The sequence below is a fragment of the Lolium perenne genome, chromosome 7 (assembly GCF_019359855.2).
Source record: "Lolium perenne isolate Kyuss_39 chromosome 7, Kyuss_2.0, whole genome shotgun sequence".
In the NCBI taxonomy this organism is placed as follows: domain Eukaryota; kingdom Viridiplantae; phylum Streptophyta; class Magnoliopsida; order Poales; family Poaceae; genus Lolium; species Lolium perenne.
The window spans coordinates 178461-320488 of NC_067250.2; the positions used below are offsets into that span (position 1 = coordinate 178461).

The 142028-nt window shown below is 44.9% G+C and overlaps 12 protein-coding genes and 1 long non-coding RNA gene across 14 annotated transcripts; 8 read left to right on the plus strand and 5 right to left on the minus strand.

Annotated features, from left to right (window-relative positions):
* Positions 1–25700: 25700 nt before the first annotated feature.
* Positions 25701–27715, minus strand: LOC139833099 (protein MEI2-like 2). The gene is made up of 5 exons (XM_071823257.1): positions 27563–27715; positions 27308–27459; positions 26830–26924; positions 25826–26732; positions 25701–25740 (listed from the first exon to the last, which is right to left on the minus strand). The coding sequence occupies exons 1-5, from the start codon at positions 27701–27703 to the stop codon at positions 25701–25703; spliced, it is 1335 nt and encodes a 444-aa protein (XP_071679358.1). The 5' UTR covers positions 27704–27715.
* A 67-nt stretch (positions 27716–27782) lies between these two features.
* On the plus strand, positions 27783–34146 carry LOC127311722 (signal peptide peptidase-like 2). The gene is made up of 14 exons (XM_051342188.2): positions 27783–28076; positions 29349–29507; positions 29596–29707; positions 29809–29928; positions 30194–30351; positions 30820–30996; positions 31162–31196; positions 31279–31435; positions 32231–32284; positions 32375–32467; positions 32872–33011; positions 33483–33553; positions 33722–33805; positions 33889–34146. Exons 1-14 carry the CDS (start codon positions 27933–27935, stop codon positions 33978–33980), a joined length of 1596 nt encoding a protein of 531 aa, XP_051198148.1. The 5' UTR covers positions 27783–27932; the 3' UTR covers positions 33981–34146.
* A 425-nt stretch (positions 34147–34571) lies between these two features.
* Positions 34572–39780, minus strand: LOC127311720 (protein MEI2-like 2). Its single transcript, XM_051342186.1, has 13 exons — positions 39649–39780; positions 39006–39074; positions 38732–38908; positions 38147–38649; positions 37738–37896; positions 37538–37654; positions 37283–37434; positions 36799–36893; positions 35795–36701; positions 35625–35709; positions 35461–35529; positions 35189–35368; positions 34572–35099 (listed from the first exon to the last, which is right to left on the minus strand). Exons 2-13 carry the CDS (start codon positions 39040–39042, stop codon positions 34959–34961), a joined length of 2622 nt encoding a protein of 873 aa, XP_051198146.1. The 5' UTR covers positions 39043–39074; positions 39649–39780; the 3' UTR covers positions 34572–34958.
* A 2876-nt stretch (positions 39781–42656) lies between these two features.
* LOC127311719 (homogentisate 1,2-dioxygenase) lies at positions 42657–45665 on the minus strand. Its single transcript, XM_051342185.2, has 8 exons — positions 45321–45665; positions 44996–45235; positions 44779–44858; positions 44139–44306; positions 43865–44040; positions 43638–43707; positions 43391–43545; positions 42657–43278 (listed from the first exon to the last, which is right to left on the minus strand). The coding sequence occupies exons 1-8, from the start codon at positions 45548–45550 to the stop codon at positions 42955–42957; spliced, it is 1443 nt and encodes a 480-aa protein (XP_051198145.1). The 5' UTR covers positions 45551–45665; the 3' UTR covers positions 42657–42954.
* Positions 45666–47290: 1625 nt separating this feature from the next.
* On the plus strand, positions 47291–50348 carry LOC127313908 (GDSL esterase/lipase At5g45950). The gene is made up of 5 exons (XM_051344390.2): positions 47291–48370; positions 48459–48589; positions 49308–49541; positions 49628–49880; positions 49986–50348. The coding sequence occupies exons 1-5, from the start codon at positions 47803–47805 to the stop codon at positions 50171–50173; spliced, it is 1374 nt and encodes a 457-aa protein (XP_051200350.1). The 5' UTR covers positions 47291–47802; the 3' UTR covers positions 50174–50348.
* Positions 50349–51019: 671 nt separating this feature from the next.
* On the minus strand, positions 51020–53444 carry LOC127311718 (uncharacterized protein At4g28440). The gene is made up of 2 exons (XM_051342184.1): positions 53046–53444; positions 51020–51576 (listed from the first exon to the last, which is right to left on the minus strand). The coding sequence occupies exons 1-2, from the start codon at positions 53371–53373 to the stop codon at positions 51293–51295; spliced, it is 612 nt and encodes a 203-aa protein (XP_051198144.1). The 5' UTR covers positions 53374–53444; the 3' UTR covers positions 51020–51292.
* A 6796-nt stretch (positions 53445–60240) lies between these two features.
* Positions 60241–65711, plus strand: LOC127311716 (peroxisomal acyl-coenzyme A oxidase 1). The gene is made up of 14 exons (XM_051342183.2): positions 60241–60484; positions 61478–61586; positions 61697–61758; positions 62038–62247; positions 62493–62580; positions 62662–62824; positions 62921–63119; positions 63334–63531; positions 64130–64261; positions 64341–64461; positions 64603–64713; positions 64799–64868; positions 64982–65165; positions 65264–65711. The coding sequence occupies exons 1-14, from the start codon at positions 60332–60334 to the stop codon at positions 65471–65473; spliced, it is 2010 nt and encodes a 669-aa protein (XP_051198143.1). The 5' UTR covers positions 60241–60331; the 3' UTR covers positions 65474–65711.
* Positions 65712–65862: 151 nt separating this feature from the next.
* On the plus strand, positions 65863–68425 carry LOC127311717 (uncharacterized). Its single transcript, XR_007857813.1, has 3 exons — positions 65863–66082; positions 67526–67587; positions 67724–68425. It is a non-coding gene; the product is annotated as an uncharacterized lncRNA (long non-coding RNA).
* A 1786-nt stretch (positions 68426–70211) lies between these two features.
* On the plus strand, positions 70212–71393 carry LOC127316323 (uncharacterized). Its single transcript, XM_051346718.2, has 2 exons — positions 70212–70758; positions 70915–71393. Exons 1-2 carry the CDS (start codon positions 70212–70214, stop codon positions 71391–71393), a joined length of 1026 nt encoding a protein of 341 aa, XP_051202678.2.
* A 2203-nt stretch (positions 71394–73596) lies between these two features.
* On the plus strand, positions 73597–84178 carry LOC127311714 (glycine--tRNA ligase, chloroplastic/mitochondrial 2). Its single transcript, XM_051342182.2, has 35 exons — positions 73597–74044; positions 74126–74193; positions 74316–74397; positions 74514–74577; positions 74675–74730; positions 74913–74990; positions 75110–75184; positions 75437–75507; positions 75733–75849; positions 75943–76044; positions 76568–76688; positions 76812–76910; positions 77020–77106; positions 77474–77575; positions 77774–77837; positions 78374–78429; positions 79010–79081; positions 79535–79617; positions 79767–79815; positions 80531–80593; positions 80854–80943; positions 81035–81121; positions 81257–81331; positions 81414–81472; positions 81679–81772; positions 81846–82064; positions 82165–82259; positions 82373–82463; positions 82528–82632; positions 82715–82753; positions 82903–82992; positions 83170–83271; positions 83418–83499; positions 83600–83685; positions 83784–84178. Exons 1-35 carry the CDS (start codon positions 73655–73657, stop codon positions 83880–83882), a joined length of 3312 nt encoding a protein of 1103 aa, XP_051198142.1. The 5' UTR covers positions 73597–73654; the 3' UTR covers positions 83883–84178.
* A 31477-nt stretch (positions 84179–115655) lies between these two features.
* Positions 115656–116039, plus strand: LOC139833100 (uncharacterized). Its single transcript, XM_071823262.1, has one exon. The coding sequence runs from the start codon at positions 115656–115658 to the stop codon at positions 116037–116039; it is 384 nt and encodes a 127-aa protein (XP_071679363.1).
* A 2184-nt stretch (positions 116040–118223) lies between these two features.
* Positions 118224–118715, plus strand: LOC139833102 (uncharacterized). Its single transcript, XM_071823263.1, has one exon. The coding sequence runs from the start codon at positions 118224–118226 to the stop codon at positions 118713–118715; it is 492 nt and encodes a 163-aa protein (XP_071679364.1).
* A 283-nt stretch (positions 118716–118998) lies between these two features.
* Positions 118999–122563, minus strand: LOC127311713 (glutaminyl-peptide cyclotransferase). Of its 2 annotated transcripts, XM_051342180.2 has the most exons (11): positions 122175–122562; positions 122031–122087; positions 121599–121634; positions 121432–121496; positions 121252–121315; positions 120623–120740; positions 120444–120541; positions 119828–119898; positions 119651–119678; positions 119488–119542; positions 118999–119381 (listed from the first exon to the last, which is right to left on the minus strand). In XM_051342180.2, the coding sequence occupies exons 1-11, from the start codon at positions 122490–122492 to the stop codon at positions 119272–119274; spliced, it is 1020 nt and encodes a 339-aa protein (XP_051198140.1). In that variant the 5' UTR covers positions 122493–122562; the 3' UTR covers positions 118999–119271. The 2 variants fall into 2 exon arrangements, with proteins under 2 accessions (XP_051198140.1, XP_051198141.1); XM_051342181.2 differs by lacking the exon at positions 121599–121634 and having other exon boundaries at positions 122175–122563.
* Between the last annotated feature and the right edge of the window lie 19465 nt (positions 122564–142028).

The following is a 142028-nucleotide window of genomic DNA, read 5'->3' on the forward strand; positions in this document are numbered from 1 at the left end:
CAGAGTGATGTGTGAGTAGTCTACCCCTGGACTATGGGTCCATAGCAGTAGCTAGATGGTTGTCTTCTCCCCATTGTGCTTAATTGTCGGATCTTGTGAGCTGCCTAACATGATCAAGATCATCTATCTGTAATTCTATATGTTGCGTTTGTTGGGATCCGATGAATAGAGAATACTTGTTATGTTGATTATCAAAGTTATGTCTATGTGTTGTTTATGATCTTGCATGCTCTCCGTTATTAGTAGATGCTCTGGCCAAGTTGATGCTAGTAACTCCAAGAGGGAGTATTTATGCTCGATAGTGGGTTCATGTCTCCGTGAACTGAGGGGTGACAAGAACCTCTAAGGTTATGGATGTCTTTGTTGCCACTAGGGATAAAACATTGGTGCTATGTTCAAGGATGTAGTCACTGATTACATTACGCGCAATACTTAATGCAATTGTCTGTTGTTAGCAACTTAATACTGGAGGGGGTTCGGATGATAACCTGAAGGTGGACTTTTTAGGCATAGATGCATGCTGGATAGCGGTCTATGTACTTTGTCGTAATGCCCAATTAAATCTCACTATACTCATCATAATATGTATGTGCATGGTCATGCCCTCTTTATTTGTCAATTGCCCAACTGTAATTTGTTCACCCAACATGCTGTTTATCTTATGGGAGAGACACCTCTAGTGAACTGTGGACCCCGGTCCAATTCTCTATACCTTGAAATACAATCTCTGCACATCTTGTTCTCTTGTTTTCTGCAAACAATCATCATCCACACTATACATCTAATCCTTTGTTACAGCAAGCCGGTGAGATTGACAACCTCATTTGTTTCGTTGGGGCAAAGTACTTTGGTTGTGTTGTGCAGGTTCCACGTTGGCGCCGGAATCCCTGGTGTTGCGCCGCACTACATCCCGCCGCCATCAACCTTCAACGTGCTTCTTGGCTCCTACTGGTTCGATAAACCTTGGTTTCATACTGAGGGAAAACTTGCCGCTGTACGCATCACACCTTCCTCTTGGGGTTCCCAACGGACGCGTGTTGTACGCGTATCAGTCCTCAAGAGCAAATTAAGCACGGCATCCATTTCTGTCAGCCTCTTTTCATAAGCCAGAGTCTTTTCTTCTTGGGCTTTCTTCACAGCTTCAAGTTCTTCCTCCTGCTTCTTCCTGATCTCTTCAAATTTTTCATCTTGTTCTTGCAGTCTTGCCTGCATCTCACTGTGGTACGTTTCAGCTGCCTGTATGGAGTTCTGCTCTTGATCTGCCAGTCTTTGTTGTAGCTCTCGGATGTGTGTAGCTGAGACAGAAGACTTCCTGGAACTTGTTGCGACGCCCAATCTTGGTAGGAATGTGCTATTGCAGGTGGTGGATGGGCTTTTCTCGCTCAGAACTAGCTGAACAATTTGCAAATCAGTCAAATCAGGTTCATCTTCATTGCGTGGCGCCGCTTTTTTTGCCACCATTTGATCCTGCATAAAGATTACAATCATTGCATGGACAACATACAAAACTGGATTATATTATATTGTGCTAATAAGAAATATTTCTTAGATATGCACTTTTTGCTTTAGCACTCATAATGTTATCCTTGTTAGTGTGTGTGATTCTAAAAAATTCAATTGGAGAGGTTTCTTCTTCCTGCTGCTTAGCCTTCTGCTTGAAAAAATGTAGAATGCACATTACCAGTGAGCAACATAGCTTCGAGATCCAGTGGTATGGAACTATTTCACAGCTTCTCTGTTCTTTCCATTTATTACACACAGTCCCTATGTTCAGTACATGCATTTTATTTATCCAGATCAGAGAAATGTAAGAATTCAGTAGCTGTTATTGAAAGGAATAACGTTTATGTACCTGGTACTTCTAATCAAACCATCTTTTCACCAGTTCTTTCCAGCTTTTCTCTTCTACATGATCTGGCTTCTTGAGATATGCTTGCTCCAAAGGTGAGATTTTTAATTTTCGGCCAATACTCCTTTTTAAGCCTATATCGGAACTGCCGAATACTAACTTGCAGCATATCAGTGCACACATCTTGAGCCACCTCATCATTTTTGTCCATATTAAACTTTCCCTTCAAAATAGTGATGCATTAATCAGTAGATTCTTAGATAGTTGATCATGTAGCATACTAATTAGGTTAAACCAAGATTGTACAGGACTCACCGCTACTGTACTTATAGCATGAGGAATGACATGTTTGAGAGTTTCATCTTTCTTGTACTGTGTCCAGTGTGTTGCAAGCGGCATTTTTTCACAGATGTGAATACCAACCTCATTGCTCAGCTTTGCTGACTGGACATAATCCTTGGGTCTCCCGACACCAAAGAGTGAATTCAATTGGCATCTTATTGCCACCATGTCTTCTTGTGTACTCATGTAGTCCATGGCCCATGGTACGTCTGCGTCCACCTCTCTTTCTCTTACTACCGCCAGATGTTGTCAATGTCTCTGAAATAAGAGATATGAAATGATTCTCTTTTATATGAAAATATGCGGTACAGTGTTTAGTTTTTACAAATTTTCATACCTTGCCGCTCAAAGTTTACAATTTGATTGTCCTCAGGAGATGAGGTGCTGCCTCCATGTCATGATCTGGTTAGGTGAGGGTGCTCCTTCGTTGTTCGGACCAGCGGTGGCCGTCGGCTCATCGATGACCCACTTCAGGTTCGGTTGTTGCCATTGATCTTGTTGCAATGTTGGATGGTGCAACTTCGTGTATGGATCGCTTCTTACGTGCAACTATTGCGAAGAAGCAACTATCTACAAGCAAAGTAGAGGCTCCATTCGTAGGAAACAGTTAGCCTGTACGTATTTCCTATCATAGTTCGGACATAGTTCCACGGACACGAGCTGAAGTTTTGCCGACAACAGCGCCGATCCTCATCTGAATGAAGATCATCATCGGTAGTAGCTATCTCTTCCGGATTCGGTTCATACGAAGGGTCCTCTTCGACCTCCATCTCTTCGCACCGTGTCCTTTAGATTGTTACTAGTTCCTATTTGTACCCCACCATACACTAATGTACGTGCAAAACCAGAGAAATCTTTCTGAAATTTGTGGCCAGGTCCATATCTTTCAAATAAATTTTTTCCATGCGTACTACATTTTCTTGCATTTGTTTCTCCTTGGCAAGCTCATATGCCGGCTTGACGGGGTTTTGTGTCTCCGCTGAAATAATCGGAAGAGCGGAGCGTGAACAAAACATAAGAGGGGGCCAATTCCATAGAAAATAGCAAATAATTGTCTTTGCAAAATATTGTACAGCAGCAAATGATTGAAAACATAAGAGTCTACGTATGATGTCGGCGAACAAAACATAAGAGGGGGCATATGCCAGGCTAAGGGACATCATGTGCTTTTAGATATCTACTCGTAACAAATAATTGACACATGAGACTCCCCTCGCACACTGAATTATGCATGTCTGTTGATAGCTGGTTTCAGTCTGTTATTGGACAACTACCACCTCACATGGTGGATACTACCCTTCTGGTTGCTTGGCGGGCTTGGTATGCACGTAATGAGGTATCGGTAGTTCAGTCCTATACCGATAGAAGTTCAGATATGTGCTGATAGAAGTTCAGATATGTGCTGATAGAAGTTCAGATTTGTGCTGATAGAAGTTCAGATATGTGCTGAAATTTGATTTTTGACTTTTGAAAGACATAGATAAACAAAAATTGTGGAAATAAATAGACTGATGAAACAAAGTACATGATTAAAAAAACTTCATTACATTGTTAAGACGTGCATTGCACGTGCAAACTAACTAGTTCCATAGAAAACAGCAAACAATTGTTCTAGATCAAACTCGCTTCCCTCTCAAACTGAGGAATAAAAGTCTGAAGCAATGTCGTTGTTCACTGTAGCTCGTCAGGCTGTTTTCGGCAACGGCTGGAATTAGTTCAGTTAAGTGTTTCGGCAAACAATTGTCTATGCAAAAGATTGCACAGCAGCGGGATGGCAAAGATTGTATAGCACGGCATGATTGTCTCTGGAATAAAAACGATAAACCCTATACGTATGATGTCGGGATTGGATCTATCAAATATGCAAGATCTAGATATAGGTCAAACGGGCGTGGTAGACATGTAAAATCGATCTCTCGATCTAACCATCCGAAAAACACAACAACAAGCCGATCACCGACAGATTTACCTTGGCGTTTCTTCGAGCTGGGCGCCTTCTTCGGCGTGTGTGCACGATTTTCCTTCCCCCCGACGTTTCGACGACTGCCGGCCATGGCGACCACCGGCCGGGGAGATAGATGCGAGATGGAAGAACGTCCGGCGAAGACACCGGATCGGGGTGAGCACGAGAGGATGAGGTCGGGGGGGTGGTAGACATAATCCTTGGGTCTCCTGACACCAGCAGTGAATTCAATTGGCATCTTATTGCCACCATGTCTTCTTGTGTACTCATGTAGTCCATGGCCCATGGTACGTCTGCGTCCACCTCTCTTTCTCTTACTACCGCCAGATGTTGTCAATGTCTCTGAAATAAGAGATATGAAATGATTCTCTTTTATATGAAAATATGCGGTACAGTGTTTAGTTTTTACAAATTTTCATACCTTGCCGCTCAAAGTTTACAATTTGATTGTCCTCAGGAGATGAGGTGCTGCCTCCAGATGTCATGATCTGGTTAGGTGAGGGTGCTCCTTCAGTGTTCAGACCAGCAGTGGCCGTCGGCTCATCAGATGACCCACCTTCGAGGTTCGAGCTTGTTGCCATTGATCTTGTTGCAATGTTGGATGGTGCAACTTCAGGTATGGATCGCTTCTTCTCGTGCAACTATTGCGTAAGAAGCAACTATCTACAAGCAAAGTAGAGGCTACATTAGTAGGAAACATTTAGCATGTACGTATTTCCTATCATAGTTCGGACATAGTTCCACACACTGAGCTGAAGTTTTGCCGACAGGCGCTGATCCTCATCTGAATGAAGATCATCATCAGTAGTAGCTATCTCTTCTGGATTCGGTTCATACGAAGGGTCCTCTTCGACCTCCATCTCTTCGCAGTCTGTGTCCTTTAGATTGTTACTAGTTCCTATTTGTACCCCACCATACACTAATGTACGTGCAAAACCAGAGAAATCTTTCTGAAATTTGTGGCCAGGTCCATATCTTTCAGCGAAATTTTTTCCATGCGTACTACATTTTCTTGCATTTGTTTCTCCTTGGCAAGCTCATATGCTTCGCTTGACGGGGTTTTGTGTCTCCGCTGAAATAATCGGAAGAGCGGAGCGTGAACAAAACATAAGAGGGGGCCAATTCCATAGAAAATAGCAAATAATTGTCTTTGCAAAATATTGTACAAAGAAACAAATGATTGAAAACATAAGAGTCTACGTATGATGTCGGCGAACAAAACATAAGAGGAGGCATATGCCAGGCTAAGGGACATCATGTGCTTTTAGATATCTACTCGTAACAAATAATTGACACATGAGACTCCCCTCGCACACTGAATTATGCATGTCTGTTGATAGCTGGTTTCAGTCTGTTATTGGACAACTACCACCTCACATGGTGGATACTACCCTTCTGGTTGCTTGGCGGGCTTGGTATGCACGTAATGAGGTATCGGTAGTTCAGTCCTATACCGATAGAAGTTCAGATATGTGCTGATAGAAGTTCAGATATGTGCTGATAGAAGTTCAGATTTGTGCTGATAGAAGTTCAGATATGTGCTGAAATTTGATTTTTGACTTTTGAAAGACATAGATAAACAAAAATTGTGGAAATAAATAGACTGATGAAACAAAGTACATGATTAAAAAAACTTCATTACATTGTTAAGACGTGCATTGCACGTGCAAACTAACTAGTTCCATAGAAAACAGCAAACAATTGTTCTAGATCAAACTCTGCTTCCCTCGAACCGAGGAATAAAAGTCCGAAGCAATGTCGTTGTTCACTGTAGCTCGTCAGCTGTTTTCGGCAACGGCTGGAATTAGTTCAGTTAAGTGTTTCGGCAAACAATTGTCTATGCAAAAGATTGCACAAAGAATGGGATGGCAAAGATTGTATAGCACGGCATGATTGTCTCTGGAATAAAAACGATAAACCCTATACGTATGATGTCGGGATTGGATCTATCAAATATGCAAGATCTAGATATAGGTCAAACGGGCGTGGTAGACATGTAAAATCGATCTCTCGATCTAACCATCCGAAAAACACAACAACAAGCCGATCACCGACAGATTTACCTTGGCGTTTCTTCGAGCTGGGCGCCTTCTTCGGCGTGTGTGCACGATTTTCCTTCCCCCCGACGTTTCGACGACTGCCGGCCATGGCGACCACCGGCCGGGGAGATAGATGCGAGATGGAAGAACGTCCGGCGAAGACACCGGATCGGGGTGAGCACGAGAGGATGAGGTCGGGGGGGTGGGGAGTTAAGATGCTCGTAAATCATGGGGGAGAGGCACGAAGTATATAAGGGAGGGCGAAATATTTGATAGGTGGGGTGCGCGGGAGGAGTGGAGGGAACGAAAAATTTGTGTGTTTTGGCAAATTGCCGTACTAAAATTTGGAGGGAACAAGGTTTTGCCGTGGAAGAAAAAATATTACTCTGAAAATGGAACTGTACATGTATATTTTAATTAAAAAATACCAGAACATGAATGGGATGCATGAAAAAAATCTAAATTTGGCACCCTCCTTTCGTTCGAAAACCCCTCTTTCGACACATGAATGGAACATGAATGGGCCATTCCCCCCTCTTTTCGTCCGAAAACCCCTTTTTCGACACATCTCCACCATGGGGACACCATGCCACCAACTCCAAAAAATCAAAACCCATAGCAACCAAGGTGTCATATCACAATGTGCACAAGGGTGCCAAATCTTGCCCCAATCCATGGTGGTTTGGTCAGTTTTTGGCCATTCCCCCCTCTTTTCATCCGAAAACCCCTTTTTTGACACATCTCCACCATGGGGACACCATGCCACCAACTCCAAAAAATCAAAACCCATAGCAACCAAGGTGTCATATCACAATGTGCACAAGGGTGCCAAATCTTGCCCCAATCCATGGTGGTTTGGTCACTTTTTGGCCATTCCCCCCTCTTTTCGTCCGGAAACCCCTTTTTCGACACATCTACACCATGGGGACACCATGCCACCAACTCCAAAAAATCAAAACCCATAGCAACCAAGATTTCATATCACAATGTGCACAAGGGTTCCAAATCTTGCCCCAATCCATGGTGGTTTGGTCAGTTTTTGGCCATTCCCCCCTCTTTTCGTCCGAAAACCCCTTTTTCGACACATCTCCACCATGGGGACACCATGCCACCAACTCCAAAAAATCAAAACCCATAGCAACCAAGGTGTCATATCACAATGTGCACAAGGGTGCCAAATCTTGCCCCAATCCATGGTGGTTTGGTCAGTTTTTGGCCATTCCCCCCTCTTTTCGTCCGGAAACCCCTTTTTCGACACATCTACACCATGGGGACACCATGCCACCAACTCCAAAAAATCAAAACCCATAGCAACCAAGGTGTCATATCACAATGTGCACAAGGGTGCCAAATCTTGCCCCAATCCATGGTGGTTTGGTCAGTTTTTGGCCATTCCCCCCTCTTTTCGTCCGAAAACCCCTCTTTCGACACATCTCTCCACCATGGGGACACCATGCCACCAACTCCAAAAAATCAAAACCCATAGCAACCAAGGTTTTATATCACAATGTGCACAAGGGTGCCAAATATTGCCCCAATCCATGGTGGTTTGGTCAGTTTTTGGCCATTCCCCCCTCTTTTCGTCCGAAAACCCCTCTTTCGACACATCTACACCATGGGGACACCATGCCACCAACTCCAAAAAATCAAAACCCATAGCAACCAAGGTTTCATATCACAATGTGCACAAGGGTGCCAAATCTTGCCCCAATCCATGGTGGTTTGGTCAGTTTTTGGCCATTCCCCCCTCTTTTCGTCCGAAAACCCCTCTTTCGACACATCTCCACCATGGGGACACCATGCCACCAACTCCAAAAAATCAAAACCCATAGCAACCAAGGTGTCATATCACAATGTGCACAAGGGTGCCAAATCTTGCCCCAATCCATGGTGGTTTGGTCAGTTTTTGGCCATTCCCCCCTCTTTTCGTTCGAAAACCCCTCTTTCGACACATCTACACCATGGGGACACCATGCCACCAACTCCAAAAAATCAAAACCCATAGCAACCAAGGTTTCATATCACAATGTGCACAAGGGTGCCAAATCTTGCCCCAATCCATGGTGGTTTGGTCAGTTTTTGGCCATTCCCCCCTCTTTTCGTCCGAAAACCCCTCTTTCGACACATCTCCACCATGGGGACACCATGCCACCAACTCCAAAAAATCAAAACCCATAGCAACCAAGGTTTCATATCACAATGTGCACAAGGGTGCCAAATCTTTCCCCAATCCATGGTGGTTTGGTCAGTTTTTGGCCATTCCCCCCTCTTTTCGTCCGAAAACCCCTTTTTCGACACATCTCCACCATGGGGACACCATGGCACCAACTCCAAAAAATCAAAACCCATAGCAACCAAGGTTTCATATCACAATGTGCACAAGGGTGCCAAATCATGCCCCAATCCATGGTGGTTTGGTCAGTTTTTGGCCATTCCCCCCCTCTTTTCGTCCGAAAACCCCTCTTTCGACACATCTCCACCATGGGGACACCATGCCACCAACTCCAAAAAATCAAAACCCATAGCAACCAAGGTGTCATATCACAATGTGCACAAGGGTGCCAAATCTTGCCCCAATCCATGGTGGTTTGGTCAGTTTTTGGCCATTCCCCCCTCTTTTCGTCCGAGAAAACCCCTCTTTCGACACATCTACACCATGGGGACACCATTTTTTGAGGTACCTAACTTGAAATGGACTGAAATTTGGCACAAGGGTGCATCAACATGTGGGTAATGATGCTAGCATGCTATCTTGGCAGTTTGGTTTGAAAATTTTCAAAAATTCATCCCCTAAACTCAAGAAGAGGCATCACTTGTCAAGCATGTACATCTTAGGGTATTGGGAAAATTGGGAACACGTGTTGGTCTGATTTGGCATCACCACATTACCCTAGAACAGAAGTTTCACTTTGAAAAGGTTTGACAACCTCTTAGTACAATGGGGTCAACCTAGGTTTGACCAAACACTCAAAATTCCAGCCCTAATCATGGTATGAAATTCTTAGAAATTTGAAAGAATTTACATACTCGATTCATTTTTTATTTATTTCTTTCTATGTGTGATCACTAATTCGTATTTAAAATATTTTATAGTTTTTAATACCCATCTTGAAAATTCTGTGCCTACCCATCCGTCATGCGTGGGACCCATGTCAAAGTAATGGGAAAGTGGACTACATGCAGGAATCCACGTTTTCACACGCACGCGTCACACAGAGGAACCCAAACGGCAGCATCTACTGTATATCCATCGGCCCCATCGTCTCTCCCACCCGCAACTTCTATTCCCCAATCTGGCAAAAAACCCTGCTTGCACCTCCACCAGCGCACCACCGACCTCCCCTTCCACCAAAGATCCCGAAGATGAAGCGTGTTCGCGGAGACGAGCCGGAGGCGAGTGCGGTCGTCAACGTCGACAGAAGCGACGGCAATGCTCCGGTAGTCGTCGACGCCGCGGAGGCGGGATCTTCTTCCGGAACTAGCAGAGCCGCTCTTCGCCGCGCCGTGACCGTGGAGGGCTCCGCCCAACCGGCCGTGGTCGCCGTCGCTGATGAGGCCAACGGAGACGTCCTCGCTCCCGCGGCACAAGCAGATGACCAGGGCTTTGATCCGAATGACCCGTTCTACCGCGACTCCAGGCAGTACCGCGAGCTATATGGCCCCAGAGAGTGCGACGAGTTCGAAGAGGAGGCCTCGGACAACTGCAGCGAGGTACTCTACTATTCCGATCGATCCCCTGTTTTTCTTGATCTTACTGTTCACCTTAGGGTTTGCTCGTACGGTAGATTGATTTGCCCTGTCTGCAACTTGTTGTACAAATTGATGATTCTAGGGTTCTTACTCATCCGATTTATGGTTTGTAGTTACTAGATTTGTAATATTTGATGCACATCTTGATTCAACTGTACCAAAGTATCAACCAAATGATTTATGGTACCATGAATATTCATGCATGTTTCAAATTAGTAGAGGACAGTTATCTTAATTAGGTCATGATTCCTTGTGTGTGATGAATCATACATGCTTAGTGTAATGCTCACTGCATTTCAAACTTAAATTCATCCGAATATGAATCATGCCAGAGTGATTATGATTACAAGAATTATATTATAGGTACTATTAATTGATCTGATCCATGGATTTTATAATCACCATTTGTCTTAGACTGGTGCTTATTTATACGATGAAACCATAGTGTGTACATCATTGGACTACCCATGAACAATTTGTGACAACAGTTTAAATTGGTGCATATTTATATTAGTGAACTAATTATCTATGGTTGGATCTGGATCATAAATGTTGATTCTACATGATGATTACTTCTTAGTAATGTTCATAAAAAAATATTTAATGCTTGAATTGTATTTCAGTTAATTTCCTTCTCTCACTTCTTCTTTACTTTCAAATTCGCAGGAAGACTCTGAGGACATTGGCAGCGACAAGGAGGACCGGGACCGGAAGAGCCGCTTCGTTCTGAAGAAGCTGAAGACTGGCCAGATCCCTTTCCGCCGGGACGGTAAGCCTAATTGCCCATTCTGCGGCAGGGTTTTCCCGAAGGATATTGAGAGTCTGATCCAGCACGCGACGGGAGTTGGAAAAGGTAGCGCGCACAAGCACAAGGCTGCTAACAAGGCGAAGCACGCTGCCTTTGGCAAGTTCCTCAGGGACTACGTCAAGACTGGCCTCATCCCGCTCGTCGGTCCAGCTGTTGGCCCTCATGTTGTCCACTAAATTTAGTTTCTGTTTAGTTGTTCCCCTGGAGGTTCATGGTTAAACTATGTCATGTTTCAAAGACTATGTTCTACTTTTGTTATTTGGAACCTGGGCAATCATACCAGATTGTTTAAGACTATGTCATGTTTATATGTTCTTTCTTTGTTGCAGAAGCATTACTGCTGCACATCTTATCTCTTTTTTCATGTTGATGCACGCTGCATTTGTGTAGATGTTTGGCTACAGCAGAGTTGTGTAGATTACATATCCCTTTGTCCCACAAGTTTACTACTTTTATGTCTCCTTTTTTCGACTTGTAGTTGCTGTTGTTAGTTTCAAGTTTTGTTTTCATAAATACAATCTGTGTTGGTAATCAGCAAAATTGAAACCTCACAGGACAATTTGGAGGATGTGGTGCTCGAATAATAGTGGAAATGTGATATTATTTTTTACATGCATAATATATAGAAAATAGCTAGATCTCTAAATCGATGCATATGAAGCTACATATATATTCTTGGTCATAATCCCCTTATCTAAAGGGGATGGATGCATGGCTTCACGTCGTCATCGCTTTCATCGTCAGTATCTTCGTCGTCTGAGTAGTAGTACCTCCTGCACATTGTTCCGTCGAACACCTTCACTGTGAGCACATCATCGCCGTCATATTTGAAGTGTACGAACCAGCCGAAATCCACACCGTGCGCGATGGCGAATTTCTCCCAGCCCTTGTCGAGGTACATTCGGCCTTGTCCGTCAAATAGGACCTCCACGGTCCAGAGACGAGGACCGCAGTCAGCTGCTCGCAGATACACCTTAGCTGGCTCCTGGCCGTCAAGATAGTCCGCAAATTTTTTTGGTAGTTCCTGCAAAGAGATCGAGCGCCGATCGTTTGAAATTAAAGGTTTTTTAGAACATGCCCATAATTAATCACATGCATCATATATGTGGGAACGCGTACATACCTTCTTGACCAAAGGGTCTTCATAGACGACGATGAAGAACTCCTCTATGATCAATGGCAGTGTTGACGGTGGTGGTGGCAATGATGATGATCCACTTCCCCTTCCCCTTCCCCTTCCCCTTCCCCTTCCCCTTCCGGTCCACGTCCGAGACGTGGAAGCCATGGCAATGGATCAAGTGTATGTGAACAAAGAAGAGAGAGTCAGAACCTATTGACAGAAGGGATGGCCGTGTGGGTGTTTATAAGGGAGAGATGACCGTTGTAGGTGTTTACACAATAAAATAAGGAGGAGGTGAACGTTGCTGGGGGTTTACACAATAAATTGAAGAGGAGATGACCGTTGTGGGGGTTTACACAATAAATTAAGGAGGGTATATATCTCAACAAAAAAGTAATCCGGACTATCTTGACGGAAATGGAACAAATGGGTACAACAAATCGTTGATGGTTTATCTTTTTTGCGTGAAGAGTTGTGTAGATTACATATCCCTTTGTCCCACAAGTTTACTACTTTTATGTCTCCTTTTTTCGACTTGTAGTTGCTGTTGTTAGTTTCAAGTTTTGTTTTCATAAATACAATCTGTGTTGGTAATCAGCAAAATTGAAACCTCACAGGACAATTGTTGACATATCATGGCAAAATATTTACTTCTATATAATACAAACCGGTCTTTGGGTTGCGAGACCATGCATCTACAGTTTCAAAAGAACTGACTACTAGCCAAAAGCACCTCACGCAGGAGGGAGACCAAACCAAAAGATCAGGGGGTCATGCAGCATCAAGGACTCTGTCGACCACGATCTTGCGGTAGAGCTCGTAAGAGACCCAAGCATCAATGGCTGCATAGTCGATGTTCATCTTTGGAAGTGGGAAGTCCCCCCACAGTCTGTGCCGATGGTGGTGGAACTTCTTCTTCATATCACCGTACGATGAATCAATGAGTCTGGCTGCCATGGTAGCCATGCCAGCCCTCTGATGACCAGTGTACTTGAAGTACTCGTCCTGGAGATCGACGTAGTACTCACGAGGAATCTCCATGTGCCATGACCTCCACAGAACTCTCGTGTCACCACGGATGTCAACACTCGCAAACGTGATTCCTTCTCCAAAGAAATCGCAGATAGCCGGAGCGTCCCACGGGGCAGCACTGCAGTAAACAAAGTAATGTACTAGTCACAGATCGAGCATATGAACTAGGAAACAAATTAGGGATGAAGTAAAGTAAAAAAGGAAGTCACAGATCGAGCATATGAACTACTCAATCAAATGAGGAATCAAGTAAAGTAAAAAGGAGTCACAGATCGAGCATATGAACTAGTCAATCGTATAACGAATCAAGTAAACTAAGTAGCAAATATGCAAAGAACCTACAGAGGAGACGAAGATGAAACAAATTAATAAATCGGGAACAATGTCTAGCAGATTTAGATCGGGAATGTACTGATATTCGGGAACAATGTCTAGCAGATTTAGATCGGGAATGTACTGATTTTCGGGAACAATGTCTAACGAGAGTCGAAGAGAGAGACAACGGCGGAAACTAAAAAACCCCAATCGAAAGATTCAAAAAGGGGACTTACGCTGCGTAGTGGAACACCAGCACATGTCGACGCATGCAGAGTTGAACCACGGCGATCTTCTTCTCGTCCTCGGCTCGATGGTTGGTGTACTCGAAGTCGAGGCCCACGAACTTGTGCTCGTCCTCCTTGAGCCACTCCGTGTACATGTCGAGGACGCGGCACACTTTGCAGGGGTCGTTGGTGTAGACAACCTCCAGTTCCCCGCCGTCGTGGATGTGGACTGCGCGCGTGCTGCACCAGTAGTGCAGTTCCTGCTCATCCATGTCCATGGCGACGCGGCGGCAGGAGACGAATAGACTGAGGGAGCGGAGACGACGAGAAGTGGGGCAACCAGGAAGCGGTGCGAATATTGAGACGGTAGGGGAGGGGGAAGGGGATAAAAATCATCCCCATTAATTACTCCGTGCGAATATTGAGACGCGTAGACGACGAGAATATTGACGCGGGTCGTGACTTCTGACGTGCAGTCCAACTGACCAGTGGGGCCTGCGCATTCGATCGTGTTATCACGTCAAAACCCAGCACCGCCCATTTGCCCTCCTCTTGACCTACCGAAATTTACTCCACGATATAACTGGCCATCATATCACGACCTCCTTCATCCGGCGCGAGATGTAGCCTCGTCTCTCGCCGCCACAGCTCGCCACGTCTCTCGCCGGCGAGACTTGTAAGACTCTCGCTCCGCGTCGAGACCAAGGATGGCGCCTACTAGTGGAGTAAGTAAATAAAATGTACGTCTCGCGATCGATCGTTGTTTCCGATTTGTAATCTTTCTTCATATTTTTTGCAGTGTCCAGTTTGCTTTGACAAGAAGGGGATGTGCGGCGGAGGGGGAGTCACGTTAGGTTTTTTCGTGCAAACACTACAAGAGGGTTTTGAGGAGAAGACGGTACATGCACTTATAAGTTTAAAATTCATTCAGATGTTTTATTAATTCACCGCCACATCAAAGTTTAACACGTGATCCTATTAGTTATTGCTAGTTTAGTACGATTATTCAGATGTGTGTAATAATTGTTGTTCACCATATGTATTAACCGCTTATTTATGGTTGAGTTTTAGGATAGTTGTGATAACTTTTACGTTCATATGAGTTTTACGATAGTTGTAGCTGTTAGAGATAGAGGTATCGGTAGTTCAGTCCTATACCGATAGAAGTTCAGATATGTGCTGATAGAAGTTCAGATATGTGCTGATAGAAGTTCAGATATGTGCTGATAGAAGTCCTAGATACATACGATGTATTACTTGCGCAACAATGTACCTCCCCTATATATTAATGAGATCTGAGAATAGTTAACTTACTTTTGTATTAACTCTACTGAATTTAGGTCATCCCTTGCTACTATAGACCGTATTTCCTTCAGAAGTATGGTGTCCGCATCTCCGACAGGACAACTTTTGAAGCTGCACTTAGAACCAAAGATGGCCATGCATTTGTTGTTAATGTTACCAACAGAGCTGGCAGAACCTATATCAACGAAAGATTTTGGAACGAATTTGTTAGAGTGTACAATTTTAAGGTTGGCATGGAGTTAATTTTCAGAATTAAGTCATCTGGTCAGGATACTCTTGTAATAATCGGAATCGAACCACTAATCCATCCAGGTAATTATCCACCTTTGGACAGAATGATTGATCATATTAATTATTCCATCTTATGTCAGTTATTTTAATTATGCAGCTTACTACCAGTTGTCCCGTACGAAGCGTGACATTGTTGACTCGCTCAGTAGTACTGATGGAACAATGATAAATTGGAGGATGATGCATACCGTCATTCTTCAGGTGGACAACTTGGACTACCTTGTTGAGTACCACAATGCTGGAGATTATGATCAAGGAGCACTAGTTGTCCCAATGCTGCATACTCTGAATTGGACAAACAGCGAAAATTACAACAAACACGTGGTAAGCAGTAGATCATATCATTTCATTAAGTTTGCGACCTACATTACGTACAAGTGTTAACTAAACTATGTCCCTACTGTTGGAACAGAAAATCCCTAGCCGTTTGGTTCCTCTAGATATGGATCAATCTGGTGCAATCGATATTGTGTGCCATCCCAGATACTTTGGTGCGTGCGTCCTACGCAATTTCTTCAGACGATGGTCGTCTCTGCGTCAGTGGGTGGAAGGAGTTCATGGACAAGGAAAAGCACCTTCAGATGGGTGACAAGATGTTGTTCTTGCTTTACCTGGGAAATGCAGGGGTTTACTTGTTTGCTACCCATGTGCCTGAAATCGATCTGGAGTAGCTAGTCCGTGATTCATGGTGCCCGTGTGTCCAACTATGCAGCCCCTTTAGGTTTTAATTAAGTTGTAAGACTCTTTATGCGATTGTCGATTTTGCTTGTGTTAAAACAATAGTTAGTCATATCGTGCTGCTGGTTGTAATCGTGTCAAGTGTCGATTAATTAAAACCATTGTCAAAGTTATGTTACCGACATGTTGGCTTTCTTATATTTGTCCATATTTTTGCTTATATTAATTTGCTCTTAAACCCTTCTGGATAATTCAATGACAAGTTCGAGATCGTAAACATCTAAATAAGAACATTTCAAATGTTTGGAACAAAACATATAGTTGTATGCATTACATGTTTCTATCAATCTAAATCACTATCTTCTTCTGAATTTTTTCCCTCGTCATCATGTATGTTCTCTTCCAATATGAGACTATCTTCCTGATTCTCTAGTTCATCTTCGCTCATATCCATGTCAACATTGGGACTATCTTCCCCATTCTCTAGTTCACGAATTGTATGAGCATCATGAATACGTACAACTTCAAGAGACGATGATCATCCTCCTCTGCTTCCACCTCTGCTTCCTCGTCTAGGTCGACAACATCATGAAATGTATGGTCGATCGAACCTTCATCCTCCTCTGGTATGCGTCTTCATTTCGTACAAATGCATCATCGTTACCATCTTCTAATTCTGAACGTCGTACACATGTCTATGGCTGAACTTCGCACCACTTTCCACGGATCACCAAACTTTGTATCCTCCAAATAGAAGCATGTTTCAGCTTGACTGGCCAATATGAATGGTGAATTCTTGAACCATAGGATAGAAGTGTTAACGCTTTTAAAATAACCATCATCTTTTATCTTGGAACCCTTGCCCGCAAGGTCGAACCAGTCGCAACGAAACAAGTACACGGACCTGTCACCGTGTTTGTTAGTCCCGTGCTTGCAGCTTCAAGAACTTCTTGCAGAACACCATAGTAGTCGGTCTCATCTCGCATCACCAAAAGATCCCTTAGTCGCTACGCCCGAATTTTGAGTCTTCGTGTCTTTATCCCGAGTAAGCGTGCGAAACCTCGCACCCTTTACGTTGCAACCAGCGTATACTACTACACGCCGGTGCGGGCCAGCAGCCGGAGACTTCAAATCTTCGATGCATTGTCCAACTGTCTCACATGGTTTGCAAACCAACCTGCAAACTCTCTGAACCGTCTCCTCGATGTCACGCACACCCCTACCTCCCAATTCTTGTCGGAATTCACTGAAACATAGAAAAAACACATATGAAATACAGGACAATTATGTCTGCAACATTGAGAAGTAGTTATTAAAGTGAAGCTAACTACTTACTTGATATAACGTTCTACATCGTCACAGTTGTTCAGCACATACCAAACCATTTTGTCAAATTCCTTGTCAAAATGTTTCAAAATGGATTTCCCAAGACCTTTAGCTCCAACTGAAAATACTTCCATCTCGTCAGATCAGGTTTTCTCCGTATGTCTTGGTTCCTATCATCTTTGTTAAATCTTGTTTCGTGCCATCCTTGAAAAATCTAGAGCAAAAAATCAAACACTCATCAACAATGTAGCTCTCTGCGATAGAACCTTCTCGCCTTGCTTTGTTACGGACCGTAGACTTTAGATAACCTAATCTTCTCTCAATGGATACATCCAACCATAATGAACAGACCCCTCAAAAGAGCCTCGTCAGGAAGATGAATAGCTAAGTGCACCATTACATCAAAAAAAGCTGGGGGGAAGAGCTTCTCAAGTTTGCATAGGATCACAACAATTTCAACCTTCAATCGATTCAGCACATCAACTTTCAGGGTTTTGGCACACAGCTCCCTAAAAAATCTTCCTAGCTCTGCAATAGCCACATACATTTCCTTAGATGCAATTCCCTTGAGCCCAGCTGGCAACACTCGCTGCAAGTATGTGGCAATCATGCGTCTTCATACCGGTAACCTTACAACCATCAATATTCACACATCTTCCCCGGTTTGCGCAATAACCATCTCTGGGAACCTAGTGTTTGCCAAATACCTACACAAATGTCTCTTCTGTTCCTTCGAAAGCGTCCACGGTGCAGGTGGCTTCGCATAAGTTACTGCTGCATCATCATCATCCTTCACAATTTTCTTCAACCAATACTTCTTCCACATTTTGAATTTCTTCAAATCAATTCTAGCACTAACAGTGTCCTTATTCCTGCCCTCAAGTTCAAGTAGTGTACCAACAATATTGTCACATATGTTCTTCTCAATATGCATCACATCTAAGTTGTGAGCTATCTTAAGTTACGCCGCACGGTAGATGATGTAAGCTGACTTTCGGGTGCCATGTTGGTTCACCGGAGTACAGTTGCACGCTTCCGCTTTCTACTTATTGGATTTTTCCCATGTTCAAAATCCTTAACCCTTTCTACCTTCCCAGCTACCTCTTTGGGTGTGTACTTCCTTGGTGGATCTCTAGTCTCAGTTTTACCATTGAAAAGTCTGCTTTTCCTGTATGGGTGATTTTTATCAAGAAATCGCCGATGCCCAATATATCCAATTTTGTTTTTCAAAGATTCAGCGCAAGGATTCTCATCGCAATGCACACACGCATGAAATCCTCTTGTGCTTCGGCTCGACATAGTGGCATATCCGGGATAATCATGAATAGACCAAAGAAACGCAGCATGCAATGGGAAATATTCCTCTGTGCATGCATCAAATGTCTCCACACCACTCCATAGCTGCATCATATCTTCTATCGGTGGCTGCATAAATACATGAAAATCTTTCCCGGGGAATACTTTCCGGGATTAGCAATGCCATCATGTAATTCGATTGATCCATGCACATCCATGGTGGGAAGTTGTAAGGAATCACAAAAACAGGCCACATCTTTGTAAGGATTACTCATACTTCCAAAGGGACTGAAGCCGTCTGTGGCAAAACCTAGTCTTATGTTACGAGGATCTTTAGCAAACCAATCAAACTTGCCATCAAAGTGCTTCCATGCCTCACCATCAGCAGGGTGCCTCAGTACATTGGGCTCAACAGCCCTCTTCTCTTTGTGCCATCTAGTATGTGTCGACATTTCCTTTTTAACAAATAGTCTCTGCAACCTTTTAATTATAGGAAAGTACCTTAACACCTTGTGAGGGATTTTCTTTTTTCCAAAGAGGGTCTCTATATCTTGATAATCCACAAACATGGCAGTTCGTATCGTCCTTGTGATCTCCCCAAAATAAAGAACAATCAAACTTGCATGCATGAATTGTCTCATAACCAAGCCCAACATCAGAAAGAACACTCTTAGCATCAGCATATGATTTGGGAAAGTCCACATCTGGCAAAGCTGTACGTAAAAGCTGAAGTAAGAGATCAAATCCTCTGTTTGTTATCCGGCTGTATGATTTGACATGAAGGAGCTTAATAATGAACGACAACCTAGTGAAAGAGGTGCATCCCTCATAAAGTTCTTTTTTCGCTGACTCAATTAGATTAGCATACAGATTTGGCAGGTCAGGACCTTTATTTCCAGACTTCTGCAGTTCATCGATCATACTAGACGAATCATCAACATAACAATCACCATTGTCTTCCTCTTCATCGTTGTCACTATCATACGCACCATCATCGTTTCTATCCCGCCCTTCGTCATCACTAAAACCTTCCCCATGTCTAGTCCATCTTGTATACGTCATAGACATACCTGAACAATTGCAGTGATCCTCGACTGTTTTTATATCCTGACGTATCAGATTTAGGCAGTCCTTGCAAGGGCGCAAGATTGGTTCATCTGTATTGTCCAAGTGTTCTCGCGCAAACTTGATGAAATCCCTAACACCTGCCATGTACTTTGTTGTGAACTTCTTGGTGCCATCAGTTATCCAACTTCGATCCATTGCCTACAATTCAGTTAAGAACATGCCAACGTTCTTCAGAACAGATCTTGACAACTGATTAAAAAATCTAGACCTAACGAACAATCAGGAGAACTCACCGATGATGCGTCTCGCCGCCACCACAATGGAGCCTTCACGGAATTCTTCTCACCTCGACGAGAACCCTAGTCGATTCGACTGTTAGCAAGAGCACCTATATAGGCCGTGTCTGCTAGCGGCGCGACTTAAACGAGGCACCCACGGCCGACATAAATATTAATAAGGGAATTATTATGTCGTAACATCTAGATCACACCATTGAAATAAATATGTAGAATAGACTAGTTACGAATCCAGATCAAAATTCCATATCTACCTTAGCGGTAAGACTCCGCGTCGGTCACGCCAAAGCCCTTGTTCGATTCTTCCAAACCACAATTTTTACTTAATTAAATATGTTCCTGACAAGTGGGTCACGCATGATATATAAAACTAATAACATTTAATAAAGTAACTTAGTATTATTTCGTCACCACGATCTTTGATTTCGTCACCTATTAACAGACACGATGGAAGCCCTTCCCGCTTGGGTAATGGGTGACGATTTTTTGTTGACGAAAAATCATACCGTCAAGCATTACCTTAAATTCTTGACGAAAGATGAATTCGTCACCTATAAGGACACATCCATGACGGTATGCATTTTTGTCACCAGGGTTTTCGTCAACAAATCCCCCATCTCTTGTAGTGAACGTATCTATAATTTCTGATGTTCCATGCTTGTTTTATGACAATACCTACATGTTTTGTTCACACTTTATGATGTTTTTATGCATTTTCCGGAACTAACCTATTGACGAGATGCCGAAGTGCCAGTTCCTGTTTTCTGCTGTTTTTGGTTTCAGAAATCCTAGTAAAGAAATATTCTCGGAATTGGACGAAATCAACGCCCAGAATCTTAAAATTCCACGAAGCTTCCAGAACACCCGAGAGGCACCAGAGGGGAGCCCTGTGGGCCCCACACATGTGGCCGGCGCGGCCCAGGGGGGGCGCCCCCCTATTGTGTGGCGCCCCCGCCAGCCTTCCGACTCCGCCTCTTCGCCTATAAGAAGCCCCCTGACCTAAATCTTCGATACGAAAAAGCCACGGTACGAGAAACCTTCCAGAGCCGCCGCCATCGCGAAGCCAAGATCTGGGGGACAGGAGTCTCTGTTCCGGCACGCCGCCGGGACGGGGAAGTGCTCCCGGAAGGCATCTCCATCGACACCACCGCCATCTTCATCACCGCTGCTGTCTCCCATGAGGAGGGAGTAGTTCTCCATCGAGGCTAAGGGGCTGTACCGGTAGCTATGTGGTTAATCTCTCTCTCCATGTACTTCAATACAATGATCTCATGAGCTGCTTTACATGATTGAGATCCATATGATGAGCTTTGTAATCTAGATGTCGTTATGCTATTCAAGTGGATTTTACTTATGTGATCTCCGGAGACTCCTTGTCCCACGTGTGTAAAGGTGACAGTGTGTGCACCGTGTGGGTCTCTTAGGCTATATTTCACAGAATACTTATTCACTGAGTTATGATTTGAGTTGGATGTTATCTTGCCAGAGAGTAATTCAGAATAAGCATAGTGAAGTCCTTATTTATATTCCTTTATGATTGCAATGAGCTTTGTATCACTATTAATCTATGTGCTACTCTAGTGATGTTATTGAAGTACTCTATTCCTCCTTCATGATGTAATTGTGACAGTGTGTGCATCATGTAGTACTTGGCGTAGTTTATGATTGTGATCTCTTGTAGATTATGAAGTTAACTATTACTATGATGGTATTGATGTGATCTATTCCTCCTTTCATAGTGTGATGGTGACAGTGTGCATGCTATGTTAGTACTTGGTATAGTTGTGTTGATCTATCATGTACTCTAAGGTTATTTAAACATGAATATCGAATGTTGTGGAGCTTGTTAACTCCGGCATTGAGGTGCTCTTGTAGCCCTACACAATTAATGGTGTTCATCATCCAACAATAGAGTGTAGAGTGGTTTTATTATGTGATCAATGTTGAGAGTGTCCACTAGTGAAAGTATGATCCCTAGGCCTTGTTTCCAAATACTGCAATCACCGCTTGTTTACTGTTTTACTGCATCTCTACTTCCTGCAATATTACTACTGCATGCCAGCAAGCTATTTTCTGTCGCCGTAGACAGTCAAGTATTTTCTGGTGCCGTTACTACTGCTCATATACATTCATACCACTTGTATTTCACTATCTCTTCGCCGAACTAGTGCACATATACATCTGACAAGTGTATTAGGTGTGTTGGGGACACAAGAGACTTCTTGCATTGTGATCGCAGGGTTGCTTGAGAGGGATATATTTGTCCTCTTCCTCCCTGAGTTCGATAAACCTTGGGTGATCCACTTAAGGGAAAACTTGCTGTTGTTCTACAAACCTCTGCTCTTGGAGGCCCAACACTGTCTACAGGAAAAGGAGTGTGTGTAGACATCAGGGCGCCTTTGCCAAGGCCTCTACCGTTTGGAGCATCCTGGAGTCTCTCGGGTTTTTACTGGAGTTCGCGTCTCGCCGTCACAGTGGCATGCTCGCCTTGGGCATCCAGCCACACCTATTGTTCGCCATGTTTTGCGTCGTCATGAGCTTCCTAACATTCCTAGCAATAAAGATGTAGCAGTGTGTGATGCTTGTCAGCAGGGGAAGAGTCATCAACTTCCTTTTTCGAAGTCTATTCGTGAGGTGAAACATCCTCTAGAGCTTGTTTTTTTCCGATGTATGGGGTCCTGCCCAAACCTCCATTAGTGATCATAATTATTATGTCAGTTTCGTTGATGCTTACAGTCGTTTCACTTGGCTTTATCTCATTAAGCGTAAATCTGATGTGTTCGATATTTTTGTTCAGTTTCAAAAGCATGTTGAGCACCTTCTCAAGCATAAGATTGTTCATGTTCAGTCGGATTGGGGGGGGGGCGAATATCGCAACCTCAACTCTTTTTTCCAGTCGCTTGGGATTGCACATCGCTTAGCATGTCCACATACACATCAGCAGAATGGTTCAGTAGAACGTAAGCATCGTCATATTGTTGAAACTGGTCTCACTCTTTTGGCTCATGCATCGGTTCCTTTTCGGTTTTGGAGTGATGCTTTCACCACTGCATGTTTTCTCATCAACCGTATACCCACACGTGTTCTTAATATGAAGACCCCTGTTGAGCTCTTGCTTCATGAACAGCCGGACTATACCTTTTTTAAGGTGTTTGGCTGTGCTTGCTAGCCTCATCTTCGCCCATACAATAAACGCAAGCTTGAGTTCCGATCCAAAAAGTGTGTCTTTCTTGGCTATAGTTCCTTGCATAAAGGTTACAAATGCCTCCATGTTCCCACTAATCGTGTGTATATATCTCGGGATGCCGTGTTTGATGAGCACGTGTTTCCTTTTGCTCAACTCCCTGTGTCTCCCACCGCACCTCCACCTATGCATTCATCCTCTATTGCCTCTGACCAATTTGATGATGTTGCATACTCTCCTGTATTATTGCCTAACCATGGTGCAGGCACTGGACGTGGGGCTCGGTTGGAACTTTTGGAAGATACATTGGAAACTTCCTCGCCTGTGCACGCTGATGCGCATGATGATCGCGCTGTGCCTGATGTGCACGTCGATCGCGCCGTGCCCTTGCATGGCCTTGGTTCCCGTGCCCATGCAGGGCTGGCCGAACCACCCTCGACGCCTGGTGCGTCTTCGCCTTCCACGGCTGGGCCGTCTGGCTCTCGCCCAGGGTCGCCCGCCACGCCATCGTCGCCTGTCTCCCCTGGGCTGTCTCTCTGGCCGAGCAGCCTAGGCATTGAGACGTCGCCATCGTCGCCTAGTGCGTCGCCTCGCAGCGCGTCGCCCAGCCCCTCGCCGGCTGGGTCGTTGCTGTCTCCTTCGCCCAGTCCCTCTCCGACTGGGCCTTCGATGGCTGCTCCATCGACCTCGACAGCTCCTGATTTGCGCCCGCATACGCGCAGTCGTAGTGGCATTTTTTGTACCAAGGAGCGCACTGATGGGACCGTCGCCTGGCATGCAGCATGTATGGCTGCTGCCATCATGGATCCTACCTCTGAGCCTCGCAACTACCAGGCTGCTATGAGTATTCCTCACTGGCGAGAGGCCATGGAACAGGAGTATCATGCTCTTCTTCGTAATGAGACATGGACTCTTGTTCCCTCACCACCGAAGGTCAATATTATTGATTCCAAGTGGGTTTTTAAGGTGAAGAAGCATGCTGATGGCTCTATTGAGCGCTATAAAGCGCGTCTTGTTGCTAGAGGATTTCGGCAGCGCTATGGTCTTGATTATGAGGATACTTGTAGTCCAGTGGTCAAGCCTACTACTATCCGGCTTCTTCTCTCTATTGCAGTCACTCGAGGTTGGTCTCTCCGTCAGCTTGATGTGCAGAATGCTTTCCTTCATGGAGTATTGGAGGAGGAGGTCTATATGCGGCAGCCGCCTAGCTTTGCAGATCCTAACCGCCCTGATTATATCTGCCGTCTCACCAAAGCACTCTATGGCTTGAAGCAAGCTCCTCGTGCCTGGCATGCCCGTCTTGCGACTGCTCTTCGTGCTCATGGTTTTTCGCCCTCCACAGCTGACTCATCCTTATTTCTTCTGCACAAGCCCACAGTCACTATGTACTTGCTGGTCTGTGTAGATGATATTATTTTAGTCAGCTCGTCTCAGGTTGCTGCAGATGCTCTTGTTCGCTCTCTTGGTGCTGATTTTGCTGTCAAAGATCTTGGGAGGCTTCATTACTTTCTTGGTGTGGAGGTTTCCCCTCGTGCTGCCGGGTTGACTATGACGCAAAAGAAATACTCATTGGAGCTCTTACAGCGAGCCGGGATGCTGAAGTGTAAGCCGATTGCCATGCCCATGTCTTCCACTGACAAGCTCACTGCTGTTGATGGTATGCTTCTGTCTCCTGCGGATGCGACAGAATACAGAAGCATTGTTGGTGGTCTTCAGTACTTGACGATTACGAGACCCGATATCTCTTTTGCTGTCAACAGAGTTTGTCAGTATTTACAGGCACCACGTGACACTCATTGGTCTGCTGTTAAGCGCATTTTGCGCTATGTTCGACTCACAGTGTCTCATGGCCTTCATATCCGGCCGCATCCCTCAGGGGTTCTTTCGGCGTTCTCTGATGCGGACTGGGCTGGCAGTCCGGATGACAGGCGATCCACGAGGGGCTATGCTGTGTTCTATGGCTCTAGTTTGATCGCCTGGAGTGCTCGCAAACAGGCGACTGTTTCTCGCAGCAGTACTGAAGCTGAGTATAAGGCTGTTGGTGATGCTACTGCAGAGATTATTTGGGTACAGTCCTTGCTTCGGGAATTGGGTATGTCCCAAGCGCAGCCTCCTATTCTTTGGTGTGATAACATTGGTGCTACATACCTCTCGGCTAATCCGGTATTCCATGCCCGAATGAAACACATCGAAGTTGACTTTCACTTTGTACGGGAACGTGTGTCACAGAAGCAACTCCAGATCAAGTTCATCTCTTCTAAGGATCAACTTGCAGACATCTTCACTAAGCCTTTGCCTTTACCACAGTTTGAGGCTTGTAGGCGCAATCTTACCCTTCTAGATTCTTTGAGAAGTGGCTAAGATTTAGGGAGGGTGTTAGACTGTGTATGACTTCTGTGTATGTGTACGTGTATTGTACCTATTGTAACACACCCATATATATATGTGATAGGCCACCCAGTTTAGGGTTGAGCCGGTTCCCCCAAATCATTGTCTTACACATGAAACACATTGAGGTAGACTTTCACTTTGTGCGTGAACGAGTTGCAGCAGGCCTATTGGATGTCAGGTTTATTTCCACTAATGATCAGCTGGCCGATGTGTTTACTAAACCGGCCACAAGACAGATGCTAGACAGATTTAAGAACAATCTCAACCTAGTTAGCAGAGGTTTAGATTGAGGGGGGGTGTTAAGTAGTCTAGCCTATTGTACAATTGTATGTATACATGTATTGTACATGTACTGATCCTTATATATAGTGGAAAGACGTGAGGGCTGTTTACCCCACGCAAAACCCTAAACCACTTCTTTTATCTATTGATTGCAGCTAAAAGCATTTTAGATGTGTACCTATCAAATTCAGGAAAAACCAAATGAGGACAACTAACAAGCAAATAAAGATCACACAACGAAACACAACATGGAAACTGCATACTTGTTTGGAATGTTTTTAATCATCAATGTTGTCCGAGTATCCTCCCCTTTACGGATCTTCTCCAAATCAAGCTGATACTGCTTTTTGCTATCTGCTTGGAACACGCTGCTGTCAACCCGGCGGTTACGGCCACGGTCCATTGAGCTGTCAAGTCCGAAATAACCAGGCCCTTGATATGTAGGATTCCCAAAGAAAGGTTGGCTCAACCTTGGTGATGACAGTATTGGCCTGAAGTTAGCTGAGTTATTATCTGACAGGCTTCCACTTAGAGAAGAAACAGGATTTAGAGAAGCACGAGAAGCCATGTTCATCATGAGGCCTCCCCCATTTCGGTTAGTACCAATGTTCCCAATATTCCCAAACCTAACTTGATTCATAAAAGACGTCTCGGGCGATTCAGGTAAAAATCCAAAGTGACTCTCGAATGGAGCATCTGAAGGGGCAGACCCAACATGATGACGGTTTTGATCTGAAGATCCAAACAATGAAGTCTGGTGACTACCATACAAGAAGCCTTGACCCTGAGGGCGGCTACTAGATGACATTGCATGACCAATTGATGGTGGACGCCACATTGAGGATTGAGAATGTTCCGGATAAGGCTTTGGGCTACCCCACAGAAACTCAGGCCCTGTTAAAGTCCCAGGACTTGAGCTCATATGTTCACTTTTGTGATCTTGATATGACTGTGAATGCTGAAATGCAGCACCAAGGGAGTGGTTGCTGTTTGAGAATACTTGATCATATTTAGACCAGTTGCTATCCTTCCCGATGGGTGCAATCTTCATAGCATTTGACATCATTGAAGGGGAGATTCCAATAGGGCTCATTCCATTTCCAGTAGGTGAATTGTTAAATGGTTGCAACAAATTGCTATCGGTTGGACTACCATATTGAGCCCATACGCCTGTCAAGAGATCATGAGTTTTAGTTCTAAGCAGGTGTTTGGAAGAATAATGATGAAGTGAGGATAACAAGACTTGGAACTAATCCAGCAAATGTACCAGGAGGAGAATTAGCCATAGGCGATCCAACATGAGGATTCCTATATCCTCTGGGTTCATCTTGTTCAAGTTCATGACCAAGCTGTTGCACCAAGCTAAATCAAAAGGAGACAATAAAAAAGAATCACATCAGATTGGTACATGTCGAATACAAATAACTGCAAAATTGTGATGTCTGAAACTCAAGGAACATCTCTAGAGGAGCAAACAGGCATATCTGCAGCTTAAACAATATACAGTTAAATAACTACGGGAGTATGAAGGGTTTCACTGATATAGCAATAACCAATAACTACTACGGGAAAACCTCAAAATGGAAAATTGACATATCCATGGTCATGCCAAATGATGAAAACTTGATACACGTTAGTACTAGTTGTATAGCAGATAAATAAAATGTAGGTGCAGCACACACAACTTATCCAGGAAGATTGAAAGAAACTGGGCACAGGAACAACAAATTTAGGTGCAAGCATACCTTCTGCGTGTTCCACCAGGGCGACTTGGCTCCAATTTGATGCGTTTTCCCGCAATCTCGCTCTTATTCAGTGACCGAAGAGCAGCTTCTGCTGCCCTCACATCATAGAACTCAATAAACTTATGGTGTTTTTTGTTAGGCGTCTCTCTTATCTGCAAACAGAAATCAAACATCATCAGCTTGAATACCGAAAGGAAGACCTGTTTTTTCATGAAAGAACTTCATTCAGGGGAAACTTGGGAGTAGCATCCTGACCTCCTTTACTTCCCCATATGCTCCGAAAATTTGGCGAACTTCTTCATTAGAAACAGATGGATCTAAGTTGAAAATAACAAGAGTTCCCTGGTTTAAATCTTTGTCGGATGGATTCTCCTGCAAAATCAACAAGGTGGTCATTTTCAAGGAGTGCTTTTGTGAGCAAAGGCCTAAGGGTGTAAAAGAGAAACATAGCAAACCTTTGGGACATGAAAGCGTCATTTTAACAGGATCGTTCCAGCTCCTTTGCCTTGGTTGGATCCCATCTCCGGTCCAAATCGAAAGAAACGAATTTCCTCCTCCTTCCGAACTGATCAAAGTGGTGGTGAGGTCTCTGAGACTCGCACGACCAGGGCTCCGGCCGACGGCCATGACGGTCCGCCGCGGATTCTTCCTGCCCGTACTCCTCGCCCTCCTGCTCCTCGCCGGACCCGGACGCGCGGCGGCCGACGACGCCTCCAGGAGCTTCCGTGGCAACGCCGCCTCCCCCGGCTGCTCCAACAAGTTCCAGCTGGTAACTCGTTACTAGCACCCAATCCCCATCCATTCTCTTCTCCACAAGATCTCTCTGACGCACCGCTAGCGATTCGAGAATTTAGTCCTACGCGATTTTCCGATGAACAATGTGGGATTTCTCGACATAGATAGCCAACTCTATTTGATGCCAAATCTGTACCCACCATTCCATGCTATTAGGCAATAATAAGCAATATCTCTTCCAGTTCAGAACAGCACAAATATGCTCAGGGCTGGGCTAATAGATGGGAGCCTTGTTGTGACGTTGGCAGAATCGTACTTGCTTTCTAATGGCCAGCACAAAACAACTTGTATGTAGGAACCAGATATCCTGAGTATAATAATCTTCTGCAACAGCAACCAGTAAATCAACTCGCGATCCTATCTGGGCACACAAATTAACCCACTCTGGCCAGTAGCAACCCAAAAGATTTCTCCTGTTACACTTCAGAGTGTATGCAAACAGGATCACCCTCCCCAATTCATTGACAAAAAGGACCATCTGTGAGTAGAATTGATAAAAAGGATCATCTCTTGTGTGGCGGCACAGCCCCCCAAGCGACACGTGTCGCCTGCCGCCACAGCCGGAGGCGATCTTGATCTATGAATAGTAGCCCGTTTTGAATTTTTTTAAAACATCTCAAAAAATTCGAAAAAAATACCTACATGTAGCTAACTCTATGCACTACAATCGTGCAAAAATTCACTGTAAAATACGTTGTATTTTAGGCTCAGCAAAAAAGACAAATTCAACAAATTTTGTAGCTAACGTGCACTGTTCATCGATCAGGACAATATTCATTGATTACGGTGGACATGTCGCCACCGGCAACGGCGGCAGGCGACACGTGTCGCCTGGGGGCTCTGCCGCCACACATGAGGTGGTACTTTTTGTCAATTCTACTCACATGTTGTCCTTTTTGTCAATGAATTGGGGAGGGTGATCCTTTTTGACAAAAAATCTGCAAACACAAGAAAGTGCGCCTAGTCGACAGTCCACCTCAGTTGAACTAATGAAGTAGCACCCCTGTCTGTCTGTCTTGCCAGTTCTGCAAAAAAATGATGTACAAGTTCCTAATACAAGGGCAGCTACCCCTTTTCTATTGTCCACCCTGATTGATATATTTGGCACTATAACCAACAAGTTCCGCAACAAAAGCAGAGATAACACCAAGACTTAGGCCCTGTATTCGTTCACCCACATTTTAAACGGAAGCAATACTACTGTGCCTAGTCCCCCATTCTTTCTCATGCTCCAAATTATCTCCAGGTCAAGGTGAAGAATTGGGTGAACGGAAGTGAAGGCACCACTCTTGTTGGACTAAGCGCAGCATTTGGAGCATCCTTGCCCGCAACTGTCAATGAAGCTCGAAAGGAGTTCTCTGTCCTCACGGATCCTCTTGACTGCTGCTCTAATGTGACTACTAAGGTTCAATTTCGACTCCAATGTAACTTGGCAATCTAGTTGTTTTCACTAGCATATATATTCTAATCAAATATAATCATTACTGCTGCAGTTAACAAATTCTATTGCTATTGCAACACACGGAGGATGTCCTTTCACTTCCAAAGCAGAAAATGCACAGGCAGCTGGTGCAGCTGGTTTACTGGTTATAAATGACAGTGAAGGTATTATTTAAATGGACGGCCTGGAATATTGTAATCTCTGTCATGCTCAGGTAGGCATGCCTGATTCTTATTAATCCATTTGGTTAACTTCGTGTTCTCAGAGCTTTATGCGATGGTTTGCAATGAGAATGACACTTCGATTAATGTGACGATCCCTGTCCTAATGATACCACAGTCAGCAGGGAAGAATCTGAAGGATTTGTTGGATCAGGGAGCAAGGGGTAAGTACCTACTCATAATTCTCCATACTAGTGTTGACTTCGTAATATTCTTAATTACTTATACTTTGCTCCAGTGGTAGAGTTTCTTTACTTAGCTTCTGTTTTTTTATAAAATGGCTAATTACTTAACAATCACTTATGTACTCACTGTGCCCTACATAATAAATGTTCTCTTGAATGACTAATATAAGTCACAAATTCTGGTGAATTTATTTATGATATACTAGACTATGCATGCTAATAAGAGAATGCTCTTTTACTGCAGTTGAGCTTCAGTTGTATTCGCCAATTCGACCAGTTGTGGAACTTTCAGCAGGCTTCTTATTGATAATGGCTGTAGGAACAATAGTCTGCTCCTCACTTTGGAGTGAATTCGTTGCATGTGAGCAGGTTGATGAGCATTGCAATCAGCTCACACGGCAGGTTTTGACTTTTGTGCCAATCCAAACTATATGACATATCACATATTGTTGCTATTTATTCTCTCATGCCATACAAGAATGTATTCAACATTTCTATGGCTACAATCAGTGACAAAATTGTAGTAAATGTGGTAAATATGCTGAAACTCAGAACAATGCTTTACCACTAATCAGTAAATCATGTACGAAAGATGGATGATTGATGGGTCATTAATAAGACTGTAATATAGAATATAATGTTGCCGTTTGATTCTGTGCTATTCTACAGACGTTTTTGCCCTGACTTTACAGCATTTCTGCATTTGCTAAAAAAAACTATCTTGTTTTGGGGCAAGCTTGCTACATACAAATAATTCTAAAAAAAATCTGTTTTATTGATTTTGTTTCTAGCTAACGAGTAGTAATTTTTGAGTTTTAATCACTTCCTTAAGTTGTTCACATATAAATTTTGTCATTTCAAACTAAGCAGGAAGGACCTAATTCTGGAACAAACCACAGACAAGAAAAGGAAATATTTGAAATCAGCGCCAAGCGAGCTGCTGTTTTTATTGTAGTAGCTTCGGTTTTCCTTCTCCTCCTGTTCTACTTAATGTCGTCTTGGGTCACCTGGGTGCTGATCGTGTTCTTCTGCATTGGTGGTATTGAGGTATTTTCTTGTATATTCTATAGCTTACACTTTTTCGATCATATGGCCTGTTTATTTGTACAGATGCTTCTACCGGTGCTTGGTTATTGAAACGTTTATTTGGTTTCTTATATTTCTTTTGAGAGATATAAAGTTATGAGTTTGCTTGTGGTTTGTGTCTTGCAGGGTATGCATAGTTGCTTGGTGACAATATTCTCTAGGTAACACCTGAATAGTTTGAAATTAACAAGTTGGTCAATACTCTTTATCTATTTATCTCCTCATTGATTGCCTCTTTTACAGGATTTTCAAGGAGTGGGGACAAAAAACTGTAGAAGTCCCCTTTCTTGGGGAAGTCTTGACCTTGTCTGTTGGAATACTACCGTTTTGTACGGTCTTTGCCATTCTATGGGTCGTTTATCGGCGTTCTTCATTTGCTTGGATAGGCCAAGACATCCTTGTAAGATGAATCGATGATCATTCTTGTGTTCTCTTGCTATGTTTATCTTTATTGGGTGTTCGGATGAGAGTTATTTTTTGATGACCACTCCCTTAGTTGTATACACTCCACATTTTGATTCAGAAGAAAGTGAAAGGCAGTAGGTTAATCTCTTTAAAAGAGTTAGATATTGGATTTTTTTCTTCCTTTTTTCGAAATGCGTTGTGTAATTGGTTGCGCACTTAATGATATCTACTTAATTTTGCATTTAAATTAGTTGCACACTTAACCTGTTAGTACGTTGGCACTAGGATGCTTAGGTTCACATGTTAGTTCCACTGTGGACTAGAGATGGAGATCAGAAGTAAAAAAGTGTTGACCAGATATCTTCAGTTTACACCTATGATTCGCTGGATTTAGGATGAGATCACATATTCTGTTTCTAAGCTTGATACTATATGAAAAGAGATGCATGTCATTCGAGAGCTAATGATAACAGTGTATTTGGAAATGCACTGTTTCTAAGCTTGATACTATATGAAAAGAGCTATCAGTTTTCCGACCTTTTTTAATATCTTGATACTAGGATGTGTGGTTAATTCCCTGAATAAGTGAACTTCATCTGCTTGCTGACCTTTTTTAATATTTTGATACTTGGGTTGTTAAATTTCTTGGCATGTAATGTTCTAAAAGCTTGCACGTGGCCTTTGCAAAATTAAGTACATATAAATAACCACACATTCTGTGTATTTGTCCCAGGGTATTTGCAAAATTAAGTACATATCATTAACCATGCATTCTGTGTATTTGTCGCAGGGTATCTGCTTGATGATAAGAGTGCTTCAGATGGCGCGCTTACCTAATATCAGGGTATTGGCATGTCTTTTTCCAGTAATTGTCGTCAAGTAACAGCTTTATGGATTCTACATGTATCAGAAGTATCTAAGACTATCTTTGCAGGTTGCATCAGCTCTTCTTAGTGCTGCATTTGTGTATGACATCTTCTGGGTCTTCATTTCTCCTCTTATATTCCATGAGAGTGTCATGATTGCAGTAAGTACATCGTTGACCTTTACGTTTACACTAAGACTTGCTATCAGTTACGCATTAATTGTACAATTTGTACAGTAGATTTTCCAGTAAAGTCAATCAAATAATCTTGCAACTATGTGATGAAGCCATTTTCAATATAAGTTATATTTAGTGTGAACTGTTATGATCTAATTTGGTGCTCTTATGACCCATATAAAATTGGTATATTGTTGAGGCAAATGTGCACAGTTGAAACTGTAGTGAAATGCTCAGAACATATGCTTCTTCTGGGATATATAGTTCGATGTTATATAGATTATTATCCACCAAGTGCTCGTGTTTAGTAACCTAGCGCTCTGTCATTCTTTTTGGGCTTTGACTTGTGATTGAGTTAAAGTTACTCACCATTTTATGAAAACTCCCAGGTTGCTACTGGTGACAGCTCAGGGGAAGCAATTCCAATGCTCCTAAGGATACCTCGTTTCTTTGATCCATGGGGTGGCTATGACATGATTGGCTTTGGTGACATAATTTTACCTGGATTGCTTGTTGCATTCAGCTACAGGTACTCTATGTGTTGGATTCTGCATACTCTAAAATATAGAGAACCTTGGTCCGACTGGTAGACCCATCGGTTGAACCACTGAACAGGCTGTTGCTGGTTCAGTGACCGGTCCAGTTTTGAAACCTCCTGTTTGGAGCATGGTATCGGTATGGTTAGTGAGGTGTAGCTGCTGGGATAGGTGGGCATTTGGTAACAAGTCAGTCCAAAACCGAAGTTGTTTTTTTTTGTGGAATGATCAGACACAAAGCTTGTCCAAGGTGTGTCCAAGATGGACATTTAACAAACAGAGCTTTACTGGTGTGACACTAAACCACTGCAACTAGTGATGGCCTGGGGAACATTGCGGACATTTAACAACCAGAGCTTTACTCTGTTTTGATTACCTGATGTGTAATCTTTATTTTGTCAAATTTCATTTTGGTTTTACACTCATTTCCAAATGATACACCATCACTTCCGTGTGCGATGCAGATTTGACAGGGCAGGCAAAAAGGGTATCTTAAATGGATATTTCCTGTGGTTGACGGTGGGATATGCGGTTGGTAAGTGCTTGATTCATACTGTTCTCCATTATATTTCTGTCGAACGGTTAGATGCTAGCGCTATATGGTGTGTCTCTTGTGGTATTGCTTATGCTCATATACTCCCAATAGTTGTGTGGATTGTGTGTAAGACTGCAGAGCTCAGATTTTGTTCACACCCTGATGCAGGCCTTTTCCTTACCTATCTTGCGCTCTTCCTAATGGACGGGCACGGTCAACCAGCGTTGCTATACCTAGTTCCATGTACATTAGGTAATTTCATATATACATCCATCTTAACTTACTCCCTTTGCTGTATGCGCGATTGATGAGTATATCATTTGTTTTCGTACCAGGGCTTATTGTTGTGCTTGGTTGGATAAGAGGTGAACTGCCTGACTTGTGGAACTACGGGAGAAGATCGGAGAATTTAGTCGAACAAGTTTGAAATAGTATTAGTAATGTGACACAGTTTGTACTCAAAAGTTATGCTGAGAGACATCCTTTTGATATAATTAATGGATGGGATATGAACATGAAATACTCTATACTGTGTCTTCATGAGAAGTGTATGATTTTTCTGTTTTAGAGAATGCATCCAAATTTTTGTGCAACTGAAGTGCCAAAAATACTCAAGAAATCTGATGAAAATACTACATATATGCCTACCAGGTTACAAAATTCCGATTTCCGTGTCACGAATTTCCAGTTCCAAATTCCATAATATACATGGTCAATGCTGTTGGCTTGGAATGACAAGAACAAATGTGTTGTATTTACTACAACAAAAGAACCCAGAAGGTAAATGGCATGTTGGGCATCTGCGTTGCATGTAAATTATTGGGTCAAGATGAACAAACACAACCATCATACTAGAACAATTCAAAATGCACAACAGGGAACAACCCATCATACTAGAACAATTCAAAATGCACAACAGGGAACAACGCATACAATATTGTGCATGCTTATGTTGTCACGCATTTGCAACTGCATGAAAATGAACCATCATACTAGAACAAAGTTCTCCAGAATAAAATGACAGAAGAAGCACTCACAATGTGGAAATTTTATATTACCACACTGTCATCAGGTCTGTCTTAGAACTTTCAACCATACAGAAATTGAACATGAACATGAAATCCAGGAACTTTCAAACTGTACAATTTTTGTTCTTTACAGAAACCAAACCAAAAGCATCATCATCCAGTCATCATCATCATCAACTCCCCACACATCTATCTGTACAGAGGGGGGTCAAAAGGCGACATCTGTTGCGACAAAAACCAGTAGATGCGCCACGCCAGGAATCCTTCCTGCACTAAACCAATCATCTTCCTCAGTTTTTATACAATTTGGGATGGATACCGTCCTTGTCATCGACAGTTAGACATTATGGCAACTCCGGGCCTGCTGGTTGGTTACTCTACAAACTTCCCATCATGGAACTCTCTCCGGCCATCTTGTCATTGGGATTATCATCCTCTTCGTAGCCGAGGGGCTCCCTGCTGGCAACTGCCCCACCATCCAGAGGCATGTGGATGCAGATCCCGTTGGGAAATGGTTCCTGGATTTCATTTGTGGTATTAGAGCACTTTGCACCAACAGGCGATATCGCATAAATAAAAACACTGGTATTGAAATGTAAATTATTACCTGGTTTCCAGTCTCTGGCCCATTGGAATGGAAAAGAATGGGGCGGCATCTCTTGTCCTCGTTCATCAAACTTGAATTCTGAAAATGTGAGATAAGTGCGTTCCTTCCCTGTATCCTACCATAAGCCAATGAGGCTACTTTTTCGCTGTTAAACTTCTCCCATTTCTTCCCATTGAATGCCTGCAAATTGAAGACATGCATAAAAGTGACCTTTCAAGCTACACAGATAATTTAACCAGCAAACTTAGGCTGCACTGCGAATAAAAACCCACCTGGTAGAAAGATATAATGTGCACAGGGGATATCATGTTAATGAACGCATAGCCGACATTGCATTTGTTCTGCAGGGAGAAGTGGAAAAATAATTATTACATTGCCAGGGTATCCAAATAATAAGTCCTTGAAAACAACAGTGGTTATATGTAAAATATACTACCTTGAAATCAATTGGCAGGTAGAAGAAGTCATATGTTCCTTTGTGGAGCTCATCGATTGCAGCTAAAAGCATTTTAGATGTGTACCTATCAAATTCAGGAAAAACCAAATGAGGACAACTAACAAGCAAATAAAGATCACACAACGAAACACAACATGGAAACTGCATACTTGTTTGGAATGTTTTTAATCATCAATGTTGTCCGAGTATCCTCCCCTTTACGGATCTTCTCCAAATCAAGCTGATACTGCTTTTTGCTATCTGCTTGGAACACGCTGCTGTCAACCCGGCGGTTACGGCCACGGTCCATTGAGCTGTCAAGTCCGAAATAACCAGGCCCTTGATATGTAGGATTCCCAAAGAAAGGTTGGCTCAACCTTGGTGATGACAGTATTGGCCTGAAGTTAGCTGAGTTATTATCTGACAGGCTTCCACTTAGAGAAGAAACAGGATTTAGAGAAGCACGAGAAGCCATGTTCATCATGAGGCCTCCCCCATTTCTGTTAGTACCAATATTCCCAATATTCCCAAACCTAACTTGATTCATAAAAGACGTCTCGGGCGATTCAGGTAAAAATCCAAAGTGACTCTCGAATGGAGCACCTGAAGGGGCAGACCCAACATGATGACGGTTTTGATCTGAAGATCCAAACAATGAAGTCTGGCGACTACCATACAAGAAGCCTTGACCCTGAGGGCGGCTACTAGATGACATTGCATGACCAATTGTTGGTGGACGCCACATTGAGGATTGAGAATGTTCCGGATAAGGCTTTGGGCTACCCCACAGAAACTCAGGCCCTGTTAAAGTCCCAGGACTTGAGCTCATATGCTCACTTTTGTGATCTTGATATGACTGGGAATGCTGAAATGCAGCACCAAGGGAGTGGTTGCTGTTTGAGAATACTTGATCATATTTAGACCAGTTGCTATCCTTCCCGATGGGTGCAATCTTCATAGCATTTGACATCATTGAAGGGGAGATTCCAATAGGGCTCATTCCATTTCCAGTAGGTGAATTGTTAAATGGTTGCAACAAATTGCTATCGGTTGGACTACCATATTGAGCCCATACGCCTGTCAAGAGATCATGAGTTTTAGTTCTAAGCAGGTGTTTGGAAGAATAATGATGAAGTGAGGATAACAAGACTTGGAACTAATCCAGTAAATGTACCAGGAGGAGAATTAGCCATAGGCGATCCAACATGAGGATTCCTATATCCTCTGGGTTCATCTTGTTCAAGTTCATGACCAAGCTGTTGCACCAAGCTAAATCAAAAGAAAACAATAAAAAAGAATCACATCAGATTGGTACATGTCAAATACAAATAACTGCAAAATTGTGATGTCTGAAACTCAAGGAACATCTCTAGAGGAGCAAACAGGCATATCTACAGCTTAAACAATATACAGTTAAATAACTACGGGAGTATGAAGGGTTTCACTAACATAGCAATAACCAATAACTACTAAGGGAAAACCTCAAAATGGAAAATTGACATTGCCATGGTCATGGTCATGCCAAATGATGAAAACTTGATACACGTTAGTACTAGTTGTATAGCAGATAAATAAAATGTAGCTGCAGTACACACAACTTATCCAGGAAGATTGAAAGAAACTGGGCACAGGAACAACAAATTTAGGTGCAAGCATACCTTCTGCGTGTTCCACCAGGGCGGCTTGGCTCCAATTTGATGCGTTTTCCCGCAATCTCGCTCTTATTCAGTGACCGAAGAGCAGCTTCTGCTGCCCTCACATCATAGAACTCAATAAACTTATGGTGTTTTTTGTTAGGCGTCTCTCTTATCTGCAAACAGAAATCAAACATCATCAGCTTGAATACCGAAAGGAAGACCTGTTTTTTCATGAAAGAACTTCATTCAGGGGAAACTTGGGAGTAGCATCCTGACCTCCTTTACTTCCCCATATGCTCCGAAAATTTGGCGAACTTCTTCATTAGAAACAGATGGATCTAAGTTGAAAATAACAAGAGTTCCCTGGTTTAAATCTTTGTCGGATGGATTCTCCTGCAAAATCAACAAGGTGGTCATTTTCAAGGAGTGCTTTTGTGAGCAAAGGTCTAAGGGTGTAAAAGAGAAACATAGCAAACCTTTGGGATAGAAAAATGTATGTCCAGCTTTCTCCTCCTCAGAGGCTTATTCTGCAATGAACGCATTGCACCACGAGCAGCTCGGATATCGAAATAAGATATCATCACAAAGCCCCTATGCTTTGTTGCAGTGTAAAGGGTTCGAATATCCCCAAATTGCTGAAAGAAATGACAATAAATGAGCACTGTGATGAAGACCAATTCAGGTTCATCAAGTGAAGATGAGAATAATGAACACTGTTAAAGCCTAACAGCATACTAGCAGATGAGAAGGTGTCAAGATCATCAATGCCCTACGCATAGTTGTTCAGTTACATGATAGACATACTGCTTAGTAGAACAAACAAATCGAACAGGCAATGCGATTAAAAGTAGTAAAAAAATATCTAATTTGCAGTGGGGTTAATACCTCAAACAGAGAGCGCAGCTCGGAGTCCTCAACATTGCTATTAATGTTCCTGACAAACAATGTCCTTGAAGGGTGCTCCCCAAAGGGATGCTCCCCAGCCACAGCCCCAGCCCCAGCCCCAGGACTGTTTGACAGGCCGAAATTGTTGTTGACCCCATTGCTGGCTCTGAGCCCATCCCCGATGCTTGTGTTCCCCAGACCAGACGTGATGCCCTCCAGAGGGTCCGAGTCAAGCTCCATGCCCCCTCCGCTGCCAAACACATCAAACTCCTCCAGCTCCTCCGCGGGGTTGTTTGGCTGCGCAGCCGACGGGTCGATCTCGTTTGTGATCCCCGCGAAAAGGTCGTCTTCATCAGGCAGCAAGTCGTCGATTTGGCGGAGATCAAAGTCGAACTTGTAGTCATCACTCCCCAGGCCTAGAGGATCACGGTCGAAGTCCTTGAGCTTTGCAGAGGCGTCGTCCATCAGCAGAGGTGTGGCATGCGCAGAATCAGGAGAGATTACTGAAAGGAAACACAGAACAGACGCGCGGTCAGGAGGTAGCAAGAGAAACACGTTGCGCAAGGTGGGCGCGAGCGTACGCACATTTCTCGTGCGGAAGAACGGGCAGCGAGGTGGAGAAGATGCTCGTGTCGCCGCTGAGGCCATTGCGCGCGCTTGAGTGCGGCGCCGGAGGGACTCCCCACGGGTTGCTGCTGCTGCCGCTGCCGTAGGCCGCCGCCGCCGTCTGCCGCTTCTTGACCGCGAGCGGCACCGCAAAACCTAATAAGTAGCACAGAGTCAGAAGGCAGAGATTGAGATACAGGATGAGCATGTAGCTGCAAAGCAGTGTATGCGGGGGGATTGATAGGTAGGGTACCTGGTGGACTGAAGGGGGCGGGCGACCGAGGGTCCATCACCGCATTCGTCGCCGAGGAGGGGCGGGTACCTACAAGAGCAAGCAGAGAGACGGAGCTGATTTTAGCATTCGAATTCGAGTCCCCTTAGATGTAAACAGGTAATACTCCCGTCCCCGGATGAATGACGAGTTGGGCGGCGCGAGTGATTGGACGGTAGGGCGGGCGGGGAAAGGCTCAGTGGGAATCAACAACAACTACCAACTACTAGTACTAGGCAATCTCTCTCTCATCAGAGCTTGGTTGGAGCGGCGGAGGGTGATTTGGTGGAAAACGGCAGGCGGGCGGGCGGGCGAGGGAGGGGGAAGACGCAACGCAAACGCAAGCGAGGACACCGGGTCAACCAGGGGATGAGTGTATTCCGGAAGCGGATAAGCACGAAGCAACGGAAGTTTGACTTGGCGAGAAGAGCGGCGGCGCCAAGGAAACCCGGCCTTGGCACGATCATGAATCTACAGCAGCTCGGATTCATGGAGGCAACCGCGGATTAAGCCCTAGGCAGATAGTAGTAGTAGTAGTAACTGAAGGATCACGGCCGCGCTAAACCCAGGAAGAACCGGCGGCGGCGCGGACGAGGAGGAGGAGGAGGGAGGAGGAGCAACTGACCTCGCGCGCGCGCGGCTCCGTCGGGGGTGGGGGGAAACCCTAACCGCCCGGAGAAATCTCCGTCGATGCTTGGTTGGTTCGCGATGTCTGGGAAGAAGAGAAGAGAAGAGGAGAAGAAGAAGAAGAAGAAGAAGAAGAAGAGGGGAAAGGAAAGAGAAAGAGAAAGCCCAAATCTTGCGCTCTCTTCTCTCCTATCTCTTTCCTTTTTTTATGTATGGGAAATAATACTGGAGTATAATTATTATATCGAGCTTAATTTTAGTAGTCGAAGCAATTGGTAGTGGACGCCAGGAAAATTATCTATCTATCCATCCACTCGGGAAACAAAAATAATAATCTATCTAGGGAAGGAAGGAGTAGTGGGATGGATAGGGACAGGGACAGCTATGATGATTGAGGCCAGTCCTTTCGTACCGTCCTCTCCTGCTCACTGTTCCATGACTGGTGGGGCCGAGTACGACTGGCGGCCCACCTGTAGTGTCGGTTAGCGCGCCCGCTAGTGGCCAGCGGCCTCACGGGAGGCCCACAGAGCTCCGAGTGGTGGGGCCACGATCCCGATTCTGGCGCCTGGGCCCGCCTCGTCAGCGAGGAGACCGGCCTGGACGCGCTCGTGGCCGTGCGTGAGCATAGGCTGCATTGGATGGAATATGCCGCCTCGCGTCCGCTTTACCATCACCGCTACTACTTCTCCCAATGAAAAGAGAAAAAACCACACACACCGGAAAATGCATTTCGGCTTATTAGTTCTCCTCCAAAGCTTGTGCGAGAACATAGAATGTTCATATGCACACGTTAAATTTTTTTTTTAAATATTTTTGAGATGTAATATTTATGCATTTTCAATAATTGGTTCAGATGCACCTGCGAGCCAAACCACCACCTCCCACACAGACCCCTCTTTTCTCCCCCTTCTAATAAGGTTTTTTTTAATTCAAAGAATTTTCGAAAGGAATTAATAAACGATTCCAATCCATTCGAATTTCTCAGAATGAAACTGTAAATATGAATTGCTTTTCTGCACTTTAATAATCCTATATAAGAGTTCTTCTAGCAAGACGTTTGACCAAACCTCTTAAAAAAAATTCTTACATGTCCATGCCAACTATAACATGCACTCCGTTTATAAAGTATTCCTGCCTTTTTTCCACCAGCACAATCTAACGCATTCGTCTTGAGTTCTCATCAATTCCAGTAAAATCTCACTTGCCACAATAGCTACTGTGTTTTTTTTCATATTACTATGTTTTCCAATTCCGCAAACCAAAGAGAACTTAAAGCTCTAGTGCATTTTCTCCCTGATATTGTATTAATAACCATCAACGGTGTTACAAAGAGCTCTAAAAGTCATAAATAGATCCTTATTCATCGGTCCTGGCCTATCCCTAACAAGAGACGGACAAAACTTGTCGTGTTAGAGTTTGATGTACTAGGCAGATGTGAAACCGTCTTGCTAAAGCCCCTAAAAACCAGCGAACCAGAGCAGCAAATATCACAAAAAGATGATAACCGTAAATCAAAAAGGCTATAACTTACAACCGCACCGACTGTCCTAAGCGATCCTGGATCTTACTCTAATCTCAGGATATAATCGCCGGCCTCAACATCCTAATAAAAACATTACTACAGACAGCTACTCCCTCTCTCATAGTTTATTAGGCATGCGCGTACCTCTAGATCGTAAATTTGTCAAGCTAGTATTAGTTATATGTTATAAAAATTATATCATTAAAAAATAAACATCTAAATTTTCTAATGATATAATTTTTACATTATATAATTTAAATTATATAGGTTAAATTGGCGATCTAGGGATACGAGGGAGACTAGTAAACTGAGACGGAGGAAATAAAAAAAAAATAGCCAACAAAAGACCGTACTCAGTCTTGGCCGATTCCAGATTCCAATAAATACCAGAATCCGTCATAAAAGGAAAATAGAGAAAAAAAGAGTGATAGAGCTAGCTACAATCCAATCCATGGATGATGGATGGGATGCAAAAAAAGTCTTGGATGTGACTTGCAGGCAATTAAAAAGATGATTACTTTGGCTGCTTGACTAGATGACCACTTTTATATTTTGTCCTACAGGATATTCCAGCACTGGCTATTAGTACAGTAGCTAAGCACTTCCTCCCGTGTTGATTTTGATGACGCTCTTTGCAGCTCCGGATAAGTATCACTTAATTGGCGGTGGTTGCTAATGCCGTGTGAACTCTCATCACCTTTCCTCGCAAGTTACCGATACGTACGCGTGTTGAATACCAAGCTCGATCCAGTCAGCAGTCGACATGGCTAACCTAGCTTCTTCTCTTTTTTTTTGAGAGAGAGAAGGCTGACCTAGCTGATCCTACTACTTCGTTGAAATTGGTACTGTTTTTAGACAGTTAACCTTTGATGAGCTCAACACAGGCAAATGAGCAATTGGCTGATTGACTGATTGATTAGTCTGCAACAACAACTCTGGTATACCTAGTCTAACAGTACTAGCTAAATTTGTAGAGCAACAAATAAGAGAGATTCCGTGGGCACGATTTCTCTCCATCCGTGTTGCATACGCGTGATGATAAAAGTAAAATTAAAGTCAAGGAACGAGACAAATGGCATCCAGCACCAATCACATAATCTAATCACCATATAGTACTAGTACTATCTCCAATCAGCAATCAGCAGATAATCCCCCAACAACCAACACATGGATGGGCCACTCCCACAAGAAAACAATATAACATGTTGTTTGTTCCAACTTCCGCATCCATCCATTCCACCAGATACAGAGCACGCAAAGACTCTGAATCTGAACCATGCATTCCCCTGCCCAGGACAGTCCCTACCCGAGAAAGCTTCAGAAACAGACACCGGCAGCTCTTGCCTTGCTCAAGGCTGCTTGCTGCTATCCTGATCCTGATGCAGTTGCATGTCACACCACCACACCTCCTTTTCTCCTTCCTTTTTTGTTGAAAAGCTCACACATCCACATCATGGCCAATGCCATTGCATCACCAACAAGTTACAAGTATATGCTTTTTTATTTCTTCCTCTTGTCGTACAAACAATCTTCATCATGTTCTCCTTGCTTATGTTACACACACCAGTCTAGTCTAGTTGACATGCTTCTTTGCTTATGATATACACATACACGATCGGATAAGAATATGGGATTGGATTGGGTTGGCTAGGAGGATAGATTTGTACATGCTGCAGCTGCTTATTCCTACTGGATTATTGTCCTTTACACAGGTAGCTAGTATACATGGCCTGGGAATTTATTCCTACCTGAGGAACCAGAGCTATTGATTCTGGGGAGCTATTAGTTCTTGTCATCCTTGTTGCCACCGGTTGCCGCAGGTCTATCGTCTCCATGAAGGTCCTCGTGTGAGAAGTGGGACTTGAGCCCAATCCAGCACTGGTAGTAGTCCAGATCCCGTGACGGCGACTCGAGAGCCCAACGGCACACACGGGGGATCAGTGCCGACTCGAACATGAAGGCCAGAGTGCCGCGCAGCCTCGACGGCTCGTTTGCGTCGCCACCGAGCCTGCTGATTGTTGCCTCGTACGTCTTGGTGTCCGGTCCGTGCGGTGTCATGCAGTTGTGGAGGCTGGCGCCTCCGGGGAGAAAACCATCGGCTTTAGCCTGCACCACAAGTTCAGTTCAGTTCAGGGAACAACCACCATCCAACACAACTAGAACTAGTTTGATTAATAATTCACCACAGAGAATTTATGATAAGGAGGCTAGAGATTACCTCATATATCCCATAGATCAAACCCATGAACTCGCTCATGCAGTTGCGATGATAGTACGGAGGACGGAACGTGTTCTCGGCGACAAGCCATCGTGGAGGGAATATCACAAAATCAAGTAGTGCGACGCCAGGCTTATCAGTTGGAGCAGTCAGCACTGAAAATTGAGAAAACGTTACTCACACAACACAATCCAAGAAGCAGCTCAAATGCCCCCCAAACGGAATTATCTCAGTGCGAAGCAATCACCTGTGTTTACTGATGGGTCGGCGTGATCAAACAAGACGGTATTAAATGGACAGAACTTACTCAGATCGTACTGAAAGGAAATAAGATCAAGTTAGGCAAATATGGCATGTGTTGGACACGAAGCAACCAGACAGCTATTCCTGATCAGTTATGCAGAAAAGAGAAGATAATGTTTAACAGTTAAAAGTGAATCAACCAGGCACTGGCATACTGAAATGGCTGGTTACCTTGTACGGGACATAATTTCCATGCCACGCTACCACATTAAACGGCGAAAAGTCCTGTGTGGCGGTGAATAGCTCACCACCATACTTCTGCACTATTACATATCCAGGGCGGTGGGCTTGCTCAAACCATGCTGTGGGAGAAAGGAAATCCCTTGCCGAAGCCAAACCATTAGCACCTGCAACCAAGTTAATTTTTAAGCATCTCACAACAGCATGACCTGTCAATTCCAAACAGTAACAGATAAACTAAAAAGCGAAGGCACATGAGTATTACCAATTGGGCCAAGATCAGGGAGCTGGAAGTGGGCACCAAAAATCTCGGAAACATAGCCACGCGAAGGGCCGTCAGGCAAGTCGACAGCGAATCGGAAACCTTGAGGAATGACCACAATTTCACCGGGCGGCACAAGCATCTTTCCGCATTCAGTTGTGATCAATAACTCTGGGCTTGACACCAAAACCATGGAAGATAATGAGGATAGACATTCCCATCAAAGGTAAGCATGGCTGGACAGGAGTTGCATTAAGTAAATGTTTCTATTTCTTTTAGAAATATAAAAGTAAATGTCAGCAATCGCACATAACGACATAAAACGGCACAGGTGGAGCACTGAAAAGGATGCCAGAGCACAAAATTTTGGGGAACAACAGAAAGATGTGATTGTAACTGTAGTGGTAGTGGGGTCTGGTGTTACTAAAATAAAAAAAATAAAAAAATAAAATGGTGCTTTGTGTGGCTGAATGTTGAGACAATTCCACTAAAATGGCTGCCAAGCGATAGGACAGCAGAGACAAGGTAGAATACCGCCTAGTTTGCTACGCATAAGCCATGAACATGTTTGTCGACAGGTAAGTAACAGTGAGAGTCTAAGAGATGTGTGTAAATTGCATGGGGTGAAGCAAGAAAAACTTACTTCCTTGCTGAGGCACAATGAGGAAATCACCGTCGGCGTTGCAGAAGGCGCATCCATCCATAGACTTGTTTGCAGCATACCTACAACATGAGTGAGAAGTTAATGAGTCGTTCCATTTGGTCTGAACCTGGAACATGATGCCACCAGCATGAACTAAACACTGAAGCGTAAAGCCTAGTAAGCTACAAGCACAGAGAGGTAGATTGAGCAGTAGTACATGTGGATTGCGAATCCGTGTCGGAGGAAGGAGCTGCCGGCGCCGCAGATGGTATAGAGGCCGTCGACGAAGTCGACATGGGGCGGGGCGCGCGGCACCTCTTGCGGCCTCCACCGGAGCTGGGTGGGGGTGGCGACGGTGGTGGTGCGGTCGTCGAAGTCCCCGACGAGGCGGCGGTTGGGCGGGTCCCGCGGGTGGAAGGGCTCGTGGGTCACCGACGGCTTGATCCGGTACAGCCACCTGCAGTTGGTGGTGAGTAAGAATTCATGGATCTTGGAGGAGCAGGTCGGGGAGGAAGAAGGTAGGTGGGTGGGTGGGTGGGTACGTGCGGAGGTTGCGGTGGCGCGGGGTGGTGAAGGAGGTGCCGGAGAGCTGCTCGGCGTAGAGGCCGAGCGGGCAGAGCAGCGGGCTGTTCTGGCCGACTGGGAGGGAGCCCGGCACCGCCTCCGACGAGAAGCTGTTGCCCAGCCCCGACAGGTACCTGTAGGTGTCGTCCCCCTCGAGCTGCGGCGGCGGCGGCGGTGGGTCGTTGGGGTTGGAGTTGGAGCTGGACATGGCGGCTGGCTGGCGAATGCGTGTAGCTCCGGGAGGCCGGCGATGAGCGAGTGGCAAGTAAGCAAGCCGTGAGTGACTCTCTCTCTCTCTCTCTGCTCGCCTCGCCGTCGTCGTCGGCTAGCGTGTTGGAAGTGTCCGTCAGAGTTGATCTCAAACTCTCTACGCTCCCGCTGGTGCTGATGACTCAGCGCCCTCGTCATCTACTAGTCTTCGAATCGCAGCCGTCCAAAATATTCAGCCAGCCGACCAGGTTGATTAGCAGCAGATTAACAACAACCCATTAATTTGATGCTTCACATCTCAAACATAACCACGTAAGCAATACAGTACATATGGGTGTGTTTGGTAGCCCGGGCCAATGGAGAATAGCTATCTGCCTTCATACAAGCTGTCTCTAACTAGGCTAAGCTCAGATTTTTTCACGTGTTTGGTAGCTCGTGTGGGTTGAGATATTCTGAGTGCATCTGTTGTTTGGTGGGTTGTATATGGTGAGAGATGCTGAGGAGGTCTAAGATTTGCAATCGGGTCCCTGTACAAAACGCAATCGGGTCCCTGCGAGTAAACTCCGGCGAGGAAGCTCCGGCGAGCAAGCTTCGGTGGCGGCGCGAGGCTGTGGCTGGCCGTCGCGGCGCTGGCTGTGGCTGGCCGTCGCGGCGCTGGCCGTGTGGTCGACCATAGCGGCGCCGGCCGTCGCGGTTATGGCCGTGGTGGCCGTCGCGGTGTTAGCCGTGGCGAGGAGCTCCGGTGGTGGTCGGGGTGAGGAAGCTCACGGTGGCCATCCGCATATGCTCGTGGCGAGGAAACTCCGGCAAGTCGGCTCCGTGGCGAGGAGCTCCGATGGCGGCCGAGGAGAGGGATCTCCGCCGACCATGGATGTCCCGGTAGAAGGAGCTCGGCGTGAAGGTGCGGGGTGCGGGCGGCCACCGGCGTCGAGGCGGCGGCGTCCGGCGTCCGGCGTCGACGAGGCGTCGTAGAGGCCGGCGTGAAGAGCGGGGGGCGGCGCGCGGAGGACGTCGTGAAGGTGCGGGGCGCGCGTCCGAGAGCGAGTTGGGGGAAAATGAGGTCGGGGCGTCCTGACCCCTGTTGGATTTCCGCCCAGGCGCGGGTGCGTGGGATTTTTTTCGGGCGAGGTCAGCCCTGCCCAGATGCGAAGCTCGATTTCAGCTTCTCTACCGGGCAGGGCTGAGAGGCCTTTTCCGGGTCAGTTGGGCAGTGCCCACATGGGAGAGCCGGTCTACCAAACAGCCAAAATCTTAGAAATCTCTGCTGAGATGAGAATTGTTGGGTTGGGCCGACCTACCAAACACACCCTAGAGAGTCAGACTATTCACGATACCATACTAGTGCTAAACACTTGTACTAACTTAGATATGTAAATACCTCTGTCATGCCTGTACTGTATATAATACAACAAACTGGAGCATAGTAGCATGGATTAATGCCTGAATTTCAACACCCTTGACTGCTGGAAATGCAGTTACAGTCAGTGACTTACTGCTGAAACACGCTGCCTATCTTTCCTGCTGAATATATATGCCTGAAACACGGTTACCTCATGAGACCTCTGTAAACAAACTGAAAATCACCAAACCTCCTAAGTTGCCAACTTGGCATCATCAAAGCTCACAGCCAAACACACCTATACATATATATATACCCCTAGGATGCAAAACACTACCTCTCTTCAAGATCAGCACCCAAATACTTCCCTGACTATTCAAATCATGAACAATACAAATAGACACTAAAATGTAATCATAACAAAAGCTGTAAATTGAAACAAAAACAAAAAAAAATGCATGAGGTTGTATATAGATCAGCGCTCTAATAAATAGATCTCTTTTAAGTTCATCAAGGAATATCCTCTTCGCCGCATGGATGTGGTTTCAGACATAGTGGATTAAACCTGTCTGGAAGCAACAGGTAACACAAGAAGATGAGAAACCAGTGAAGCAAATTATCTACCCCCACTCCTATTTTTCCACCTAGAACTACTTACTAGCAAGGGACTGCAAACACCTAGAAATCCTGTGCAGAGCTCTACCCAGCTGCTGCTCACACAAAGTGACCCAAAGTAACAAGCGCTCACCTAACGGGCACCAAGCCACCTTGCATTGCAACCTTGTGGCTGCAGCCCGCATTCTTCTCACCAGGCCTGCCCTCTCTTCATCCACATATACTAGGCATGATTTTTTGCATCCTCCATATATAGATGAAAACTAGCTGACGTTCTGGTGTTGTCTACGAGAGCCATGAGGGGTTTTGCGATTGTTGTAGCAGCAGCGCTGCTGCTTGCCGGAGAGCTGCATTGCGCAAGAACAGCACCCTCACCAGCAGAGGCGTCGGCAACACCATCTCCACCGCTGCCAACAGAGGCTCCGCAGCCAGAAGCACCACTGCAGGCTCCTCAACCACCGCGGCGCGCAACAGCACCACCGCAGCCACGGCGACGGCCACACGGACCGCCGCACGGACGAGCCCCGCCGCCAGCGGTTCCTCGGGGGCAGGATCCACCGCTGCCACCACCACGGCCAGTGGCTCCTCCGAGGCCCGACCCTCCGTCGCCGCCACGGCAGGTTGTGCCACCACAGGAACCCGTGTTGGCGGCGCCACCGCCACCACCACCCAGAGCGAGGGCCAACAACTACACTGTCGGCTGCACTACACTCCTCATATTTGGGGACTCGACAGTGGATCCTGGAAACAACAACCGTCTGAGGACGACCGCCAAGGCGAACTTCCTGCCCTACGGCATCCACTTCTATGGCCGGAGGCCGACTGGACGCTTCTCGAATGGCAGGCTAGCCACCGATATGCTGGGTAACGGAACAAACTTCTCCCTCTCCTTTCACACATTTATCTGTCTACTGTTTAGGATACCTGGCTGACAGATTTGCCTGTTGTGCAGCGGATAAGCTTGGCATACAGGGGACTATTCCAGGCTTTCTTGACCCGACGTTGAAGCTGGGCCAACTCAGGAAGGGTGTGAGCTTTGCATCAGCAGGCTCTGGATACGACGATATCACTGCCAGCACATTAGTATGTCATTGACAACAATTGTTAATATTTTCTGTTAGATCACTGCATGAAAGTCATCTATTTGATAGTGATATTAGTGAATTCATGTCTTATTATTCACATGGAAAGAATCTACCATGTAGTAGAGTTTTTTTTTCCATCAAGTAGGAAGGGGAAAACCCCTACCTAAAATTTATTAAGGGAGCTAAGGCAGCTCAAGGTTTTACACCAACCCTAGAACACAAGGGGGGAGTACAGAGAAAGAAAGGAAAACCATGTAGTAGAGTGAACTTATACATATATAGTAGGCCATAAAGTCATGACTGATCATGCATCAAGGTTTATCTAAACAGCACCAAAAAGTTCAGTACTCTCTCCGGTTCATATTGATGGACTCTACTTTGTATAGATTCGTATGAATCTAGTTAAGTTTTTGGACTAGATGCATGCCTATCTAGACAAAGTTGAGTCATTTAATATGAACTGGAGGGAGTACTTGTTCCATTCACTTCATTCGTAAGGCTTACTTGGAGGGTAAATATAAAAGGTAATGTTATTGAAGAAATCAAAACAAAATTGAGCTAGTCATTTGCAATTGCACATCAAAATGGTAACATGAGTTAAGCAGAGAAACTTCTTAGATGGTAAGCTTATGGCAAGCAACCTGTGCAAGCTTAATTGGAGGGTACTCCACAATTAGTACTGTAGTAGCATAGCTAGCTAAGCTTCTTACTTACAGAGCGCGTTGCCATTTCGGAGACAATTATGGCACTTCTGGCGCTACAAGCTACTGATCCGAGCATTGCACGGACCAAGAAGAGCGGAGAGGCTTGTTAACAGGGCTACCTTCGTCATAAGCGCTGGCACAAATGACATGCTTCTAAACTACATCGCATCAAACCGGTCAGCTGGTCCTATTGGCATGCTGCGTTATGAGAACAACCTGATATCACGCCTCGGCAACTATACCCAGGTACACATGAGTTTGGGACCAAACTAGCTAGCATCCGGCATATATAACTTGGATGTTCTGTAATCAATGTTGGATGTCACATGCAGGTGATGAGAATGCTTGGAGGGAGAAGATTCTTATTTGTCGGGCTACCACCGATCGGATGTTTACCGATAGCGAGAACATTGCTTGGAAGGGGTCCAGATGGATGCGACAGCAACTTAAACCAGCTAGCGGCTTCCTTCAACTCGAGGCTGATTCAGCTATCGAATTTCATCAACTACCAACCCCGGTTAAAAAGTGCCTACATAGACACCTACACAATCATACGGGAGGCAACAGATAACCCTCAGAGTTATGGTATGCATTTCACATTTCTTTTGGACATTGGCATGATGCAGCATTTCTTAAGCGTGATTAATCGATCTTTTATTTTTATGTAATGTCTGGATGAATGAACGGTAGGGTTGTCGGAGGTATCAAGAGGGTGCTGCGGATCAGGGATGATCGAAGTTGGTCAGACATGCAGAGGGCGAAGGACATGCCCAGATCCTAGCAAGTATCTCTACTGGGATGCCGTCCATCCAACAGAGACAACAAACCAACTTATCACAAGTCTGATGCTGGACTCCATTGCTGGACTCTACAGCTAGGTGCTAAAGCTCAAAAGGATCCTCATCCTTATGTGGATCGAGCCTGTCTGTTAAGGTTGCACTGGCAGTGGGATCGTTTCTCCTTCCTTTTTTTTAACATCAGTGACTTGTGCTATATTCAAGTGTTCTGCAATATACTTGAGTTGTAAGACTAAAGTGATTTGCAGTTATCATCCTTGCTCTTGTCATCTTTGTTTTTATCTTTATCCTTATCTTTGCTGTTATCACTAGGAGCAGGATCACCAGGAGAGATGCCTCTGAAAGTGGCTTCAATCGTACTTATCCTAACCTACATCGTCTTTCCAATAGATGATAGATTATCTAATTTATTGCTCGGGGTAGCAGATTGGTTGTCTATGTGTTTCATGGCATCAGGACATGTTTTCTTGATGATCTTAATAAGCTTGTAGGGGGGTATATATGAAACAAGTGTTAAATTGTGCAATTGTAAGAAACAGACAAAGATTTAATTGGGTGGATCAGCATGAAGAAATTGATTCGAAAAAGGCAGGTCAATTCCTTACAGTGGTTCTTGCCGATGTTACATCGATGAAGGGGTAAGAGAGGTAGCTACACTATAATCCTGCTATGAAACCACAAATCTTAATCAGGAAAATGTTCTGGATTTTCCCTAAATCAGATCACAGATATGTAGGGAAATGACAACACGAAAACATTAACCACATAAAAGGATATGAAATGGCAGCAGGCAACAAGTATCAGGATTCATGATTGACAATCTTCTGCTACCTCGAATCAGGAGATTAAACAACCTGCAGAGCCCATATATGGATATATAGAAATAATTGTCAACACTAGTAATCAGAAATCAGAAGAGCACATCACTTGATAATCCCAGAACATTGCCATCATAACATTCGAAACTGCAACATCTTAAACAAGTTCTAGTAGGATGGCCAATTACACGCCGCCACCAACACAAAACACACTCCATCCATAAACCCGAACAGAGATCAGACCTTCTGTTTTCTCAACAGACAAAGCCACTTGCTTAAGAGCCTTACTAATGGCGCATTCCAGGATGATAAAGTGAATCTACTGCTACCCACTGCCTCAAAATCTTGTCCACAGTCAGAGAGAGCCGGTCCGACGCACAGCTCAATAACGCTCCTCCGACTTCACATTCGCCTTCTCCGGCTTCACATTTGCCTTCTCCGACTTCACATTTGCCTTCTCCGACTTCTTCGATTTCTCCGGCACCACGTTCACCAGCTCGTACTCCACCTTCGATACGTTGTTGTCCTCATTCACCTTGAAGCCAGCAGGCTCCTCGATCACCTCAATCAGGCCCCACTTGTCCACCGCCAGCCTCATCGTATCCTTGAACATGTCGATCCTGGCATTGCGGAAGATCACTGTGTTCCCTGGCTTCACCATCTCAACTGTTGACAGGAAAATGCCACTCGTTAGATTAGCCTGTGTGCTGCAACTTTGTAAGCAGAGCATTACTATAGACAAGATATTATTCATATAACTTAAATGAAACTAAATCAGATGAATAAAACATTAACATGGTGCGAACTAAACATGCAGGGATAACAGATTATGTAGTATGGAGCGTATAAACACACATCATCCAGCAGACTTAAATAACCAGCTTATGGGCGTCCACTATTATTCCCTAATCAACAACATGTGTTATGGATCATCACAGATGCACAACATCATCCACAGTTTCACTTGGATCAAGCCTGGAGCATATGCATATATGAATCTTACTTTGGAAAATGAGTTAACTTGTCACATGCATCTACCTCCAGCATAAACGACAAATTTACAGATGTTTCAACACGACAGGCAAACCTATCTTGCTTAGGTACATATATATATCCCAATGGACATATCTCACATTCAAGTTATTAGTGCACATTATGTATCAAAAATAACATGGCAGTAAAGTGAGGTTGTATGATCACTATAACAGAAAATAAAATGCTGATACGGTAGCTGCAGCTTAAGTGAATTGATCTTGTGCATGACCCTTCAAATCATATATATGCAGCAAGTGAGCTTTCTGCAATGGATGCTAAACCATTTTCCAAAGGGAGAGCTACCAGCATTAGTGTTACAGAAAACCAAACAATGACGATTATACCATGGTAACTGTTACTGATCCCCCCAACAGTTGATGAACAACAATGTAAGCTACACGCCCTTTGATTAAATCATGTACGCACGACTAGCGTGATAATTACTACAGTAGTAGTAAACATGTATCCACATTAGTTGTGCAAATTGCACATGGTCGTACGGTCACTGTAACAGAAGATATAACGCTGATATGGCAACTGCGGTGTAAGTGGATTCGTCTTCCTTTGATTCGTGTATGCAACAGGTCAATTTCCCCCAGTGCGAAACAGAAACTGAAACCCAAACAGTTGATGAGAAACAAGCATAAACAAGAGAGCAAGCTACACGTCCTTGAAATCATACGCACACAATCCAAGCTCAAGGATTTATCCAAAGCAAATGCAAGACTTTTAAAGCTTTGGTACCCCAAATGCAGGACCCAAATACATGGCTACCAACACTAGCCGCATGCAACAGGAAATCAAATGATGACTGTAGTCTAACTGGAAGCAATTGTGTCGATCTCCCCAACAGTCCGTAGATCAAGAAGCATGTACAGATCAATGCAGCAGCTAGCAGCAACGCAGAAGCAGATCTAACAAAACCATCGGCCATGGACTAGCGAAGTAAACTTGATCTAGGACGCGTCGTGGAACAAACTGATATATACGTGGCGGAATAAACGTACACGTACGGGCACGTCTAAAAGGCAGATTCGTTCATGGGACGAATCGAGCGCGCGGGCAACCTAGATGGATGGGAGGGGAAAGTAGGGGCATACTCTGGTGGTTGCGGGCGGTGAAGAGGACGGTGCCGGTGTGGTCCCCGACGAGGCACTCGGCGACCTGGGTGCGGCGGAAGGAGGTGAGGTTGGGGAGGGACTTGTCGAGGACGGTGCGGGCGGAGAGGACGCGGGCGACGAGGTTGTTGCCCTCCGTCATGGGCTCGAGCTTGTCGACGGTGGTGAAGACGGGCTTGCGCAGCTTGATGGGCCCGGCGGCCGCGGCGGGGGCGGGGGCGGTGCTGCTGCTGCTGCCGGGCTGCGGCGCGGGGCCGGAGGCGGGTGCGGGTGCGCGGAGGTTGGAGGTAGGGCGCCTGGTGGTCGACATCGCCGGAACCCTAAACCCTAGAGCGAGCGAGCGAGAGAGATTCCGTCTCTGGCGGTGGCGGAGGTGGTGGTGGCGGTTACCTTGCTGCGATGCTCCGTCTCGTAGTCGTATATAAAGAAAGACGAAGAAAAGGGGGAGGGGAAGCGACGAGCCGTAACGCGGGCCCAAGTGGGCGTAATCAGATCAGCTCCAGTGGGCCGGCCCGATTAAAGCTCTAAGTATCTTCCACCCCCACGGGCCCGCCTGGCAGCGGGCGCAAGGCCTGTTTCAAGCGCATCACTTCGGCGGTCTTCGCTTCCGCTTCTGTGCACCCTTCGTCATCAATACATACCGCCGTCTCGTCTTCTACACGCGCATAAGGCCTGGCGGTCGGCGGTCTTCCTCTTGCGTGAGATAGACGGTGACGGGTTCCCTCCCATCTCCACCGGCCATAGCATGAGTCTCATCTCCTTCATGCCGCTCCAGCGGTATGAGGGAAGGGACCTTGATGCACGTCTTCACAAAGTTTTCACATTTTGTTTACTCATATAACTTAATTTTCTATTAACGAAACGAGGTCCCTAGTGTCGGCTCCTACAGCATCCCTTTGTGAAACGTGCCTCGATAAACTGTCCATCCCTCCCACCCTAGTGCCAATCCATAAGGAGTGGCTTCGAAGTGTCGGATACGTCTAGTAGGTGGCACCACGTAGGATACCAACATGTGGCTACGACATGGTAGCAACCCACGCATTATCCATCCCTCATATTGCATCTCTCGTGTTGCCGCCGCCCCCGCTGACATGGCATGCTGGAAGGGCCTGCCGAATAAAGTACCCGAGGTTATCTGGAAGCCCACGTTCAGAAGTATTGGAGGCCCGGAAACCCATAGATTCTCGATAAGGAAACTAGAGTTGTATTAGAAATTGTGTAGCAAAATAGTAAAAAGGCCCAATGTTCCTGTCAACAGTTTGTAATTTGTACGACACGAAACCCTCGGCTCTGCCTCCTATATAAAGGGGAATCAAGGGTGAAAGAAAGGATCGAATCCATTGTCAACATACACCCTAGTTTTCAATTTCCCAAGATAGATTTAATTTCTCTATTTGATAATTCTACTTGCCCACTAGTTTGAGGATGATAAGCGGAAGCAATCCTATGATTAATACCATATTTAGCAAGAGTTTTTCTAAAACCACCATGAATAAAATGAGAACCTCCATCAGTCATAATATATCTAGGTACTCCAAACCTAGGAAAAATAATATCTAAAATCATTCTTAAAGAGGTCTCACCATCAGCACTTTTTGTGGGTATGGCTTCCACCCATTTAGTAACATAATCAACAGCGACAAGTATATGAGTGTTACCTTCTGAAGAAGGGAAAGGACCCATGAAGTCAAATCCCCAACAATCGAATGGTTCAATAACAAGAGTATAGTTCATAGGCATTTCATTGCGTCTGGAGATATTACCAACCCTTTGACATTCATCACAAGATAAAATATACTTTCTTGCATCTTTGAAGAGAGTTGGCCAATAGAAACCTGATTGTAGAACTTTTTGAGCGGTTCTATCTCCGGCGTGATGTCCTCCATAAGCACTACCATGACACTTACTCAATATCTCTTGTTGTTCATATTCGGGAACACATCTTCGCATAATACCATACACTCCTTCTTTATATAAGTGTGGGTCATCCCAAAAATAATGCCTCAAGTCATAAAAGAATTTCCTCCTTTGCTGAGCTGAAAAGGTTGGAGGCAAGTACTTGGAAACAATAAAGTTAGCATAATCAGCATACCAAGGAAATCCCCTTCAAGTCATCAAGAGTGTAGCCAATAGCTCCTCGGTGTTTCTTCAATATTTCCAATAACCTTTCCTCCTCAAAATCTGAAAGCTTAGAACTAATAATAACAGGATATATTTTCTTATCATCAATATGAGCATACTTAAGATTATCAGGTAATGGTTTCAAATCGAAAACAGGATCTTCCTTTGGTGGTGGTATTGTACCTAGATCTTCAACCGGTAAGTCGTGTTTAAGAATAGGTTGACGAAGGAAAATTTCATCAAGCTCATTCCTTTCTTCCCTAAAAACTCCACTCTCACTATCCTCCAAATGTTGCTGCAAAGGATTATTAGGAGCAAGAGCAATAGATGCACACTGTTCAACTCTAAAATCATCGTTAGGCAAATCAGCTTTATAAGGAGTTTTGGCAAATTTAGAGAAATTAAACTCATAAGATTCACCAGCAAATTTAGTCACAATTTTTTCCTTCTTGCAATCTATAATAGCTCCACAAGTATTTAGAAAAGGTCTACCAAAAATAATAGGACAAGTCTTACTAGCAGCAGAACCAAGTACCAAAAAGTCAGCAGGATATTTAATCTTACCACATAGAACTTCCACATCTCGAATAATACCAATAGGAGAGATAGTTTCTCTATTAGCTAGCCGAATAACCACATCAATATCTTCAAGTTCACAAGAACCAATTTCATGCATGATTTCCGTGTAAAGCTCATAAGGAATGACACTAATACTTGCACCAATGTCGCATAAACCATAATAACAATGATCACCAATTCTAACAGAGAGCATAGGAACACTGGCTTTCCTAGACTTATTAGGATGCGAAACAATATTAGAAGCATCTTCACAGAAAATAATATGACCATCTTCTACATTTGTAGTCACAAGATCCTTAACTATTGCAATAGCAGGTTCAACCTTTATTTGTTCTTCACGTTCTATAGGTTTCTTTGCACTTTTATTAACCGCACTAGTTATAAAAGAATATTCCTTCATTTTAAAAGGGAAAGGAGTTTTTTCAATATAAGCTTCAGGAAGAATATGATCAACAGTTTTAATTTCAACACATTTATTTATAGATGAATCAGTTTTATCTTTGTACGGTTCATGATACTTATCAAAATTCTTCCTAGGAAATTCAAAATGAGAGGCAAAAGCTTTATAAAAATTTGCAACAACTTGAGGGTCAAGACCATAAGTAGCACTCATATTACGAAATTTATCAGTATCCATAAAAATTTCAATGCATTTATAATCATAGTTTATACCTGACTCTCTATCTTTGTCGTTCCCCCATCCTTCAGTATTCTCCTGAATCCGATCAAGAAGGTCCCTTTTAAACTCTTCTTTGTTGCATGTAAATGATCCAGAACAAGTAGTATCCAGCAAGGTTTTATCTTGAAAAGAAAGTCTTGCATAGAAATTATCAATGATAATATTACCAGGAAGCTCATGAATGGGGCATTTGAGCATTAAAGACTTCAATCTCCCCCATGCTTGGGCAATACTCTCTCCATCATGAGGCCAGAAATTATATATGCGGTTTCGGTCTTTGTGAATTTCACTTGGAGGATAGAATTTAGAATAAAATAAAGGCACAATATCCTTCCAATCAAGAGAATCCCCATTCTTCAGCAATTTATACCAATGCGCTGCTTTACCAGACAGTGATGTAGAGAATAGTTTCTTCCTAACTTTATCCATAGCAGTACCTGCACATTTGAATAACCCGCATAATTCATGTAAAAACAGTAAATGATCTCCAGGATGGACTGTTCCATCCCCTTCACAGCGGTTATCCACAACACGTTCAATAATTTTCATAGGTATTTTGTATGGAACCTCTTTCTCACATGGTGCCTCATCCACTACCTTTGCAGTAGTAGTAGATTTTCCAAATAGGAATTCAAGAGAAGATCTCTCCATAATGAATTATAGCAAGAAAGTAAATAAAATCAGCACGTACAGTAAAGGTTTCCCTTACCAATTCCACTTACCAATAGCGCTTCTCTCCCCGGCAACGGCGCCAGAAAATAGTCTTGATGACCCACAAGTATAGGGGGTGTATCGTAGTACTTTTGATAAATAAGAGTGTCGAACCCAACGAGGAGCAGAAGGTGTTGACAAGCAGTTTCGATGAAGGATTCACTGTAAATGCTCTCAGACAAGTATTCAGGGGGTTTTGATATAGCAGATAAATAAAGTAGAAGTAAATAAAATGCGAGAGTAATAGTTGCAGCAAGTGGCCCAATCCTTTTTAGCACAAAGGACAATCCGGTTTGTTTACTTATAATGACCAAACGTTCTTGAGGACACACGGGAATTTAGTCTAGTGCTTTCGCTTCATATAGCTGATTAATCTTCATTGTTTTGATAAGTATTGTGTGGGTGAACCTATGCTAATGCACCGCCCTTCCTAGGACTAATACATACTTGTGATTATACCCCTTGCAAGCATCCTCAAATACAAGAAAGTAATTAAGATAAATCTAACCACGGCCTTAAACTCTGAGATCCTGGTATCCCTCCTGCATCGATATACCAATGGGGGTTCAGGTTGCTGTCACTCCGGCAACCCCACAATTAGCAAACGAATACAAGATGTATTCCCCTAGGCCCATAAAGGTGAAGTATCATGTAGTCGACGTTCACATGACACCACTAGAAGAATAACACCACAACTTAAATATCAAATCATTGAATATTAATCAACATAGTTCACTACTAACATTTAGACTCCACCCATGTCCTCAAGAACTAAACGAACTACTCACGAGACATCACATGGAACATGATCAGAGGTGATATGATGATGAAAAACAATCTGAACATAAACCTTGGTTCAATAGTTTCACTCAGTAGCATCAATAACAAGGAGTAATCAATACCGGGAGAGTTTCCCCTACCAAACAATCAAGATTCAACCCTAGATGTTACAGCGGTGACGAGGTGCAGCGGTGGAGATGGCGGTGACGATGGTGGAGATGATGGTGATGATGATCCCAATGAAGTCCAGCTCGATGGTGGTGACGATGGCGTCGATTTCCCCCTCCGGGAAGGAATTTCCCCGGCGGATTTCAGCCTGCCGGAGAGCTCTTTTCTCTCTGGTGTTTTCCGCCCCGCAGAGGCGGCTGTGTCGCTTCGCGATTATTCCCTGGAGCTTAGGTTTTCGGGGAGAAGAAGTACGCGAAGGAGAGGCGGCCGAAGGGGGCTGTGGGCCCCCTCCCCACAAGGCGGCGCGGCCAGGGCAGGGCCCGCGCCGGCCTATGGGGGGGCCATGGCGGCCCTCCTCGGCTCCTCCTTTTGGCTGGCTCATTCTTCTGGAAAAATATGATCTTCAGTGTAATTTCCGTCAATTGTTGATCTTCAGAAATATTGCATTCTGACGGTGCTTTTTCCAGCAGAATCCTGACTCCGGTGAATGATTCTCCAATAATCATGAAACATGCAAAATAGGTGAAATAACATAAGTATCATCTCTAAATATGAAATATATCAATGAATAACAGTAAATTATGATATAAAATAGTGATGCAAAATGGACGTATCAAGGTGACACGAGAAACACGGTGACACAAGCTCGAGTCGATAGAGCACGTGAAGAAAGAAGTCGAGGAAACAGATCAAGAGAACGGTGACACTCGCCAGAAGTTAACGATGAATACATGTGCGGACTCCCTTGCTTTAAGTTACCTGATAGATTGCAAGATCCAGAGGACTAGTTAGTCGACTACCTGGAAACAGTGAAGCCGATGGGCGGAACTAGGGAAACGCCATGCAAAGCGTCCAAGTTCACCTCAGCGGAGCCGCAAGATCTTGGCTGAAGAAGTTACCAGAAGGATCCATCGATAGCTGGGAGAGTTTTGAGGACTTGTTCGTGAGAAACTTGTACGACAATTTGTAACACGAAACCCTCGACTCTGCCTCGTATATAAAGGGGAACCGAAGGTGAAAGAAAGGATCGAATCCATTGTCAACATACACCATAGTTTTCATAGTCGAGCACCTTTTCGGTTGAACCTTGGAGATATACTTGCCCTCTACTTTACGCGAAACCCTAAGTCTACAACCTGTAGGCATTGACAAGTTAATCCCTTATCACCCGCCCCTCGTTTGAATGCGGAGAGTTTGACGGTGACTTCCCAACAACGACTCAAACCCTCACACGCTTCGACTGTCACTCTCACCATTGTTTCGAAGGCGCCGATGGTACCTAGATCTGGCCGTTGGCAACTCAATGCCACTGTTGCTTCTGGATGCCGTTCTGGCATCTTCCTCTATACCATCTGGACCGGCTAGCAACTCTTTTTCGACAACCAATGCTTGTCGACTCTCCGGGCAAACAACTCCAACCGAGACCACCTCACACACAAGGTGTTCAACGGTTTAATAGGTATGTGCTTCATCTAGATATCTGTCTATGTAATTTAGACAATATAGTGTTTGTTTGATTGGTTTTTTTTGTTATTCTCATCAGAACATAAATAAAGATGATAATGGCAAGTGGTGACCAAAAGGATGAGAAAGCTCATGTCATTGCAGAACCGCATTGTGCCGGTGCATGATAACTCCCATCCATCATCAATAGCTCAACAAAAGTTGGACATCTCGCGAGGCACGATATCCAAGTTGCATTTCTTTTAGCTTTACTTCTTTTTTTCTTCCGTAATTATTATGACGAATATAAATGTATCTGAACACTAGTCTGCAAAGAATGACAATTTGCGGAACAGAAAGGGGAAAATTTGAGATACGGTGAGGGTTACGGATTGGGGGCAAGGCGAGGTGGACGATGAGATGAGATGAGATGAGATGAGATGAGATGAAGAAATAAATGGACACGTGATGCACGTAGTAGAATACCACAGGCAGGCAGGCCGGCCGGCCGGCCGCAATACCACTGCTGCCGGTGCCGGCGCCGGCCATCTACACCTACCTACCTACTACCAGAAAGAAGCACAAGCAGGGGAGGAGGAGACCAGTAGCAGCACGCACGCACGCACGCCATTAATAAATAATACGACTCGTACCGCTTTCCTTCTTCCTTGCTTCTCGCCTTCGTGTTCTCCCCCGACACCACGCACCATCGCGCTTCTCGCCTCGCCTCGCCCCCTTTCTACTCCCCGCACGGCAGCACCCACACAAATTTCGCCACCAGCTAGCCATGGCGCTGTTGGACGGAGGGGAGGTGGACCACCTCGCCGGGGAGAGGGCCACGGCGCTGTTCGACGTCGACGCCATGAAGGTCGCCTGGGCCGGCTCGCGCCACGCCGTCGAGGTCAACGACCGCATGGCCAGACTCGTCGCATCAGACCCTGTAAGCATCCATACATCCATCCAGCCAGCCCTCCCCAATTCGGTTCGATTCGATTGATTCCAGTCCCCACCCACCCACCACCCATGGGCGCCATGGATCTCACTTCTCCTGCCACCAATCTCTTCACTTATTATCCCCAAAATTAGAAGATTACTACTGCGCAACCATCAGTTCACCCGCCCGGAGACCACTACCCAGTATTCATTCATGATTATTTGCTGCTACCGGTAATTCGCCTCGATTCCACTAGTTTTGCCTGGCGGATCCCACAAAAAAATATTTCTCTATAGCGACCTAGTTTAGCCTGGCGGATCCCACAAAATTATCTGCCAACTTCAGTCAGACATAATCACACTCAACCTTACCAGCTTTGGATGCTTCACCCCCTGCCGTCCTCGCATTACGAATATGCTTATGGTTTCCAGTGTCTCCCTGTTTTGTCTCACCAGCTCACACTAGGAATATGCTCAAGGAGGATTCCACTGATGCATCAACTACTTTTTTTTTTTTTTTTCCACCTTCTGCTTGTAATGTTTCAGTCACCTGCAAAGTTCCAAATCCACATGTTATATTGTTTGAGAGATAGTACAAAAAAGAAAAAGAAAAAACTCCAAAAAGTGTGATGGTACAGGTGTCATGGGGTTCAGTCAAAACTTTCCCTTGCCGCAAACACCATACGGGTAGCTATCACGAATGCTGATTACACCACTACGACTAGGATATATGTATGCTATGATCATCATGAATGTTGATTGGACCACTAGGACACGCTATGATTTTCCAGCTTCAAACTGGGCAGTCCATTCACTGTAAGCAACTCCGCGGGACTGTTTCCTTCTAACACCCAGCCAAACTACTGCCTAGCATTATTATGTTCTGTATTCTACCCAAGAGGTAAAGATGTTCCATTCACGTGACTATGGTGGTGGCAACTGCTAAAGTCGCCACATAGAAAGAAAGGGCTCACTTAAATTCCATTCATTTCCGATCTAGGTGTTCCGCAAGGACACAAGGACGATGCTCTCCAGGAAGGAGCTGTTCAAGGACACGCTCAAGAAGGCGGCACACGCGTGGAAGCGCATCGTGGAGTTACGCCTTACAGGTCCTGCGCCTGCCCAACAACACCCGACCCCAAGCTTTCTCGGCCATTTTTTTTCTATGTATATATACTCCACTGATGTACGTCCATGTTCCTTTATTTTGGATTAACAGAAGAGGAAGCAAATTTGCTGAGGCTGTACGTTGACCAGCCTGGTTACGTTGATCTCCACTGGGTATGTTAAATCGATTCTCTATATATCCTTGTTTCTCAATACATACAACTCTCAAGCATTTGCCTGTTTTTCGCTTGAGTTATGTGCCGGGGACGCCCTTGAGCTAGTCCTGCACTGTGTGTGACAAATTGCTTGTCATATAGATGTAGAATTAATTGTCACTTCGAGCCTTCCTTTTAACAATACTTCATTTCAGACATCACAATATTTTACCTTGATAAGTTCAACTTCAATGCACTTAAATTATCTGCGTTTTTATATGAATTATTCCTTTTGCAGGGCATGTTTGTTCCTGCTATAAAAGGGCAAGGAACTGAAGAGCAACAGCAGAAGTGGTTACCAATGGCGTACAAGTTCCAAATTATTGGATGCTATGCTCAGACTGAACTTGGCCATGGTTCAAATGTCCAGGGTCTTGAGACAACTGCCACATTTGATCCAAATACCGATGAGTTTATTATGCACAGCCCCACTCTGACCTCTAGCAAGGTAATATTTTGTAGCCTACTTTATCTATCTACTCCCTCCGTTCTATATTAGTTGTCACAGATTTGGATGTATCTACCCAAAAAATGTGTCTGGATACATCCAAATCAGCGACAACTAATATGGAACGGGGGAGTATTTTTTTATTTCAAGATTTTGCTTTCTTAGTTATATTTCCCTAGCATTTTGATTTTTCTCAAGAGTTTTTTTTCATGATTCATGATTCTCCTGCCCCCTCTTATGTGCAGTGGTGGCCTGGTGGCCTGGGAAAAGCTTCCACTCATGCAGTTGTGTATGCTCGTCTGATAACGGAAGGAAAAGACTATGGCATACATGGTAGAGCCTTTTGCATTTTATGGTGACGTTTAATTGCGCTCTTCCTTTGTGAACCGTAACTCACTTTCATCCATACTTCAGGTTTCATTGTGCAGTTGCGTAGCTTAGATGACCACTCTCCGCTTCCGGGCATTACTCTTGGTGATATTGGTGGGAAATTTGGCAGTGGTGCATATAACAGCATGGATAATGGTGTTCTGCGCTTTGACCATGTGCGCATCCCAAGGGATCAAATGTTGATGAGGTCTGTTCATGAACTGCTCTGTTCTGGCACTTTATGTGTTTACCAAATAAAATTTGATATAACCCTCGTAGAAAATGTCATGATTATTTATTTCAGGCTTTCTCAAGTTACAAGGGAGGGAAAATATGTACACTCAGATGTACCAAAGCAGCTTCTTTATGGTACAATGGTTTATGTTCGTCAAACAATTGTTGCAGATGCTTCTAAGGCTTTGTCCCGTGCTGTTTGCATTGCTGTAAGGTATAGTGCTATCCGAAAGCAGTTCGGTTCCCAAGCTGGTGGCCCTGAGACTCAGGTACTACAGTTAGTCTTTTCCAGTTGGCATTTGCTTGTTTTCTTCAGTGACATGACATGCTTACTCCTGTGTTTTTGATTTGTTTTTGAAATATTTTGTTACTCTGGCCAATACTCCCAACTAGAAGCAAAATCAGTCATGCAAAGAAATATAATAAATGAGTGCATAACTTCTTACTATCAACAAGTGACTGATGTATTTAAACTGCTTCCAGGTCCTCAATTACAAGACTCAACAAAGTAGGCTCTTTCCTTTGCTGGCTTCAGCTTATGCATATAGGTTTGTGGGTGAATGGCTCAAGTGGCTATACACGGATGTCACACAGAAGCTGGAAGCTAAGGATTTCTCAACACTGCCTGAGGCTCATGCGTGTACTGCTGGGTTGAAGTCCGTGACAACATCGGCAACAGCTGTACGTATAATCAACTAATTCAGTGATACCTTCAACAATTATACCTGTTTACTGGTTCATACTGATCCTGCAAATGAAACCTTCTGCTTCATCAGTTCATCTTTATCATGTACTCCCTCCGTCCCAAAATGTAAGGCGTCTAAAGATTGGTCAAAAGTCAAACCTTACAAACTTTGACCAAATATTTAGAAAAAAATATTTACATCTACAATATCAAATTAACATATTAAGAAAATATACTTTAGGGTGAATCTATTGATAATGATTTAATATTGTAAATATTTATATTTTTGTGTATAAACTTGGTCAAACTTTAAAAACATTGACTTTTAACTAATCCTTAGATGCCTTATATTTTGGGACGGAGGGAGTATTATTTATAGCATGTCAAACATGAGCTTGAAATACGCCCATTCTTCTATTTTGACACGAAATCTTCACAATTAGTTGTGGTGCTATGCAAAGTTACAAACTGTACAGTTATAACTTAGTATTAGGATATGCATGGTCTAGCCACTTTATATAATGGATGCATTTCACACGTATTATTATTATTATTATTATTATTGTTCAGTGATAACGCTAATCTCTTATGCAGGATGCAATTGAAGAATGCCGAAAATTGTGTGGTGGGCATGGTTACCTGAACAGCAGTGGGCTTCCTGAACTGTTCGCGGTCTATGTTCCTGCTTGCACTTATGAAGGAGACAATGTTGTTTTGCTTTTGCAGGTTAGCATGATGTTCCTTGGTTCTGATTTGATCTCTTTTAGCCTGCTTTTTTTTTTTAATCTTGGTTCACTTTTGGCAGGTTGCAAGGTTCTTAATGAAGACTGTTTCTCAGTTGGCCTCTGGGAAGCAACCTGTTGGTACAACAGCATACATGGGCAACATACAGTACTTGGTGCAATGCAAGAGTGCTGTAAATACAGGTATTCAGTTAAATCTCCAGGCAGATTCTTTATATTATAACTTCTGGAGCCTTACGTGCCATTTTGTCTAGAGCCTCCTGGGGAATCTATAGACCTTGTGATGATCATGATACTAATTCATGTATTTATTGTTCTCCACAGCTGAAGACTGGCTTAATCCTGCTGCCATAAAGGAGGTGTTTGAAGCTAGGGCGCTGAGGATGGCGGTAAATTGTGCCCAGAACATAAGCAAGGCCCCAAGCCAAGAAGAAGGTTGGTATTACAGATGCTGAATTAGAACAATCAAAACGTGTAGGCCCTTTTTAACAGCCCATGGATAATTACTACTGCCTTGCAGGTTTTTCTGAGCTCTCCCCTGATTTACTTGAGTCTGCTGTGGCCCACGTCCAGTTGATTATTGTGACCAAGTGAGTAGTTCGGCTTTAAAATTGCTTTGGAAACAAGTGGTTCCTGGCGCTTTTGTATTTCCATAGTCCAGAACAAGTATTCATTCAATTTGTCTCCTCCCTATATGATGTAGGTTCATCGAGAAGCTGCAGCAGGACATCATTGGCCATGGAGTGAAGGATCAGCTCCAGAACCTCTGCAACATCTACGCGCTCCATCTTCTCCACAAGCACTTGGGCGACTTCCTGTCGACGGGGTGCATCACGCCCAAGCAGGGAGCGCTGGCAAACGAGCAGCTCGGAAAGCTCTACGCCCAGGTAGGCCAATCATCTCTGCTGCAACCTCGCCGTAACACTTGGGGACGGTGGAGCTATCGCTGAATGGATGTCTTACATCGCTATGCTGGGTGGTGCAGGTGCGGCCTAACGCGGTGGCGCTGGTTGACGCATTTGATTACACAGACCACTACCTGGCTTCCGTACTGGGGCGGTATGATGGGAACGTGTACCCGGCGCTGTACGAGGAGGCGTGGAAGGACCCTTTGAACGAGACGGTGGTGCCGGACGGTTACCAGGAGCACCTCCGGCCGCTGCTCAAGCAGCAGCTCAAGCTTTCCAGGCTATGAATGATCCTGAATCTGTCCACGGACGTGTTCGGAGTCTATAGCAATAATAATCAAGGAGAGGTGATTGTTTGTCACTTGTGAAAAATAGCAAGAGGGACAGTGACGTTAGAATAAAGATTGTACCAGTAAACTAGCACGTGAGAGACAGCTGTAGCCTGTAGTAGCAAAGTTGGTTACTATGGATGTGATGATTCTATTATCTCTACTACTATAGTACACAATTTTTTGAACATTTGAATCCACCTTCCTCTCCCCTTGTCCACCCGCCATTGGCAAAATAATTTCACTATTAGCCGTCGATTTCACTCAATCCAACGGCTGCTCTTGTCCGGATTCGCTACCCCGCCCAGTCCCGCCATTCCATCTCGCATGTGAATCAGTCGAAAATGTGAAGCATCGCCTGGCAGCTTTGAGCCTTTGATAGCCATAGAAAATCTCTAGCCCGTCACTCACCACCAGTCCACCACTCCCACCGGTCCATCACTCCATCCCCTCGCCGCCTCCACTCCACAGCACCACCATCTCCAGAGTCCAGATCTCTCACATCCACGTTGCAGCTCCGCCACCATCGTCTTGCAAGCAAGCTCGCATCAAGTTCGAAATATCCTGGTGCCTACCGATTCCAGTCTCATAATTAAGTTGTTCCTTCTCTTGGTTCCCTATATTTTCCCGTTGCTTGTCAGTTTTGTGAAATTATTTTGCATGAGATTGCTGCAAACGTGATTCTTCTTGTTAATGTTGATCAACTGTCACTATATTAGCACCCAAGAGTAGTAGATTGGTCTGGTTGTCCTTTTTGGATTAATCGGGTTATTCTTGCACGCAAGGTGCTTGTCTTATTGTCCAAACTACTATCCGCTGGTAGACCAAAAGGCAATGCTACCGGAAAGCAAAATGACTCCATAGCATTAAGCATGTGCAATCCCCATCTAAGACGTGTTCCATTGGCTCTTCAACCCAGGCCGCGTGCCACAGTTTCATTTGGTTTAGACGGGAGATTATATGCCGGCCTGGTGCGGACTGGTTGCACAGGGTAACTGGTTTTTGCACGGGTTGAATGCTAAAAGAGGAGACATGCATAAATCGCTGTAAGGGACGCGTCGTCCATCTTTTAGCGCACCATCCTGATGGCCGGCTCCTGCTAGACTGCAGCCGTTGCCGCGTCTGACCCGGCGGCGAACAGTTGATTCTGGTCTGGCCATCGACCCTCGTGCCAGTCGGTGACGCCAACATTGGCATCTAATACGAGGTCCGCTAGCGGAGCAAGCCATGGCCTGCGTTGGGCACTCACTGGGTTGCTCGTGGGCTCGTGGGCTCGTGGCGCTGATCCGGCTATGTGCGTTTGACATCCGCAACGAGAAGAGCCACTGCATGCTTCGGCATGACTACCTGGAGGACATGCATGGCATGTGATTAGTGGTTCATGGATGATGCGCCGGCGGCGCACATGGCCACGAGACAATGGCGTTGGACGAGAAAAAAATGGCTGCTAGCCGCCGAGGAGAATAAACGTCTGCCTGTCACCGAGGAGCAGGCAAGTCATGTCTGACAGCCTCCACCACGCCCTCAGCAGTACACTCTTCCGTCTTCGTCACAGCTTGGCGCTGGCGCTAGATCGTTCTCTGCTGTGCCATAGTGCCGGTGCGACAGGATTGTGCCGATCGCGGTTGATTTTGAACGGGTAGGATGGTTTCGTCAGGATTGAGCCCATCTCAACCTAGCTAAAGTTTTACGCACGACGTTTGAATCCGAGAACCAGCGAACCCGAGATAAACCTGGCGTAGTACGGGCTAGGCTCTTGGTTTAGCCGGTTTTAGACCAAACCATGAGCATCTGACATTTTTTCGACAAAGGGAATATATTGATATCGCGAAGATACCAATTACACCTAATTATACCGGGATAGGCTGACATAGCATTGCTTTTCTTGTGACGTTTTCTTATTAGGGCATGTACACTGCTAGCCTCTTACCCGAGCGCTAAATGAGTCAGTTACTCCACGCAGCCAAGCGCCGGCAGCCTAGCTAACATATTTTGCATTGTTATTCACAGCGCCGGACTCTTAATTGTGCATCGATGCTTCAAAAATGGCCGGGAACAGCAAGAAACTACCGGTAATTTATTCCTAGCACCTGGGCATAAGCGCCCCGTTGTACATGCCCTTAGTAGAACATAATGGCCTGCCACCGCAAATGCTCAGATTGAATATCTTGCTTCGTAATTTTAATCCTTCTAATTGTTTACGCACAGGAGAATGCTATTAATGCAAAAGTTATTGGTGGCCAATAGAGTGTTCCTTCCACGAATTCCTCTCTATCCTTTGGAGGATGATGTACTTCCCTTCAGGTTTGAAATAAGGCAATTTCCTGTTCGGCTGAGTTTTGCCATGACAATCAACAAAGCTCAAGGTCAAACAATCCCAAATGTTGGTGTATATCTTCCCGAGCCGGTGTACTCACATGGTCAACTTTATGTTGCTTTGTATAGAGTGATATAAAGACAAACAACTCCAATACTTGCAAAGAAAAATAAGGATATTGGCCCATCAGGAAAAAGCACAAAAAATATTGTCTACCGGGATGTTTTGGTTTTAATTCATGTACATACCATGGCACTGCACTATGATTTTCGTGACTAACCAAAGCAAGAAACTTTGTGTCCGGCCTGGCTGTTCTTTGTCTGAATGTGGGATTGCCCCTGCCTGTGCATGGCCTTTCTCTTGTAATCTAGAAGTAGAACCTGCAACCTTTTGCTTATGGTTGATGTTTTAGTCCTTTTTATTGTGATTGTAGCTGGTTATGGTGTTTCTGTTCCAGCTTTCTATAAAAAACCTGACTATCGTGCATTGTTTGTAAACAAAAACTATGTGTCATCAGATAAGAGAAGTCTTGTGTAAATATGTTCCCTTTTTAATAGAATAATTTGTCTAACCTCTTAGAATCGCATACAACTATTAGGGAAGTGAGGATATAGTACATGCATACAATTTTTTGTACGTTTCTCATGTCAGATTCACTTGGATTTCTGTGTGGATTAAATCTCTTTGGTCACGAGCAGATTTCATAAAGCTGTTTTAGCAACGTCAATATTCCTTTTGTGTTGTGTTAACACAACGAGTACCCAAAGAGAGCTATTCAACTGGGTTTGGCCATTGAGGAAGGCAGACCAAACAAATTTGTAGTGGTACTATACTATTGGATTAGCAGTTAGCATTCATTTTTCAGTATAGCATACACTTGGGCACATCCTTTTTTTTTCCTGCCATTGGGATTCAAATTTACATGCATCATCTTTCCGTTTTAGCATACAACAAAAGCATCCGAGCAAAAGACGACCCGTGAAATGGGTCTGAACTTGTCATTAACTTGTCTCATGTCCCTCTGATCTGGAATATAACAACCACAACACAGCTGTTGTAAAAGTTTATACAGGGAGATTGACTAGAAGAATGGACTAAATGGTTTTGAAGACAACAATATTACAATGGAATTAATATAAGATGGCGAGTGCGCTAGGTTTTTTAGGGGATCAATGAAACCTGGCTGAATCATGTCCCTGTAATTCTAAATGAGCTGGTGATACATGACATAACTAACTCTTTTGATGATAATTGAAGTGCCTCTCTCCCTCAAAAACAAAGAGAGAGAAAACCAGAGGGCAGATCATTTTCATACATTGATCCATTGGGCTTCAAACTTGATTTAATACCTGGTCATTTTACTGCAAACACCGATATTTCTTCACTAATGCTGATAAATCAGTTGAAGAGAGTACAATGTACATAAGATGCGACTGTATTGCTTGAAGAGATAAATATCCGAGGAACTATGCAAAATATAGGTGTATTAGCAAGCCATGTATATTTCCTTCCATCCTGAATCTAAATGTATGCAAAGTGACATACAAATGTATAGCAACGCACACGTGCAAAGCACGTGCCTTCTACTAGTTATTATTAATACATTAGCCAGTAATAAGATGGTATTCTCTCTGTTCCATATAAGTTGTTGCTGATTTAGTATCTCCGTTAGGGATTATAATGCCAGCGTCGATATTTAGATCATCAATTTGATTAACATAATATAAATTTTACGGCACATGAATTATATCATTAAAAAGTAGACAATTTGAATTTTTTTAATCAAATATATTTTATAATATTATCGTGTATTATGTTCGTTGAGTATACAACCTAAATATACGTGCCAGCTTTATAATCCCTAACACAGAGGTAGTAATGTACTACTCAACGACACTAGTAGCAAGTCAGTAAGTCACGGTGTAACAGTTCTCTAACTTACTTCTGCAGCCGTCATCAGGCTGGTGCCATTGCAGGCGATAGGCGGGGCGGTACCGCCCGGCGCGGGGCGGGAGGCGGGCGAGACGAGAGGGAGGGGCGCCGGCGGGGGCGCCCGGCGCTATCGCCCGCTCCCGCCCGCCGCCGCCGCGTTGGCGGCGAGAGCGAGGCGGGAGAGGGGCGAGAGGCGGGGCGGCGCGATGGCGGGGTGGGGCGAGAGGGTGGCGGGCGAGAGTGGGGCGGGAGGCGGGCGTTATGCGGGCGAGAGGCGGGCGAGAGCGGGCGAGAGTGGGGCGGGAGTGGCTAACGGCTAGCTGACGTGGCGCGATGCGATTCGTCCACGTCAGCTAGCCGTTGCTGGTTCAAAAAACCCTATAAATACCCCCATATGTTTTCAGTCATTCCACACCTCCACTCTCCATTTCCACTCCACTCAACGCCATGTCTTCGTCCAGCAGCAGTTCGAGCGACGGAGTGGAGGGTGATTTCATCGCTGCATTCCAGGAGGAGTATGAGGAGGAGATGCTCAACGAGGAGGTGGTGCCAAGATGTCGGCGCCGCCGAGAGTTCATCAGGCGTGATCGTCTGGGTGCCCACGATCGGCTCTTCGAGGACTACTTCGCCGACGATTGCAACTATCCTCCGAGCTACTTTCGGCGAAGGTATCGGATGAGACGATCCCTCTTCCTGACCATTGTGGCTAGATTGGGTGAATACTCTCCGTATTTCACCCAAAGAAATGATGCTCTCAACCGTGCTGGTTTCTCTCCCCTGCAAAAGTGTACTGCGGCTTTGCGTCTGTTAGCTTATGGAGCCGCTGCAGATACAATAGATGAGTGGCTTAAGTTAGCTAGACAAACTTCATCAGATTGTCTAGATAGATTCTGTGAAGGCATCACTGAGTGTTACGGGGAGACGTTTTACCGTCGCCCAACTGTGGAGGATACTCAGCGGCTGTTAGCGAAAGCCGAGGAGCGTGGCTTTCCGGGCATGTTAGGGAGCATCGATTGCATGCATTGGCAGTGGAGGAACTGCCCAGTGGCTCATGCTGGCCAATTCACAAGGGGAGACATCAAACACCCTACCATAATCTTAGAAGCCGTTGCGTCGTATGATCGTTGGATTTGGTATGCCTTTTTTTGAGTGGCCGGGTCCAACAACGACCTCAATGTACACGAGTACCACTATGGTTACTACCTTGCCGACGGCATCTACCCCTCCTGGCCGGTGTTCATGAAAGGTGTTACTCTTCCACAAAATGAAAAGCAGCGAGTGTTCACTTCTGCTCAATCAGCGCATCGCAAAGATGTCGAGTGTGCCTTTGGAGTGTTGAAGGCTAGGTTCAACATTCTAGCAGTTCCGGGACGCTCCTACTCGAGGCGTACTCTTGGATTGATCATGCGTGCATGTGTCATTCTGCACAACATGATCATCGACGATGAGCGTGGACAAAATTTGGACAACATCTATGAGACAGTTGCTTCAAATGTCGGCCCTGCAATACACCACCATGCACCACCAAGCCTAGCAGCCAGGATTCAGATGGACACCGAAATGAGGGAGTCACCGATGTATACACAGCTCCAGCATGATTTGATGGAGCATGTGTGGGCTAATTCCTAGATTATGTAATTTTTTCAGATTTTTATGTAATCTTTTCAGATTTTTATGTAATTTTTTTTATTATGTAATCGGTAACAATTTTAGTTCAATAAAATAATTTCCTTGCATTATTTATATTGTTGTAATGTGAAAAAGAAATGCTGATGTTGAAGAGAGAGAAAAGCTGACGTGGAGGAGAGAGAACTAAAGCTGGCACTATAGCCTGTGCATTGGCACCGTGGGGTGAGAGTGAGGAAAAAAGCTGACGTGGCGGGTGAGAGTGAGGCTATGCATTGGCACCAGCCTCAGAAGTGAAGTGAAGGACACTTACTTCTGCAGCCGTCATCAGAAGTGAAGTGAAGGACGCAGATCACTCGAAACACTGTACATGCAGGCGACTAGATGACTACGGTGTTAAGAACTTAAGATAGGATCTCTGTGAGATTTTATTTTTAGTGTATTTTGTCCTTTTATTAAAATTTTGTGTTAAAAATTACACTAGAAACTGTAAGTGGGACTTAGGTGGGATCCCACTTAACACCTTACACACGACCACGCGCACGGCACGACCCGTCCCCTTGGCAAACTGTCCACAGGTGCACAAAGCCTCCCCGGTTTGATTCGGCACGCATCACCACCACCAGCTTCCCCCAAAACCAAAGGAAGTACGCGTCGTAGAGCCGCATGCCCATCGAGCTGATCACCCTCAGGTTTGTCACTACCTCACTAGCAGGTCGCCTTGGCCCTTGGGTTGGTCGACCGCCGAGCGCAGGCCAGGCCAGGCCGCTGGTGTGTCTTGCCTGCGATGCCCAAGTAGCGGTCCGGGAGTGGCAATAATAAATTGGTTATTGTTATATCTTAGTGTTCATGATAAATATTTACACCCCATGCTATAATTGTATTAACAGGAAACATTAATACATGTGTGTGTTGTGTAAACAACCAGAGTCCCTAGTAAGTCTCTCATTTAACTAGCTTGTTGATTAATAGATGATCATGGTTTCCTGATCATGAACATCGGATGTTATTAATAACAAGATCATATCATTAGGTGAATGATGTGATGGACACACCCATAGTAAGCATAGCATAAGATCAAGTCATTAAGTTCAACTTGCTATAAACTTTCGATACATAATTACCTAGTCCTTCGACCATGAGATCATATAAATCACTTACACCGGAAAAATGCTTTGATTACATCAAACGCCATTGCGTAAATAGATGGTTATAAATATGAGATTAAGTATTCGGAAAGTGTGAGTTGAGGCATATGGATCAAGAGTGAGATTTGTCCATCCCGATGACGGATAGATATACTCTGGGCCCTCTTGGTGGAATGTCATCTGATTAGCTTGCAAGCATGTGACTAGGTCACAAGAGATGACATACCATGGTACGAGTAAAGAGTACTTGTCGATAACGAGGTTGAACTAGGTATGGAGATACCGATGATCGAACGTCGGACATGTAAAGTATCGCGTGACAAAGGGTATCGGTATCGTATGTAAATGGTTCAAATCGATCACTGAGTTATCGTTGAATATATGAGAGCTATTATGGATCTCCAGGTCCCGCTATTAGTTATTGATCGGAGAGGAGTCTCGATCATGTCCACATAGTTCTCGAACCGTAGGGTGACATACTTAAGGTTTGATGTCGTTTTAAGTAGATATGAAATATGGAATGGAGTTCGAATGTTGTTCGGAGTCTCGGATGGGATCCGAAACACCACGAGGCGGAGAATAAGATTCATATATGGGAAGTCATTTTCCTTTGACGGAAGGAAACAATAACATTTTCTTTCATATAGTTAATATGTTGTGTTTGATGGAGTAGGTGTTCTTTTAGGTCGTTTTTTTTGTGAAAATTTGGTACATGAGACAGTTATTTTACGTCGTTTGCTAAAACACACCGTTCATTTATGTCTTTACTAGATACCATTACAATTTTATGGTTATTTGCCAAAACACACCACCTATAAAAAACGAAAAGTTTTGCACTTTTTCTTCAAAACTAGTCATAGCATGATCATTCCAGCCAAAAGTGTAAAATTTTCTTTTTTAGACAGATGGTGTGTCCTAACAAATGTGACATAAAATTGTAATGGTACCGACCAAAACACAACCGGACGGTGTATGTAGCAACATTTCCCTTTTTATATTTTATAGATAGGTTAAAATAATGCATTTGGCGGTTAGTATTTCATCCCATTTCCCGCTCCAATTCCATCGGCCTGCCTTATCCTCTCTTTGGTTCCTCCTCTTCATCGTCTTCTTACCATGGCCGCGGCCACAGCCATAGCCACGGGCATCGGCACCGGCACCGGCACCGGCACCGGCACCGGCATGGCCCCTCTCTTCTCCCCCGGCGCCGCCACGGCAGCTCCCTCGATCCGACTAATCATCCCCTCTGCCCTCACCGCTCATTCTCCGCTTCCAGCCCCCACCCGCCGCTCGGGCCGACGCCCTCGCCGCCGCCGCCTCCTATCTGCTCCGGCGGTGGCCCGGTCCGATTCCGATGGGGTCCCGGCTCTCTCCCCCTCCCCCTCTTCATCCGGCAACGGCACGGCCGCCTCCGCCTCCGCGCTGACGTTCCAGCAGGCCATCCAACGCCTCCAGGAGTACTGGGCCTCCGTCGGATGCGCCGTCATGCAATGCAGTAACACCGAGGTAGGTGCTACTAACCCACCAACTCTTCGGTCATTTGCTTCACCAACATCAGTGGCTGATTCTGTGCTCCAACTCTTGCAGGTTGGAGCAGGGACGATGAATCCTCTGACCTTCCTCAGAGTGCTCGGCCCGGAGCCATGGAACGTCGCGTGAGTCCACACCTTACATACGCATTGCAATGCACAGCGTTGCTGAACAAATGCTTACTACACCTGCAAGAATGTTTTGCTCCGATTCTAACTTGTTATTAACACTTAATGCTCTCTTCAAGTTATGTGGAACCTAGCGTGAGGCCAGATGATAGCCGCTACGGCGACAATCCTAATAGGCTTCAACGCCACACGCAGTTCCAGGTTCACTGCCCTGCCCCCCAAACGCTTCTATCCTGTTCATTTGATCGGTCCGTTCTAAAACCACTACTGATTGCTGGCTATGCGTCGCATTTCTCCCTATCATGCCTGACCTATAGGTGATTTTGAAGCCGGATCCAGGGAATTCACAGGATCTCTTTCTGCATAGCCTGTCAGCATTAGGTATTACTGCTTCTGAATCTCACATGGCCTTAGTTCTTCTATCCAGCACATTATCGAACCAATGAAGATTGCTTGGTAATAACTGTTTTTGTCTCAGGTATCAATGTTTGTGAACATGACATCCGTTTTGTCGAAGACAACTGGGAGAGTCCAGTGAAGTTCTTCCCCCCCTTTTTTTCCAGTCATATTCTTCTATATCTACACTACACATTTTCTAATTGTATGATGAAAAATAATACTCCATATCCCCGCGCAGTCAGCCATTGCCGCAACCAACTAGTACGTCTCCAGTGTGTTATTTTTATTGATTGATGTTTCTTCCCTGTTATTGACAGGTTCTTGGTGCTTGGGGATTGGGCTGGGAGGTTTGGATGGATGGCATGGAAATCACACAATTCACATATTTTCAGCAGGTAATTAAACCTAATCAATTTTGTACAAATCATGTGCATTTCTTTATTGTTGCTGGAAGTTTCTCAAATACATTCTAATTTGGATTCTTATAAAGCTTATTGACATTTCATCACTGTAGTCAGGAAGTCTTCCCTTGCTGCCAGTTTCTGTCGAAATTACATATGGACTTGAACGTATCCTCATGTCACTTCAGGTAAGTCCAGTAGTGGCTGTATGTCTTTCTTCCATATAAGTTGTACATGCAGAGTGCTCAGCACAGTTCCATTTATTTTCTAGATCATGCCTCCTTTATCTGCATACGCACATGTGGAAATCCATTTTCTTTTACATTATAGAAGATCTATTAGACCAATCACAATTCTCTTTTAAGTTCTTTCCGCCTTACTCTGCTAGGTCATATGCACATTGAAAGAGCTGACCTACTTTGTTTTAGATGTTCTGACAGGGAGTAGATCATTTCAAAAAGATACAATACACAGAAGGAATTACGTATGGAGAACTATTCCTTGAGAATGAGTATGTTTTCTTTGGAAGCTATGTGTACTTTCTCTTTCTCTTTAGCATTTTACGTGCTATGCTTCACTATTCCAGTCCTCATTTTTCTCATCTGTCATGATTGTAAATGCTGTGAAATGTCATTGTTGTCCTTGTTGAATTAGATGAATTGGCAAGTGTCATCGCTCCAGTCTATTACGAGCTATGCTTGGATTTCACAATCTCATATCTGGTTTCCTGATGCAGGAAAGAGATGAGTGCATATTATTTGGAGCAAGCAAATGTTGATCACATTCAAAAGCACTTCGACGATTTTGAAGTAGAGGCTCGCTCTTTATTATCAATTGGGCTGCCAATTCCTGCGTATGCTTGACTGATATATCTTCTTCTTTTTTCTTGGATACTTTTTGAAATTGTTAAGATTGATAAGCTTGTCTTTGATTTGGAATGGATTAGGTATGACCAGGTTCTGAAGGCCTCTCATGCTTTTAATATTTTAGATTCTAGAGGCTTTGTTGGTGTAACTGAGCGCGCAAGATATTTTGGTCGCATGCGGAGGTGCGGAATTATTTTTGCTGGTTTCTTTTTATGTGTTTACTTATCATTGAATCCTGGAAATTTTCTGTTCATCTATATGGCAGAAGTGTAAACTAGCATCGTGTTTCTTCTTCTTTTCCAGCAATGTGAATTTGCAACTTACAGTTGACATTTCTTTCTTCATACCATTTCCCGATAATTAGGAGATATTGATGTGGTCATTTTGTCTTTATTCACTTATATAACTCTACTTTAGTAACAAATGTAGAGTGCACCATCTCTCTCTCTGTCTGAGGTTTATCAGTCCACATTTTTCTGCAAGTTTATGAAGACTTTTCTCACTACAACAAAATTTACTTATTACCTAACCTCATAGAAGTTGGCTTTTGAAGTTTTGAGTTAGTTGCATTCATGTTATATTTTTCTTGTTCGTGTTTTACCACTCATTATTCTTGGTTGATGTTCCTCCAGTAAGTTGCCTTCTTTTAGCTTTTGTATTTTAACAGAAACAAAATTCTAATCTTGCTGACTCTTATTTTTGCAGTCTTGCTCGCCAATGCTCTCAGCTTTGGTTGAAAACACGAGAGGACATTGGTTATCCATTGGGCACTTACCAAGAGGCTAATCTTATCTATCCCCATAACTCTGAAAATCTTAGTAGAAAGGTATTTTGTTTACATCGCTATGTATTGAGCTTGTAATTTTGAAACAGATACTGTTGTGAATATACCTGTCACAACATCCATGAAACAGACCCTTGACGTTGGCCTCTTGGTTTCTTCATTTAGGAAGTGCTGGGGCAGGCACAGGCAGAGGCACATGCGTTTGTTCTTGAAATAGGAACAGAAGAGTTGCCACCCCATGATGTGATAGACGCAACTGAACAAGTAAATCTCTAGTTCAACATGGTTTTGCATCCTCATAGAAACAACATGATGACACTTGCTCAAAATCTAAGTTATGACGTGTCTTCCTTTCCCTTTTGATCTTTCCCAGCTTGAGAAATCTCTAGTTCAAATACTAGGAAAGCGTAGACTGAGCCATGGGAAGGTGCACTCTTATGGGACGCCACGGAGATTAGCGGTATCACTATCATCTTGACTCAATTTCATCTTACATCTAATTTCTCAACCAGCTTTCTCAGTGGATTGTTTTATATCATCACATTAGACCCAGGGGCACAGTTTTGATTGAGACAAAAAAAAAAAACTTTGATGAAATCTGATATTAGTGCAAATTGCATGATGGAGAAACATTAAATCAGCCAGTACAGTTATCTGTCCTTTTTTTTAGTAGACAGAGTTAGGAATATGTATGTATTTTTTGTTGTATAAAAATTAATAAAAAAATTATCTGCATTTTAAGAAGAAGCCATCTTTCAAAGAAGCGATATCTTGGTAGATATCTTTTACTCACTATGTTTGTTTTGTGGTTCAACTTTGATTTGCAGATTGTTGTTGAAAATCTTAGTATGAAGCAAATGGAAGAAGAGGTTGAGTTACGTGGTCCACCAGTGTCTAAGGCATTTGACCAAGAGGGAAAACCGAGTAAGGTTAGCTATCCAAAGAGAAGCTGGACTTTTCTCTGGTATCCTTCTGCTGCTTATTTATGGGTTCTCTGGTTATCTGTGCTGTTTTGAATAATTTTTCATTTTATTTAGGCTGATAAGGGACATTTTTTTGGAACTCCTTTTCTCTGTTCTACTTCAGAGCGAGGGATTTCATAAATATTTTTCTCTGTTCCTTTTCAGGCTGCTGAGGGTTTTTGTCGAAAGAATAATGTTCACGTAGATTGCTTATATAGAAGAATCGACGGTATGCAACTTGTGTTTTTTCCTTTAAAAAGTTGGTTGATCTCTTCTACTCCCTCTGATCCATAATAGTTGTCGGGAACTTAGTACAAAAGTCGTACTAACTTAGTACTAAATCGCCGACACTTATTATGGATTGGAGGGAGTACCTTTTTTTTTCTGAAGTTTTATCAGCACTTGTGTGTAGCTTATTGGCGAGTGGTTTTGAGCATTCATCTCCTACGTTTCTGCTTTCTGTTTAAACCAACATGTAGAATCACATGTAGCAACAAATCTACCTTAGAATTGATGATCTGAACTTCAGTAAGGTCCCTTGTTGAGTTGTTTTCATTTTCATTGCTCAATTGTTTATTCTGCATAAACTACTCCGTTCAAAAGAAGCATGTTAACTCCGATTTACTACTTTTTCGCAAATAAGTAATTACTTAAATGAAACTCTGATACACTGTATGACTACATTGAGACTCAGCGCTGGACTACTGTTTGTAATTCCTGTTCCGTGAAAAAGTCTGAAGTTTGTTGAGCTTACTTATTTTTCAGGTAAAACAGAATATATATATGCTCGTGTCAAAGAGTCTGCACGTTATGCTGATGAGGTTATTATTTATCCTTTACATTCTTGACAGATAATTATTTGACTATACCAGGCAAAATACTGTAAGTAGGGCCTATTGTTGTTGATAAAAGTATATGATTCCTTGACACTTCCTTCGCCAACAACATTTGCAAGAACTAATAAGGTGTTTATTGAAAATTCTGGGGGTTATAGTTCTGATATTTTGGGTGGTGGGAATGAGAATGATAAACATTTGCTGGAGCAGATAGGCTGTCATGTGGTACCTTTCTGTATTTCTTCTCCAAAAATCAATTTAGACAGATTATGTCTACTTGTTTAGCAACTTGGCAAATCCTCCAGGACACCAGATTAGCAAATTATGTGTTCCAACGCTGAGCACTTACATTGGTTCAATCAGCCAAGCTCCACAGTAAATTTAATGCCATTTCTTGTGCTGACACATTATTATTTAGTTGGATACTTGGATGCGCAACTATAACTGTCTGGCAATAAATTAAATCTCACGCTCAGAACCCAGCACCTAGCACACCCATATTGCAGTCCTTCCAGTACTTATATTTTCTCGGGCCCTTTCAACAATTGTAACATGTAAATTGCAGGTCCTATCTGAAGATTTATCTACTATTATATCTGGTATTTCATTCCCGAAGTCTATGCGCTGGAACTCAAATGTACGCACTCCAGATTTTCCTTTCATAGACAGAATTAAAATATTTCCTATGCAGCTTCTTGAATATCATTGCCATTGCTAATTCTATTATTCTTGCTATGTGGGTTATCGTGTTTGGTTTCTGCAAATTATCGAAAAACCTGGTCATTAGTGTCTACAGTTTTTCACACACGCAGTAGGTAGAAAATCTAGAAAAATAGAACAACACTTAATTTTTCTAATATTCTAATACAGGTGCAGTTTGATGTAAACTTGGCTTTAGGTATTCTATTTGTCACTGGGGTTTGGAAAGGCGACTACCTTTACATTTTAACAAAGTTATTTTTAGGGCAACAGTTAGTTCTCCATTTGCTGAATAATGTGTTTTATAGATCAGATTTTACAAGTCTAATTCATATCCGCATACTATTTAAGTTTCTATTCTGTAACATCCTGGGATTATTTTCACCTGCAGATTGTGTTTAGTCGCCCTGTAAGATGGATCATGGCACTCCATGGAGATCTTGTCGTGCCATTTTCTTTTGCTGGCATCTCAAGGTAATATTGTAATGTGTGATACACTTAATTTGTATTTTTGTAGCGGGATGATATGTACATGTTTTGGCGTCAATTAAAGAGAAGTCGTACACCTTCCATTATTGTTTTCTTACAAAAGCTCATAACCAACATGATTCACTATGGGACAGTGGGAACCAGTCATGTGGACTTCGTAACTCCTCATTGGCGAGTTTTAAGGTACACATTGGACTATCATGTGTATTTACTCTGTTTTCCTGTTCTAAAATTTATTTTGACATGAACAAGTATCATATCCAGTTATCCACATTGTATTGCAGAGAGCAATGTTGAAAGACTGTAGTTCCATTTCCCTTTTCTGGCTCTTGTTGCAGACAAAAACTATGTTAAAAGACGTACCCAGTGCTGAGAGCTCCCGCACTGTGCTAATTAGAGAAAAATATTATTGGTTAATGTTCTTGACAGAATTTTACTAGTCCTGAACACGGTGGAATGCAGTATTTTGTAGAGGAAAAGTGCTATGCTATTTTCTGTAGAGGAATTTCAATCTTCAGTGTGTGATGCCATTGCTGCTGCCTGGAGAATAACTAATCTTTAATTCATCTCTTCCCATTCTAAAAGCAATGATACAGCTTTACCTGGCACCACCTGATGTATGTCTGATGAAATTCTGCATGATGTGATGGCTGCCAATTTGTGCTGCTTCAAGTTAATGTATAATTCTTCCACCACGTCATTTGTGTCTAAGGTTGTGAGTAGTGACCAGTACGGTATGAGTATTGTCGTTAGAACATTATGACCAAATATGTAGTTGATTTGTCCTTCCTCAGAATTTTGTTCATTCAGTATGGAGCTGATATGAACTATTTATTTACATAGTTCAAGCAATTCATAACTATTAGTGAAGTAATTCAAAGCTTTCTCCAATTGTCAGGTGGAAACTGCAGAATCATATTTGCGCACTGTGGAAAAAGCTGGGATTGTGATTGATATGCAGGTTAGAGATAAGCAGATATAAGCTTTTCGTATGCAATTCAAGATATCAATTTTTTGTAGATTACGGAATAAATGTCCTTTTCAGGGTTTCATAGCAGAAATTTATAATTTTTTGCACAATTTGTTTCACTTGAGAATATTGCTGTCTTGGGCAAACTTGCTTAGCCTACAGGCTACAGTAAACAGATAAATATGGAATTTCCCTACTAATGATTTGAGTTAATTAGTTTGTGCCTCACTTTACACAACACTTCATTGTAGGAGCGCAAATCAAAAATCTTGGATGACTCTAATATATTGGCTAAAGGAGTTGATGGGGGTTTCATTGCACCTGATAGCTTGCTGCAGGAGGTAGATGCTCTTTTCCTCCATGTTTACCTTTTTGAATAAGTTGTTGGTTAACATTGCAACTTATCCTGAAATATTTTAAACCACAATGCAGGTTGTCAATCTTGTGGAGGCACCTCTTCCCATTCTTGGTCGATATGATGATTCCTTTTTAGAACTTCCAAAAGATGTATTAATAACGGTATGCTCAGATTTTAATGGCGTTGCCAGGTTCTGATGATTCAGTAACATGTTTCATAATTTATAAAAGTACTCACTAACTGAAAGGAAGCTTCTTATAATATGCACATTTTTTTAATGAAAACCACAACTGCAGGTTATGCAGAAACACCAGAAGTATTTCCCTGTGACCTCCAAGTCTACAGGCGATCTGCTTCCATATTTTATTACTGTGAGATGGTTGCTGCACCTATATGTACTTTACAACCGGGTAGCGATTTCTGTGTTTGTTCTAATATAGAGTTTGTTATTAGGTTGCTAATGGTTCTATTAGTGAAGAAGTGGTCCGTAAAGGCAATGAAGCTGTACTCAGGTTATGCAGAGGACCAATCAAGATTTTCTGAATCATATTATTATTGTGTAAATTATCATTTTGGAGCTGAATCTTGACCTGAACCAACAGTATCATAGTGAAGTTACCACCATTGTTTTTGAATTGTTTTTTTTCTTGCACCTGCTGTTTTATTTCGAAAGAGAACATTAGTCAACTGTACATTCTAAAATGGCATACAAATACAGGGCAAGGTATGAGGATGCCAAATTCTTTTATAAGATGGATACACAAAAGCATTTGTCTGACTTCCGAGGCCAGCTCAAGAGCATTCTCTTTCATGTGAGTTGCAATGAACTTACCTTAGATTCTTGTGTTATGTTTATTCTTATTGTATCTACATCATGTTGAATAGGAAAAACTTGGTACAATGCTCGACAAAATGGCGCGTGTTGAAGGTGTTGTTGCAGAGTTGACCCTTGTTCTCGGGATAAATGAGATGATGATCACAGTTATCAAAGATGCAGCTGCATTGGCTATGTCAGATCTTGCCACTTCCATTGTTACAGAATTTACTTCACTTGCTGGAATTATGGCACGCCATTATGCTTTAAGGGACGGTCTTTCAGAACAGGTTGCTGATTCTTTTCAAATTTTATACATTTGTTGTCAACTCTTAATAGGGAGTTTAAGTGGGCTCTCAACTTAGGCTGAGTAAACTTTCATGTCTTAAGATTGCAGAAGCGCTATTTGAGATAACACTTCCAAGGTTCTCTGGTGACGTATTTCCAAAAACGGATGCTGGAATAGTCCTTGCGGTTGCTGATAGGTACTTCCTGCACATATATTGCCATTGTTAGCCGGATTCCAGATAGAAAACATAAAATGTTGGTAAATTTGGAGAACCTTGATTCAGCTAATGTTTTTTTTTAATCTTCACAGATTGGATAGTCTAGTGGGTCTGTTTGGAGCAGGATGTCAGCCAAGTTCTTCGAATGATCCATTTGGGTTGAGAAGAATCTCTTATGGACTGGTAAGGGAAGTTCAGATTGCAAATATCATTACATATTTATAATCTCATAATATATTTTATCTAGGTCCAAATATTGGCTGAGAATAAGAAGAAGTTTGACCTCACGAAGGCCTTGACTTTAGTGGCAGAGGTGCAGCCTATAAGAATAGACAATAATGTTATAAATGAGGTCAGTATATATTTCAGATGATCACTTTGTATTATGTTCATGAATACATGATTTGTGACAAGCTTGATCAAATTACTGTTAGGTACTACAATTTGTAACACGGAGACTGGAGCAACTTTTGGTACGTATATCTTTGACCTGTAATTACAATATAATTGCTCAGTATTGCACCTATATGTGATTTAATGAAAACATGGTCAATGTAACATATATATGTGAGTTAAATTCATGCCATTTTCAATTGACTTCTTGTTTCCTTATTTTTATCAGGTTGATGAGGGAATTAACTGTGAAATAGTGCGGTCAGTGCTTATGGAGCGTGCAAACTGTCCTTACCTAGCATCACAAACAGCAGCTGAAGTAAGAAACCATTTTGCTCTAAAACCTTCAGATTCTCCATTTGTTTTGAATGCTCTGTGGATTAAGAAGTATATTCAACTTTATATGTTGCATATTTATAATCTGGAATGCGCTCAGTACCTTGCTGAAATTTTACTGAAGCATCATGGGTTTTTGGTGATGTGTGGAAACTTACAGATGGAAGCATTTTCAAGAACTGAAGATTTTCCAAAAATCGTCGAGGCGTACTCAAGGCCAGCTCGAATTATACGTGGAAAACAAATTGAGTCTGCTTGGGAGGTACTGGCTGTTTTTACTTAGACATGTACCATCATAATAAGTCAGCAGATTACACCTTGAATCATGTACTAAGCTTGTTATTGTCTAACATCGACCTGCCCGTTTGCTGCAACATTTCTTGCCTCACACGTGGATGGAACATGCAGGTCGATGCAAGCGTATTCGAGAAAGACGAAGAGAAAGCCTTATGGAGCGCCTACTTGGAGGTTGCTGATAAAATCCATCCTGGTACACAAGTCTACTCACGTTTCCCAACGCGACAAAACATAAACAAGTTCGAGATCTGCAGTTCATACTCTTCGCCTGTACTCTATTCACCACTCTGCAGGTGTCGATGTTAAAACCTTTGCCGACGCGTCTCTCCTCCTGATACAACCCCTCGAAGATTTCTTCAACAATGTTTTCGTCATGGCGGTGAGCAGAGATTCCCTTCCGTTTTAAGATACATGCAGCAGAACCTTGCGACTCGATTTTGGCAGTCTAATTAATCTGGTATTATCTGCTGATGACAGGACGATGAGAAAATTCGCAACAATCGTCTGGCGCTGCTAAGGAACATTGCAGGTTTGACCAAGGGGATAGCTGACCTCTCGGTTTTACCAGGGTTTTAATTAACGTTTGAGCACGCAAGCAGGTGATGGACATGAGCATGTTTAAGTCCCATTTTTGAGCTGTTGTGGGCATGGAAAAAATAGCGCGCTATTTCGGCGCTAATAGCACGCTATAGCGTTTTTAGACAGCCCACGCTACATCATTTCGGCGCTATAGCGCACTATTAGCATATTTTTCGGCCGACGCTATTTTGTTATAGCGCGCTATTTTTTTTCCTTAGTTGTGAGGCAATTTGTTTACATTTGTTACTGGTGATTTCATCTGGAAAGTGAGTGCCTGGGAAGTGGGAATTCAATGAGATTGTAAGACGGTTCTTGCGTTTCCTCTCAAGATAACGCAATTTTTTTTTGTCAATGCATTGATTGAGAAAAAAAGAAAGAAAGGACGCCCACATCCCTAAGAGCTAAACGCTGCTGGAAGAAGTGATCCATCATACCCGTATTCACAGCTTTGGGGTCAGAAAAAAATCTTGCCTAAGCTCTGGCTAGAAATAAACTCTCATCTAAACTTGAGGTGTGATGTTGTGAGCTAAAGAATTATGATATGGACGCGCCTAGATATCACTTTGTCGTTTTTAAAAAACTGTAACTTTTAAACCGTGTGGTGAGATAAATTACAATCTATTTTCACTTTTAGAATCTGAATGACGAGAACTTCAAAACTAGACCATATTTTTATATGTTTCGACGAATTATTTTAACAAGCAATTTTAATGGGCGACAGAGCAACTTGTTGAGCAGGAAAACAATTTTGGTGTGTGGCAAAGTAACTTTAGTGTGCAATGAAAACACTTGATTCACAACGATGGTAGGCTTCACAACAGCAGCAGCAACAACTCCTAATATTGCTTCGCAAATTGCTCGGTTGGGCGCCAAAGTTGGGTTCAAAAACGGTGTCGCCGGGCACCAAAATTGCTCTGCAGGGCACTTTAGTTGCTTCATCACGCATTGAAATTGCTCCGATGGACACCAAAATTGTTGTCAGGCACCAAAGTTGTGCCTTTCTGTACTAAAAAGTATACATGTTCGTTGCACACCAAATTTGCTTTGTCGCATACCAAAGTTGTTTTGCTGCACGACAAAATTGCTATGTCACGCATCAAAGTTGCCTGCTAACAAAAATTCGTCAAAACATATGAAAATGCGGTCAAGTTTTGAATCTCTCGTCATGGGGATTTTAGTAGTGAAAATGAATTGTAATTCCACCGCACGGTTTAAAAGCTACAATTTTTTGAAAAATAATACTCCCTCCGTTCCTTTATATAGTGCCTATAGATTTTCGGCATTTGTTTCAGAATATAAGGTTTTAGCTTAGCTTTTTTTCAATTACCCCTCCCCGTTCAGCTCCCAAATCGTTCAGCTCCAAAAATTGTTATGGTAAGTTAGAAAGATATGAATTTACCAAATTTTACGTTGATCTCAAATCGAACAGCAAGGGGTCTTGTGTAAAAAATACCCTTGCGCTAATTTCCGTGCCAAAAAACAATAGGCACTATAGAATGGAACAGAGGGAGTACCTGATATCAGCTAGCCTATTATTCCTTTGACAAGTGGATGTAAATAGCTATCGCCTAGTGCCGTGTGCCCGGAACGTCCATCCAGCACGCGCCCGCCCGTAAAATTTCAGGTTATGATATACTCCCTCCGTTTCAAAATTTAAGACGTTGGGAAGTTGTTCTGACCAGGTGAAATAGGTGTGAAAAGTCATCTCCACCGGAATCGATCATCACCACCGGCCTCCCCCGCAGCCAGGAAGAATCGGTCCTCCCCATCCATGCGCACGCGTGACCCAGCTCACCACACGATCCACGCGCGCTGCACTCCAAGTCCGATCGATCCGCATGAAGATGGGGTACGGCTTCACGCTATCACTCCGGCCATGGTGCAAGCTTGCGCACGCCGGCCTCGGCTCGTTCGACTACAAGGTTGAGTTGGCGCTCCGTGGGAATGGGATCCCTGCCCAGGCCTGGAACCTCTCCACTGCTGAGCATCTGCTCAACGACAGCTGCTGGATCGAGCGTCTCCACCCCAGCACGCGCACCAGGACTGGACAGACATGGCGACCTACAGGCTTGACGCCCGCACCTACGACCCAGCCTCCATCCTCCGCCGTCGCGCCATCCTGGAGGTGGTTGAGGTCACCCCCGCTCGCCACCCTTCCCAAGCGCCCTCCATCAAGCGCCTCACCTACCCTGTCTCCATCGACATTGTGCGCTACGAAGTCGACCGCGCGCCACCACCGGAGGCCCAGGCCGGCGGCCACTCTGGGGGCAACCGCCGCACTCATGACAGCCAACCTGGCCAGGGCCGTGATGGGCAGTCCCATGGCGCTCAGGGGCACCGCCCTCCGCGACGACGCAGCAGGAAGCGACGCCGCCCCAACTCCCCCACCGCCGGAGGCCGTGCTGATGGGCTTGCCATGGACGCGTTCTCCTGGCCGCTCCCCGGTGACCGCCTGCGTGCTGATGGGCTGCAAGTCGACGCCGCCTGGGGCGCCACCGCCGTGACGCGCCGCCGCAACGGCACCGCGCCAGCGTCAACAGGTCCATGGCGCCGTGGCCTGGACACCGTGGGGCCCGCCGTCCTCGTCGCCATGCCAAAAGAGGAAAGCTCGTCTGGCGCCAAAAAGAAGGGCAAAGCTGTGACGCGGCCCCAGGCCTGCATGCACAACGGCTCCAGACGCATCGCGCCAAACCCGCTTTGGCCACGCCAGTCCAACCAACAGCTGGCCCTTGCACGGATCCTACCCCGACCATGGCTGCGCCGGAAGAAGGAGAGGTGGACCCGGCCCTGGCTTCTGTCGACCGCGTCCACGGTCAAGCGACCAGCGCTAGAGGACGATCCCGAGGCCAACCAGCCAGAAGCATCCAAGGAGAAAGGCGCTGGGCAAAGCGAGGGGCAAAGTGAGGGGCAAAGCAGCTTTGTGGACAGCGAGGTTCCGGACTCGCTGCCAACAACCCCATGTGCAGCACCCGAGGAGGATCCTTTGTCGCCCACCTCTGCTGCTGCTGCCACGGCCCCCCCTACAAGCCGACGAGGAGGAGCGTGGCCTTACACCAATGTCTCCCGCCCGCTCCCCATGCTCCGAGGCCGAGGCTGAGGCCCAGCCCACGACTGAGCCCACGACGGTTGAGGCAACCCAACCGCCCCTCCCACCATGCAACAGCCCCCAGGCCATGGTTTCGCCCACCATCCACCGTCCTGCCAGCCGCTTCGCCTCACCGCCGATCACCATCCGCCGCACAAAGAAGAGGGCGACCCCGTGTGCCACCCAAGCCTGGACGCTTGGTGACTTCCTCAAGGCCGCCACCAAAGACATATCTGCGGCCCTGCCCTGCCCGGGACGACGACCTAGACGCCATGCGCTATCCTTCTCGCCGCGCCGTGGCCACTCCGCCAAACGTGCAGCTACGGTGGCAACGACGGCCGCGCCACCAACGGCTGAGCGACGCGCACAGGTCCAGGTGCTTCGCACCATCGGCATTATCGGTGTCGACCAGGTGATCACCGCGCGCCTACGACAACATCTTCGCCGCGCCGCTGCCTCGACACGTGCTGGTGGCCATCGCTGCGCTGGTTAACCGCGAGCTTCCTGCTGATCCCCAGGAACCACACCCCGTCGACCACGTCTCCAATGCTTAGGAACCTTAAAATCCTCATCTGGAACGTGCGCGGCCTCAACGCCAGAGCTCGCCGCACTGCCACCCGATCCCTTGTTCTCTCCTCTGGCGCATCCATTGTATGTCTTCAGGAAACCAAAATGGAAATGATCCCGTCGTACATCGTGCTTGAGGCTTTAGGATCGGAATTCGATGACTACACCTACTTGCCCGCCGTGGGCACGCGTGGCGGTATCTTGCTGGCGTGGAAGAGCAGGGAAGTGCGCATCACTGACCCTATGTTCACCACCAATGCACTCACGGCCAAGGTCTCCGGCGCCGATCCCACACCCTGGTGGATTTCCATCGTTTACGGCCCACAGGACGATAAAGAGAAGGTGGCATTCCTTGACGAGCTGCGGCACATTCGCGCCACCTGCGCTGGCCCATGGCTGCTTTGCGGCGATTTCAACCTCATTGCTGTCTACTGTTGGCTTCTTTTCTTGTAGACAGTGTTGGGCCTCCAAGAGCAGAGGTTTGTAGAACATCAACAAGTTTTCCCTTAAGTGGATCACCCAAGGTTTTATCGAACTCAGGGAGGAAGAGGTCAAAGATATCCCTCTCAAGCAACCCTGCAATTACGATACAAGAAGTCTCTTGTGTCCCCAACACACCTAATACACTTGTCATATGTATAGGTGCACTAGTTCGGCGAAGAGATAGTAAAATGCAAGTAATATGGATGAATATGAGCGGTAATAGCAATCTGAATAAAAGATGGCAGCAAGTAAACATGCAGTGGAACTTGTTGGAAACGGTGTTTCAATGCTTAGAAACGAGGCCTAGGGATCATACTTTCACTAGTGGACACTCTCAACATTGCAATCATAAAGGAATATAAATAAGCACTTCACTATGCTATTCTGAATTACTCTCTGGCAAGATAACGAACTCTAATTCATCATGTAGGCAAACCTTAAAGACGTATTCCCAAGTACTAATAAACACCCAACGCTGTCACTGTGAGCATTCATAGGAGGTACTAACACACCACAATTTCATAGAGACATCCAACTCAAATCATAACTCAGTGAACAAGTATTCTGTGAAATATAGCCTAAGAGACCCACACGGTGAACACACTGTCACCTTTACACACGTGGGACAAGGAGTCTCCGGAGATCACATAAGTAAAATCCACTTGAATAGCATAACGACATCTAGATTACAAAGCTCATCATATGGATCTCAATCATGTAAGGCAGCTCATGAGATCATTGTATTGAAGTACATGGGAGAGAGAGATGAACCACATAGCTACCGGTACAGCCCTTAGCCTCGATGGAGAACTACTCCCTCCTCATGGGAGACAGCAGCGGTGATGAAGATGGCGGTGGTGTCGATGGAGATGCCTTCCGGGGGCAATTCCCCGTCCCGGCGGCGTGCCGGAACTGAGACTTCTGTCCCCCAGATCTTGGTTTCGCGATGGCGGCGGCTCTAGAAGGTTTCTCGTACCGTGGCTTATTCGTATCGAAGATTTAGGTCAGGGAGGCTTATATAGGCGAAGAGTCGGAGTCGGAAGGGCCACGGTGGAGCCACACACCAGGGGGGCGCACCCCCTCTTGGCCACGCCGCCACCATGTGTGGGGCCCACCTGGCTCTCCTCTGGCCCCTCTTCGGTGCTCTGGAAGCTTCCTTGAAATATAAGATACTGGGCGTTGATTTCGTCCAATTCCGAGAATATTTCCTTACTAGGATTTCTGAAACCAAAAACAACATAAAACAGGAACTGGTACTTCGGCATCTCGTCAATAGGTTAGTTCCGGAAAACGCATAAAATCATCATAAAGTGTGAGCAAAACATGTAGGTATTGTCATAAAACAAGCATGGAACATCAGAAATTATAGATACGTTGGAGACGTATCAACATCCCCAAGCTTAGTTCCTACTCGCCCTCGAGAAGGTAAACGATAACAAAGATGATTTCTGAAGTCCATTGGTGAAAGTTGCCCAACAAGATTGAAAGATAAACACCACATACTTCCTCATGAGCTATAAAACATTGACACAAATAAGAGATAGTAAATTTTGAATTGTTTAAAGGTAGCACACGAAGTATTTACTTGAAATGGTAGAAAATACCATGTAGTAGGTAGGTATAGTGAACACAAATAGCATAGTTTTGGCTCAAGGATTTGGATGCACGAGAAGTATTCCCGCTCAGTACAAGGCTTAGGCTAGCAAGGTTATTTGAAACAAACACAAGTATGAACAGGTACAGCAAAACTTACATAAGAACATATTGCAAGCATTATAAGACTCTACACTGTCTTCCTTGTTGTTCAAACCCTTACTAGAAAATATCTGGACTTTAGAGAGACCAATCATGCAAACCAAATTTTAGCAAGCTCTATGTATTTCTTCACTAATAGGTGCAAAGTATATGATGCAAGAGCTTAAACATGATCCATATGAGCACAACAATTGCCAAGTATCAAATTATTCAAGACATTATACCAATTACCACATGTAGCATTTTCTGTTTCAACCAAATAACAATGAACGAAGCAGTTTCAACCTTCGCCATGAACACTAAAGGTAAAGCTAAGAACACATGTGTTCATATGAACCAGCGGAGCGTGTCTCTCTCCCACACAAGCATTTATTCAGAGAATAAAAATAACAAAATGAAAATAAAACACACAGACGCTCCAAGTAAAGTACATAAGATGTGACGGAATAAAAATATAGTTTCACTAGAGGTGACCTGATAAGTTGTCGATGAAGAAGGGGATGCCTTGGGCATACCCAAGCTTAGATGCTTGAGTCTTCTTGAAATATGTAGGGATGAACCACGGGGGCATCCCCAAGCTTAGACTTTTCACTCTTCTTGATCATATTGTATCATCCTCCTCTCTTGACCCTTGAAAACTTCCTCCACACCAAACTCAAAACAAACTCATTAGAGGGTTAGTGCATAATCAAAAATTCACATGTTCAGAGGTGACACAATCATTCTTAACACTTATGGACATTGCCCAAAGCTGCTGGAAGTTAATGGAATAAAGAAATCCATCAAACATAGCAAAACAGGCAATGCGAAATAAAAGGCAGAATCTGTCAAAACAGAACAGTCCGTAAAGACGAATTTTTCTAGGGCACTTAACTTGCTCAGATGAAAATGCTCAAATTGAATGAAAGTTGCGTACATATCTGAGGATTACTCACGTAAATTGGCAGATTTTTCTGAGTTACCTACAGAGAATACTGCTCAAATTCGTGACAGCAAGAAATCTGTTTCTGCGCAGTAATCCAAATCTAGTATCATCTTTATTATCAAAGACTTTACTTGGCACAACAATGCAATAAAATGAAGATAAGGAGAGTTTTCTACAGTAGTAACAACTTCCAAGACTCAAATATAAAACAAAATTTCTGTAGCAAAATAAAATCATGGGTTATCTCCCAAGAAGTGCTTTCTTTATAGCCATTAAGATGGGATCAGCAATTTTAATGATGCACTCCCAAGAAATAAGAGTTGAAGGAAAAGAGAGCATCAAAAAGAAAATTCAAAACAAATTTAAGTCTAACCCACTTCCTATGAAAAGGAATCTTGTAAATAAACAAATTCATGAAGCATAATGCAACAAGCATAGAAAAACAAGATAAGCGCAACTTCAAGATTTTTAGCATAAAGAGAGGTGTTTTTGTAGGGATTCGTTGCATAGAAAACAAAAAATTTCCTACCGCGAGAACGCAATCCAAGCCAAGATGCAATCTAGAAGACGGTAGCAACGAGGGGATGATCAAGACTAACCCTTGAAGATTTCCAAAGCCTATAAGAGTAGGCTCTTATTGCTGCGGTAGACGATCACTTGCCGCTTGCAAAAGCGCGTAGAAGATCTTGATCACGGTGCCACGATCGGGCAGCACCTCCGTACTCGGTCACACGTTCGGTGTTTGATGAAGAAGACATCCTTCTCCCTGTTCCAGCGGGCAGCGGAAGTAGTAGATCCTCCTCAGAATCCCGGCAGCACGACGGCGTGGTGGCGGTGGTGGTGGAGATCTCCGGCGGAGCTTCGCTAAGCGTATGCGGGAGAAGAGGTGGAGGAGGAGAGGCTAGGGTTTGGGGAGAGAGGGGGGGGTGCGGCCAACTCATGGCTTTGGGGTGGCCGGCCCTCTCCCCTTGCCCCTCATTATATAGGTGGAAGCCCCAAGTGTTGGTGTCCAAGTCTTCGAATAAGACCCGAAACCAAAACCTACCATAGGTATGAAACCTACCCAAGGGGGGAATCCCACTCAAGGTGGGACTCCCACCCCTTCCTTGGGGGTTGGCCGGCCACCCATTGGGGAGTCCACCTGGGACTCCTCCCCCTTAGGGTTGGCCGGCCATGCAAGGTGGAGTCCCTTCGGGACTCCACTTTCCATGGTGATTTCTTCCGGACTTTTCTAGAACCTTCTAGAACCTGCCATAAATGCACCGGATCATTTTCAATCTTGGAATATGACTTCCTATATATGAATCTTATTCTCCGGACCATTCCGGACCTCCTCGTGATGTCTTGGATCCCATCCGAGACTCCGAACAAAACTTCGAACTCCATTCCATATTCCATATCTACTTAAACGGCATCAAACCTTAAGTGTGTCACCCCACGGTTCGCGAACTATGTGGACATGGTTGAGTACTCTCTCCAACCAATAACCAATAGCGGGATCTGGAGATCCATAATGGCTCCCACATATTCAACGATGACTTCAGTGATCGAATGAACCATTCACATACGATACCAATTCCCTTTGTCACTCGATATTTTACTTGTCCGAGGTTTGATCATCGGTATCACTCTATACCTTGTTCAACCTCGTCTCCTGACAAGTACTCTTTACTCGTACCGTGGTATGTGGTCTCTTATGAACTTATTCATATGCTTGCAAGACATTAGACGACATTCCACCGAGAGGGCCCAGAGTATATCTATCCGTCATCGGGATGGACAAATCCCAGTGTTGATCCATATGCCTCAACTCATACTTTCCGGATACTTAATCCCACCTTTATAACCACCCATTTACGCAGTGGTGTTTGATGTAATCAAAGTACCTTTCCGATATAAGTGATTTACATGATCTCATGGTCATAAGGACTAGGTAACTATGTATCGAAAGCTTATAGCAAATAACTTAATGACGTGATCTTATGCTACGCTTAATTGGGTGTGTCCATTACATCATTCATATAATGACATAACCTTGTTATTAATAACATCCAATGTTCATGATCACGAAACCATGATCATCTATTAATCAACAAGCTAGTTATACAAGAGGCTTACTAGGGACTCCTTGTTGTTCACATAACACACATGTATCAATGTTTCGGTTAATACAATTATAGCATGGTATGTAAACATTATCATAAACTCAAAGATATTATAATAACCATTTTATTATTGCCTCTTGGGCATATCTCCAACAGTCTCCCACTTGCACTAGAGTCAATAATCTAGTTTACATTTGTAAAGATATAACACCTTGGCCTTCTGGTGCTTTATCATGTTTTGCTCACGGGAGAGGTTTTAGTCAACGGATCTGACACGCTCAGAAACGTATGTATTTTGTAATTCATTTGCGTCTCAACGCATCACTCATTTCCAAATGAGTTGGCATTAAATATGTTTGATCTTCTGGTGGAACCTTAATTCCGCGGTCTGAAATAAGTCACTAATATTGTCACATACAATATAGCTTCAAAGTTCTGACACTATCGGAACTACACTAAGTTCTCAAAGAACTTCTTGACTCAACATCCTCAGTCATTTGTCAAAACAATGACATACTCTGCCTTCGTTTGTAGAATCCGTCACAATATTTAGAACTCTTCTAAATCTAACATAGACAACTTCTAGCTCATTGTGCTACCTTTAAAACAACACTTAGTCTAATTTGAGATTGAAATTCTATTTTGATATGTGACAGAACAAATATCGGTGTAATCACATTACAGCGATTTGTTTGTCATTTTTCCATACAAAACTATATATATATCATTGGTTCTTCTAAAGTACTCAAGGATACTCTTACTGTCGTCCAATGATCATCTCATGAATCATTCTGGTATATGCTCATAACATTTTTAAGAGCACAGGACATCTGATTGTGTACATATTATTTGTGATCTATAATCACTCATGTGTTTTTACTCATTGAGTGTCAGATACACTCAAGTCTTGTTAAACTTTCACATGACAAGAACATTTTCTTAATATTTCTATATTGAACTATTTCAATATCCATTCTATGTACTTTGACTTTGAACTTATTTTGTGTTTCAATCTATCTTCATAGATCTTGACACTAGATATGTTTCAGTCCATATCCTTTCATTGAAATTAATTTCTCAATGAAACCTTTTAATCAAGTATATAATTACATCATTTATAACCAACTATATGTCACCTACATAAAGTATTATAAATGTGTCTTAGCGCTCCCACTTAATTTCTTGCAAATGCAAGCCTCTTCATCGTCTCTGATGAAATCAAAAACTCTTTGACTATTTCATCTGGTGAAGATTCCAACTCCGTGATACTTACTTCATCCAATTGAAGTTCGTATACCTATCTAGTATTCCACGGACCAGCAAAACTCTTGGTTGTATCTTGTATACACCTTTAATACACACTTCTGATAAGTAATGTATTTTGCCATCCTACTAACATATCTCATAAAGGAAATATGTAGTGATTACTAGAATAATCCATATAGACTTTAAGCATTGCTACGGAAGATCTAATCTTGTCGTAGTCAACTCTTTGAACTTTGTCGTAAACAACTTTTCGACAAGTCAAGCTTCTTCAAGGATATTTCATCCAAGTCCATCAATTTTATAGATCCATTTACTTTCAAAAAGTATTCATCTATCTTGGATTTCATGGCGTATAGCCATTTTAACGAAGTCAGGGCCCATCATAACTTCTTTGTTTGTAGTTGGTTTATCATTGTTCAAAATCAATCCTTTGTCCACAAATCATTTATTTGATCACAAAGTAAACCATACCTACAAGGTTCAATATGTACTTCGATCTCCATGGCTAAAACACTTTGTAGTCATGGGAGCCATGATCGTCGTGGCCGCTTCCGGAACCAATTCCAATGCTGCGCTATTCTGATCATTATGCTCAAGTTCATAAACTTTATCAAGTTCTATTGTCCTCCCACTCAAATACTTCTCTAGAAACAATTTCTTGGAAATAAGAAACATTGACAAACACTTTTGTCTTTGTCTCCATAGTGGGAAGAATTCCCAATCAATTCTCTGGGATAACCAACAAAGACATTCATCCGATTTTGGTTGTAAACTTATTTACTTATGCTATGCATACCAAAATTTAAGAAAAAACTATTAGGATTCTTACCCATGCCATAACTCGTATGGTGTCATTTCTACGGATCATGATGATGCTCTATTTAGTGTAAAAGCGGTAGTCACTAAAGCATAATTCACAAAATATAATGGCATCAATATATTATCTCATCATTGACCCAACAAGGTTTGGATACATCTCTCGGATATTATATCATCTTTGTGATACTCCAAGAAACGTGAGTTGTAGAACAATTTCATGACTCTCTTAGATGTTCGCTAAAACTCGTAATTCAAATATTTCCACCATGATCCAATCATAGATATTTGACTTTTCTTTTACGATGATTTCCACTTCATGCTGAAATTTATTTGAATCCATTCAAATGTTTCAAACTTCTTCTTTATCGAATATATCCACATATATATACTCAATTCATTGTTGAAAGTTTTCATGAAGTAGAAGAATCTCCCGCACACAACTATGCCTAGTGAACCACATACATCATCATGTATTTTTCCACTAAGTTAGTTGCCCGTTCAACTCTTGGCCTATAAACGGTCTTTTAGTCATTCTCTTTAGAAAAGATTTGCAAGCGCCAAATGATTCAAAAATCAAATGACTCCAAAAATTCATTTGCATGGAGTTCCTTCATGCGTTCCTTTCTAACATGACCTAAATGGCGGTTCCACAAATAAGTGGAATTCAAATCATTTGCCTTATGGCATTTTAGCGTCAGTGTTATGTATGTGTGTTTCACTATTAAGATTTATAATAACTTATCCATCGTACATGGAGTAATGTCATAATTTAAACAACTCATTGTTTTCATTTGACCAGAGAAAAATAACAATTTATTAAGTTCTTTATTATAAATTCTAAGGGCTAGATAGAATGCTAACGACGAACATAATAACACTTTGTTTTGTTCCAGACGTGCATTCCTATCATATTCCTTGTCAGTCACTTATGCCATTGTATTCTTGTATTGCGTTGTTTTGTATGACACTTCATACCAACCAATATAGTACTAATACCCAAGAATTTCATTGTGTGACTTAACTAAGAATACATCCATAACATGTATATCATTTATATACACCTGAGCTAGACTTTCTAGTCTTTTCTTTTCTTTTTGCCAAAATATCTTTTGCAATTTCTTTTTTAGCTTTCCTCATTATTCAGAAAAATACTTCAACATTATTAACTTCTAGGTTTGTTGGTCAAATACCAATAACCTTGAGGTTCTTACTTTAAGTTGATCATCATATGACAAGTGTTTCAGATTTCACTATTAGTAACTTTGTAATATGATGAACAATTTCACTCATAATTTTATCCATCATATCATGACGACTTTTCGAGACCATGTCTGTACATGCTAGGCTCGTAAAGTTTAACCTCAGTATTCGCATGTGCAAATCTGGCTTGCACCCGTTGTAAGCACACGTAGAATCTATAACACTCGATCATCACGTGATGCTTCGAAACGACGAGTCTTAGCAACGGTGCATACTAAGGATGATAACTTCATGGATATGCGAATATCGTTAGTGCCCCAATAGTTGGAGGATTGTGACGCCTGACGTCTTCAACCTTCATACATTCCCATAAAACTTATGAGTTTATGTAGTCTCACCAAATTTATATTCTATCATCTTGCAATAAGGTCTTAGATATCACATATATCTCATACCTTGATTATTTCTGAAAACTAAATTTTCAGCTCCTTACTTTTCAAACAGATTTGAACTTCAAGTTTCACGGAGACAAGATAACTTTAGGTACTAATTGAAACCATAGCTCTTTGAATCAACAATGTGAGGTTTACTAAAAGTTTGCAATAGGACTTAATCATTTCTTGATTCTTTAACAATACGGTACCAGTCCGTAAAGTTTCTTATCAGACTTAACAATATTTCTATCTCAATTACAAGACTAGCGCATGGTAGAAAACGGATGCCAATACTCCAAAATTAATTCAAAATACTACTCAGACTATGTTTATGATAATTAGTTCATGTTTTAATCTAATTACTAATGAACTCCCACTTAATACAACATCCCTCATAGTTGTTAAGTGGTACACGATCCAAATCCACTACACCAAAACCGATCATCACGTGAGATGATGTAGCTTCAATGGTGAACATCAACATGTTGATCATATCATCCATATGACTTGTGTTCAACCTTTCGGTTTCCATTGTCCCGAGGCCATGTCTGTACATGCTAGGCTCGTCAAGCAAACCCAAGTATTCCGCGTGTGCAACATGGCTTACACCCGTTGTATGTTGAGTTTATCACACCCGATCATCACGAGATGCTTCAAAACGACGAACAATGCAACGGTGCATACGAGGGGAGAACACTTTATTATCTTGATATTAACGTGAGGGATCATCTTATAATGCTACCGTCGCAATCTAAGCAAAATAAGATGTATAAAGGATTAACATCACATGCAATTCATATGTGATATGATATGGCCCTTTTGTCTTTGTGCCTTTGATCTTCATCTCCAAAGCACGGACATGATCTCCATCATCAACGGGTATGATCTCCATCATCGTCGGCGTAGCGTCAAGGTTCATGGCGCCATCTTCATGGTTGTTCACCTCATGTAGCAACTATTACAACTACTTTGAAATACTACTCAACATGAAAATTAAAGACAACCATAAGGCTCCTGCCGGTTGCCACAATACAATAATGATCATCTCATACATATTCATCATCACATTATGGCCATATCACATCACCAAATCCTGCAAAAACAAGTTAGACGTCTCTAATTTGGTTTGCATATTTTACGTGGTTTAGGGTTTTCGAGAGAGATCTAATCTACCTACGAACATGAACCACAACGTTGATACTAATGTTTTCAATAGAAGAGTAAATTGAATCTTCACTATAGTAGGAGAGACAGAAACCCGCAAAGCCTCTTATGCAATACAAGTTGCATGTCGAACGAGGAACAAGTCTCATGAACGCGGTCATGTAAAGTTAGTCCGAGCCGCTTCATCCCACTATGCCACAAAGATGCAAAGTACTCAAACTAAAGATAACAAGAGCATCAACGCCCACAAAACCATTGTGTTCTACTCGTGCAACCATCTATGCATAGACACGGCTCTGATACCACTGTAGGGATTCGTTGCATAGAAAACAAAAAATTTCCTACCGCGAGAACGCAATCCAAGCCAAGATGCAATCTAGAAGACGGTAGCAACGAGGGGATGATCAAGACTAACCCTTGAAGATTTCCAAAGCCTATAAGAGTAGGCTCTTATTGCTGCGGTAGACGATCACTTGCCGCTTGCAAAAGCGCGTAGAAGATCTTGATCACGGTGCCACGATCGGGCAGCACCTCCGTACTCGGTCACACGTTCGGTGTTTGATGAAGACGACGTCCTTCTCCCCGTTCCAGCGGGCAGCGGAAGTAGTAGATCCTCCTCGGAATCCCGGCAGCACGACGGTGTGGTGGCGGTGGTGGTGGAGATCTCCGGCGGAGCTTCGCTAAGCGTATGCGGGAGAAGAGGTGGAGGAGGAGAGGCTAGGGTTTGGGGAGAGAGGGGGGTGCGGCCAACTCATGGCTTTGGGGTGGCCGGCCCTCTCCCCTTGCCCCTCATTATATAGGTGGAAGCCCCAAGTGTTGGTGTCCAAGTCTTCGAATAAGACCCGAAACCAAAACCTACCATAGGTATGAAACCTACCCAAGGGGGGAATCCCACTCAAGGTGGGACTCCCACCCCTTCCTTGGGGGGTTGGCCGGCCACCCATTGGGGAGTCCACCTGGGACTTCTCCCCCTTAGGGTTGGCCGGCCATGCAAGGTGGAGTCCCTTCGGGACTCCACTTTCCATGGTGATTTCTTCCGGACTTTTCTAGAACCTTCTAGAACCTGCCATAAATGCACCGGATCATTTCCAAACTTGGAATATGACTTCCTATATATGAATCTTATTCTCCGGACCATTCCGGACCTCCTCGTGATGTCCTGGATCCCATCCGAGACTCCGAACAAAACTTCGAACTCCATTCCATATTCCATATCTACTTAAACGACATCAAACCTTAAGTGTGTCACCCTACGGTTCGCGAACTATGTGGACATGGTTGAGTACTCTCTCCAACCAATAACCAATAGCGGGATCTGGAGATCCATAATGGCTCCCACATATTCAACGATGACTTCAGTGATCGAATGAACCATTCACATACGATACCAATTCCCTTTGTCACTCGATATTTTACTTGTCCGAGGTTTGATCATCGGTATCACTCTATACCTTGTTCAACCTCGTCTCCTGACAAGTACTCTTTACTCGTACCGTGGTATGTGGTCTCTTATGAACTTATTCATATGCTTGCAAGACATTAGACGACATTCCACCGAGAGGGCCCAGAGTATATCTATCCGTCATCGGGATGGACAAATCCTAGTGTTGATCCATATGCCTCAACTCATACTTTCCGGATACTTAATCCCACCTTTATAACCACCCATTTACGCAGTGGCGTTTGATGTAATCAAAGTACCTTTCCGATATAAGTGATTTACATGATCTCATGGTCATAAGGACTAGGTAACTATGTATCGAAAGCTTATAGCAAATAACTTAATGACGTGATCTTATGCTACGCTTAATTGGGTGTGTCCATTACATCATTCATATAATGACATAACCTTGTTATTAATAACATCCAATGTTCATGATCACGAAACCATGATCATCTATTAATCAACAAGCTAGTTATACAAGAGGCTTACTAGGGACTCCTTGTTGTTCACATAACACACATGTATCAATGTTTCGGTTAATACAATTATAGCATGGTATGTAAACATTATCATAAACTCAAAGATATTATAATAACCATTTTATTATTGCCTCTTGGGCATATCTCCAACAGTTTTAGTAACATGCAAATTTCTACAACCATATTTTTCTCTCTCTCATAAAGATTTTCAGTAGCATCATGAACAAAGTCAACAATATAACTATCAAATGAAACATTCTTATCATGAGCTACATGCATAAAATTATTACTACTCCCAACATAAGCATAGTCATTCTTATTAATTGTAGTGGGAGCAAATTCAACAAAGTGTAGGAGCAAATCCAACATAATCATAGTCATTCTTATCATTATTATTCTCATCAAGTGTAGGAGGCATAGTATAATCATAATAAAATTTATCCTCCATAGTAGGCGGCACCAAAAGACCACTTTCATTATAATCATCATAAATGGGAGGCAAAGTATCATCAAAGAAAATTTTCTCCTCCATGCTTGGGGGACTAAAAATATCATGCTCATCTAAACCAGCTTCCCCAAGCTTAGAATTTTCCATAGCATTAGCAACAATGGTGTTCAAAGCGTTCATACTAATATCATTGCTACTAGCATGCAAATAAGGTTCCATAGGTTTTTTAATTTTCGCATCAAACAATCCATGTCTTAACTCAGGAAATAGATTAAAAAGCTCATAGTTGCTTGATGTCTACGGGTGCTTCTATTCTTGTAGACAGTGTTGGGCCTCCAAGAGCAGAGGTTTGTAGAACAGCAACAAGTTTCCCTTAAGTGGATCACCCAAGGTTTATCGAACTCAAGGAGGAAGAGGTCAAAGATATCCCTCTCATGCAACCCTGCAACCACAAAGCAAGAAGTCTCTTGTGTCCCCAACACACCTAATACACTTGTCAGATGTATAGGTGCACTAGTTCGGCGAAGAGATTGTGAAATACATGTGGTATGAATGTATATGAGCAGTAGTAACGGCACCAGAAAATAGCTTGATGCTACGACTGGCGTGTGGCTGATGGTGGTAATATTGCACGCAGTACAGATGCAGTAAAACAGTAAACAAGCAGCGATGATTGCAGTATTTAGGAACAAGGCCTAGGGATTATACTTTCACTAGTGGACACTCTCAACATTGATCACATAATAAAACCACTCTACACTCTGTTGTTGGATGATGAACACCACTAATTGTGTAGGATTACACGAACCCTCAATGCCGGAGTTAACAAGCTCCACAATATTCGATATTCATGTTTAAATAACCTTAGAGTGCATGATAGATCATTGCAATTACACCAAGTACTAACATAACATGCACACTGTCACCTTCACACTATGAAAGGAGGCATAGATCACATCAATACTATCATAGCAATAATTAACTTCATAATCTACAAGAGATTACAATCATAACCTACGCCAAGTACTACACGATGCACACACTGTCACCATTACACCGTGCAGGAGGAATAGAGTACTTTAATAACATCACTAGAGTAACACATAGATGAATAGTGATACAAAACTCATATGAATCTCAATCATGTAAGGCAGCTCATGAGATCATTGTATTGAAGTACATAGGAGAGAGATTAACCACATAGCTACCAGTACAGCCCTTAGCCTCGATGGAGAACTACTCCCTCCTCATGGGAGACAGCAGCGTTGATGAAGATGGCGGTGGAGATGGCAGCGGTGTCGATGGAGAAGCCTTCCGGGGGCACTTCCCCGTCCCGGCGGCGTGCCGGAACAGAGAGTCCTGTCCCCTAGATCTTGGCTTCGCGATGGCGGCGGCTCTGGATGGTTTCTCGTACCGTGGCTTTTCCGTATCGAAGTTTTAGGTCAAGGACCTTTAAATAGGCAAAGAGGCGGAGTCGGAGGGTCGACCAGGTGATGACACCATAGAGGGGCGCGGCCCACCCCCTGGCCGCGTTGGGCTGTCGTCTGGGGCCCACAGGGCTCTCCTCTGGTGGCTCTCGGGTGTTCTGGAAGCTTCGTCCAATTATAAGATGCTGGGCGTTGATTTCGTCCAATTCCGAGAATATTTCCTTACTAGGATTTCTGAAAACAAAAACAGCAGAAAACAGGAACTGGCACTTCGGCATCTCGTCAATAGGTTAGTTCCGGAAAACGCATAAAATCATCATAAAGTGTGAACAAAACATGTAGGTATTGTCATAAAACAAGCATGGAACATCAAAAATTATAGATACGTTGGAGACGTATCAGCATCCCCAAGCTTAGTTCCTACTCGTCCTCGAGTAGGTAAACGATAACAAGAATAATTTTTGAAGTGACATGCTACCAACATAATCTTGATCATACTATTGTAAAGCATATGAGATGAATTGAAGTGATTCAAAGCAATGGTAAAGACAATGAGTAAACAACTGAACCATATAGCAAATATTTTTCATGAATAGTACTTTCAAGACAAGCATCAATAAGTCTTGCATAAGAGTTAACTCATAAAGCAATAAATTCAAAGTAAAGGTATTGAAGCAACACAAAGGAAGATTAAGTTTCAGCGGTTGCTTTCAACTTGTAACATGTATATCTCATGGATATTGTCAACATAAAGTAATATAATAAGTGCAATATGCAAGTATGTAGAAATCAATGCACAGTTAACACAAGTGTTTGCTTCTAAGACATAAGGAAATAGGTAAACTGACTCAACATAAAAGTAGAAGAATGGCCCTTCGCAGAGGGAAGCATTGATTGCTATATTTGTGCTAGAGCTTTTATTTTGAAAACATAAAGAGAGCATAAAAGTAAAATTTTGAGAGGTGTTTGTTGTTGTCAACGAATGGTAGTGGGTACTCTAACCCCCTTGCCAGACAGACTTTCTAAGAGCGGCTCCCATGAAAGATTTTTATTTTTGGGTGGCACTCCTTCCAACCTTGCTTTCACAAACCATGGCTAACCGAATCCTTGAGTGCCTGCCAACAATCTCATACCATGAAGGAGTGCCTTTTATTTTAGTTTTATTTAGATGACACTCCTCCCCACCTTTGCTTTCTCAAGCCATGGCTAACCGAATCCTCGGGTGCCGTCCAACAATCACATACCATGGAGGAGTGTCTATTTTTTTGTAAAATTATGAAAGTTAATTAATTGGGGCTGGGAACCCCATTGCCAGCTCTTTTTGCAAAATTATTGGATAAGTGGATGAAGCCACTAGTCCATTGGTGAAAGTTGTCCAACAAGATTGAAAGATAAACACCACATACTTCCTCATGAGCTATAAAACATTGACACAAATAAGAGGTAATAACTTTTGAAGTGTTTAAAGATAGCACTCAAGCAATTTACTTTGGAATGGCGGAGAAATACCATGTAGTAGGTAGGTATGGTGGACACAAGTGGCATAGTGTTTGGCTCAAGGATTTGGATGCATGAGAAGTAATCCCTCTCAATACAAGGCTTAGGCTAGCAAGATTGTTTGAAGCGAACACAAGTATGAACTAGTACAACAAAACTTACATAAGAACATATTGCAAGCATTATAAGACTATACATTGTCTTCCTTGTTGTTCAAACACCTTACTAGAAAATATCTAGACCTTAGAGAGACCAAACATGCAAACCAAATTTTAGCAAGCTCTATGTATTTCTTCACTAATAGGTGCAAAGTATATGATGCAAGAGCTTAATCATGAGCACAACAATTGCCAAGTATCAAGTTATTCAAGACATCATACCAATTACTACATGTAGCATTTTCTGTTTCCAACCATATAACAATTAACGAAGCAGTTTCAACCTTCGCCATGAAAATTAAAAGCTAAGAACACATGTGTTCATATGAACCAGCGGAGCGTGTCTCTCTCCCACACAAACATTTATTCAAACAAAAACAAAAATGAAAACAAACAGACGCTCCAAGTAAAGTACATAAGATGTGACCGAATAAAAATATAGTTTCAAGAGAAGTGACCTGATAATTTGTCGATGAAGAAGGGGATGCCTTGGGCATCCCCAAGCTTAGACGCTTGAGTCTTCTTGAAATATGAAGGGATGAACCACCGGGGCATCCCCAAGCTTAGAGCTTTCACTCTCCTTGATCATATTGTATCATCCTCCTCTCTTGATCCTTGAAAACTTCCTCCACACCAAACTCAAAACAACTCATTAGAGGGTTAGTGCACAATCAAAAATTCACATGTTCAGAGGTGACACAATCATTCTTAACACTTCTGGACATTGCTCAAAGCTACGGGAAGTCAATGGAACAAAGAAATCCATCCCACATAGCAAAAGAGGCAATGCGAAATAAAAGGCAGAATCTATCAAAACAGAACAGTCCGTAAAGACGAATTTTAAAGAGGCACCAGACTTGCTCAAATGAAAATGCTCAAATTGAATGAAAGTTTCTTACATATCTGAGGATCACTCACAAAAATTGGCAGATTTTTCTGAGTTACTACAGAGAACCCTGCCCAAATTCGTGACAGACAGAAATCTGTTTCTACGCAGTAATCCAAATCTAGTATCAACCTTTCTATCAAAGACTTTACTTGGCACAACAATGCAATAAAATAAAGATAAGGAGAGGTTGATACAGTAGTAACAACTTCCAAGACACAAATATAAAACAAAGTTGCTGTAGTAAAATAAACACATGGGTTATCTCCCAAGAAGTGCTTTTTTTATAGCCATTAAGATGGGCTCAGCAAATTGAATGATGCACTCATAAAGATGAGAGTTGAAGCAAAAGAGAGCATCAAGAAGAAAATTAAAAACACATTTAAGTCTAACATGCTTCCTATGCATAGGAATCTTGTAAATAAACAAGTTCATGAAGAGCAAAGTAACAAGCATAGGAAGATAGAACAAGTATAGCTTCAAAAATTTCAGCACATAGAGAGGTGTTTTAGTAACATGAAAATTTCTACAACCATATTTTCCTCTCTCATAATAATGTCCAGTAGCATCATGAGCAAATTCAACAATATAACTATCAAATGAAACATTCTTATCATGAGTCTCATGCATAAAGTTATTACTCTCCACATAAGCATAATCAATTTTAGTAGTTGTAGTGGGAGCAAATTCAACAAAGTAGCTATCATTATTATTCTCATCATCAAATATAGGAGGCATATTGTAATCATAATCAAATTCATCCTCCATAACAGGCGGCACCAAAAGACCATTATCATTATAATCATCATAAATAGGAGGCAAAGTATCATCAAAGAAAATTTTCTCCTCAATGCTTGGGGGACTAAAAAGATCATGCTCATCAAAACCAGCTTCCCCAAGCTTAGAATTTTCCATATCATTAGAAACAATGGTGTTCAAAGTGTTCATACTAATATGTTCCATGGGTTTTTTTAATTTTCGCATCAAACCATCCATGTCTTAACTCAGGAAAAAGAATAAAAAGCTCCATGTTGCTTTCCATTATGCCAAACTAGTGTAAAACAAGAAACAAAAAGATGCAATTGCAGGATCTAAAGGAAATAGCTTCGAGTACTTACAACGGCGCAGGAAAATAGCTTAGTAGCCGAGATCCGGAGTGTGAGTACCTTTTACCTTTCCTCCCCGGCAACGGCGCCAGAAAAGTGCTTGATGTCTACGGGTGCTTCTATTCTTGTAGACAGTGTTGGGCCTCCAAGAGCAGAGGTTTGTAGAACAGCAGCAAGTTTCCCTTAAGTGGATGTTGACTGCCAAAACCCACCGGCGGGCAGCGGCCTGTCAACACAGGTAGAGCCGGGAAGAGCCTAGAGCTGCGGCTGGCTGAGGCCCCTCCGAGCGACGGCCCGCAATGCTCTTCTGGTCACACGCGGCGATGCGAAGTGCAAGGGCGTGCCACCTGACCTATACCTGGTCAGGAAGGTGATGGGGATGCCTTGCTTAGTTCCTGCATGGCATACACGTAAACATTAAATACGAGCCTCGATCGGCTCTCAGGTTATCCTGTGAATCGGCTCAAAGAGCCGATCCACCCATGATTCGTACGGGGCGCACGAATACTTGGTGATCCTGCTTGATCAAGATATAGCTAATGAGATCTACGACGATTTAGGGTTTTCACCGCATAATCGGATCATCCTACTCCAGGTTGGGCCTCGCGGCCACGCACGGTGCTCATAAGCCGATCCTAAACAAGGCCTAAAAACCAACATGACGTTGATCCTCGGAACATCCTGTTTAGGACTTGCGAACGCCACCCTACGTGCCGCTGGATCCTCCCCCCCTTTGTAAGGCCTAACTATTGCAGATATTAAACTAATCCTTGTAGAACAAGGAGCAATCGTAACGGATCAGATCTACTAGATGATGAACAAGCAGGGTGCCGCCCCCACACCTGAGATAGGCGTGAGGGCGGCTAGACATGCAAGGGTTGCACTACGTAAGCATGTTATACGAAGAGCTATGCTAACCCTAACACATCTATGATAACTACGTTGCTCGCCATCAAAGACGCTTCAGTACGAGCAACGCATGAACAACGTGGAGCTTGTGCTGCCTAGATCGCAAGATGCGATCTAGGCAGCATGTCGCTTACCTGATTGAAACCCTCGAGATGAAGGAGTTGGCGATGCGCCGAGATTGGTTTGTTTTGGGTTGAACGTGAGTTGTTGTTTATTCCATAAACCCTAGATACATATTTATAGTCCAGGGGACTTTCTAATTCGGACGTGCACGATACAAACTCTAATCTTGATCTAGAACATAATCTACTATAATTAAAGATACACGGGCAAACTAGCCCAAATTCTCCGTGCAAGGCCGCTTCAGAGATCTTCCACGTGTAGTCTTCCAAGCCCATCTCTCTTACGGCCCACCTCTGGATTTGTCCAAAATCTGGTGATAACACATGCCCCCCTGGTTTTGGAAATAACATTTCCAAAATCATTATGCTTTCCTTTCGAAGGGTCATGTCGTGGCAGATCAGAGCCATTTGCAGCATCCGTCATCATTATGCCCTGTCCTCTCAGCTTCTCTGCAAAATTTGACAGCTCTGACATTACCCCTTCGAAAACTGTAATGGCAGTAATTCCCACCAGGTTTCTCATTATTTAACCGTGCCGACTGATTAGTTATCTTTATCCCCTTCCTCTGTTCCAGCCATCGGCACCCCAAAAAACCCTTCTGCGCACCATGTCTTCTTCTTCCTCTGCCTCGTCGGGACTTTCCTTCGAATCCTCTTCTCCCGAGCCGATGCCAGCACCGAGCCCACAAGAGGTCCATGCGGCCAACATCCGCCGCGCCATTGAGGCCGGGGAGGAGTCAGACCATGACTTCTCCATCTGGTCCGAGGACGACCAGTCCTCGACGGACGGGGAGAGCGACCTCCGCTTCCTCGCCAACGGGGAATCGGAGGAGGAGAGCGATGACGATCGCTTCTCCTGGGATGACTTTACCTCCTCCGAGGTGAAGGAGGAGGAAGAGGAGGAGGAGGATGACGACGACAGCCCCTCCGACGAGCCGCCGGCCAAGCACCATTGCCCCTGGCCAGGGAATCTCAGTGATTATGATAGCGACGACGACGACGACGACGTGGAGGACGAGGACAACGAAGGTCCTGCCGGCGGCCGCTACAGCAGCGGCGACGAGCCCGCCGGGAGCAGCGCCGACAGCGCTGACGACGGTGACGACGAGGGCAGTGACGGCCCGTAGAATAGGACCTCTAGAATAGGATCAGCAACAGTAGACGGGGCAATGTATCCCCTTAGTACTCCCTTTTGAGAGCAATCAGCTCTTCTATGTAAGAAATCTGGTTTATCAATGAAGAACTTTTTCCCCAATTTGATTTTGCCGATCTCTTCGGAGTTTAATTGAGCCGATTCCCTCTTCTGCTGACCCCGCCGATCGTTACTTAGCCAATGCCCAACGAGCCGATGACAACGCACCGGTATCTCAATGTCCCATCCCTTTGAGCTCTGGCGGACAACTAGGCAGATCGACGTTCTCACGAGAGCCCCAGAACCACTGCCGACACGACTTGCTCCTGAAGTCGATACCACTGGGTTTTCAGCCCGATGAAATTTCAATCGGCTTCTTAAGAACGGAAGTTCTGCGCCATCAGTTGCCCCCCGAGCCTCTATCAAGGCGAGCATATCAGTGGACTAACCAAATGTGTCGCTATCGGTTCCCAAGTCATGATGCGGAACCAGCCGATTTCAGCAAAATCGGCTCTCCAGAGCAGAGAACCTTCAGGGTGAGCTGCCCCCCGAGCTTCTTCAGTCTACTTTTCGCGCCTTGCAGGTCAGATCGGCTCCTTCCCTGTGGTGGATCTGATGCATCCCATCCTTAACCTGATCTGCACATTACTCGTAAAAAAGAAACCAGAGGTTCTTGAAGAGAAAACCGAAGTCATCAAGCCACTCAACTGAGGAGCTCTTCCATTAGAATCTCTCTTCGTGACTCACTTCCTGCTCCATTGACCCTTTCTGCTCATAACAGCTGTTCCTCTTGAGTCGATGGCCACGTATCTGCATCGGCTAAACCTTTTGTTTTTTTTTTATTTGGCCGATTTTTCTTAATCGGCCCCCAATATTCCACTGCACGCATGTCTGCACATGTTTTATTTGCACATGTTCATCTGACTATATGCCCCCCGAGCCGAATCTGCCAAATGACTGCAGATATCGGCTTTCATGGTTAGTCAGGGCACTGCACTTGCACATCGGCTTCGCAAAGATTCATGCTGACTTTCATCTGCCGACGTGGCCGCTGCCCAGTAGATCGTTGCTGACCACAAACAGAATATGTGCAGAAGATAATTTTGGCCGATTGCTGGAATCGGCCCCCACATTGCTTGCTCGATGAAGGTTTTGTAATGTCCCTCCATAAATTTTTTGGGGCCGATCACAAGGATCAGCCTCACCCGGTTTGCTCATTGGTTTAATCTTGCTACTCGGTTAGGCTGGATAAAACCAACCCAACCTCTGACTTGATGCGCCTGCTGTCGTCCACCTTGAGTGCATCGTATAATCGTGGAGCACTAAGCTCTGTCGGCAAGACGAGCACCATGTTTGTGCCAGCCGATGTTTCATCATCGGCTTTCTTTTGCTTGGGACGCCACTCCATTCTCCGTGGACGACCCTCTTCATCCAGGGCTCGCTGAACCTTTGCAGCCAGATCAGGTCGTGCCTTCCTTAGCGTGTGCAAGTATAACCTTTCGGCTTCCTCCAGGCCGCGCAACCGCTGAACCCTGCGTTTTTGTGAACGGCTGAGTCCGTCAGGGCACCACCTTGGACGGTGGTACCTGTCTTCTTCTTCTTCTTCTAGTCCCTCGTCTTCGGAATCCTCAAGATCTGCCCAACGAGGTGACTCAGCACGTTTGCTCTGTGGTCGGAGAGGCCCTAAGCGCTCAAACACAGACACGTTGACTGCCTCCTTCTTCTTCTTGTTGCATTCTGGGCAATTGCCGATTGTGGGCAATCGGCTCATTCCTGAATCCCAGCAGTATCTGAAGAAAGGGCAATCCCAGTGTCTGGTGTTGTCATCTTGCTCCCTTGATGTGTCCGTGGCACGGCGCTCGTGCTCCTCCTCATCGCGATCCTGCCGACGATGTCTTCTGGCTTCTCTAGCCAGACGATCTCCTTCATCATTATAGTTGGACCGTCGGCGTTGGTCATACTGACTCACATATTTGTTGAGGAGGTGATCAGAGAGAGGTCGTTGATATCTTATATTCTTCACTTCCCCCTCTGTGACGTAGCGCTTGCCATCATGATGGAGCCGATCGCGTGGAGCGGCCTCCTCTGTGTCCTTGCTATGAGAGCAGCTGCCCTCATCTCCATCTTTGCCAGAGTAGTTCCCAGGTCCTACCATGTTGATGCTGAACGTGGGACCTGGCTGGCAACCCTCAGGGTAGGTGACTTCCACCATATTAACGGCGGGGAAGGGTTGGGTGTCGACCTTCATGGCGTACTGGTTGAAAATTAGACGCCCCTTCTCTATCGCCGCTTGGATGTGCTGATGCCACACCCTGCAGTCGTTGGTGGCATGGGAGAGCGAGTTGTGGAATTTGCAGTATGGCTTTCCGTTCAGCTCTTGCGCCGTGGGGAACTTGAGACCTTCAGGAATCGTCAACTGTTTCTCCTTGAGCAGGAGGTCGAAGATTTGTTCAGTCTTGGTCACGTCAAAATCAAATCCCCTGGGCGGCCCTGGTGGCTTTACCCATTTGCAGGACACGGGGGTTCCTCCCCGAGTCCACTCAGCCACTGCTACTTCTTGGTCTCCCGCAGGCACTTCACCTTCCTCTGTATCGACCATGACTACTGCACGCTTGAACTTGTCTTGGTACAGGTCTGGGTGGCGCTGTTCATATGCTGATAGTTTCTGAACCATGTGCGCCAGCGAGGGATAATCTGCTTGGGAGGCCATGTCCTTGAGCTGTGTTGCAAGGCCAGCTACTGCCAACTCGACTGCTTCCTTTTCAGTTATACGAACCGAATAACATCGGTTCCTAAGATTCCTGAAGCGCTGGATGTACTCTGTCACCGTTTCTCCGCGCTTCTGACGTAGTTGTGCTAGATCGGCAATGCTAGACTCGGAAGCTTCTGAATGGTATTGCATATGGAACTGTTCTTCCAATTGCTTCCAAGACTGGATGGAATTTGCTGGCAAAGAGGTGTACCATCCAAAAGCCGATCCTGTGAGGGACTGTGAAAAGAGCCTCACGCGTAGCTGATCCGACACTGAAGCCGGTCCTAGTTGCGCCAAATATCGGCCGACGTGCTCGATGGAGCTGGAGCCATCCGATCCACCGAATTTGGAGAAGTCGTGGAGCCGATATTTAGGTGGCAGCGGGATCATCTCGTACTGCGTCGGGTACGGCTTGGAATAGCCGATTGCCCTTCTTTTCGGCACCATGCCGAACTGGTCTCTCTCGGCATGGCACCGATCTGATCCGTCAGGCTGGCCGCAGAAGTTGCACTCGAAGATTCACCGGGTGGCGTACTTAGCCAGCCATGTTTGCTTTTCCAGCTCGAGCCAACCGCAGGAGCTGGGCTCGAGTTTCGTCGGGGTGGCGTACTTAGTTAGCCACGTACGCTTCTCAAGCTCTGTTGCTGACGTTTCTCCTGTTTTCGCCGGAGTCCCTGATGTTGTGGCCTGGTTTGAGAGTGCCCAGTTGCCACAATCTGGCACATACGTGCACGCGTATCCTTGAGGGACCTCCTTAGGCGCCTCAGTCAAGAACTGGTAGTCACTAGGGTCACCACCAATCTTGTAGACGACGAATGCCGGTGTAGCCGGCACTTCAGGTGGTGCTGCCAACGCATATGGCAGCGGTGGACGGGACTGGAGCGGCAACTCTCCTTGATGCGTCCCGAGAGCTGGTCCTGACGGCGAGTACTGGTGGCTCATGATCTCCTGGATCACGCGCAGAGCGAGATGCTCCAACACGTTGACCAAGTTTTCGCAGTGGCGGTGTAGTGAGTGAGCCACCAAGTAGTTGATCTCCTGCCGTAGGCCCCCGGTGCGTTCCTCCGACGGGGCAGAGAGATCTATCCCATCGAGGGCACCTTGCGGTGAGAATCCCTTCCATCTGATGCCATGGGAACGGGTTCTCTGAAAAGAGCCGATGAGGTCGGCTTCGAGGGTGACCTTGATCTCGTCATATTTCTTCCTGAGCTCGGCAGGCAGCTCCTCGTAGGTGACTGGCGTGCCGTCCGCCGCCATCTCAGACGTAGATGGCGATGTGGTTGATGTAGACGATTGTCCCACCGGGCGTGCCAGAATGTGTTGACTGCCAAAACCCACCGGCGGGCAGCGGCCTGTCAACACAGGTAGAGCCGGGAAGAGCCTAGAGCTGCGGCTGGCCGAGACCCTCCGAGCGACGGCCCGCAATGCTCTTCTGGTCACACGCGGCGATGCGCAGTGCAAGGGCGTGCCACCTGACCTATACCGGGTCAGGAAGGTGATGGGGATGCCTTGCTTAGTGCCTGCATGGCATACACGTAATCATTAAATACGAGACTCGATCAGCTCTCAGGTTATCCTGTGAATCGGCTCAAAGAGCCGATCCACCCATGATTCGTACGGGGCGCACGAATACTTGGTGATCCTGCTTGATCAAGATATAGCTAATGAGATCTACGACGATTTAGGGTTTTCACCGCATAATCGGATCATCCTACTCCAGGTTGGGCCTCGCGGCCACGCACGGTGCTCATAAGCCGATCCTAAACAAGGCCTAAAAACCAACATGACGTTGATCCTCGGAACATCCTGTTTAGGACTTGCGAACGCCACCCTACGTGCCGCTGGATCCTCCCCCCCTTTGTAAGGCCTAACTATTGCAGATATTAAACTAATCCTTGTAGAACAAGGAGCAATCGTAACGGATCAGATCTACTAGATGATGAACAAGCAGGGTGCCGCCCCCACACCTGAGATAGGCGTGAGGGCGGCTAGACATGCAAGGGTTGCACTACGTAAGCATGTTATACGAAGAGCTATGCTAACCCTAACACATCTATGATAACTACGTTGCTCGCCATCAAAGACGCTTCAGTACGAGCAACGCATGAACAACGTGGAGCTTGTGCTGCCTAGATCGCAAGATGCGATCTAGGCAGCATGTCGCTTACCTGATTGAAACCCTCGAGATGAAGGAGTTGGCGATGCGCCGAGATTGGTTTGTTTTGGGTTGAACGTGAGTTGTTGTTTATTCCATAAACCCTAGATACATATTTATAGTCCAGGGGACTTTCTAATTCGGACGTGCACGATACAAACTCTAATCTTGATCTAGAACATAATCTACTATAATTAAAGATACACGGGCAAACTAGCCCAAATTCTCCGTGCAAGGCCGCTTCAGAGATCTTCCACGTGTAGTCTTCCAAGCCCATCTCTCTTACGGCCCACCTCTGGATTTGTCCAAAATCTGGTGATAACAGTGGATCACCCAAGGTTTATCGAACTCAGGGAGGAAGAGGTCAAAGATATCCCTCTCATGCAACCCTGCAACCACAAAGCAAGAAGTCTCTTGTGTCCCCAACACACCTAATACACTTGTCAGATGTATAGGTGCACTAGTTCGGCGAAGAGATTGTGAAATACATGTGGTATGAATGTATATGAGCAGTAGTAACGGCACCAGAAAATAGCTTGATGCTATGACTGGCGTGTGGCTGATGGTGGTAATATTGCAGGCAGTACAGATGCAGTAAAACAGTAAACAAGCAGCGATGATTGCAATATTTAGGAACAAGGCCTAGAGATTATACTTTCACTAGTGGACACTCTCAACATTGATCACATAATAAAACCACTCTACACTCTGTTGTTGGATGATGAACACCACTAATTGTGTAGGATTACACGAACCCTCAATGCCGGAGTTAACAAGCTCCACAATATTCGATATTCATGTTTAAATAACCTTAGAGTGCATGATAGATCATTGCAATTACACCAAGTACTAACATAGCATGCACACTGTCACCTTCACACTATGAAAGGAGGCATAGATCACATCAATACTATCATAGCAATAATTAACTTCATAATCTACAAGAGATTACAATCATAACCTACGCCAAATACTACACGATGCACACACTGTCACCATTACACCGTGCAGGAGGAATAGAGTACTTTAATAACATCACTAGAGTAACACATAGATGAATAGTGATACAAAACTCATATGAATCTCAATCATGTAAGGCAGCTCATGAGATCATTGTATTGAAGTACATAGGAGAGAGATTAACCACATAGCTACCGGTACAGCCCTTAGCCTCGATGGAGAACTACTCCCTCCTCATGGGAGACAGCAGCGTTGATGAAGATGGCGGTGGAGATGGCAGCGGTGTCGATGGAGAAGCCTTCCGGGGGCACTTTCCCGTCCCGGCGGCGTGTCGGAACAGAGAGTCCTGTCCCCCAGATCTTGGCTTCGCGATGGCGGCGGCTCTGGATGGTTTCTCGTACCGTGGCTTTTCCGTATCGAAGTTTTAGGTCAGGGACCTTTAAATAGGCGAAGAGGTGGAGTCGGAGGGTCGACGAAGCGATGACACCATAGGGGGGCGCAGCCCACCCCCTGGCCGCGCCGGGCTGTCGTCTGGGGCCCACAGGGCCCTCCCCTGGTGGCTCTCGGGTGTTCTGGAAGCTTCGTCCAATTATAAGATGCTGGGCGTTGATTTCGTCCAATTCCGAGAATATTTCCTTACTAGGATTTTTGAAACCAAAAACAGCAGAAAACAGGAACTGGCACTTCGGCATCTCGTCAATAGGTTAGTTCCGGAAAACGCATAAAATCATCATAAAGTGTGAACAAAACATGTAGGTATTGTCATAAAACAAGCATGGAACATCAGAAATTATAGATACGTTGGAGACGTATCATTTCTTTCCATTATGCCTAACTAGTGAAAACAAGAAACGAAAAGATGCAATTGCAGGATCTAAAGGAAATAGCTTCGAGCACTCACAACGACGCCAGAAAATAGCTTAGTTGCCTGGGACCGGAGTGTGAGTGCCTTTTACCTTTCCTCCCCGGCAACGGCGCCAGAAAATAGCTTGCTGTCTACTGTTGGCTTCTTTTCCTGTAGACAGTGTTGGGCCTCCAAGAGGAGAGGTTTGTAGAACAGCAGCAAGTTTTCCCTTAAGTGGATCACCCAATGTTTTATCGAACTCAGGGAGGAAGAGGTCAAAGATATCCCTCTCAAGCAACCCTGCAATTACGATACAAGAAGTCTCTTGTGTCCCCAACACACCTAATACACTTGTCAGATGTATAGGTGCACTAGTTCGGCGAAGAGATAGTAAAATGCAAGTAATATGGATGAATATGAGCGGTAATAGCAATCTGAATAAAAGATGGCAGCAAGTAAACATGCAGTGGAACTTGTTGGAAACGGTGTTTCAATGCTTAGAAACAAGGCCTAGGGATCATACTTTCACTAGTGGACACTCTCAACATTGCAATCATAAAGGAATATAAATAAGCACTTCACTATGCTATTCTGAATTACTCTCTGGCAAGATAACGAACTCTAATTCATCATGTAGGCAAACCTTAAAGACGTATTCCCAAGTACTAATAAACACCCCACGCTGTCACTGTGAGAATTCATAGGAGGTACTAACACACCACAATTTCATAGAGACATCCAACTCAAATCATAACTCAGTGAACAAGTATTCTGTGAAATATAGCCTAAGAGACCCACACGGTGCACACACTGTCACCTTTACACACGTGGGACAAGGAGTCTCCGGAGATCACATAAGTAAAATCCACTTGAATAGCATAACGACATCTAGATTACAAAGCTCATCATATGGATCTCAATCATGTAAGGCAGCTCATGAGATCATTGTATTGAAGTACATGGGAGAGAGAGATGAACCACATAGCTACCGGTACAGCCCTTAGCCTCGATGGAGAACTACTCCCTCCTCATGGGAGACAGCAGCGGTGATGAAGATGGCGGTGGTGTCGATGGAGATGCCTTCCGGGGGCAATTCCCCGTCCCGGCGGCGTGCCGGAACAGAGACTTCTGTCCCCCAGATCTTGGCTTCGCGATGGCGGCGGCTCTGGAAGGTTTCTCGTACCGTGGATTATTCGTATCGAAGATTTAGGTCAGGGAGGCTTATATAGGCGAAGAGTCGGAGTCGGAAGGGCCACGGTGGAGCCACACACCAGGGGGGCGCGCCCCCCCTCTTGGCCGTGCCGCCACCATGTGTGGGGCCCACCTGGCTCTCCTCTGGCCCCTCTTCGGTGCTCTGGAAGCTTCCTTGAAATATAAGATACTGGGCGTTGATTTCGTCCAATTCCGAGAATACTTCCTTACTAGGATTTCTGAAACCAAAAACAGCAGAAAACAGGAACTGGCACTTCGGCATCTCGTCAATAGGTTAGTTCCGGAAAACGCATAAAATCATCATAAAGTGTGAGCAAAACATGTAGGTATTGTCATAAAACAAGCATGGAACATCAGAAATTATAGATACGTTGGAGACGTATCACTCATCTATCGCGACGAGGACAAAAACAATAGCAACCTCAACCACCGTCTCATGGGGAAATTTCGCCGCTGCATCAACGACCTAGCCCTCAAAGAAATCTACCTTAACGGCAGGCGCTATACCTGGACAAATGGGCAAGATCCTCCAACCTTGGTGCTCCTGGATAGGGCCTTTTGCACTTCTGACTGGGAAGATCTGATCGGTGAATGCCACCTGCGTTGCCTCGCCTCCGTGCTCTCTGACCATAGCCCCTTGCTGCTCGACTGCACCCCGTCCCCAGCTGCTCACCATCGCTTCCGATTCGAGGAGTTCTGGCTGCGGCAAGATGGTTTCCACGACGTGGTCACCGCGACATGGAACTCTGTCAGCAATCCTGACCCGTTTCAGCGCCTCTGGCTGCGCTTACAAGCCACTGCCAAGGTGCTCACGAGCTAGAGCGCCCGTACCGTGGGTAGCGTTCGGCAAAGGATGGCCATCTGCCGGGAGGTGATCGCAAGATTCGACAAAGCCCAGGAGGATCGCCTCCTCACGCCGCTGGAGCGATGGCTACACCAAACCCTCAAGGTCACCTACCTGGGACTGGCATCCCTCGAGCGCACCATCGCCAGACAACGATCTCGCCTCGCCATGCTCAAGGACGGCGACACCAACTCCGCCTACTTCCACCAGCACAGCTCCTTCCGCCGGCAGAAGAACCGTATCTACAGCGTCCTCTCTGACGGCCACGTCCTCACGGACCACAAGGACATGGCCGAAGCTGCGTTCGCGCACTTCGACGCCATGCTTGGCACAGACAGCACGAGGGACATTTCCCTTGAGCTGCAAGAGCTGATCACGCCCTCGGAGAACCTGCAGGACCTGGACGCCCCTTTCACGGAGGCAGAGATCTGGAGCGCGATCAAGCGCCTCCCCACACGAAAAGCTCCCGGGCCCGACGGATTTACCGCGGAATTTTTGCGCGCTTGTTGGAGCACTATCAAGGACGACATGGTTCAAGCCTTTGCGCAGATACATGCGCTCCGCGGCCGCGGCTTCCATCGACTCAATCAAGCGCTCCTGACCTTGCTCCCCAAGAAACCCGACGCGGCAACGATGGGCGAGTACAGGCCCATCAGCCTGATCCACCTCGTGGCCAAGCTCATCGCCAAGACGCTCTCGCTCCGCCTCGCCCCCAAGCTCGACGGCCTGGTCAGCAAGAACCAGAACGCATTCATCCCCGGACGCAGCCTACACGACAACTTCATCCTGACACGGCAATCGGCACGCCTCCTCCACCAGCTGCGACAGCCAAGGGTGCTGCTCAAACTCGACCTTGCCCGCGCCTTCGACACCCTCTCCTGGCCCTTCCTCTTTGAGGTTTTGCGCCGGTATGGATTCCCCGACAAGTTCCTCGACCGGCTAGCCCTGCTTCTCAGCTCGGCCAGCACGAGAGTGCTGATCAACGGCGAGCCAGGACCGCCAATTTGGCACTGCCGCGGGCTACGGCAGGGAGACCCGCTCTCCCCGCAGCTGTTTGTGCTCGCCGTCGTCGTGCTTGGGCGTTTGATCGGGCGCGCCACTGACTTGGGCATCCTCCAGGAGCTCCACCCTCGCCGGCGCGTCCCCGAGATATCCCTCTACGCCGATGACATCGTGCTCTTCTGCCATCCGACCCACGCCGACAACGCTGCCGTCAGGGAGATCCTGCTGCTGTTCGGGCGTGCCTCCGTCCTGCAGGTCTATTACAACAAAAGCGCCGCAGCGCTTATCAATGGCGAGGAAACTGACGCGGCGATCGTCACTGCCGGCCTTGGCTGTACCATCGTGACAATGCCCATGACCTACCTGGGCATTCCGCTAACGATCAGACGCCCAACCTGTGCCCAGCTGCAGCCCCTGGTTGATCGCATCGCCGCCAAACTTCCCACCTGAAGGCCCACCTGATGGACAAAGCTGGCACGCTCAAATTAGTCAAATCCGTCCTCTGCGCCATCCCGCTGCACCAGCTGCTCGTCTACGCGCCGCCTAAGAAGACGCTCAAGCTCATTGAGAAGATCCAGAGAGGATTCCTCTGGGCGGGCCACAAGGAAGCCAACGGCGGAAGTTGCCATGTCAATTGGAGCCGGGTTTGCCGCCCCCTCGAGTATGGAGGCCTCGGTGTCCAGAACATGACCAAATCTGGCCTTGCGCCGCGCCTCCGTTGGCTCTGGTTCAGTCGAACCGACGCGACAAGGGCATGGCAAGGGCTTGACCTCCAGTTCTCCGCTGAGGAACAAGCCCTCTTCTTCGCCTCCACCACCATGAGCCTCGGCGATGGACGCACAACGCGGTTTTGGGAGGATCGCTGGATCGATGGCAAGTCCACGTGCGAGTTGGTGCCGCACCTATATGTCTGCATCCCCAAACGCCGGCGTCGCTCCACTACCGTCGCTCAGGGCCTGCATGATCGCTCCTCGGTACGCGACATCCATGGTGTCCGGGGAATCGAGGAAATTGGAGAATATCTGATGCTCTAGCGAAGGATTGAGCAAACCCACCTATCTGATCAGGCAGATTACATGGTCTGGAAATGGACTAGCAAGGGCGTCTACTCCGCCAGCTCCTGCTACAAGGCCACCTTCCATGGATCCGTGCGCTGTGATGCCCTGGCAGCTAACCTGGAAGACATGGGCGCCCCACAACATCAAGCTCTTCCACTGGTTGGCGCACCTCGACCGATGCTGGACGGCCGAGCGCCTGCAGCGCCGTGGATTACCGCATCATGCACGCTGCTTACTTTGCGACCAAGACATGGAGACGATGCAGCATCTCATGATCGGCTGCGGCTTTTCCAGGCAGGTCTGGTTCGACATCCTCGCCTGGCTACGCGCTACCTGCAGGCCACCTGACCACGACGACACGCTCATCCCCTGGTGGAGCCAGGCCAAGCAGGCGACGCCCAAGGCCATGCGCAGAGGACGGGCCTCGATGTCGCTGCTCATACCCTGGATGGTATGGAAACAGCGAAACGACTGCGTCTTCAATGTCGCGGCACCATCCATCAACGACGTCACCGCCAAGATACAGGACGAGCCTAACCTATGGGCCAGGGCTGGCGCATTAGGCCTGCGTGCCATTCTGCCGAGCACCTGAGATGTGCATTAATCTTTTGATGTCCTTTTTGTGCCTGGGTTGTAACTTCTAAAAAAACCCCGTTCTCCTACTTCTTTTCAATGAAATGAAACGTAAAGACTTTTTGCGTTTTCTCGAAAGAAAAAAAAAAACATCGTCGACCAGCTGCACTCCAAGTTGGATCGATCCGATCGATCCGCATGAAGATGTCTGACGCATGTTTGCACATTGTTTTGGATTTTCCTTCACAACCATTTGCCAAGATTTGATTATGATTTTTCTGTATAAAGAAAGGAAAATCATGTAAAGATGTAAAGAAAATCTTGAGCTGTTCGTGTAAGAACCTTCTTTGTTACAGTACAACATATACAACCTTTTGCACCAGGGGAAAACATGATTATACAACTATACTGGCGACTCTAGCAAGAAACTGACGAGTAACTCCCATCAGATCACTACCAATACACAAATCTTACAACTGAAAACTGCCAATTGCCTGAAAGAATCAGGAGGCATGGCCCGTGCGAATTCATCTTCCACCTCTACATCAGTCACCAATGAATAGCCTGGATGTGTTTCAGCGATAAAAGCTCGCCCTTGGGCATAGCTTCTCTACAGATCCATCTGGTGGCCCATCGATCGGGCGTAGCTTAATCTCGTAAAGCTTTGGCCACAATTTTCCGGTCACTGCGAGCAGCGAAAGGGTTAGTTGTAACAACTCTATGATGAGAATAACCTCAGAGGCTTCGATCTCTAGGATAGAAACCGTGAGCTGCAAGTGCTAATAACTCACCGAACAATCTCTGGTTTTCTTCATCCCAAGCTATACCGTTTAGAACATCAATAGCCTGGAACATGGAACAGATTTAGAGTCGTGTCACTTCAATGCTGGATTTGGATTATGTTTTTCTTTGTGTGTGTAACTATGCAATTAGGTTATGAACCAGTCTGCTCACCCTATAGTCAGTATCCAACAAGTGCTGCCTGCAAAGTTTCAAGAACCAAAGCATTTATTATTATCTCAAATGCTGAAACTATAAAGGAACATACCGATCATTTTAACAACTGTAATATAGAGCAATTTATGAAGAAACTCAGTGGTAAGAAACATCCAACAGTTACTCAGGACATACCTCAGCTCATGAAGAAAAATCCAGCTCAGGACCAAGCCATCTTCATGGGAAACTCTAGCTATGCAATCTGTCTACACAGCATAGCTTTGTAAACTGAGAGTTTGCAGTTCAGAAATCACAATATTCTAGCAAATTTGTACCCACTTCACATTGTATTATTAGATCATATATTACTTGAGCCTGATCAGTCTTTACATGGAAAATAAAGCCAAGACACAAATGCACTTTAGCTAGTAATGCAAAGACCTGAGATATACCTAATGTCTTATACGCCATGTCAAATCTGAGCTAATTCTGTTCTAGGACATAAAAATTCCAGACCAGTTAATTGTACATGAATGGCCTTTGTGGAGGTATCAAGTGTAACAGATGACAATAGAGGGTAAAACTATGCTACAACTCCTAAAAATTGAGGCACATCACATAGTACAGTTTTTTTTAACATCATCGACATTTTCTCTAGACCAAGCATATAAAAAGGGCACAAGGAGCGACGTAGCAGCACTAAGATATATTAATGAGAATTGTTTGGATCCTTGAGATCTGGACCAACATATTAATACACGAAAGCAACATGGTTAGACTATGATACTGCTTACTGCATGATAACTCTAACCTGCCAGACATTCGCCCATACTTCACCATTTATATACTCCAGTTCATTAATATAGGAAACTTCATTGTCTTGATATTTCACAGTTACTGTCTTCATCACTGCATCAAAGAAAAATGCCAACAAAAGAAATGAAGTCCCCAATCTAATAGAATATCTAGCATGTGAAGTATTAAATATACCTTCAAGTGATTCTGGATCCAGCTGGTACAACCTCGAGGTACCATCACTGCCAAATAGAACTTTTCCATCAGTAGCCAGCCCCCACCCGTCACGCATTTTATGGGTAAACCTTTCACGCTGCAGCAGAGAACACATTAACTCATACACCAGGAAGAAACCACGGTAGGTGAAAAGGAACTATCAAAATGTCAAATTTATGCTGTATTACAAAGAATATTGTCTCCAACTTGCCTATTTGTATCCAAATACCATGTGTATAAAGCTCAAACCTACTACCTCCGTTTAAGAATATAAGACGGTTTAGGTAGTCTTGTCTTCTGAAACGGAGGTAGTAGAAGGCAACTACACTATGTACCATGAGAACATAATCACGGCAGGTTCACGTACTAGAGACAAACTTAACAGATACCATTGCACATTTCAATTAAAAATAAAATGACTAATAACAACTCAAACCACGACTAGTAAAATCCAAGGTGAAATGATTGTAAATCCACATTTCAAACCAAGGGCGCCAGGAAATAAATATTGGTAGATGGAGTTTGGGATCGTTAGCTAAGGTTTTAAAATAAAAACATCCAAACCATCTGTAACTGCAGTAAAACAGAGACAGGGGCTGTGGTATTACCTTGCTAAAGTTATGTCGGTCGTATATAAATCCATCATTCTTCAACCAAGTAACTTGAAACAATCTACAAAAGAGACGTTTAAAAACAAATGAGATAAGATTTAGCCCATTATATAAGCAAATGAAGCCATTATCTTCAAGAAGCAGTTGTAGAGTCAGGTATAGTTGAGGTTTATCTACCTGTCATCGAGAAGTGTTAGACCTTCCCCAAACATACTGCCATCCATTTGGTGCTGAACTAAAACCTGAGAAATGACAATGCAATACCTATTGATTTAGTGAAGGTGAACCATTGCTGCCAGTATGAACGTGCAATGATCGTTACAAAAAGCAGGTATGCAACGTACTTTTCCAGTTTGAAGATCAACTTTCCGGACCGACGACTGTTCAGAATTTTTTTTAGAAGCATTTAGCACATTAGAGAACTGGTAGAAAAGCAAGCATACAAAACAAATGCAACTTGCAAGCTCATGCAATTGAATCTCAAGAGCTCATAGCAGTGCTACTCAGTCTGCTCATTTCCACTAGGGAATCATGAATACCAAGAATAATTCAAGTGAAACTACAGGCTATTGTTGTTAGTGAAAACCATGGAAGTTCCTCCGCATCTCATGTTTGCGTCAGGCGGGATTACATATAGCCAGCCTGATCTTTAAGGAACAACACAAAGCGGAAGCATGCATTTTTACTGCCAAGCTAAATTGGAGCAGTAGATTCTTGGGCAAGGTAATGAGGAGTCCTATGATGCAAGCCACAAGAAGAGATCCAATGCACATTACCCTGTGATAAAGGCCAGTGGACTCGAAAAGAGTGTCATTTCCTGCATACAAGAGACCCTGCCAAAACAAATCATGCGATTTGAAGAATTTGTTAAGAATCGATTCGCCATGGGAGTGAATCAGATCAACGGGGAGAGTAGGTACCTGGGTGAAGGCGTCGGGGTCGTGGGGGTACTCGCGGACCAGGTCGAAGGAGTAGAACCTGGCGGCGGGCGCAGCAGGCGCCGATCGGCGAAGGAGCGCTGCGGGGAGGTAGTCGGGGCGCCAGATGGCGGCGGCCGCGGTGAGGAAGAGGAGCGCGGCAAGCATGGCGCCAGATGCTGCGACGACCGGGCGGCGCAAGTAGCGCGGCGGCGTGGAGACGATTGGGGCGGATACGGACAGGGGGAGAGGCGCCATGGCGGCTGCGGCGGAGGCGCGACGGCGGGGCGGCGGGGGCCTCCGTCGGGAGCCGGCGGTCATTTATTCGGTTCGTTTAGTCGCCGGAGAAGAAAGGTCAACTCTAATTCTCGCCTTACCATCTTCTCTTCTGATTTACGTAAGTTTTACATTTTGCAAACTGAACTTCTTTATTTAATTTTACCTCGATTTTGTTTTGTAAATTGTGAACTGTTTAGCGAGTACAAACACTAGCTAAATACTCATGAATTGCTACATCTCTTTTAAAAAAGGTGTGGAGTAATAAAATGCATACAAATATTTAGCTAGCTTCTTATCAAATGCGTTGTTACCTTTCTTCTCCCCTACATTGCTTATGCACCGAAAGAGTGCTTTTATTCCACCGTCCGAACCCAATATATGCACCCCCATCCCACTGCGTTAGAGAGCCATCTCATTGACGTTACCATCTCACTAGACAGATATGAACGCTGAGCGACCGTTTGCGTCCGCCGTGATCAAAAAAAGCGTCTGGGTACTGCTCCAGCGGGGCAACGCAAAGTGACCGACCATCCGCGGCGACGAATACCTGGCCCAAATATACGCCAGGTTTGCGTCTCCGCGGACGCTGCGCGGACGCGCCGAGGGTCCTCCTTTTCTTACCCGGTCTCGCATGGCAGGGACAACGAAATCGAGCGCTTCGATTAACTTCTTTTTTCCATTCTTTGATGCCCAAGTGCGACGCCACCACCCCAACCCCACCCGCCGCACCGCCGCAGTACTCGCCGTCGGCTCGGTTATCGCCGCGCGGGAGAGCAGGATCGTACTCGGGGTAGGCTCCGGCGTGCACCTGTCGCGTGTTTTGGGGCCAAACATTGCCGGTTGCGCCGCCCGACATCGCCGCCCACGACCTGTTCGGGCAATTGCGCCAGTAGGTTTCTTGTCGTGTTTTCGGTCAATTGCGTCGGTCGTGTTTATTTTATTGTTTTGAAACATCCTAATTCATGCCGATGCGGAAATGCGTCGGGCCGCTGGAGGCACCCCAGGTGCAAACGGACGCGCGGACAAAAAACGGTCATTCTCGCGTCTGCGGGGCGACGCAAACGGACGCACGCGGACAATTTGGGTGTCCGATTTGCGTCGCGCCGCTGGAGATGCCCTAAGATTGTCACATGTAGTCACTGTTGCACCCAAGAGAGCTGTGATTTGTAACACAACCTGGACGTATTACTACCCATGGTGGCACTCCATCTCTTCTATAGCAGCTAATAAGTATTCTCAATAGCTGCCTCCTTCTGTCTAGAAGGATGACCAAAGGATAAAACACGATTTTCTAGCTAGTTAGGTAATCAACGAATAAAACACATTCCTAGAGACTCCAGTTAAGAGCTAACATTTTCAAGATTATTATGTATGGAAGATACTATCAATTTCCCTGGAAAGAGGTACATATACGTAAACGGGAAAATACATTGAAGGGTTCGGTTTGCTCCAAACTGAGCATTACTTGAGCACTGTGTGTATACTTTTCAAGGATTGTTGATGCAGTCGTGGAATGTAATGAAATACAGGTACTTTAAAAATATCAAGAAGGGAAATAACAGCTCAATAAGAAGGAATTACCAGATCATTTTATAATTTCACACCATTTTTTAATCTCAAACAGATACCAATGTATGACCCGCAAAAAAAAAAGATACCAATGTACAACCATATCAAGGCAGACTTACAATTTACAACACTAATGCTTAAATTTGCCTTTCATCTTACTTTTGAATATCCAAATTAGAATTCAAGAAGTGCAAGGATAGTAGCGCCTATAAAAGCATTCAGCCGCGTAACCACGGTACTTTCAGCGCGAACAATGAGAAAGTAGTTTACCAACACGCATAAGTGGCCGGATAATTTCCAGTGTATTGTGGTAGTCCCTAACTCCCTATCAGCCAAGAGTGAAGTTGCCGGCGCGGCTTCTCTAACTTGCTACTAGCAAGTCACCCTCTGACTTGCTGGCTGGAGCCGTTAGATCAAATTTGAAGGGCAAGATCAGTGGAAATATTGTGCACGTAGTACTGTAGCGACGTGGTACAGTTGCGTCTCCTGTTCACCCTACATTGTGAACCATCAGATCTAAATCCAACGGTACAAATTGAGCACAAGTCAGAGGTATTGTTCACCTCTGCCTTGTTTGTGGCAAGTTAGAGAATCCGGGGCGTGAAGTTGCATGGAGGACAACAACGGCTAGATGGGCTGATGGCTGCATTTCACCTTCAGGGCCTCAAAGAAGTCCACCCCTCTTCCACCAATGCCATAAGTGTGGTCCTCACCCGTATTTGCGGCATCCTCATCCTTATCATTCGGGATTTTTTTTTTTGTTTTTGCTCATTTTGCTTTTGCCACTCTAAATTTTAATATTTTGTTTTTACCCTGCCAGTGGTAATGTATCGTTTTTGCCCCATGTGAGGCAAAACCAAAATGAAAATGATAAGTTTTTGTTTTGCTTTTGTCCCTTTTGTTGTTGTTTTGGTTTTGCTTTTGCCCCTTAATCAGAGAGAATAGGGCAAATTCAAGACAACAGGCGGAACGGGTAGGTCTATTGGAAATTTAACGCCAGCTAGGTATATGCGAAAATCACATACCAGAATGCTGGAAGCAGTGTGCATAATGCCAAGAAAAATAGATTTATACATCAATGCTGAATTACAACATACTTATTTTGTCCAAGGCTTCCACGCCCAATATTTTTAACAATACGATATGAACACAAAAATGACCATAATAGACATCAAACTCCTACTTAGGGAAAGGCAACACAAACCAGATTAGAGTAGTTATTTAGAGTTTTAGAATTATCGAGTGTGTTGGTCTAAAAATATAAATTCTAGATAATTCCAAAGATCAAAGTATAATGCTTGTATTAGAATTTAGAATAAAAATCGTAATACATATGTCCTTTTTTACTTTTCCAGAAGATTCCCTCAACCTGATCAACAATGCTGCAACTACTCGCATGCTTCCTCCCATCGGATAGAGAAATGAAACATCGCATGTCAGATTAGTTTAACCCTTATTTGACCTAAACCAGGACCATTATATTACCAAATAACAGAACAAAAATATCCAAAAATAAATCAATGGAAAAGGGAGTAACCAACCTTAACGAAAATTTCCACTCCATTTTCCATTAGCAAGAACAACAGTTTTGATAGCAGTTAGTGAAGCAACACTTAAGCACCTATATGATTAAGGTATGATGGAGTAAACATATACTACCTTCGTTTCAAGGAATAAGGCGTCCTCGTTTTACGTGTTTTTGTTTAACCAAGAATTACTTCAAATAGATAAACATTGTTTGTATGGAATTAGTATCATTAAAAAGTTCACGAATCCAACGATACTAATTACTTATAATATAATCAAGATTTTGTTGCTCAATTTTTATGGTCAAATTTCGTCTTGGAATACGCGTCCGCCTTATTCCTTGAAACGGAGGTAGTACAATTTTGGTCAAAATATATACACATCTTTCAGATCTATACACTGTTGCTTCCTTACACTGCACACAGTTTAGTTGTTTAGTTAGGTCTGTGTTCTTTTTTTCCCTTTTGAGTTGTACTGTAAGATGTTTTGAGCCTATGTTTAATCTATGGAATCCAGAATACTCTCTCCAGATCGGATTGTTAAGCAAAATTAGCTCAACGCTGGGACCTAGGTTCCTCCTTTTTCCGAAAAAAATACCAATTACACTCAGCCTTTGCAAGAATGCAATACGAATGCACACATGCAAAAAAGAGAAAAAAGAAAACTAAGAAATAAAAAGTCCCGCTATTGTATTCCAGCCCTAGCAACATCAATACACCCACTACCAAGACAACACCTGAACTCCAGGCTCTCCAAAAGCGACATCTCCAAGAAAAGAACAGTGCACAAGCACCATCGTCGCCCAATCAAAAGATCTTAGGTTTTGTTGCGGTCAAAACCCACCGGCGGGCAGCGACGGGCAACACAGTAGAGCCGGGAACAACCTAGGGCTTCGGCTGGCCCTGGTCCCTCTGAGCGACGGCCTGCAAAGCCTCTGGTGCACACGTCCGATGCTGATGCAAGGGCGTGCCACCTGACCTATACCTGGTCAGGAAGGTGATGGAGATGCCTCGCTTAGTTTCCTGCATGGCATACACGTAAACATTAAATACGAGCCTCGATCGGCTCTCAGGTTATCCTGTGAATCGGCTCAGGGAGCCGATCCACCCATGATTCGTACGAGGTGCACGAATATATGGTGGTCCTGCTTGATCAAGATAAAGCTAATGCGATCTACGACGATTTAGGGTTTTCACCGCATAATCGGATCATCCTACTCACGATTGGGCCTCGCGGCCACGCACGGTGATCGTAAGCCGATCCTAGATAGGGCCTAAAAACCAACACGAGGTTGATCCCCGGAACATCCTGTCTAGGACTAGCAGACGACACCCTACGTGCCGCTGGATCCTCCAACCCTTTGTAAGGCCTAACTATTGCAGATATTAAACTAATCCTTGTAGAACAAGGAGCAACCGTAACGGATCGGATCTACTAAATAATGATCAAGCGGGGTGCCGCCCCTACACCTAAGATAGGCGTAAGGGCGGCTAGACATGCAAGGGTTGCACTACGATAGCATGTTATACGAAGAACTATGCTAACCCTAACACATCTATGATAACTACGTTGCTCGCCATCAAAAGGCTTCGTAACGAGCAACGCATGAACAACATAAAGCCACGCTGCCTAGATCGCAAGATGCGATCTAGGCAGCATGATGCTTACCGGTAGAAACCCTCGAGACGAAGGAGTTGGCGATGCGCCGAGATTGATTGGTTGGTTGAACGTTGGTTGTTGTTTATTTCATAAACCCTAGATACATATTTATAGTCCAGGGGACTTTCTAACGTGGGAATAATCCCAACCGTGCACGAGGCCAATTCTAACTAAAACGACACGTAATCTACTATGTTACAGATACACGGGCCAACTAGCCCATATTTTGCATATAAAGGCCGATCCACATATTTCTTCCATGTATATCCTTCAAATCCATCTTGATCGCGGCCCACCTCTGACTCGGTCAAATTCTGGTGATAACACATGCCCCCCTGGTTTTGGAATTGGTAATTCCAAAATCACTCTGCTTTTCCTTCGTTGGGTCATGTCGTGGCAGAACCGTTGCAGTATCCGTCATCATGATGCCTTGCCTTCTCAACTTCTCCGCGTGACCTGGCAGTTTTTTTTTTCTTTTAGGCACCACTTCCTCGGAAACTGCTGTGGCATTGAATTTCCACTATATCCCCTTTTATTTAACCGCTCCGCACAGTTATCTCCGCATCTTCTTCGCATTAGCACTCCAAAAGCCCTCCTGCGCCACTATGTCTTCTTCCTCCTCTGCTTCATCGGATCTTTCCACCCAGTCCTCTTCCTCTCGCGAGCCGACGCTAGAGCCGAACCCGGCGGAGGTCCACGCAGCCAACACCCGCCGCGCCATTGAGACCGGGGAGGAGTCCAGCCATGACTTCTCCATCTGGTCGGAGGACGACAAGTCCCTGACCGACGGGGAAAGCGACCTCCGCTTCCTCGCCGGCGGGGAAACGGAGGAGGAGAGCGACGACGATCGCTTCTCCTGTGACTTCACCTCTCCCGAGGAGGAGGAGGAGGAAGAAGAGGAGGAGGAGGAGGACGACACCTCCTCCGACGAGCCGCCGGCCAAGCGGTTCTGCCCCTGGCCGGGAACCTCGGGCCGACGACAGGCGACGAAGACGACGCTGACGAAGAGGACGAGGACAATGAGGGCCCGGTCGGCGGCCATTGGAGCGACGACGAGCCCGCCGGGAGCAGCGCCGACAGCGGCGACGACGGCGACGACGAGGGCAGCGACGGCCCGTAGATAGGACCTCTAGTATAGGACCGATGATAGATGGGGCAATGTATCCCCTAGTACTTCCTTTTGAGAGCAATCAGCTCTTTATGTAAGAAATCTATCAATGAAGAACTCTTCCCAATTTGATCTTGCCGATTTCCTTTGAGCTTAATTTAGCCGATTTCTTCTCATACTGATCTTGCCGATTTGTCCCCTTTGCCAATGCGTAATGAGCCGATAGCAACGCATCGGTCCTTTAAAATTCATCCTTCCATTCTTCAACTGATGATTTCGGAATCTGGTGGATAATGTAGAGTCTTACGGGAAGCCTTTGAATTCTTCCAACCAAACTTAATGATCTTCTTTAAACACTCATCATTTTGTGAAGAAGGTCGCGACGAAAGATCAGCCGATGGTACCCCAATCGGCTCCTGAACAGAGCGTCCACCAGGCCTGCTGCCCCCCGAGCCTTACTCGGGGCGAGAATGTCAGAGAGGATGCACCAAAGCCGATCACCTTTCTTCCTTAGAAAGCCGATATACCCCTTCTGTCAACTCTGCTGAACTAGTACCAAGGGTTGAAAATCCTCGACAAGAAGGTTCAGGAACCCGGATCGGCTCAAAGCAGCTGAAGGAGTTCTCATTGTTTTACTCCCGCGAAGAAGCAGAGGGCCCCACAGCTGAACTGGATTTGGTGGAGATCCGGTAAACCTCGTATAATTGCACTAGAGTCGATGGCTGCGCATCGGCTTCGTTTCTTAGTTCTAAAGTCGATGCCCTTGCATCGGCTGTAAATTTTTTTTTTACTGGCCGATTTTTTCCTATCGGCCCCAATATTTCGCTGCACACATGTTCTCCTGCACATGTTCACATGTTCATCGTGTTTAGGTGCCCCCCGAGCCGAATCTGTCAGGGAATGGCAGATATCGGCTCTATAATTCGTCCGTCGGCTCCGGTAGGATCAATGACGAACACAAGCAGAACATGTGGTGAGGATAATTTGGGCCGATTGCTGGGATCGGCCTCCATATTGATTGAAGTGCTGACTGAAGGTTCTGTAATATCCCTTCATAGATTTTTGGGGCCGATCACAAGGATCAGCCTCGCCACGTTTGCCCATCGCTTTGCTTCAGCTACATAGTTAGGCCAGTGGATAAAACCAGCTTAACCCTTCCCTTCGTCACGTCGATGCGCTCGCAGTCGTCCAAATTGATACCTGAGAGGGGTTCTTGACCTTCTGCTTCCCATGCGTTCATACCAGTCGTTGAAATTTCGGCTGAGTCATCGGCCTGGACGACCTTTACCTCATCTCCATCCCATTGTATTATGCATTGGTGCATCGTGGAGGGAATGCAGCAGTTGGCGTGGATCCAATCCCTTCCTAGCAGAACAGCATAAGTGCTCGTGCTATCGACGATGAAGAACATTGTAGGGATAGTTTTCCTTCCTACGGTCAGATCCACGTTCAGAACACCTTGTGCGTCAGACGCTTGGCCGTTGAAATCGCTCAATGTCACGTTGGTCTTGATTAGATCTGAGCTAGAGCGTCCCAGCCGACGTAGCATAGAGTACGGCATGATGTTGACTGCCGCTCCGGTGTCCACCAGCATCTTATTTACAGGCCTCCCATCGATATAACCTCGCAAGTACAGGGCCTTCAGATGTCTGCAGCTTCTTTCTCGTGGCTTCTCAAAGATAACCGGCCGTGGGCCGCAGTCAAGTTGTGCCACAGGTGCCTCGTCTAATCCTGGAGCACTGAACTCCGAAGGGAGGATGAACACCATGTTTGTGCCAGCCGATGTTTCATCATCGGCTTTCCTTTGCTTGGGACGCCACTCCATTCTCCGTGGACGACCCTCTTCGTCTAGGGTTCGCTGAACTTTCGCAGCCAGATCAGGTCGTGCCTTCCTTAGCGTATGCAAGTATAACCTGTCGGCTTCCTCCAGGCTGCGCAATCGCTGAACCCTGCGCTTTTGGGAACGGCTGAGTCCATCAGGGCACCACCCTGGACGGTGGTACCTGTCTTCTTCTTCTTCTTGTCCCTCGTCTTCTGAATCCTCGAGATCTTCCCATCGAGGAGACTCAGCACGTTTGCTTTGTGGCGGGAGAGGCCCTATGCGCTTGAACACGGACACATTGGCTGCCTCCTTCTTCTTCTGGTTGCATTCTGGGCAATTGCCGATTGTGGGCAATCGGCTCATTCCTGAATCCCAGCAGTGTCTGAAGAAGGGGCAGTCCCAGTGCCTGTCGTTGTCGTCTTGCTCCCTTGATTTTCCTTTGGCACGACGCTCGTACTCCTCCTCATCGCGATCGTGCCGATGATGTCTTCTGGCTTCTCTAGCCAGACGATCTCTTTCATCATCATCGCTGGATCGTCGGCGTTGGTCATACTGACTCACATACTTGTTGAGGAGGTGATCAGAGAGGGGTCGCTGATATCTCATGTTCTTCACTTCTCCCTCTGTGACGTAGCGCTTGCCATCATGACGGAGCTGATCGCGTGGAGCGGCCTCCTCTGTGTCCTTGCTACGAGAGCAGCTGCCCTCGTCTCCGTCTTTGCCAGAGTGGTGCCCAGGTCCTACCATGTTGATGCTGAACGAGGGTCCTGGCTGGCAACCTTCAGGGTAAGTACATTCCACCATGTTAACGGCGGGGAAGGGTTGGGTGTCGACCTTCATGGCGTACTGGTTGAAAATCAGACGTCCTTTTTCTATCGCCGATTGGATGTGCTGACGCCACACCCTGCAGTCGTTGGTGGCATGGGAGAGCGAGTTATGCCATTTGCAGTATGGCTTTCTGTTCAGCTCTTGTACCGTGGGGAATTTGAGACCTTCGGGAATCGTCAACTGCTTCTCCTTGAGCAGGAGGTCGAAGATTTGCTCAGTTTTGGTCATGTCAAAATCAAACCCCCTGGGCGGGCCTGGTGGCTTTACCCATTTGCAGGACACGGGGTTCCCCCGAGTCCATTCAGCCACTGCTACCTCTTGATCTCCCGCAGAAACTTCGTCTTGCTCTGCCTCGACCAGGACTACCGCACGCTTGAATTTGTCCCTGATGCACAGTCCGGGTGGCGCTGTTCATATGCCGACAGTTTCTGAACCATGTGCGCCAGTGAGGGGTAGTATGCTTGGGAGGCCATGTCCTTGAGCGATGTTGCAAGGCCCGCTACTGCCAACTCGACTGCTTCCTTTTCAGTCACACGAACCGAATAACATCGGTTCCTAAGATTCCTGAAGCGCTGGATGTATTCTGTCACAGTTTCTCCACGCTTCTGACGTATTTGTGCTAGATCGGCAAGGCCAGACTCGGAAGCCTCTGAGTGGTACTGCATATGGAACTGTTCTTCCAACTGCTTCCAAGTCCGGATCGAGTCTAGTGGCAACGAGGTGTACCACCCGAAAGCCGATCCCGTGAGGGACTGTGAGAAGAACCTCACGCGTAGAGAATCCGACACTGAGGCCGTTCCTAGCTGTGCCAAATATCGGCCCACGTGCTCGATGGAGCTGGAACCATCTGATCCACTGAATTTGGAGAAATCAGGGAGCCGATATTTAGGTGGTAGCGGGATCAATTCGTAGTCGTCAGGGTACGGCTTGGAATAGCCGATTGCCCTCCTTTTCGGCACCATGCCGAACTGGTCTCTCAGTATGGTGCTGATCTGATCCGCTGTGCTGGCTGCAGGAGTTGAACTCTGAAGATTCGCCGGGGTGGCGTACTTAGCCAGCCATGTTTGCTTTTCCAGCTCTGAGCCAACTGCAGGAGCTGAGCTCTGGAGGTTCGTCGGGGTTGCGTACTTAGTTAGCCACGTCTGCTTCTCAAGATCTGTCGCTGACGTCCCTCCTGTTTTCCCAGAAGTCCCTGATGTTGTGGCCTGGTTTGTGAGTGCCCAGTTACCGCAATCTGGCACATACGTGCACGTGTACCCGTGAGGGATCTCCTTAGGCGCCTCATGCAAGAACTGGTAGTCGCTAGGGTCACCACCGATCTTGTAGACGACGAATGCCGGTGAAGTCGGCACTTCTGGTGCTGCCAACACAAATGGCAGCGGTGGACGGGACTGGAGTGGCAACTCTCCTTGATGCGTCCCGCGAGCTGGTCCTGACGGCGAGTACTGGTGCCTCATGATCTCCTGGATCACGCGAAGAGCGACACGCTCCAACGTGTTTACCAGGTTCTCAGAGTGGCGGTGTAGCGAGTGAGCTACCAAGTAGTTGATCTCCTGCCGCAGGGACCTGGTGCGTTCTTCCGACGGGGCAGAGAGGTCTATCCCATCGAGTGCACCACTAGGCGAGAACCCCTTCCACCTGATGCCATGTGAACGGGTTCTGTGAAAAGAGCCGATGAGGTCGGCTTCGAGGATGACTTTGATCTCGTCATACTTCTTCTTGAGCTCGTCAGTCAGATCCTCGTACGTGACTGGAGTGCCGTCCACCATCTCAGATGTGGATGGCGAGGTGGTTGATGTCGAAGCTTGTCCCACCGGGCGTGCCAGAATGTGTTGCGGTCAAAACCCACCGGCGGGCAGCGACGGGCAACACAGTAGAGCCGGGAACAACCTAGGGCTTCGGCTGGCCCTGGTCCCTCTGAGCGACGGCCCGCAAAGCCTCTGGTGCACACGTCCGATGCTGATGCAAGGGCGTGCCACCTGACCTATACCTGGTCAGGAAGGTGATGGAGATGCCTCGCTTAGTTTTCTGCATGGCATACACGTAAACATTAAATACGAGCCTCGATCGGCTCTCAGGTTATCCTGTGAATCGGCTCAGGGAGCCGATCCACCCATGATTCGTACGAGGTGCACGAATATATGGTGGTCCTGCTTGATCAAGATAAAGCTAATGCGATCTACGACGATTTAGGGTTTTCACCGCATAATCGGATCATCCTACTCACGATTGGGCCTCGCGGCCACGCACGGTGATCGTAAGCCGATCCTAGATAGGGCCTAAAAACCAACACGAGGTTGATCCCCGGAACATCCTGTCTAGGACTAGCAGACGACACCCTACGTGCCGCTGGATCCTCCAACCCTTTGTAAGGCCTAACTATTGCAGATATTAAACTAATCCTTGTAGAACAAGGAGCAACCGTAACGGATCGGATCTACTAAATAATGATCAAGCGGGGTGCCGCCCCTACACCTAAGATAGGCGTAAGGGCGGCTAGACATGCAAGGGTTGCACTACGATAGCATGTTATACGAAGAACTATGCTAACCCTAACACATCTATGATAACTACGTTGCTCGCCATCAAAAAGGCTTCAGAACGAGCAACGCATGAACAACATAAAGCACGCTGCCTAGATCGCAAGATGCGATCTAGGCAGCATGATGCTTACCGGTAGAAACCCTCGAGACGAAGGAGTTGGCGATGCGCCGAGATTGATTGGTTGGTTGAACGTTGGTTGTTGTTTATTTCATAAACCCTAGATACATATTTATAGTCCAGGGGACTTTCTAACGTGGGAATAATCCCAACCGTGCACGAGGCCAATTCTAACTAAAACGACACGTAATCTACTATGTTACAGATACACGGGCCAACTAGCCCATATTTTGCATATAAAGGCCGATCCACATATTTCTTCCATGTATATCCTTCAAATCCATCTTGATCGCGGCCCACCTCTGACTCGGTCAAATTCAGGTGATAACAGGTTTTCACCCGAAGATAGTCTCCGCTCTCAAAACAATGCCTTCAACAAGGTCATTGCTAGGTACAACCAATTAAGGCTAGGCCTTGGATTTTCACCCTGAAAAGTAAGACTCCGAACTTCATATGTGTTATCGTCCCCACTTGCATACTGCTGCTACGAAAACCAGAACACCAACCAAGTCCCTCAACATCACAAAGACTCGAACCTACATTATTAGTCCTCCAATCCGGCCTTCATGATATTCTCCGCCTCTGATTTCACCATGAACCAGAATGTCATCTGATGGTAACACAGAAAAGAGCTCCGCGCTGCTCCCTCCAGAACCAAACGGTCGGAATAAAAGCATGGGTACGCGCGACTGAATACCACCCGATCCAGTAAACTCCAGGCATAAGGTTCACTGTTACATTCTCCGACGAAGCCTTCCGGAACTCCTCAGTCCGGCTAGATGAAGAAAGATCGGCATCAGGAAGGTCTTCATCTTCGCAACAGAAGAACCCTAGGACGACCACCTTTATTAGGCAGATCAACCGGCCACACGCTGCCGCCCGCCGGTCGACCTCATCGGCGGAAGAGGAGGCCACCACCGACCACAGACCCGCCGACGAGTCGTCCGCCACCACCCCATCCCCGAAGTAGGCCACCAACGTGAGCCACCGGGACGGAGAGGCGTAGGGGACCGACCGACCGCAACCAAGCACGGCCACACCGCCGTAGACGCTGGATTCGCACCCGTCAGGGTCACCCCCACCGCCAGCCGCATCGCCGAAGATCACCCGACCGCCGCAACCCTCGTCAGGGCTGCCAGGCACGACGCATCGCAGCACCACCGGCCCAGGTTGCCACCCCAGATCCCGCCCAGGACCACACCCCGCCGATCCCCGACCAACCCCGCTACCGGTCGTCGACCGCCGTCGTCGATCCCGCGCCTCCTCTGTGCGCGCGACGCGAGAGGGAGCCTGTCGCCGCCCAGAGCACCACGGGCTTTGCCCCCACGCGCATGCTAGCGGCGATATGGACAAGGAGGGCCGGAGAGGGGGGAGGCGGCGGCGGCTTAGGGTTTCTGCCCGAGCCTCCCTACTCGGGGAGTGATGCGGAGGAGTTACAAGAATACATGAAAAACATCGCAATTCACCTAGGTTCCTCCTGATTGGCGAATGGCGATGGTTGATGCGGGCGTTTAGCCTTGCTTGTTGCGGTTATTATGTTAGGAAGCCAAAGGAGCTGCTTAGGCCCACACCTAGGCATGCATGACCGCTCTCTATTTTTCCTTCCCTGCATGCATTCGTTAGTTCACTACTCTAGATTGGTTTCACGCGGAATGCACATACATAGTGGTATCATTTTCCGTTTATTCGATACTGCTATAATTTTTAAATAATGTTTTGTTTGGTATTTGAATCGTTAGAAGGGATAGTACGTGACACTGGCATAGCCTAGCATTAGTAGCCAGGGTAATCCTGGCTCGTGTCAGCCCACACCGCACATACAATCAGATTCATATTATACCGCACACTGCACTTTTTCACTGATATGTTTTCCCCTTCTATTCTGGTCCCACCAGTAAGCGAGCGGCAAGGGATTAACTTGTCAATGCCTATAGATTGTAGACTTGGGTTTTCGTAGAAAGTAGAGGGCAAGCAGATCTCGAAGGTTCAGCCGAAAAAGGTGCTCGACTATGAAAAACTAGGGTTTGTGTTGATAATGATTCGATCCTTTCTTTCTCCCTCGGCTCCCCTTTATATAGGAGGTGGAGCCGAGGCTTTCGTACCGTACAAGTTATAAAGTCCGGGAGACTATTTGAGTTCTTCCCGTATTGATACAAGACTCTTTATTCCTAATCTATCTCTATTTCCATATCGATGCTTATTGGGCTTCCGAGCTTCATAATCTTTGGGTCATGGGCCTTCAGCCATCCTCGGGTAGCTTATTCGGCATGCCCATTGGGAATGCCTGTATCAGTAGCCCCCGAGATTTTGTTTGAATCGCAGAATCAAGGAAAATCTCCAATGTACAATCAGATCATATCTTTACATACTGATGAGTCGAATAATTCTTGTTTAACGTATATTTTGTACAGGGATGTTGGTAAATGGGGCTGGTTCGTCTGATGGATCAGGTACCAGTTAACTGCTCTTGTGGTAAACCCGCAAATACCTACTTCAAGCTCAAGTCCCTGGACTTGAACCTGGGATACTGGTGTAATTCGACACGCGCCGCTTAAGGACTTATCGTAAATCGAATTCCAGTTATGTTTTATCGAGTACCTAACGCGTTCGCTAGGATTTTTCTTCGCATCTGTTGACACGGATAAAGTAGTAGAGCGCATTCTGGTGCGATACCACGCCACACAGGACGGATCCTGGGGACTTACCTTCGTAAAATATTACGGCATACAGAGATTTTACCGCGGTGGACGCGCTCTGAGAATATATTGTCGAGTACCTTTGTCGGCTGCTGGAATGGTATATTTATTCGAGTCATATGATAACTCGAAAATGTACGATGATACTTCTTTCTCATATTTCATCAGGTGCGCGACTAGCGCTCCCGATGGGAGTAGCCCCCGAGGCTACAGCCAAGTGTTTGCACTTGGTTGTAGGCTCAACTTCTAGTATCTTCTCTCTATTTTTTACCTCTCTCTTTTTTTTAACTTACTGTCCCTCTTTTTTTTATTTCATCGGGTGCGCGACCAGCGCTCCCGATGGGAGTAGCCCCCGAGGCTACAGCCAATTGTTTGCACTTGGTTGTAGGCTCAGCTTTTGCTATTTTGACCAGCTTTGTATTTTTCCTTTCCACCTTATTCTCTTATCAGAAGTTTATACAATGCTTCTGATAAGAGTAGCCCCCGAGCATATGGGCAGATGCTTGCATTTGATCATAGGCTCCCGAAGTTTCTCTGCTAGAAGACTCGAAGATTTGCTATCGCCATCCTTTAATGAAAACACCCGAAGATTTCTCGACTGACGTCGCTGCTGACGATATCCACGATTCCCTCCTTGGGAAGCCACAACTCCTGTCACCTCACCGGGTTGTGGGTCCAGAATTTCTGCACCGTCGACACGTCGCGCAAGTGGGGGACACACGTCCTCCGTAATTTCCGGCATGCGCGCAGTAACTCCATCCAGTAATTTCAGGCTGACGAGACCATTCTACCCTTGTGGACACGCGCGCGTAAGGCTAAAAATACCTCTCCTTTTCATCCAACGGCGCGGCGGATCAGCTTCTCACTATATATTCGCCGCATCGTCCTCATTCATCCCCTTCGCCGCACCGCACATCTGCTTTCTCTCTCTCTCTCCACCATTGCCATTCCTTAAGCTCCTTGCGCTCCTACTTCCCTTCATCCTGTTCTTCCACCAAAGCTCTCCTCCATGGCTCCTCCTCGCACGAAGCTACTGAAGAACAGGGCTTCAGGCACTGACGCACCCGCGGGTTTCAGGTTGGGAGCGGTCCAAGATCTCTGCTGAGGACCAGAAGACCCTGATGAAGCTGGGCCTGCTGAAGAAGCAGGAATCACTGAAGTTCCCCGGCGATGAGAGCTTCCCTCATCCTCCAATCGGATTCTGGGTAACATTCATCGACTTCCTTGTTCGCGGCCTCTCCACTCCTATCCACGAATTTCTTCGTGGTCTCCTTTTTATTTACGGGATTCAGCTGCACCAGCTGACCCCGAATTCTCTCCTCCACATTTCTTTTTTCATCACTCTCTGCGAGTGTTTCTGTTGGAGATATGCCCGAGAGACAATAATAAAGTAGTTATTGTTATATCTTAGTGTTCATGATAAATGTTTACACTCCATGCTATAATTGTATTAACCGGAAACATTGATACATGTGTGTTGTGTGAACAACCAGAGTTCCTAGTAAGCCTCTCGTTTAACTAGCTTGTTGATTAATAGATGATCATGGTTTCCTGATCATGAACATCGGATGTTATTAATAACAAGATCATATCATTAGGTGAATGATATGATGGACACACCCATAGTAAGCATAGCATAAGATCAAGTCATTAAGTTCAACTTGCTATAAGCTTTCGATACATAGTTACCTAAGTCCTTCGACCATGAGATCATGTAAATCACTTACACCGGAAGGATGCTTTGATTACATCAAACGCCACTGCGTAAATGGGTGGTTATAAAGATGGGATTAAGTATTCAGAAAGTGTGAGTTGAAGCATATGGATCAAGAGTGGGATTTGTCCATCCTGATGACGGATAGATATACTCTGGGCCCTCTCGGTGGAATGTCATCTAATTAGCTTGCAAGCATGTGAATAGTTCACAAGAGATGACATACCACGGTACGAGTAAAGAGTACTTGTCGGTAACGAGGTTGAACAAGGTATGGAGATACCGATGATCGAACCTCGGACAAGTAAAGTATCGCGTGACAAAGGGAATCGGTATCGTATGTATTTGGTTCAATCGATCACTAAGTTATCATTGAATGTGTGGGAGCCATTATGGATCTCCAGATCCCGCTATTGGTTATTGGTCGGAGAGGAGTCTCAACCATGTCTGCATAGTTCACGAACCGTAGGGTGACACACTTAAGGTTTGATGTCGTTTTAAGTAGATATGGAATATGGAATGGAGTTCGAATGTTGTTCGGAGTCTCGGATGGGATCCAGGACATCACGAGGAGGTCCGGAATGGTCCGGAGAATAAGATTCATATATAGGAAGTCATTTTCCATGTTTGAAAATGATCCGGTGCATTTATGGAAGGTGCTAGAATGGTCTAGAACTTTCCAGAAGAAATCACCATGGAAGGTGGAGTCCCGGTTGGACTCCACCAACCCTAACTTGCCAACCAAGTGGGAGGGTGGAGTCCATGGTGGACTCCACCACCCTTGGCCGGCCAACAAGGGGGGAAGGGGAGAGTCCCTGTCCCTCTAGGTTTTGTCCATAAGGCAGTTTTTGAATTGGGGTATTATTCGAAGACTTTGGGCAAACCCTTGGGGTTCCACCTATATATGAGGAGGAGAGGGAGGGGGCAGCCTTGTACTTGGCCGCACCACCATAGGGAGGCCCCTGGCCGGTGCCCCTACCCCCTCTCTCCCGAACCCTAGCACACCTCCCTCCTCATACACCTCCCGCAGCGCTTAGGCGAAGCCCTGCCGGAGATCTCCACCACCACCGACACCATGCCGTCATGCTGTCAGGATTCCGAGGAGGATCTACTACTTCCGCTGCCCGCTGGAACGGGGAGGAGGACGTCGTCATCAACACCGAATGTGTGACCGAGTACGGAGGTGCTGCCCGATTGTGGTACCGTCAAGATCTTCTACGCGCTTTTGGAAGCGGCAAGTGATCGACTACATCAACAACGAGATCTAATCTCGTAGGCTTTGGAAATCTTCAAGGGTTAGTCTCATGATCTTCTCGTTGCTACCATCTACTAGATTGGATCTTGGCTTGTTATTCGTTCTTGCGGTAGGAAATTTTTTGTTTTCTATGCTACGAATCCCATCAGTGGTATCAGAGCCGTGTCTATGCATAGATTGGTTGCACGAGTAGAACACAATGGTTTGTGGGCGTTGATGCTTTTGTTGTCTTTAGTTCGTGTACTTTGCATCTTGCGGGATGGTGGGATGAAGCGGCTCGGGCTAACTTTACATGACCGCGTTCATGAGATTTGCTCCACGCTTGACATGCAACTTGGATTGCATAAGTGGCTTTGCGGGTGTCTGTCTCTCCCACCATAGTGAAGATTCAATTTACTCTTTCTATTGACAACGCTAGTATCACCGTTGTGGTTCATGTTCGTAGGTAGATTGGATCTCACTCGAAAACCCTAAACCACGTAAAATATGCAAACCAAATTAGAGGCGTCTAACTTGTTTTTGCAGGGTTTGGTGATGTGATATGGCCATGATATGATGATGTATATGTATGAGATGATCATTATTGTATTGTGGCAACCGGCAGGAGCCTTATGGTTGTCTTTATATTTCATGTAGTAGTATTATTTCAAAGTAGTTGTAATAGTTACTACATGTGGTGAACAACCATGAAGACGGCGCCATGGACCTTGACGCTACGCCGATGATGATGGAGATCATGCCCGTTGATGATGGAGATCATGTCCGTGCTTTGGAGATGAAGATCAAAGGCGCAAAGACTAAAGGGCCATATCATATCACATATGAATTGCATGTGATGTTAATCCTTTATGCATCTTATCTTGCTTAGATCGCGACGGTAGCATTATAAGATGATCCCTCACATTAATATCAAGATAATAAAGTGTTCTCCCCTCGTATGCACCGTTGCTACAGTTCGTCGTTTTGAAGTATCTCGTGATGATCGGATGTGATAGATTCTACGTTCACATACAACGGGTGTAAGCCATGTTGCACATGCGGAAATACTTGGGTTTGATTGACGAGCCTAGCATGTACAGACATGGCCTCGGAACACAGGAAACCGAAATGTTGAACACGAGTCATATGGATGATATGATCAACATGTTGATGTTCACCATTGAAGCTACATCATCTCACGTGATGATCGGTTTTGGTGTAGTGGATATGGATCGTGTGCCACTAAACAACTATGAGGGATGTTTTATTAAGTGGGAGTTCATTAGTAATTAGATTAAAACATGAACTAATTATCATGAACATAGTCTGAATAGTATTTTGAATTAAATTTGTAGAATTGGCATCCGTTATCTACCATGCGCTAGTCTTATAATTGAGATAGAAATACTGTTGAATCTGACAAGTAACTTTACGGACTGGTACCGTATTGTTAAAGAATCAAGTAATGATTAAGTCCTATTGCAAACTTTTGGTAAAACTCACATTAGAGCAATGGTTTCAATTAGTACCTAAAATCATCTTGTCTCCGTAAAACTTGAAGTTCAAATCCGTTTGAAACGTAAGGAGCTGAAAAGTTTGTTTTCAGAAATAAGCAAGGTGTGAGATATATGTCATATCTAAGACCTTATTAGAAGATGATAGAATATAATTTAGTGAGACTACATAAACTCATAAGTTTTATGGGAATGTATGAAGGTTGAAGACGCTAGGCGTCCCGATCCTCCAACTAGTTGGGCACTAACGATATTCGCATATCCATGAAGTGGTCGTCCTTAGTATGCACCGTTGCTAAGACTCGTCGTTTTGAAGCATCACGTGATGATCGGGTGTGATAGATTCTACCTGTGCATACAACGGATGCAAGCCAGATTTGCACATGCGAATACTGAGGTTAAACTTTACGAGCCTAGCATGTACAGACATGGTCTCGGAAAGTCATCATGACTTAATGGATAAAATTATGAGTGAAATTGTTCATCACATTATAAAGGTTACTAATAGTGAAATCCGGAACACTTGTCATGTGATGATCAACTTCAAAGTAAGAACCTCAAGGTTATTGGTAATTGACCAACAAACCTAGAAGTTATTGATGTTGAAGTGTTTTCTGAAATATGAGGAAAGCCAAAAGAGAAACTACAAAAGTTTTTGGCAGAAAAGAAAGAAAAGACTAGAAAGTCTAGCTCAGGTGTATATAGATGATATACATGTTATGAATGTATTCTTTGATTGGTCACACAATGAAGTTCTTGGGTATTTGTACCATATTGGTTGGTATGAGATGTCATACAACACAACGCAATACAAGAATAAAATGACTTAAGTGACTGATAAGGAATATGGTAATAATGCACGCCTGGAACATAATAAAGTGTTATTATGTTTGTCGATGGCATTCTACCTAGCCCTTAGAATTTATAATAAAGAACTTAATAAATTTTTATTTTGCTCTGGTCAAATGAAAACAATGAGTTGTTCAAAATATGACCTTACTCCATGTATGATGGATAAGTTATTATAAATCTTAATGGTGAAACACACATATATAACACTGACGCTAAAATGCCGTAAGGCAAATGATTTGAATTCCACTTATTTGTGGAACCGCCATTTAGGTCATGTTAGAAATGAACGCATGAAGGAACTCCATGCAAATGGATTTTTGGAGTCATTTGATTTTTGAATCATTTGGCGCTTGCAAATCTCTTCTAAAGAGAATGACTGAAATACCGTTCATAG

Coding starts and splice junctions, on each gene's coding strand:
- LOC127311719 (XM_051342185.2), bottom strand. CDS start 45,550: ATGTCCAGCTCCAACTCCAACCCCAACGACCCACCGCCGCCGCCGCCG. Junction 45,236..45,320: donor CGCCACCGCAACCTCCGCAC/GTACCCACCCAC, acceptor CACCAACTGCAG/GTGGCTGTACCGGATCAAGC. Junction 43,279..43,390: donor TGATCTATGGGATATATGAG/GTAATCTCTAGC, acceptor CTTGTGGTGCAG/GCTAAAGCCGATGGTTTTCT.
- LOC127311718 (XM_051342184.1), bottom strand. CDS start 53,373: ATGTCGACCACCAGGCGCCCTACCTCCAACCTCCGCGCACCCGCACCC. Junction 51,577..53,045: donor CACCGCCCGCAACCACCAGA/GTATGCCCCTAC, acceptor TCCTGTCAACAG/TTGAGATGGTGAAGCCAGGG.
- LOC139833102 (XM_071823263.1), top strand. CDS start 118,224: ATGCCCTGGCAGCTAACCTGGAAGACATGGGCGCCCCACAACATCAAG.
- LOC139833099 (XM_071823257.1), bottom strand. CDS start 27,703: ATGACCACCTTGTTGATTTTGCAGGAGAATCCATCCGACAAAGATTTA. Junction 27,460..27,562: donor CATATGGGGAAGTAAAGGAG/GTCAGGATGCTA, acceptor TTCTGTTTGCAG/ATAAGAGAGACGCCTAACAA. Junction 25,741..25,825: donor ATTAAAAACATTCCAAACAA/GTATGCAGTTTC, acceptor TGAATTTGATAG/GTACACATCTAAAATGCTTT.
- LOC127311720 (XM_051342186.1), bottom strand. CDS start 39,042: ATGGACCCTCGGTCGCCCGCCCCCTTCAGTCCACCAG. Junction 35,369..35,460: donor ACATTATATCTTTCTACCAG/GTGGGTTTTTAT, acceptor TTCAATTTGCAG/GCATTCAATGGGAAGAAATG. Junction 35,100..35,188: donor GGCCAGAGACTGGAAACCAG/GTAATAATTTAC, acceptor AATGAAATCCAG/GAACCATTTCCCAACGGGAT.
- LOC127313908 (XM_051344390.2), top strand. CDS start 47,803: ATGAGGGGTTTTGCGATTGTTGTAGCAGCAGCGCTGCTGCTTGCCGGA. Junction 48,371..48,458: donor GCTAGCCACCGATATGCTGG/GTAACGGAACAA, acceptor CCTGTTGTGCAG/CGGATAAGCTTGGCATACAG. Junction 49,542..49,627: donor GCCTCGGCAACTATACCCAG/GTACACATGAGT, acceptor TGTCACATGCAG/GTGATGAGAATGCTTGGAGG.
- LOC127311716 (XM_051342183.2), top strand. CDS start 60,332: ATGGCGCTGTTGGACGGAGGGGAGGTGGACCACCTCGCCGGGGAGAGG. Junction 62,248..62,492: donor CCACTCTGACCTCTAGCAAG/GTAATATTTTGT, acceptor TCTTATGTGCAG/TGGTGGCCTGGTGGCCTGGG. Junction 65,166..65,263: donor TCGGAAAGCTCTACGCCCAG/GTAGGCCAATCA, acceptor TGGGTGGTGCAG/GTGCGGCCTAACGCGGTGGC.
- LOC127311714 (XM_051342182.2), top strand. CDS start 73,655: ATGGCCGCGGCCACAGCCATAGCCACGGGCATCGGCACCGGCACCGGC. Junction 74,398..74,513: donor AACGCCACACGCAGTTCCAG/GTTCACTGCCCT, acceptor CCTGACCTATAG/GTGATTTTGAAGCCGGATCC. Junction 74,578..74,674: donor GCATAGCCTGTCAGCATTAG/GTATTACTGCTT, acceptor TTTTTGTCTCAG/GTATCAATGTTTGTGAACAT.
- LOC127311722 (XM_051342188.2), top strand. CDS start 27,933: ATGACGGTCCGCCGCGGATTCTTCCTGCCCGTACTCCTCGCCCTCCTG. Junction 29,708..29,808: donor GGTTATAAATGACAGTGAAG/GTATTATTTAAA, acceptor TCGTGTTCTCAG/AGCTTTATGCGATGGTTTGC. Junction 31,436..32,230: donor GGATAGGCCAAGACATCCTT/GTAAGATGAATC, acceptor TATTTGTCGCAG/GGTATCTGCTTGATGATAAG.
- LOC127316323 (XM_051346718.2), top strand. CDS start 70,212: ATGTCTTCGTCCAGCAGCAGTTCGAGCGACGGAGTGGAGGGTGATTTC. Junction 70,759..70,914: donor CGAGGAGCGTGGCTTTCCGG/GCATGTTAGGGA, acceptor CCTTTTTTTGAG/TGGCCGGGTCCAACAACGAC.
- LOC127311713 (XM_051342180.2), bottom strand. CDS start 122,492: ATGACCGCCGGCTCCCGACGGAGGCCCCCGCCGCCCCGCCGTCGCGCC. Junction 121,316..121,431: donor CTAACACTTCTCGATGACAG/GTAGATAAACCT, acceptor TCTCTTTTGTAG/ATTGTTTCAAGTTACTTGGT. Junction 119,382..119,487: donor AGAAAACCAGAGATTGTTCG/GTGAGTTATTAG, acceptor CGCTGCTCGCAG/TGACCGGAAAATTGTGGCCA.
- LOC139833100 (XM_071823262.1), top strand. CDS start 115,656: ATGGGGAAATTTCGCCGCTGCATCAACGACCTAGCCCTCAAAGAAATC.